This window comes from Microcebus murinus, chromosome 24, assembly GCF_040939455.1.
Source record: "Microcebus murinus isolate Inina chromosome 24, M.murinus_Inina_mat1.0, whole genome shotgun sequence".
NCBI lineage: Eukaryota > Metazoa > Chordata > Mammalia > Primates > Cheirogaleidae > Microcebus > Microcebus murinus.
The window spans coordinates 23,072,811-23,182,184 of NC_134127.1; the positions used below are offsets into that span (position 1 = coordinate 23,072,811).

A 109,374-nucleotide genomic window follows, 5' to 3' on the forward strand; every position below is an offset into this window, starting at 1 on the left:
TTCTTGGGGATGGCTCTGGGCCATGGTCCTCCAATTTGGCTCAGAATAAACCTCCTTGAATTATTTTACAGAGTTTGTCTTCTTTTCCTTTGACAGACTGATCAGAAGTTGCCCAGACTCTTGGGAATTTCTAGCACCTTCTGAGCTTGCCTCTCTGGAACAAAACGTAAGAATTGCCCGCCTCTGTATTTCACAGCACTGTCAGAAGAACTGAGACAAGTAGCACAGGCGATGGTATCTCTGATCGGTTTCCTCCCACCAGTCGGAGACGTGACTGGCCAGCCCCACCTGCTAACAGACGGACAGCAGCACACACATAAGGCAGGGAGACCAGCATTCTCCATATCTCAAAACACATCCTCTCTCTCACTCTCTCATTCTGTCTCTGTCCCCCTCTTTCTCACAACACGGAATGATGCATGTTCAAGGATGTTTACCGCAGCAGTAAACATCTGCTGGGGACAGAGGCGGGAGGGAGGGATACCGATATTTCCCTGTGTACTCTTCTGCTGCTTTGGATTTTGTGGATGTGTTAAGTGATCATTTCTATTTTGAAACATAAAAAAAATGAAGAAGGTAGGCTGCCTCGTCACAGCAGGGAGTATTTACATCTAATCCAGCCCGGGGAGGGTTGGGGGATTCATCAGTGCTTGTTACAAAGTTCAGCTTTACAGAGAGGCCACACATCTGGTTCCCCCCACCCCTCTTTCAAACTCTCTGGCTCCTTCCCTTCTTCTTGCACTTGTCATGACATCATGCTTCATCTCATACACTTTCACAATATGCTGACACTGCCAACCTAACCACTTGCTTCATTCTGATGATAATGTGTGTTGACAGCCCCCTGCTGAGACCGGACAGGCTGGTTGAGCTCACTGGACCGCTGTCCCTTCTGGGAAAGCCTGTCCATCTGCTGTGTTAATCCTGCCCACCACCACCCGCCCCGGGCAATTCCTGTAAATTTCAGCACACAAGTGACCCTTTTGTCACCCCAGGGTCCTGTTCTTCCCGCTGACCTCATCCGCAATCCCTTCTCCTCCTACACCTTGGGCCCGTTTCCTTGTGACTTTTGTCATTCTTTGTCTGCACTTTTCAGTTACTTACACCTCTGATGCCCTCAGCTAAGTTCTCCCACCCTTATCATTCTCCTTCGCAGGGTCGCAAAAGCACTCAGGCTTCAGGTAGGAGGTTATGATAAAGGACCCCCAAGGTCCAACAATTCCAATAAGGTGATGCCAGACCATGTGTCACCTTCCCCGTGTATCTTCTGTAGGGAACTATGTACCCTTTGATCACATTTCTTAGTAGATTCTTTCTGGGGATAGAGTATTACAGAGTGAAAGGACCCCAGGTTTGAGCCAGAGGGATGTCGGTCTGAAAGGTCACTCTGTGGCTTACCAGTGGTCTCGGGCAAGTCACCTTTTCACTTTTCTTTCTGAAAAGTGAAAGCAAGAATCACAGGGTAGTCATGAGGATGAAATGAGATGTGTAGGCAAAAGGTCTATTTTAGTGCCTTGACTCAGAGTCAGTGCCTAGTATGTGTAGTTCTCTCTCCCTGGAAATTCTCCAACCTCATTCTGCCAAGTTCATTCCACGGAAACCCCGCCGTACCCACTCTTCCTGGCACGTGCAGGACCACCCGCCACATGCTTATGTATAGGCAAATTGAGCCACAGATAAATATATACATACATATTCATATGACTCAAAAAATAAGAAATTAAAAAAAAAATAGGCAAGACAGTAAAGAGAGAAAAAGCATGTGTAGAAGAAGAAAAGAGTGAGCAGCTAGTTGGGGAAATGGATGGCTGAGCAGTGGGGCAGGAGGGGGTGTGTGGGAATAAGAAGTGAATGGACTCCAATTAACAGGGGGCTCAGCCCCATGACGGTTTGCAAAGCACAGTCTCTTTATGACCTAAGTTGTGAACTTGGCCCATCCAGGATAACAGGGGACAAGGAGGAGGAGTGGAAAGTGACCCCAGAAAGAGAGAGATGCGTGCCTGTAAATGGCCTACAAGCAGATGACCCCCAGCCAAAGGAGTTAAACGCATCTGTGTGTCCCCTCATATCCTAGAAGGACCAAACCACTGGAGGGCAAGAATGTACCTGGGGAAAGGGATACAGAGAAAGGAAGGGATGGAAAGGGGGAAGATGGTGGTCAGAGCTCAGTAGGGTGGCCCACTCTCATCTCAGAGTAGCTTGAAGATCTTCTGAAGAGCTTCCTCAGTGCTTCGCCACATGGCACAGACGGAAGTGATTTTGAGACTTCCCTATCTGAAATCCAATAGGTGACCTCCACTCATAGTTACTGGTACCGGACAAGCCCTTCCATCATAAACAAGACAAAATGTATGACACAACAGTGAACAACAGGCAGTGCAAGACTACAGTCCCCGAGAGAAAGAATACTCACAAGGTGAAGCTTCATCATCACCCTGGGGACAGTTTTGTAACTTTGGGGCAGAGGGTTAAAGTCCAATCAAAATACAGAGTCTTGCCGAGCTGGGAAGTCAGAGTTCAGAGTTTGTGGCAGCTGAAACGACTGGAATGTCAGGGGCAGGGCGTTGGAGAAAAGAGAGATGTGCAGGACATGGGCCTAAAAGTTGTGTTTGGATCATCCATTAGGACTCTGATGAGGGCTGGGCTGCACAGGCACAGGGCAAGACCACGTAGGATTACAGAGAGTCTGATGAGGGGTTGAGAATGGAGCCGGATATAAGAGGTCAAGAAGTCCTGGGGATATTGGAGACCCAGACCAGCCAGAATGGAGAGATGTCATCAACACCTTGTTAACATCTCAGGCATCAGCACTCCTATGCTTCAAGGGTAAGGACTATACCTTAGAGTAAGGCCTATCACAGACCTACCCTAAACTAACTAACTAACTAACTAACTAACTAACTAACTAACTAACTAACTAACTAACTAAAGCTAAGCCCTGAAAAAAATCTAAGAGATAGGGTTTGGAGATTGAGTGCCATGAAGTTAGAGAACCTGAAAAGATACCCTGGGCTTTTCACAGACTTGCTATAACAAAGCCCAAAATAAAGTCAAGACAAGTTCAAGGGGAACAGCTAGTGATGGAACTGTATGCTAGACCAAAAATTAATGCTCTTCTGCAGAAAATAACAGATTCCATAGTTTCTAAAATGTGTCATTGACAATGTCCAACAGAGAATAAAAAATAACTAAGTGTGGAAAAAAAAAAAAAAAACGTGACCTACTGTCAAGGAAAAAATAAACAATAGAAATTGATCCAGAAATGAGCCAAATGTTAGCAGACAAAGACTAAAAGCATGATAATAAAAATGTTCAAAGAACTAAAGGAAAATATGGTCATAATGAGTGACAAAATAAGGAATCTCAGAAGAGAAGTGGAAGTTTTAGAAAAGAACCAATGGAAATTTTAGAAGTGAAAATTACAATAAATGAAATAAAGTACTCACTGGAAAAATTTAATAGCACATTGGAAATGGAAAAAGAAAAAAGACAGTAAACTTAAAAGCAATCAACAGAAATTTTCCAAACTGAAGAATAAAGATAAAAATACAGCAAAAAAAAAAAATAGAACTCCATGGGGACATGAGAAAATATAAAATGGTCTATCATACAAATTGGACACTCAGAAAAAAAACTTGAAGATAAATACAAAGAAAAATCACACCTATGCACTTGGACTTACTCAAATTGCTCAAGACTAGGGATAGAGAATAAGAGACACATTTCATACAGAGGAACAATGTTATTAAAAATCACTGCTCTTACCAGAAACAGTGAAGAAATCAGAAACAATTGAATGAAATGTTTGAAGTTTTTATTTTTTTCACATGTGGTATGATTTCATTTATATGAATTGTCTAGAATAGGCAAATCTAGAAAGACAGAAAGGAGACTAGTGGTTTCCAGGGGCTGGAGGAAGGAACAGAAAATGAGTGTAAATGGGCTGAGATTTCCTTTTGAAGTGATGGAAATGTCCTAAAATTATATTGTGGTGGTGGGTGCACAAAACTAAAACTACCACTAAACTACCGAGAGCCATTGCAGAGCCAAGGGAAATGAGCTGACTCTGTTGCTGTAAGTTTCTGACAATTTTACCCCTCGCAGCCACACCCAGAGCCCCACCAGGCCCATCTTGGGCAGTGCTTCCTAAGGAGCACCTCCAATCCTGTTCTGCTTCAGCTATGTCCTCAGAACCAGAAATCTGAAATCTTTTTCATTTTCAAAGAAAAATTCTGTCCACACAGAATTTTATATCCAGTGAAAATATCCTTCAAGAATGAGGGAAAACGAAAGACATTTTCAGAAAAATGAAAGTTCACAGAAATGAAAGTTCATAGCCAGTATATATGCCCTATAAAAATTGCTAAAGGATAGTCTTCACGTTAACAGGAAATATCAGATAGAAACTTGGATCTGCAAGAAGAAATGGAGAACGGTGGTAGATGAGCAGGTAAGTATTAAAATGTATGTATTTTTTTCTTCTCTGGATTTTCTTAAAAGACAACTGACCATTTAAAACAAGATGATAAGATCGTAGGGTGGGATTTTGTCAGTAGTAGAATATGTGTCAGTAGGAACCTCAAAGTTCTTCCCCTTTGGTGCCCCCCAGCAGAGGCCTGCAGGGGATGAAGCCAAAGGCAGTGGCAGGTCCAGCCTCTGAGGCCAGTCTCACTTGGGCCTTGCCCAGAGCTCCAGTCTCTCTGTGACTCTCTTGGGTGTGCTGGAAGGCAGGTAAACAGGTTACTTCAAGTCCTATTTAAGTTTTATGGAGTAGCCAAGGTCTTCCAGAGCTCCATCTCCAGGAAGCCCCCCTCCTGGCCCCCAGGCCAGCCTCTTCCCACTCTGGTAAAGCCATCTGACCCCAAGCAGCCTGCAGTTTCCTTTCTCTCCACACCTCCCAAACCCGCTGCTCAGTCCCAGCACTGCCTGGGACTACAGCTGACCTTTTGCGGCAGTTTGTTTGGAAAATGCCCTTACGTAAACAAAAACAGCCTCCAGGTCTGCCAGGGCCTGGCTTGTTTTCTCCCTTAGGTCCTGGGCAGAAAAATAACCAGTGGGAGGGAGGAGAGAGCCACAGAGTCGGAACCCTGTCTCCAGGGACCTTGGGACCTTGGGCTTCTGTCCTCTCAGCCTGTCCCTCAGGGCTTTCTTTGTAAGAATTCGGTTCTCAGGGGAGAGGGGCTGGGGGAGGCGGTGGCTTTAAACAATGCCACAGTGTCTGGCAGGGAACTGCATGCTTGACCTGATTAGGCTCAGTGAGCTGGGGAGAGGGAGGGAGCAAAGGCAGGCTTGAGAAACTGTTTTCCTTCTCCACCCAACAGACTTTTCTTCCTTGTTTCTCTGCCAAGGTCTCTTCTTGGGTGGAAAAGGCTGAATCGTCTCATTTCCCCAGGGGCACGATGGCCTCTCTCCTCTAAGCTTGCCCCCCCCCCCATCTTGTCTTTCTTTTCCATCAACCAGCTCCCAAACAGAGAGTGTTTTTCACACTTGCAGCTCTCCCTCCTCTTGTCCTGCCAGGCCTGAAGTTGGGCTCAGGAGTCCAGCTGGCACCCACATGAAAGCCCTTCCTGTCGAGAACCCACACGGAACTGAGAGCCCCAAGGCTGCCCGCACCCGCAGCCCTGGCCCAGGGTCCCTGAACACAGGACCATGGAAACTCAGCCACAAGGCTCCAAGGGAAAAAACAACCCAAGCCACACAGGAGAGGGGCCTCCCATGCCCACAGCCATGCTGGGCACATCAAGAGAGAAAGAGCCATGCCCAGGGACCCTTAGAACATGATCTGCGGCACCTGTGCCCGGCAGAGGACATGGGAACGTGGGAATAGTGCTGGGGCAGCAATTTGTGTTGTTAGTGCAGGTGGAGGGAAAATAGCAAATCCACAGTTTCCAACTGCATCGGCAGAAAAAGTGAAAGCTGAGAAGCCCGGGTGAGGCCCCAGGGAACAGGACAGGAGGGGGTGGCTGGGTGGGCCCAGAATTGAGGTCTAGTTCTTGAAAGGGTGGCAAAAGGCAACAGGCTGGTGCTTCCTTGAGAGAAAAATCTGGTCTCTCAACCAGCAACGGGTGTCGTTTCCAGCTGGCATAGCCAGACCTGTTCCCAGGATGCAGACACAGCCCCGGGAAACTGAGACCAGGGTGGGGGTGACTTGTTCAAGGTTGCACGGCTCATTCAAGGTGGGGTTTGAACTACAAACCCAGGGCTTCTCACCTCCAAAGAATCTCCTAGTCCGTTTTGAGGGGTTCATTCTTAGACAGAAATCTAGGAGAACATACATCAAAATGTCAACAATGTGATTCTGAGTAACTTAAATTTGGCCTTTTTTTGGTGGTGTTTTGTTTGTGTTTTGCTTAGCTGTGCTTTCTATCATCATTATTTTTTTTTTTATAGTAAGCAAGAATTGCCTGTGTAAAACAAATATGATGTAAAAGGAAAACAAGAGATTTGATAAAATGATAAACTGCATATAAGCTATTTAGCATAAGGGGGAGCTGGCATTTGATGATCGACAAGGTCAGATATTATTAGCTTTAAGGTAAGAAGGAGAAGAAAAGAGAAAGCAGAAGGAAGAAAAAATGGAGAAAGAGGAACATTCAACATGAGGAAGAAGTCAAAGTACAAGGAAAGGAGTGGAAGAGGGAAAAGGAGAAAGAATACGACATAAAGATGAAGATATTCCTCTCAGGATTCCTGGGGCTCAGGGCTGGCCTCTCAAAGGCAAAATAAAAGCTAGCAGCCCCCACTCGGCTGCCTTCGGGCGGATGTTAAAGACCCTGGACTGGGCTGGACTAGAGGGAAGTTTCCCTAACTGGCCTCTGCTAAGGCTTCGTTTCAGGGACTCCATCTCTCTCTCTCGCTCACACGCGCGCACGCACGCGCACAGGAGTGCATGCGCACGCGCAGCCGCACACGCGCAGCCGCACACGCGCAGCCGCACACGCGCAGCCGCACACGCGCAGCCGCACACGCGCAGCCGCACACGCGCAGCCGCACACGCGCAGCCGCACACGCGCAGCCGCACACGCGCAGCCGCACGACGTGAGGCGGCTCGCCTCAGACGGAGGCTCTTCTTGCCCCTGTGCTGTGGGAGGACGAGCACAAGCTGGGAAGGATGTCTTTGCTGCCAGCGCCCCGCAGGGTGAGCCAGCCATCCCTGGTGACATCATGGTTTCTGAGTGAATGTTTACTTCTGAAGCTGCAAAATAATCTAAACTTTCAGCCCCGACTTCTCCCCAGAGGGCGGCTGCGTCCTGTGAATTCGGCCAAAACGGAACTCACACCCCTGCTCATTAAGGGAGCGATGATCGAGGGGACCCGCAAGCCGCCTCCCTTGAACTTCCCACCCTGCATCCCCCCCGTAAACCCCAAGGTCTGTGTTTCTGCAGGTGCCAGGGGCAGAGGAAGTGAGTGCTCCAAGGGGGGTTGTGGAGGGGATAAGAAAAGAGGGACAGGTGGAAGGAGCCTGGTAGGGAAAGGGGGTGACCCCGCCCGCCGCCTCCCTCCTTTATTTCGGGCATGTGGCCAACAGGAACCCACTGTGGGACCTTGGCAGACCCAGGCAGGACCAGCTGGAGATAAAACCACCCCCAAGAGCCCTGGGAGTTCAATCCCCACTGAGTCAGAGGAGCCAGTGTCAAAGCAAAGGCAAGTGGAACGATGCAGTGTCCTGTCGCCAGACAGGGGTCCTGGGGTTTGGAGCCACAGGGACCTCAGTTCAGATCTCGGCTGGGTGACCTGGAGTAACTGGTTTGGCCTTTCCAAACCTCACTTTCTGCATCCGAACATGGGAGTCCAATCACTTATTCATGTATTTATTTGTTCAACAAGTATTTATTGAACACCCACCATGGGCCAGGCATTGGGGATACAACAGTAGTCGAACAATTGTCCCTGCTTACATCATTGTTATAAATTGGCACCCTAGGAATATATACTGGGCAGTATAAGAGCACAAACTAGTCTTGGGGCCAGGAAGATCTTTCCAGAAGGAAGGGACAAAGACTGGGCTTCTCTTTTCCAATTCACCATTTTCTTATGTGCTTAATCCAAAATCTCCTGGAATTCAAATATTTAACTTATCAGATCAAGATAAAATCTATCTTTTTAAAAACTCTACCCCCAGTACACCCTGTCTTCTGGAATTATCTAGATTAGGGTATGTGGTCAAACTTCTAGCTTTTTTCCCATCCAATAGGTGAGACGTGATGCCTCTGTGTAGGCTAAATTTGCATTTCTTTTAGTATGAGTGGAGTTGATCATCTTTTTATATGTTTAATCATCATTTGTAATTTTCTTTTTCTGTCTCTTTAATGTCTTTCAGGAAGTCTTATTTCCAGGATCTCTCTGTATCACCTTTGGGAACAAGGTAAACCTACCTTATTTACTTTATGATATAATTTGTTGTTATTTTTGGTTATTTATTTTTTTGAGACAGAGTCTCACTCTATTGCCCAGGCTAGGGTGCTGTGGCATCACTCTAGCTCACAGCAACCTCACACTCCTGCCTCAGCCTCCTGAGTAGCTGGGACTACAGGTGCACACCACTGCACCCAGCTAAATTTTTCTATTTTTAGTTGCCCAGCTGATTTTTTTTTCTATTTTTAGTAGAGACAGGGTCTCTCTCTTGCTCAGGCTGGTTTGGGACTCCTGAGCTCAAGCAATCCTTTCGTCTTGGCCTCCCAGAGTGCTAGGATTACAGGTGTGAGCCACCATGTCCAGTAGCAAGGTGTTTTTTGATAAACTTGTGAGCAAGTAGGAAAACATGGTGCAGATTAAAGTAAAATCAGCAGAATTAGTATCCTGTTGGGTGTGCCCAAAGAGTACTGAAGATGGATTAATCTCAGCCAGAAAGGATGTTTGCTCAAGGTACTGACCCAAGACATCTCATTCAAAGGTTTTCCAAATTTTTTGGATGATAGTATAGAAGGAATGTTTACAAACATGTAGACAACATTTGTGAAGGAAATGATGTTAGAGGAAATAATTAGAACCACAATGAGCTCAATAGGCAGATTCCAACAAGGTATCTTTAATAGGGAAAATTCATTAAAAACATAATAGTGAAAGGAGCAAGTCATACATAGAAAAAAACGTTAAGAAGATTCCATGAATATGAATTTCAAAGCAGGCAAAAGCAGTGTATTGTTTAGAGAAGTGCATGTCAGGGATATAAGACATGATTATCACAAAAGGTAGGTGAGGGGTAGGGGTAGGCAGGGATGTGATTAGGAAAGTGAAAAAAGGGGGCTTTGAGGGGTGCAGGTACTGTTCTATTTCTTAACCGGGAGGATAGTAGAACATAATTATTTATATTATTATCTTTGAAAAGGAACATATCTTTTCATACACTGTTTTGTGTGTTTGTTACATTATATAGTAAAAAAAAAATTTAAAGAATAAATCTAAAATTCTATACCATGATCCAAACCCTCCCCCACTTCATAAAAAAATGAAAAGATCCCAGAATAATCTAATCAACATGGTGTGTGGAAAAGACAGGGGATTTAATTGACAACGAAAGCCAAAGAGTCAGGTGATCTCTACAGCTACATTTGGAGAAGAATCATCTCTTTCCTACTCTTGTGAGGGCCAGCTGGGGTCATGCCAGGAGACGCTGCCCAGCTCAGAAGCTGCTCTTCTTGGGAGTTAGGTAAACAGAGGAGAGTTGGGGCCTCGCATGTCCTGTGTTCTCAGACGCCTGCTTTTCTTTCAGTGTCACACTGGATCACAGAGAATGGGATGTTCAGGAGGAGTCACAGGTGGCAGCTGACAGCCGTCTTCAAACCTTTCAAGCTGTCACATGAAAGAGGAATTCAACTTGCCCTGTGTGGCTCCAGAAGGCAAAACAACAGGTAGAAGTCACTGTGAGGCCAACTGTGGCTCAATAAAGTAACTTTTCTAAAATCGTATGGGCTTTAGCAAGCTGCAGGTTTCTGTCCCTGGATGCGTTCATGCTGAGGGTGATGTTTTGTGTTTAGCTAAGGGTGTTGTGACTCTCACAGAAGAGTCTGATTGGCTTAGGTCCCTTCCATCCTCCACGGCCTATGATTCTATGAAACCTGTGCCTGGAGCATGCAAAGGAAAGCTAGAAGCTGATTCCAAAACAAAAAGAGATTTGTTTTTAAATATAAGCATTGTAAGCATTGTGTCTTGACAAAAATTTACTTTATTTTTTTGTTTTTTTTTTGAGACAAAGCCTCACTCTGTTGCCCAGGCTGGAGTGCCATGGCGTCAGCCTAGCTCACAGCAACCTCAAACTCCTGGGCTCAAGCAATCCTTCTGCCTCAGGCTCTCAAGTAGCTGGTACTGCAGGCATGCACCATCATGCCCGGCTAATTTTTTCTCTATATATTTTTAGTTGTCCAGCTAATTTCTTTCTATTTTTTTTTTTTTTAGTAGAGACAGGGTCTTGCTCTTGCTCAGGCTGATCTTGAACTCCTGAGCTCAAACGATCTGACCGCATTGGCCTCCCAGAGTGCTAGGGCAATTTACTTTTTAAATCAATACATGGTGTTGTTGGTTTAGAAGGTTCAGGCACCTTCCACCCCACATTTCTAAAATTTCAATGGCAAAGAGCTTTGAGACCTGCTGAGAAGCACAGCTTCATGAGATTTGCAGCAAGATTCTGAGTCCAACCTCTTGTACCCTGCGGGAGAACAGCGTGGACTCAAGGGCAGCTGGAATGTCAATGGGATAGACAAGGAGACCCGTGCTTATACTCTCCTGCCACCTGCTGGCTCTTCCCTTCGTTGCTTGCTTCCCCCAGACATTGGTGGTGTCCACTAAGAATGGTACATTGCCAGGAAGCTGCTCCTTCAGTGGCTCATACTAAATCCAGGAAAAATCACAAATTCATGGAGAAGACCCAGAGCTCATTCTAATCCAGACCCCTCAAACACTGATAGCTCAGGGGAAATACACAGCCATAGACAGGCCTTGTTTGGCCCACACAATGCTGAATAGTTTTAAACCAACATAAGCAAATGTGGAAATGTTAGCTAAAAGTCTAGGTTTCCAATGTATTATGATACTGGATATTCATGAAGTCTCAAAGCAGAGAGCAATAAGTGGTGAGTACATCTACACTCTAGTTGCAAGACACACTAATTAAGGATGCACCAAAGGATAGCAAAACCAGTCACTGCAACAGCTATACAAGAAACGATACCTCTAAAGGGCTACACTGAAGAAAATCCACAAGCATAGGAAGAAAGAGCTTGGACCTTTGCTCCCACTACCCCAAGCCAAACAAGGAGCCTTCAAGAACTTGGGGGTGGGCCTGGGATGTGGGTGGGTGCAGGTTTGCTGAGTCTTTGGTCTGTTTTACCACAAAGACTGATAATGCTTCTCCCCTGTAGAATTCAAAAGGCAGGAAACTAGCTAGAGCTTCCCACATCGACAGGATAATGGTAGCAGCTGGCCAAACTGGACTTGACTCATTTGGCAAGTGGGGTTTCCCTACAGGGAAGCAGAGAGAGAAAACTGGGTTCCAGGTGAGAGCTGATTGTTGAGACTTTACTGAACAGGGCTGCTGCCAAGGCACATGGACTCCAGTCTCAGCAGGGGCTGTGGGTGTGCCACTTGTGGTTGGGGAAGGATACAAGATGGGGAAGGATACAAGGACTCAGCTAGGAAGTGCATTCCCAGGTCAGAGAACTATGCCACTGACGACCCTTTTAATGCTCCCGAAGAACCCACAGATGGGAGCATGAAGAATCAGCACTGCAGCAGCTGCTGTGTGGGGGGCCACCGAAAGCCAGATTCTAATAGAGCCAGTCACGAAAGAGTCTCCTCTTTTCCCACAGCCCCTACCTCTGCCCCTGTCGTGGGCTAATCCTCCATAAACCTGCCTTATCTGGCCTCCGCCCCAATCCTGGAGGAGCTGGTGCTGGGGAAGAGGCAGAGTGAAGAATCAGACCTGAACTAGGAGGTGCCCTAAAGTTTTGAGTTACATGTGAGATTGAAGTTTTGATTTAAATGAGATGAGTTTTTCATGTCTACAAGGGAATTGTCATTTTAAAATGGAGCAGTTCTTGTATCAGAAAGTGATTGGAGGCCGGGCGCTGTGGCTCACGCCTGTAATCCTAGCTCTTGGGAGGCCGAGGCGGGCGGATTGCTCAAGGTCAGGAGTTCAAAACCAGCCTGAGCAAGAGCGAGACCCCGTCTCTACTATAAATAGAAAGAAATTAATTGGCCAACTGATATATATATAAAAAATTAGCCGGGCATGGTGGCGCATGCCTGTAGTCCCAGCTACTCGGGAGGCTGAGGCAGAAGGATCGCTCGAGCCCAGGAGTTTGAGGTTGCTGTGAGCTAGGCTGACGCCACGGCACTCACTCTAGCCTGGACAACAAAGAGAGACTCTGTCTCAAAAAAAAAAAAAAAAAAAAAAAGAAAGTGATTGGAAAGTCACAGAGTCAGATCTGTTCATCTAAGATGCCATGGAAAGGTGGGGAGAGAAAGCAGAGCTGTGTTGAAGTTGGGAGAAAACCACCACTTCCATTTTCCAGTCACGTTTTGATGCACGTTCCTCACTGGATTCCCTAACAAAACTTGATTTCCCCACGGCAGTACTTAGCCAAGTGCAGCAGCTGCCCAGTTAGAAGAGCAGCATTGTCCTGGCATTGTCATCGCTACCTGCCCTGCCCTGCAGTGCTGGAATTTACAGTCCCTGCTCTTGTCCTATTCCTCATCATCTGCCAAACAGAGGACTGGAGGCGATAAGTGAGTCGTCACATAGAAAAGTGGAGAGTTGTATTCTAAAATCCACACCCCTGAAGGTAAAGTCTAGGCGTGAAAGTGGCATGTGGCTCCTTTTCCTTTGGTACACTGTTCACAGACAGCCTCGTCCACATGACAGCTGCCCTCCCATCCTTTCGGGGCACTGGAGGCTAAGGCAGCTGGCCAGGTGGGGAAAATCAAAGATGTTGCCTGAGGCCAGCCCTGTTCCCAACACCCCCTTGCCCCTCACCCACGCTTATTCCCCACCCTCATGCACAAACTGAGATGAAAGCAAGCAGCCTTCTCACTTTCTTTGCTTCATTCTCTGTCTTTAATTGGAACAGACAATCCATCCCGTAACTCAGTGTCCAAGCAGAGGCTGGTTCGTGGGTAGGACACCAAGGGACTCCTAATTCTCTGTTACTCCCTGTTTCTGAACTCATTATCTCCATCTAAACCCCCATAAGACCTGGGAAGCCTCGGGGCATTTTCTCCTGGATCACAGGCCCCAGAGGGGAGGGCAGAGAGGAGCCCCCTCCGCAGCTGAGCCACAGAAGCAGGCAGACCCTCAAGCTCAGCCGAGTCTAGATCTAGAGCTTCTGCCTTGAGTTTAAACAATGGTAGCATCGGTTGCCCAAAGGGGGACTGGAAACACTTTCCCCCCTATACCCTTTTATACCTCTTGGATTCTGAATCATGTGTACCTAGCTATCCATCCAAGTGAAAGAAGTTTAGCAATTCTCCCTGACCCTGAAGGCTAGAAGGGCGGACAGCTGAGATGTGGGGATGTGTGTGCTTTTACCCTCTTCAATCCTGCCAGATGAACTTCTTTGGTTGTCTTGTTTTGATAGCAATGAGAGCAACAAAAAGTCCAGGTAATTGATGTATTTTCTAATCACAGGCACCAGTAAAGCCTTTTTGGTATCCAAATTTAAACTTTGTCTATTTCAGACCTTCCTTCCCTTTTCAAAGACTCTCCTAAAAGTAATTCCAGTTTTGAAATGAGTTATGTAAGCCTCACTGATGCCAGTACCTTAACCATAGGATAAAAAATGCGGACTTGAAGGGATGTCATAACATGAAGCCAAGGGCTTCACAGTAGAAGATAGTTCCTGCCAGGCCTAGCTGCTTTAAAGGGTACCGTGCAGTGCCTCCAATACTTCATCTTTTTCAGTCTGTAGTTTTGATCTGTTGACCTTGGATTCTGTCTTCACCAAGAGTCAAAAAGCTTCAACACCAAGCCTTTACCACCTGAAAGATCCCAGTCCTCTTCCGAAATCTTAAGCAAATGTTAGCCTCCTCTATGCAAAGCAGACTGCTGAGGCAGAAAACAAAACACCAGCAGGAGCCGGGCAGCTAAGGCCTCATCTAGGCAGGATGTGAAATGTCAGGCCATTAGTCTTGTATTTTTACCGCAGTGGTTACAAGACAAGGGTGATGTCGGAACAAAACACAGTAACTGACTTTGGAGAATTCTTTTTTCCAGCCTTCAGTATTGACACCCACTCATCAGGCTTGAGAACTAGTAAACACTACATGGATTTCTAGAGTGAGCAATAATTTCCCCTGGCCACCGTTCCTTGGCTGTTCAATGCAGAAGTTGGGTCAGTGCCACTCAGCACATGCCGATGGCAGAGTCCAGTTTTCCATCTGGCTACGGTGCAGGCCTGTATTCATAACCACTAAGGTGGAAAGCTCAGAGTTCCTCCAATAACTGATACAATGATGAGACCAGAAAGATAAAACTAATCAATGTGAGACAGACAGAGGTATGTATAATCTAGTGGTAAGAGATGGCGTTAGATAGGTGTTTGTATTTTCGGTGCATTGCTAAGTCATCTAGCATATACACAGATCTCTACATTTTTCTGTATGAAAATTCTGGTTATAAACTACATTCTCTATTTAATTTACTCAAACATTTAAACCCCAGAATTCTAGTAGCTAAGGCAGTTAAAACCAAAGTATGCAGGTGTTGCCCTGACTAGAGAGAAATACAACCCAAATGTTCTCAAATATGCTTTTATAGTGGGGAGAAAAACTTGTGTTTGTGCCATTCCCTTGATCCTAATACCTCTTGAAAACATGCTAACATGAGTAAGCTCTATCACAGAAGGGGTAAAAACCTATAAACTGAATACGACCCTGGGCCCTACATGCATCAATGAAACCATTCCAGGAAGTCTTCACATTGGCAGCCTCACCCTGGCAAAAATTTCAGACAGACCCCCTGGGAATTCTGGGAGGTCAGGGGTCAAGTTTTAAACTCCAAATGCTAGTGTTCAGATGTCACAGCCTTCCAGCTCTGGGTTCTCCAGTCCTCTTCCTGGGAATTCTTGGGTGCTTCTCCCTTTACTCTTGCTTTTCTCCTCCTGCTAGGGAGCAAAACTGACTGTTTGAAGGGTATCTTCACACGTAGTGCCAGAACCTCCTTTTCCCTACTTACCCCAAATAAGCATGCACACCTCATCAGTGACACTGAGCCTTTGAGAAGTAAAGAATGAAATCTCACAAACACACATGGTTCTACTCAAACTATAAGCTTTTATTATATTTTACAGATCATTCATCCAGGACATGCTGTGTCTATGGTTGGCATCGTCTCATTTTTGAAATGATAAAATGCACATAAAAGTCTCTTGACCATGCTGGACTGGTTTGCCCAGCAGAGACGAGCTCTCACTAAGTGCAGCTTGAATGTGAACTGGCTTGGGCAGCAGTAGTGCCCTCCTTACTTGAGCTGCTGCCACATACTCATTGGAGGTAAGTGGGTGGGGACTGAATTTTAGCTTGGACTTTTAAGTTTCTGATTTTATACTTTTGATTATAGTTTGGTCCATTTCTGTAGTCTACTTTAAAATCTAAAGGTTGCCTAATCTAATATGATCATTTTGAAATGTAATTCACATGCTGTATTTCAAATCAGAGAAAAAGGCTTCAATATCACAGTTCAGGAGAAACCAGAAAATTGTTCCATTTCTCCATTTTGCCACCGCGCTCAGTTTTCCCCCATAAACACTTCCAGTTCAGAAAACACCTCCCCTCTCAGATACACACAACAGTGGGAGGAAGAAGCAGAGGCTGGAGCTGCACTCTCCCTCTAATCTTGCTGAGAGCATGGCTCACATCCCTCCGAGGGGTGGAGGTGTGCAGTGAAAGGCTCACTGAAATCTACATGAGGACTATACAACAAAACACAGAAAGATGCCGAAGAGGTTCAACTAGAGCCTGTCACTTGCTAATGTCAAAACGTCAACATCTGTTCCAGCACAAGCACCATGACAATCTCCCTTGCCCAAAGATTATGGCCCTAGACAAAGCTGGATAAGAAATGTGAAGTCTAAAGCTGTCAGAATGCAAAAATAGAGCAGAGTTTGTGAAGTCAATTAAATGATACTATGACCCTCACCTGCATGCAGGTCAGAGTGATGAAACTGGAGACAGGGTTGGCGAGGTGACTCAGATTCACAGAGAAACCCTCAGGATGCACAGATTGGATCAAGGGCACACACAGCTCATAAAAATAGCAACAATTTGGAATTTTCCTATCAAACATTTCGGAAACATGCCAACAGCAAGTGAGATGTCATCAATGCCAACAGTCTGACCTGCTGGCAATGAACCTCTGTGTCCTCAAAACAAAATGTCAGTGCCTTCCCTGGGACCAAAACACACAGAGGCAAGGGGTGGGGGAAGCCAGCACAGGCAGCTGAAGAGGTTGAGAGCTCTAGGATTCAACATAGTCAAGCAGAGAGGCCTTGGCATCTTAAACCACTGTAAGCTAAGAGTTATGAAATGTTAAATATTGGACCCCAAGATCTCTCATACTACAGTAGAGATATATATTCCAAAACTGTCAACATGTGTGCAACTCCCCGCATGAGGTGCCTGCCACAGAGTGTTCCAAGGTGTGCTCAGAGCCACCAGACAGAACAGTCTGATGCAAGCTCCACAGTGACTCCACAGTCCATCAAGAGTGTGTCTGAGAAAGGTCATCCATTTGGACTCCGAGGGAATCTGGATGAAGGAGGCATTTATCAATGGAGGAAGATGATACCCACAACAGAACCTGTCAGATTGAGCTTGTGATACATGAGGGTTTTACAACAAGAGCACCTTCAAAACCAGCTTGTGGATGGAGCTGCCCTTTTTATAACAAATTCTAAGAATTCACTTATCAATGTCCTTTCAGACAAGAAATGATCTTTATTGTAACTTTTAATTGCAGAACTCGAGGCTGAATATTATTAGACACACACAAAATTACTAATCTCTGGAGTCATCTTCCAAACCCCTCAACATTTGGCCGATGAGTTATGCCTCAAGGAATTTTGCAGTTCAACCTCACACATCAACTTGGAATAAATGGATATACTAGTCTTTTGGTTTTACCCTAAGTTCTAAAGTGCTATTACAGGTAGAATATCTGCTGTAGGAGACCATTTTTCCTAGGCTAGAATACAATTAAGGAAGTCCAGGCTGGGGACGGTGACCTGTAATCCTAGCACTCTCGGAGGCCAAAGTGCTTGAGGTCAGGAGTTTGCGACAAGAGTAAGAAAGCCGGGCACAGAATTCTGGATGGGGTTAAAATGTCAATTTATATGTCTCCTATCCCGTAGGCTTTGTTTTCTTTCTCCTTGTTTTGTTTCTTTTTATAGGGGTTGCCTTACATGGTGCAATAAATATACAGCTTCTATTCAGAATCACAGCAGGTGGGTCAAATGAGTAATAAAATGTTACATGGTAAGATACTGAGTCTACAATAAGAAATCCAAACTCTGGGATTAAACTCAAATATTTCAAGGTAAGGAAAAAATTTACTTGGCTGGCTAGTGAAAAGCTTAATTCTTTATAAAGTCATAATTGCAATCTGGACCTCTGCTTCATGCTATAGCCCAAGACAAAAATTGGGTAACCTTACATCACACCCAAATGATTCACAGAGCACTCCTTCGTATTTCTCCCGAAGTGCTGAGAAATGACTCCCAGGCCTGGAAGTTGTCACATAGATAATTGGTGCTCAGATAACAACTGCCACAAGGCCCAAACTTGATTAACACCATTTCTTTAAATATACTACTACTACAGTGGAGGCCCCCACTAGGAGAAAGCAGGGATGTCAAAGCTGAGACAAGCTGAGAGCTGAGGATCACCACCCTGACAGGCTCACACGATGTGACGGAACGGTGAATGTTGAAGCCAGTAATCCGAAAATATCACTCATCTTCAAAACCCATCTGCCTTTTTTTCTAATCAGGAAATCAGGGATGGGGAAACATTTGCACATATTGCCCACCAGCACATTCCTCTTAACAGAAGTGAAGATATTTTGAGAATATGAAAAGCACTTCAAGACATCTGTTTTCAGGGATAGACCACAGCAACAGAAATACTTTTCAGAGTTGGTTTGCTCTAAAGTCTGTCTTAAGAACAAGGGCAGCCAGCTTTCATGAGATACCAAGACATGTTCTGGCAAAAATATTTTCACTTTCCTTAAGTTATATGCTGTCAAGCTCAACTATTTTATACATATCCGATCCTTTTCTGTTAGTAAAAAAGAATCTTTTTTTCTTAAAACTCCCAAATCAACAATATCTGTGTAGAATGAAGTAGAATTTTGGTTGTTTTTTATAATTCAGAACAGAGATGAAATCAAAAGGTCTGCAACTGTCTCTATGTTGGCATCTTCCAAAGGTCCTTTTCTCCTTTCACATGAATTCATCTGAATCATTGCCGTCCTGCAGGAAACAAAAAAGTGAAACTGTAAAAGCCTTGAAAATAAGTAATTCAGTATTTAAAATTTACACTTATAATCTTAACTAATCTCCAAGTTGAGAAAGTAAAAAAAAAAAAAACCAAATTCGTTCATCACTTCTTCACTATCTTAAATTGTCAGTTCCCTAGAATGGCTGGATTAGCAGCTCGGTTTTCTAAGGTGTCCTTACGTGGCCTAATTACACAGCAACAAGTGACCAATGACTTCCAAATTACGAAGTAAGTCTCACCTGATTTAGTATGGTGTACTAAGTGTGACTATAAGAAAACATGATTGATCCTAAACAAACACTGTCTCAATACCCTTATGCCAACATATATTTCTGGCCTATATTCCAGTATTTTGAGTCCAAAGGTTATCATAGCTTCGTGACTTAACAAGATAGCCTTGATTTTTTTTTTTTTTTTTTTTTTTTTTTTGAGACAGAGTCTCGCTTGTTGACCAGGCTAGAGTGAGTGCCATGGCGTCAGCCTAGCTCACAGCAACCTCAAACTCCTGGGCTCAAGCAATCCTTCTGCCTCAGCCTCCCGAGTAGCTGGGACTACAGGCATGCGCCACCATGCCCGGCTAATTTTATATATATATTAGTTGGCCAATTAATTTCTTTCTATTTATAGTAGAGACGGGGTCTCGCTCTTGCTCAGGCTGGTTTCGAACTTCTGACCTCTAGCAATCCACCCGCCTCAGCCTCCCAGAGTGCTAGGATTACAAGCATGAGCCACCGCGCCTGGCCTCCACGGGTTTCAACCAACCGTGGATCAAAAATATTTGGGATAAAACAAAACAAACACAATAAAAAATACAAATTTAAAAAGATACAGTATAACAACTATTTACATAGTATTATAAGTAATCTAGAGATGATTTAAAGTATATGGGAAGGTTCACATAGGTTGTATGCAAAATATGCTAAGCTATATTATATGAGGAACTTGAGCATCCGTGGATTTTGGTATCTGAGGAGGATCTTCAAACCAATCCTCCATGGATACTGAGGGACAACTGTATTTTTAAGTTTTACTACTGTATTTCCCCGAAAATAAGACAGGGTCCTATGTTTATTTTTCCTCAAGAAGACACCCTATGGCTTATTTTCAGGGGATGTGTTATTTTTTGTTCCTTTACCGCTCTGAGATGATGAAATGCATGGGTTGTGCAGATACGCTGCGTAGCCATGCCAATCGCTAGGTCTTATTTTCTGGGTAGGGCTTATATTGTGCAAATGCTTAGAAATCCTGCTAGGGCTTATTTTATGGGTAGATCTTATTTTCGGGGAAACATGGTATAAAACATGCAATATCCCAAATATATCTACCCAGTTTCAATTTCCTACAAAGACTGTTCAATAATAGCTAAATTGTGCTATCTTTAAATACTTCAAAATAAGTTCTGGGAAAGACAGCTCTCAAGGACAGTAAGTCTCTGACACAGTTCCGGTAAAATGTGGATGTGACAAAGATCCTGTCAGTGCTATGTTATGGGTCACCAATTCTCTTTATTCAGGTCCTGGGGAGCATGACAGCAACCAATTTTCTCCCTCAGGCTGCAGTATAAGACCTTAGGGTTGGTACTTTTATTTTAATTGAAGGTGATATTTTTGTCCTCAATTACAATATAGGATCTACAGTCACACTCATGAAGAACATTCATAAAGGCACTTTTGCATGCCTGCAACTAGGAAAGAGGGGAAAAAGGAGTGGGAGAGGCCGGGCGCGGTGGCTCACGCCTGTAATCCTAGCACTTTGGGAGGCCGAGGCGGGCGGATTGCTCAAGGTCAAGAGTTCGAAACCAGCCTGAGCGAGACCCTGTCTCTACCAAAAATAGAAAGAAATTAATTGACCAACTAAAAATATATATACAAAAAATTAGCCGGGCATGGTGGCACATGCCTGTAGTCCCAGCTACTCGGGAGGCTGAGACAGTAGGATCGCTGAGCCCAGGAGATTGAGGTTGCTGTGAGCCAGGCTGACACCACGGCACTCACTCTAGCCTGGGCAACAAAGTGAGACTCTGTCTCAAAAAAAAAAAAAAAAAAAAAAAAAAAGAGTGGGAGAAAGTCCTGTAAATACTAACAGACCCGTACTTCACAGCAGACAAGGTATGGCAATCTTTCTCCCTGAGGTGACCTACTTAAAAACACACATGAAGAAGTCCACAGGGAATGGGGGTGGGGGGGAATGCTTAACAGAATCCTACGTGAATAAACTATTTGCAACATGTAAGTCTGTAATGCCAGTAACATAATTATTAAAAACCCTTAGTGAATTATTTAAAGGTAAACATTAGAGCAAGTAACTTAAACATACCTGATTTGATGACATATTTTCAGCTTTCATTAGTGATGAGTAGCTCCTAGAAGAAACAACACATTTAAAATAAGGTTATCTGGCCAACAAATATTTCATGAACATTTTACCTTGTATCTAGTACTGCTGCGGGGTTTAAGAAGAAACATAAGAGCTATTTGATATAATCCTTGCCCTTATGGAGACTGTAACATTAAAAGAATAAATACCTATGAACAATAAATAAGATGTGCTTTCTCCTACTCATTTCATATTACCTCCACAATAACTTTGTGAGGTAGGTGGCATTGTTCCTCTTTTTCAGATAAGGACATTCATCTACAGCCAAGATCTGAGGTACATAGCCCAGGGTAAGTGCTACAGGAATTCAGAAGAGGAAACATCAGTGTGGGCAGGAACTGTCAGGGCACCTCACAGACAGGCAGACACATCAAGCCAGGAAACTGGGTAGGATGAGTAAGGAAGGCATTTCAGATCCAGAGAACAGAAAGAGCAAAGCCAAAGAGATAACGTCTATAATGACATGTCGAAGATCAGGCTCGCTCAAGTGCACTTTAGAAGTAAAGTAGTGGGACATCAGGCATGATGCAGGGCCAATTATGTCGTCCCAAGTGTGTGAGTGAACACTGTTCAGCAAGAAGCCACAATATATGACTGAGTAAAAAGACATCAGATTTGATGAGTATTTATTAAATATCCATGATGTACAAGACCCTGTGCTAAAGCCTGGGTGGAGGATGGCTTGAGGAAAAAACAGAAAATGATGAACACAAAGCCAAGCTCCCAAAGAACTTACTGGGAGGGAAATTAAGACCTATTCAGCAATAGCTACAGTGAAAACTACTATTATTAATAATTTTTAAAAACCCACAAAGGAAAGGAAGACTACATAATACCAGTTTTTAAAAAAAGTAATCTGTAGCAAACACTAGAGAGAAGAGAGGAGAAGAGGTTAAAGCAAGAAGCTAATCTCATATTACAGAACATGTTCTTACATTTAGGGAAAAAGAAAAAAAAAAAAAAAAAGAAGCTAATCTCAGTTACCCATTCATTTATGATATATTGACTAATCACTCACCATATATGTGATGAGTATATATTTTCAAATAAGAGAATACAAGATTAAAGTAAAGCAGATAATAGGCATAGATTTCAATCTCTTAGGTGGAAGATTCAAAGACAGAAATTAATGTCACACAAAGCACTACAAATGTATAAAAACAGACTACAAAATAAGAAGCTTACATCCTATTGTTGGAATTTCACACAAGCTCAGAATCCAGCAAGCAACCACAGCTCTGGATATGCCAAACAATTCCTTGCTATGTCACCATGTCCTATTCCTGGCACCGCAGCCCTGTGTCACATTCTTCTATCTTCTGTGGCATGTGACAGAAAGTTGTTTGTGTGGCATATGATTAACAGAAATAAACACATCAACTGTTTTTGGTTTTCTGAGGCCCATGGTGATGCTTAAAAAATACAAGTGACTAGTGCCAGCTTAGAAAAATAGGACTGATTAAACTATTGGAGCAAAAATTTTATTCAATAAGATTGAGAATTTCCCACGCCCCTCAATTCATATGAATATTTTATATGTTGTTGACACTATGAAGAAAGCCCAGAAGATACGAAAACTATTTTGGTTGATTCTTTTGTTTAAATGCTTGTAACTTTGGAAACTAGTAAAGTCAAATTAAATGCTCTGAATTTTAATAGCATACAGCTTAATGTGAATAACGTGAAATTACTTGATTTATACTGAATAACTATTTAAAACTGAATAGACTTGAACAGAGGGCAGAAGAGTATAATAATGTATCTGGGTGTGAGAATCAGACAACCAAGTGACTTTCAGCAAGTTACTTTTTCTCAAACTCAGTTTCCTCTTCTATAAAATGCAGATGAAAGTATCTGATATGCCTATGGTTAGGATTAAATGAGATAATGCAGTAAAGCACATTGAGTACAGTGCTTGGCAGATGGTAAATGTTCAAAAATGTTAGTTATTCTTTCTTACTAAATGTTATAAGTAAGCGATCTGTTTCTAACACATAACATCATGTTCCTAAACAAAATTATGTTAGACCTGTAAAGGGCACAAAAATGCATGTTTTCAATTTTCCCCTACTCTAAGCTAAAAACAAAAAAGAATTAAACTGCTCTAAAATCCTGCATCACTCAGAATTGCACAAATCTTACCACACTCATGGAGTTGATAATTTTTCTTTTACTTGCAACACAAAGCCAACTCACAATTCTAGGCCATATCCAATATTTAAATCTATGCATTAGTCTGCCTCATGTTAGCAGATTACAACTCAGGATAACAGTCCTGGAGCTCTTCATTTGAATATTACATTTAAAATGAACCTACTCATCGCATCTTAGTAGAACCCCAACAGAAATGTGCGTGTGAGAGTTATTAGTGTTGGCCTTTAGAGCCAAGACAACTTTATTCAAATAATATAGGTAGTTAATATTATATACTTATTAAAGCATCTTTTCCTTTCCTGAAGGACTTTACACACCAGACCTTAAAGATAACCTATGAAGGTTTATCTGAGAATAAAATTGTTTTATTTCACATACTCTCATAACCTGCCCCTATAAACGAGCAATTCATTTGACCAACACATTAATATAAATGCTTTTATTTTAACCCATTTAAGTCTGTGAGCTTGTATTAATATGTTCCTCCTTATACCCACATTATCATTCTTGAGGGTTGATGATTAAAATCAGTGGAAAACAATCTTTTGAGGTCAGTTTCCATACTGGAGCTCCAACATACCTAAGTTCATCCATTTCCCTCTTCTTCTTCATTTCTTCTTTTTCTTTCCTTTTCATTTCCTGAATTTGAGCCTTTTTTTCATTCCTCTCTTCACGATCTCTGCATTCCTTCTCTGCTGCTAGGTCTGGGAACCGCTCCACTTTGGTCTTTTCTAATCGGTTCAGGATCTCATTTACTTTCTTCTCCACTGTCACAATTTTTACCTTCAAGGGAGATACGGGAAAAAATATTGCATCTTTATTTTTTTCTCCTATAAGAGGGGCAAGGCTCTCCAGGGGTTTAGCAACCCAGTTTCCCTTTAGAAAACATACATCATGCTCAGCCCTCAACAACAATGATGTCAGACAGGAAAGATGGATAGGACACTCCATTCAGTATCCAGACTCCGCCGCCTCAAGTGGTGCCAAACACTTACATCCTTTTGCCTGTGAAAGCCTATCTGCCCCACATCCATGTCAGCTGTTTTCTTCAGGTTAGACCACGGCGTATATACCACATTAACGTTGTTCATCTTGCAGCCTGCCAAGAGAGACTGTCTTCAACATGCAGGCAGGATGAGACTGAGCAATGTGTTCCCCTGCCCACTGGCAAATTATCATAATCCAACAAGGGAAATGGCTTCCAACGAATAAGTCACCCACTGTTTCAAACCACCAAATACTATTTCAAAAACCACCCACAAAAGGCAAATGGTAAAGCTGGCATTAAACATAATGCAAATGAAAGTATTACAGTGGAAAACTGGGGTGCACAGATTAGCTCCAGGGACTTCAGAGAACTCCCTAAGATTGAATGCAAAATTATCATGTGCATTTTTTTAAGAGAAAAGGACCGAATACATTTCCTCAGGTTCTCAAAGGAGCCCTGAACTCCACAAAGGTTGAGCAGCAAGAGAAAGCCATGGCGTAGGATTCAGGAGACCTGGACTCTGTCTGGGCACTGCCACAAACCAGCTGTGCCACTCTGGGAAAGTCCCCACAGCTCTCTGAATCTCAAATGAAACATGAGGAAACTGGACTGGTTTAATAGGGTTTTGTTTATTGTTTCTTTTAGCAGTGAAACACTTTTAATGAAGAAAACATAAAAGTCATCGAAGCAGAGATACTCTGGATGAAAGGGGTGCTGGGTCCCCTGTTCATCTCCTTTTGTCCCCTCACACCACCCCCACCACATGTGTGCCCTCAGGCTACAACAGCTTCCCAGGCAGCTTTGAGATTCATAGTTTAATCATTGATCTGATGCGCTCTCCGGTCTGTCCAGATGAGACAGCAGGAGATTTCAATGTTTATTAAATCTTCATGTACGCTTGAGAAAGCTGGTGACCACCACCTTACCCAATCAAAGTTAACATCACCAAAAATGGGGCAAAATGACATCACGTGCCATCTGACTATAATGTGAAAAGCTTCACTTATGTAGTATTCCTGCCCAAAAATGCACAGTGGGATTCTTATCAAGAGGAAGCATCAGATGAACCCAAACTGGCAGGATACCCTACAACTGGTCTACACTCTTTAAAAGAGTTTTCTTTGGTCGGGCGTAGTGGCTCACACCTGTAATCCTAGCACTCTGGGAGGCTGAGGTGGGAGGATCGCTCAAGGTCAGGAGTTCGAAATCAGCCTGAGCAAGAGCGAGACCCCATCTCTACTAAAAATAGAAAGAAATTAATTGGCCAACTGAAAATATATCTAGAAAAAATTAGCTGGGCATGGTGGCACATGCCTGTAGTCCCAGCTACTCAGGAGGCTGAGGCAGAAGGATTGCTTGAGCCCAGGAGTTTGAGGTTGCTGTGAGCTAGGTTGATACCATGGCACTCTAGCCCGGGCAACAGAGTGAGACTCTGTCTCAAAGAAAAAAATAAATAAATAAAAGAGTTTTCTTTTTCCTGGATCAGAAAAAAAGGAAAGGCTATAAATGGACAGTGTGGGACAACTGCAAAACTTAAATATGGGCTGTATATCAAAAAATATTAATAGTATTCTAGCCATGTTAAATTCCCTGAATTTCACAGTTATTTAAGATAATGTCCTCGTTCTTAGGAGATACATGTTGAAGGGCCATGATGTCTACGAGTTTCTTTCAGGTGGTTCAGTTAAAAAAGTTAATGAGTACACTACATGTAGCAGGAAAGCAAATAAGTGTGGAAAAATTTAAAAAATTGGTGAATCTGAGTAAATGGGATATGGGAGTTGTGTTCTTCCTGTAACTTTTCTGTATGTTTGAAAGGTATTTTTCAAAATAAAGTTTAAAAAACATCTCTATGTGCCAGGCACCATGGGTAATACACACAGGATGAAGCAACAGACCCTGCCTTCTAGGATGCTAAAGGAGGGGAGATAAACACATGAGTAACTTCAATTAAAATGAGAACTAATCAAATCCTGTTGGAAAGGTATAAGTAAAGTGCTAAGGTGATACAAAGGCAGCAGGGACCACTCAAAACTGGGGAAGGAAAAGGCTACATGGAGGTTAGTGAGCTCAGTGGTTAAGACAGAACACTTTAGAGTCAGGCAGTCTGACTTCAAATCCAGTTGCTACTATACTTCAGAGCTCTGAAAGCTTGGGCAAGGCAAGTTCCTTAATTCTCTTTAAGCTTAGTTTCTTCCTCTATAAAATGAAAATAATACCAAACTCAATAGAGTTGAAAAATAACTTGTGATGTTTTAAGCACAGGGCTACACATGTAATCAACACTCCATCAACGTTAGCAATTACTACCATTAATTACAACTACTATGTGGACCTTGAACCTTAGCTTGGATCTGGATATGTGATGACTAAGGAGGACAAACTCGAGGGCAGAGGGAACAATATACACAAAGGTACAAGGTTGGAAAACAGCATATACATGCTTTGGCTGGAGTGTAAAATATGGGAAGGGAAAGAAGTCTGTAATCAGATCACAGATGCTTAAATGCCAGCTTCAGAAGCTTGGACTGAATGTATAGAGGCCAAGGTGAGTTACAGAGTTTCTAAACTTTTAGATAGTTTAGTCTGGCAAGATCCATTGGGTAAAGGTAGAATAGGCTGATTTGATGACAACAGACAAGTTTAAACCCAACTGAAGGTAGTCAACCAGGAAGGAAAATTTTGTAGCTACACAGTGTCCTTTACAGATCTCATAACAACGACCATTTTCTTCACTCCTTAGCACATCCTCTGATATTAACTCATGAGAGTAAGACCCTTGGGCTTAGCTCCTGATTTTGCTAGGTGAGCTGACACTGTGGAAGGATGAAGAGGAGAGAAAAGAGTAATCTAGTCTCATGACTCTTCCCTCCTCTGTTTTCTCTAGAACTAGTAAACTATGAAGAGATTAAGAAGAAACAGGCTGGGCTAAGAATAAGGAGTCCAAACCTCTTTTAACAAAGGCATATCTGCCAGCTAGAGGTGCATGGAAGGGACAAGGACATGTGCAGGAAGTTGGAACACAAAAGAAAAGAGGATAGTGATTGTTACAGCCATTTTTTATTTCATTAACTGAAAATCTCAACCAAAAATTTAAATTCTGTTCTACTTATAAAATGGAATGTCCTAAAACCCATTACAATTTGTTGATTTATAGTTTAAAAATGAATGGCTCTATAGGCCAGACTTCTACCTTCTTTGTCTAGGTACCTGATTCATTATTAAGGCTGCCTAAGTGAAGATTCAAGAAACACAATCTACAGCAGGCGTCCACAAACTACAGTCGGCGGGCCACATGTGGGTGTTTTTTGCCTGTTTGTTTTTTTACTTCAAAATAAGATATGTGCAGTGTGCTTAGGAATTTGTTCATAGTTTTTTTTAAACGATAGTCTAACCCTCCAACGGTCTGAGGGACAGTGAACTGGCCCCTGTTTAAAAAGTTTGAAGACCCCCTGTCTACAGGGACTGGGGTATGATGCCGGGCTCCTGTTTTATAATCCCTACCCTCTGGTACCTGTAATCAGCTATGGGTCTGTCCTATGTTTATCTTCTACCCAGACCATATTCTTTCCAACTCTCTGATCATCCCTCAACTTCATATCAAACCACAATTACCCTTATTCTATCTACGTCTACACCTAAAATCCAATCCACTGGATTATTCTTAGAGTATTACATCCTGGCTGCCCCTCTTAATCACCACCTTCACCACAATAATCATTCCTCTTGACTTTTAATGACTATTAGATGAAATCTTGTATAGCAGGAATAAACAAGCACCAAGCACAGTAAACCAGGCCCGACCTAAAATACGTAGGCCAACTGTTTTAAACACACGCTGCACATCAGAATCACCTGGAGAGCTTTTTAAAAACTGACACACTCAGGGACCACCACAGACCAATTATATAAGATTCTCTGGAGGGTAACGAAATCAACTGACTTGACACCATCACAATTTAAGGGGCAAAAAAAAAAAAAAATATGTAAAGGGAGGAGGAAAGAAAGAAAAAGCAGAAAAATGTGATTTAGAGACTCTAGTTCTGGAATCTAATGACAAATAATGGAAATGAAGATATCAAACAACATTAAAAATGAAGCCATGAGACACGTCTCTCTGGCTTAGGTATCAACATCACCAAATTTCCAAAAGTCCCTTTACAAATACCCTTCAGGGTAGGCACATCTAGATAACCTTCTATTCAAAGTAAGTTAACAGAATAAAAAGAGCTGAGACTCAGATAGGACCATGAAAATCAGAGGAGTGAGGAGATGAGATTTTAATTCTTTGACAAGCAGCAAAATTGCCATCCATCTTAAAGAACAAAACAAGGCAAACACAAATTATGTGTTATTCCTTCGGCATAAGCCAAAGTCAATAGCATGTTCTCTAAAAGGTAATCCATTTCAGACATAAAGTCAGTGCTAATTCTAAAAACACCACTAGGAAAACTGACCTTGAATGCTATTAGCCTTCACAAGGTGGGCACAGTCCATCAGCACTTCCTTTGGAATGTCTTCTATATTCTCTCCCTGAAACACAAAAATAAGCCAAATGGCCCACGACCTCATTATTAATTCATACTGGAGCACCCAAAGGGCATTTGCCGCCTTCACAATTTTATTATAAGCAGAAGCTCTTTAATTGTATTACAGAACATTGAAAAAAAGTAAATTTACTGTGGCTATTATGGGAATATTTATTAAAACTAAGAGAAGGCAGTAATGTGGAAAATACACCCAATAAGTAAAAAACAAAAAACAAACAAAAAAAAAACATATGGAAGAAAACTTCCAAAATATTAACTATAATTATGTCTGAGTAATTTTTGTTCTCTTTCTTTTCATTCTTACTTCTAGAAACCTTGTGGGGAAATGGTGCCTATTTCTTAAAACTGGATGGATGTCTTCCTGGCTGAGGTACCTACAAACTTCCTCCTTCCTCAGAGAAAACTTGTAGTTTTGGGTCTCAAACATCTGGTAGGTCATCTATCCTCAACCTTAATCAGGGAAAAAAAGCTCTTCTTTCTGTTCGATCTCACCCATTCACTGTAAGGGAGAAATAACACAGAAATAACATTGATTCTTTTCCTCTATAGAAATATATATCAAAATCAAAGATGAGTAAAGGAAGCAATTCCAAAAGAACAAAAATATTTCAGAGGCAAGAGCAAGTGGAAATCGATTTAGTGCTGACTCCTACTAGACATGGGATTATAGAAACACCTCTGTCTGGAAATATAATAAAATAGTCCATCTAACTAAATATTTGAGATAAGTTTATTCCATTATGTTCCTAAATTTTTTTCATTTTAAATGGAAAACTCTCAAATACATAAATTTTGTCCAAAAAATAAGTGATCTGAGTTTGTCACTACTTTAAAGATGTATCTCATCCTGTGCATATCCCCAGCCATTTAAAGAGGATTTTGAATTTAACATCGTAATAACATATTGTCATTATTATGACTATCAGCCATTATACTAGGCTATAATATAGTGATAGGGATATACAGAAGCTGACTGACCCTGTACTTAATAAAATAAAAATGAATAATTAATAAAAAACCCAGCCACCACTTTTTGAGTACCTACCATAAGCCAGGTACCAAGGAAATAGCCATAAGAAATGGGATAGTATTATCCTCACTTTGCCCATGAAGAAACCAAAGCTCAGTGAGGTTAAGTAACTAGGCCAAGGTCCCCATATCTAGTGAGTGACAGAGCAGAAAGATGAACCTAGGTTTAAAGCCAAGCTCCAAACCTGGCTCAGACTATGGTGCTTATGGGGTTCTATGGAACCACATAGTTTCTTTGTCCCTGATGTCTGGCTGTGTCCCAGTAACTCTTCTTACTATTAATACCAGTGGCTGTCACTATTCCTAAAGCAATCTCCTCTTGTTTTGCTACTTCCAGTATAGTATGAACAGACCAAAAAAAAATTATATATATAATTATAAATAAAATTATAATTAAATATAATATATAATATAATTAAATATAATGTATAAAATTATAAATATATAAAATGATATATATAATTATAAATATATAAAATTATATATATATAAAAATAAATAAAATTCTCTGGTACTAAGCTGGAGGATTAAGTTTAGAGTAAGAGAGCTCTATCTAAGTGGAGGGTCTAAGGGACTCTCAATATGTAAAGCCCAGAATTTTGACTGTGGGGTTTGTGCTATCTGTGTTAATAAAATAAGAAACCAAACCTCTAGATAGGTAAGATTTTTCTGTGGGTTTCAAAATCAAAGCCTAGGAAAGAACACTGCTGAGTATCTGTGCTCTTTAGGTATGGGTCAAATTCAACTGAATTTAACAAAAAACAACATTAACATATAGCCCTTAGCTCATGTCAAGCTTTATTCTAAGTGCTTTAAGATAAGCTAGCTCACTTAGTCCTCACAAAGACCCAATACAGATGAAACAGGCAGAGGTAAGTAACTTGCTCAAAGTCATGCGGCTAGCAAGCAGAACCAGGATTCAAAGGCAGCAGTCTAGCTCGACCTGGCGTCTGAACCCCTTAGTCTTACTGTATCTTCAACACGTGCTTGGCACCTACTAAGTACAAGGCCTATGCCCTCTACTGCTGGAAATCAACCAGGTAAAAGTTCCTCAAGGAGCACACACTTTCAAACTGATACATTGTATGTGTCCAAAAGAAACTCAGATTGAATTTCTATTCAAATAAGCCAATTGGTGGTAATGTGAATTTGGGACTACCACCATTACTTCCACCATTATTTCCATTTTCCGATACAGCAGACACCAAAGAAAAAAATTAATCTGTACCAAAAGGAAACTTGGTAACACCATACTTATTTTCTCCAAATCTAATAGTTACAAAATGGCAAGAATTTGCCTAGGCGAATTCAGAATTTACTCCAGCATGGAATTCATAATCCTCTTCCATTCCTTCCTTTACAGTACAGTCCTCAAAAAATAAATTGTGTCAGTACAGATGGGGCACAATGTTTAACCTCGCTAGTAAATTAAGAAGTAAATATTATGGCCATAATGAAGTAGCATCTTGTATTTATCAAAATGGTCAAAAGGTTTCTTTTTTTAATCACAAAACCCAAAAAGGTTTTGGAAAAACTTTAAATAGTAGATAGCATTCTAAACTACTTTCAGAGGGCAATTTGAAGAGTTACCAAAATATGTATCCAGTAATTCCATTCCTAAGACTTACTCTAAAAAATAGCTTAAAAAATCCAAAACCAACCCAACCAGAAAGCAGTTCATAAAAAGATATTTCCTGGTTCCACCTAGAGAATAGACTTAGAAAAAGAAAATAAAAAAAGATATTCCCTAGAGATTTATAACACTGATAAACTACAAATAACCTATATTCTGATAAAAGAGCTTTCATATTAATTGTGGCATACTACTAACTCAATGCAGGTAGTCAAAACAGTAAATATAAAAATTATAGGCTGGGCACGGTAGCTTACACCTGTAATACGAGCATTCTGGGAGGCCAAGGCGGGAAAATCACTTGAGATCAGGAGTTTGAGAACAGCCTAAGAAAGAGTGAGACCCCATCCATCTCTACTAAAAATAGAAAAAGTAGCCGGGCATGGTGGCGCATGCCTGTAGTCCCAGCTACTCAGGAGCCTGAGGCAGGAGAATCACTTGAGCCCAGGAGTTTGAGGTTGAGGTTGCTATGAGCTAGGCTGATGCCATAGCACTCTAGCTCAGGCAACAGAGCAAGATAGTAACATGAAAAAGTTCATAAACTGTCACTTTAATACAGTCAACCAGGGAATGCCAAGATAAAGTGTGGACCGAAAAAAAAGAATTTAACTGCACTACAAATGACAAATGTAAGATATGATATCACTGAAAGGGGTGGGGAAAATGCAGCTTACATGTAACTTTGGAAAACAATGTTTTCACTGGAAATAGTAAAGCAGAATGACAAAAATAACTGTGCACAAGCACTGTACTTTCGTTGATAAAGCTGTTTTTCATAGGTTAACAGTTCCAGTACGTATGCATGTACTGGAGTCAAATAAATAAGTCCATGAAGGGGGACACTGGGAGGCAGGCTTCTCCTGTTGGAGTGAGAGGTTACAGGTGAGCAAGGGGAGGCTGGAATGAACTCTGTAGTAAGGGACTACAGTCAGAGGCATCAGTATGAGCTCAGGTTTAGCTTAACAGACACAGATGGTGAGCTACAGAAACAATTATGAGTATGTGTATACACATGGGTCAGTATACATACATATATTTCCTAGCTCTGTCACCTGAGGAGACCTGGAGGCAATGACTCTCCAGTGGTAGCTGGTACACTCAGAGTCCAGATGTTGCTTTGGAAACACCATTTACCAATAAAAGGAACTAGGGTTCCTTGGAGAAATGACTGATTCCAGAGCTGGGGCAGGGAAAATGCAAGATGAGCTCAGAGCAATTTGCCATGCCGGAAAGTAAAGACATGCTCAAAAACCAAAAGGATGGGATACGTCAGAGAAACACAGAAGCCAAGCTGAAAGGGCTGCAGTCAAAGCCAGTATCAGCAACAAAAAACAGTATCAGAATATAACTCAAAGTATGAGTCCATTCTCATGCAAATCAATGAGTGAATAAACAAATGGGGGAGAAGAGACAGATCTTCCTTCCATAAGAATTCCAAATAATGGGCCGAGGCGCGGTGGCTCACGCCTGTAATCCTAGCTCTCTGGGAGGCCAAGGCGGGCGGATTGCTCGAGGTCAGGAGTTCGAAACCAGCCTGAGCAAGAGTGAGACCCCGTCTCTACTATAAATAGAAATTAATTGGCCAACTAATATATATACAAAAAATTAGCCGGGCATGGTGGCGAATGCCTGTAGTCCCAGCTACTTGGGAGGCTGAGGCAGGAGGATCGCTTGAGCCCAGGAGATTGAGGTTGCTGTGAGCTAGGCAGACACCACGGCACTCATTCTAGCCTGGGCAACAAAGCGAGACTCTGTCTCAAAAAAAAAAAAAAAAAAAAGAATTCCAAATAATGTATGTAGACACTCCAGGAAGCGGAGCTTAATTCCATCCCTGATCCTTTTGAGTATGGGCTGGACTTAGTGACTTCCTTCCAAGTAACAGAGTAGGGAATGGAGAGAAAAGCAACTTACAGTGGAGAAACCTGGCAAACAATACCCTGGCCAAGCACTCCAGGTTCCCATCATCAGTGATGGGTCGTGTCAATCATGCACCTCCTAATACAATGTGATGAGAAGGACACTTCAACTCTGTGGTATTCTTCCCCCAAAACCCATAACTCCAGTCTAGTCATGAGAAAAAGATCAGATAAACCTCAATTGAGTGCCATTCTACAAAATACCTGAGCAGTACTTCTCAAACTGTCAAGGTCATGAAAAACAGGGAAAGAATGAGAAACTGTCACAGACCAGAGGAGACTGGACAGACAGGACAACTAAATGTAACAGGGTACCCTAGACTGGATCCTGGAACGGAAGGAGGACACTAATGGGAAAACTAGTGAGATCAAATAAAGTCCAGTCTAGTTAATAACGTGCCAATGTTAGTTGCTTTGTTTTGACAAATCCACCATGGTAATGTAAGATGTTAACAATGAGGAAAATGAGGTGAAGGGTGTATGAGAACTCTGCACTATCTGTGCAACTTTTCTGTAAATCTACAATTATTCCAAAGTAAAAAGTTTACTAAAAAAAAGCAATATATACCCCATGTTTCAACTATATCAAACACAAATATAGGCAGATTGGAAAAACAGTGTTGTATTACTAGTGGACATTTAATCTTTTCTCCTTTATTATTAATACTATTATGCTGCTTTAAACTTCCCAAAGAAGCCCCTAACTGGGAACATCTGCCTTCAGGGAGGCAGGAGCCTGAGAAAATGGAACCACAGGTGATATCCATTGGAGAAGACAGAAAGTCCAACATCTGAAAGGGAAAGAAAGCAGAAGTTGACAGACAGCACACGAGAAGCGGCAGGACAAGGCAGTGCTTTTTGCCGGGAAATATGTACTATGCCCCTTCTAAGTCTCAGGAATCACCCAGATTTTTCCATAGTGATTTTCTGGGGCGGGGGAAGAGAGCTCTTCATTTGCTAACTTTTAGATGTTCACACATATTACGTTAGGCAATTTAAATGCAAAAAAAGGATAAAGAACAAGATAAGATGCTCATCAGGAGAAAAGGTCATGAATCCAATGTTTAAATTCAGTTACCTTATGTAATCGAAGGTATACATGAGCCGAAGAGAGTTTGTCCACATGAAACCTACAAAGAATGAAAACCACTTTTAGCAAGAGGTACAAGACATCCATCTCCTCAAACCACTTGCATTTAAAGCACTCCATAATGAAAGGTGTTCACTCAGTGCCAACCACATGCTAAGCACCAGAACACAGTCACCATCTCCAAAGGGCTCACTACCAACCTAAGAGGTAAGGTGAACACTGAAAGTTATGCAGCTGTGTGTATTAAGTGCCCAGATGAGTAGAGCTAATCAATGTTAAATGCACTGGTAAAGGTGATTTTTCAAGTGATAAAAAGAGCTATCACTGACCAAAGGCTTTGTGGAAGACCTCAGATTTGGCTGGTCCCCGACTGAAGCATAGGATTGAGAGGAAAACAGGAAAAAGAATTTTAGGTGAGAAGAGAAGGGAATGAAAGAAGTCAGTGAGACTCCAATGTTGCAAGCCCGGGAGACTTGCAGGACCACAGTTTGCAGGAAAAGATGAGGGTTTTGTTTGGGACTTCCTGACTTTCAAGCAACTGGATGACAATCCAAAGAGAATGTCAAGTACAGACAGAGTTGGAAGAGTTAAAGACACTAAGCAGAACACATCATGACACTGGCCAGCCCAACAATTCATCCAGCCCTGTATTCTAATAGTGACACTAATATGCATCTCGGGGGTGAACACTGTCTCTTATGACATTGCCCTAAAAACAGAGTGGCCTTCACCCTGACACCGTAAATCTTCCTCTCTTAGGGCTCCATCATCTATCAATTTAGTTAAATCTTTTAAAATCTATTCAACAATATGAGATATTAGATTTTTCATGTTTACAATTCATCAAACGAAGTTGGCTTTCTTTTGTCTTTCTAATACCCAGAGATGGCCCCAAAATCCTAGCATCAAACAACAGACAAGGTGACAGATGACTGTCACTTTGTGATTCTGTTAACTTTAGTCATATTGCTTCCTTAGTCCTTTCCTTTCCAGACAGAAGAATGTTCAGTAAAACCTTAAAGTCACCATTATATCCCATTATATATTTCTCTAGACATTTTCTTGGCATTCATGAATTTTTTAGAAGTGAAATGGTCACATGCTTGCATCTAGTACAAGATGTAGACAGTATGATTCCATATAAAAGTTAAATGCCCACTTTAGGGAGGTCAAATATCTTTGCTGTTCACTTTGGATACAGAAAAAATATTAGGCATTTTGGCAAATAGTTTATGATGACTCTAGGTTTTATTCTTAGTCATTACTGATAGCCTGAAATGGATATAACATCCTATTTATGTTTATCCAAGTGGTTCATTTACTCATTTGCATTCTCATATGAGAATTTCGTAATAATTATCACCTTTAGCTGGGCATTTTCCACGCAGAAAAATCTGTGTTTTTTGCAAATCTAAATATTACATCTCAATATCCTCTTTCAGAATCTTAGGGAAATACCACACTGGCAACCAAGATCAAGTGAGAACTAACTTCTCCCATTCCAACTTTTACTTGAACCAAAACACACACAGGAATACTACTGCTGAGATACACCAACTTCACACCAATTTCAGGTACAAGGTCGGTACACCTCTACAAAAGGCAGGGGAAATGGATCAAAGTATGGGGCTTTGGCTGAAAAGTTTAAAGAATTCAGCTCTATGAACAAACTATCTTGAGCAAGTTTCCTTAAAAAACAAAAACAAACTTCCTAAACCTCTGAAAATGCTTACTCAGAGTTTAAATTATGACTACTAATTCCTTTTGTCCTTCTCATCTTCCTCTCCCTGCTTAACCCCTGGTCCTTTACTGAATGCCTGCTGTCAGGCTTGTAAGCAGACCCCAAGACATCGTTCGCAATTTACAGGGTAATTATAAGATGAACAGAACTGGCAGTCAGCTATTTACCACTGGACACCCATAAACAAAAATATAAAAGGCAAGTTCTAGTTTTAATCACAGCAGTCAGGTGGTTGGCCAAGTCCAGAAAAGTAATTGATGATACACATGAAGCAGAACCAAAATTGTTACTTACCAAATATCTTCAGGCCAGCCATACTTTATCAGATCTTCATCTACAATGAGAGATAAAAGAATAAAGAAAAGATGAGAAACACTGTCAAATGAAGATATGCCAGGATTTATAATAAATTAAGAAGGGGAGAAATACCAATTCCTTCCATAATTTTTTCTCTCCCTTAATGGAGAGGAGGGTAATTAAGCAAGTCCTTGATGCTTGAAAGTATAGAAAAATAAAAATAATTTTCACAATTGAACATAAACTTCATAATTTTTTAATACTTCTAAAGCTCAAAGATATTTCTGTTTGATGATGATAAAACATTGACTAAACACTGACAAGTCAGATGTTTTAGAAAACTGATTCACCGTAAAAATACTTAAATGTTAAAATGATTTTTTGCTGAAACTTTTTTATATCATTTTCTCTAAGCCTTAGTTTGTCTTATAACTTTTGCTGACACTTTAAGACAATAGACTGCATTTTACTTCTTTAAGAAAAAAATAACTCCTCGTTTGAAAATTATAGAAAATTAAAAACAAATACCAGAAGTATAAAAAGAAAATTAAAATCACCTAAAATTCTACCACATATGGACATAAAAATCAGAAGAGATAGCTAAAAGAGTGAAAAGTATTAATAATTGTCTCAGGAGGTGGGGGTGGAAGATGGGCATTGGGAAGTATGGGCTGGGGAACTGATGCTTTTTATTATAAGCAATCTGTTACTATTTGACTGTTTAAACTATGTATTTGTTAGATAAAAATAAAAATTTAAAAAGTTCTTTGGAAACAATGACTACCCAATTCTATCATATCATATAAACTTTTCTATTGTTGACCCTTGAGTTGTTTCTAATTATAAATGCATCAATAAATATTTTTAAAATAAAGATGTCCATATTCTTAATTATATCCTTAAAGAAAAAATTTCTAAAAGCTAAAGTATTAGTTCAAAGAATATGCACATCTTTAAGGCTAATAATATATATGACTACAGAGAGGTTATATCAATATATACTTCCAATAACCACATTAATTTAAAGGTAAACAAAACATTCATATATGATGATTAAAATGTATCCAAGAAAGTATGGTCTACATAACTTGAATGGGATGTTTACTGTCCAGAAAACCAAAGGATGACAAATCAAGGATGTAGGCACTCTTAGCAACTGCAGACCCAGAGTTTTCTGAAGGGCTTTCTACTAGTGGAAGTGGGACTGAGCAAATAGCCAGCCCGTAGTCAGAAAAAGGAAAGGAAAATATAAAAACCTCTATTCCTCAGTCAGGCAACATTTGGCTCCCTAATGACACCTGCTGGCTAATAAAAAGAACATTCCCCCAAAGCTTTTTAGTGAAAGTAAATCAAGTAAATTGTTTCATTTAAAATTCACTTAGGGCCAGGCGTGGTGGCTCACACCTGTAATCCTAGCACTCTGGGAGGCCAAGGTAGGCAGATTGCTGGAGGCCAGGAGTTCGAAACCAGCCTGAGCAAGATCGAGACCCCCGTCTCTACCAAAAATTGAAAGAAATTAATTGGCCAACTAAAAATATATAGAAAAAATTAGCTGGGCATGGTGGCGCATGCCTGTAGTCCCAGCTACTCAGGAGGCTGAGGCAGGAGGATCGCTTGAGCCCAGGAGTTTGAGGTTGCTGTGGGCTAGGCTGATACCACGGCACTCACTCTATCTAGCCGGGGCAACAAAGCAATACTCTGTCTCAAAATAAGTAAATAAATAAATAAAAATAAAATTCACTTAGGGTTCTACTGTCCTTAGTCTGAAGTCACCAAGACTATTAGAAGTGTGATGTACTAGGAATGCTGGAGAACAAGGTGCTTTAAAATTCTATTGAGGCAGACTAGGCAAAGGTGACACCTCCAAATGACTCCAAGGGTTCCTGGGGAAAAATGTTCTATACATATACTTATTTCTACATACATTTGAATGACAGCAAAACAGCAGTCCGAGGACTCTAGATATCATCTAAATTTACGTCTGTTGACAGAGAAGCTATATCTAGGTTTGTATCTGTGGAAATAAATTCTTACAACAGACATTTAAAGGATTCCACAATTACCTAGCCCATCCTAACTCACTCCTCCATGATAGCCTTCTCAGCAATCCCTAGTCACATTTACTATGTCTGACTCGACTTCTACTGCATTTGCTATTAAAGTTACTTCATTTTGCCCATGCTTTTTTATTTTATTATTTTAGAGACAGGGTCTTGCCCTGTCCCCCAGGCTGGAGTGCAGTGGTACAGTCACAGCTCACTGCAGCCTTGAACTCCTGGGCATAAGTGATCCTCTTGCCTCAGCCTCCCAAATAGCTGAGATTACAGGCATGAGCCACTATGCCTAACTGTACTTTTTTTTAACAGACTTTTTAAGAGCAGTTCTAGGTGTACAACAATATTGACTCATACTTATTTTTATGTGAGTCCAACTGAATACCGAGAAAGCTTGGACTAAATCTTCCTCTTTAGATACCTCACATAGGCTGGCATATGACCCCACACAGATAAGCCCCCAGCAAACAGTAAAACAACACAGAAGGACAAAGAGATACGGTGAGAATGTCACTATCTAGACACGGCTGCCTTAGGTCAATACCGCTGCTATCCCATCTGTGTGAACCAGAATCAAGACAGCCTTTCATTGTGAGAAATACACAAAGCCCCGCCCCCCAGGTGCACAGTGCAAAACCCGCACAACCATATGTAGTAGCTCTCCATTCGTGCTTCTCAGTAACCTAAGTCTGGGGGTCTCACCTTTGATTTGGTAGAAAAACAGATTAGGTCAGAAGATTTGGAGTCACATCCACTGTAAATAACTATGACTTGTTACTTTGCCTTATTGTTCAGTGTAACACAGGGAGATAGCATCCCCTCCTCAGCTGTATTAGGATGACTTTTTAGGAACAAAAATGATCTATGATGATTTATGGGTTACTAGGAGAAATATAAAACTCAAGTATTAATGTGCTGCAGACTGCTCCATCATTAAGTCACACCCAAAGTCAGTGTCAAAAATTCATTATCAGGAAAAAGTGTTCTTTTAAACTTTAAATTCATTAGTGGGCCAAAAAAATTAGTTTAGCAGGTTGAGACAAGCTTTTTAAAATGAAGTAAAATAGAAACAGAAAATAGAGGGTAATCTCTATTTACCCTCTGTAGCAAATAGCATGGGTAATTTATATCAACTTTTGTTCTGGTTATATGAATGTGTACTTCAAAATATAATGTATTTCACACTGAGGAGAGTGGTCAAAGTCTGAAAAATATTTCGTGAGTCAAAAAGAACATCTTCAGACTTAAAAAAAACCCAAAAGATGTTTCCAATAATTTAAAAAATGGTTTAAAAAAACACAAAAAATGATCTCTTCAAAATCCAAACCATAGAGGATTTTCATTTGGTCTAATAAATTAGCACAAGTTAATTTCTGATTCACATTACTCTAAATCAAATTCTACAAAACTCTTTTTAAAGTTTCTAATCAGCAGATGGACCAGTTGGTTCAGATATTAGGTGATATAACTAAACTCAAAGGAAATTAATCCTTCGGAGTTCCTTATAATGGGTGTGACTTATTTCTAAAAGCTAACTTATTGAAATAGAAAACTCATATCCAACAAACTTGGGGATGGGAGAGCAGGAGACAACACTTACCTGCTGGAAATTTCAAAATCAAATGCTTTTGAAAACTTACTTTCATATTTATCCTTTCCCATGTAAATAGTGTAAGCAGATGAATTAGCTGTGAGAAAACAAAAAGAAAAAACAATTAGGTAGACTTCATCACTAACAAAACTGTTTCATCGGAAAAACTAGTGACAATGCTTAGATCAGGGGTCGGCAAACCATGGCCTGCAGTTCAAATCCAGCCCACCACCTGTTTTTGGATAGCCCTTAAGCCCAGAATGGTTTTTACATTTGTAAAGGATTAAAAACAAAAACAAAGAAGAATAAGCTAGAGAGACTGCATGTGTCTCACAAAGCCTAAAATACTATCTGGCCCTAACAGCAAAAATTTACCAATCTTTATAAATGGTACTTTCCTACCTTCTCAAAGATATAGTTCAATGGCAATCTCTAGTTCAGTCCTATACTTTTGCATTCTTCAGGAGTTAAAATAAAAACAAAAAACTTTACTATATCTCAACCATTTATTTAGAAACAGGTTCCTGTGTTTACCCAAGTTTTAGTTTGCCTAATTTTATTTAGCCAATATTATATTCCAGGTGTGCTGCAGATTCTAAGGGGCTCCCTATCCCATTCAGTGGAAGTGTGGCTCTCAAACTTCTGAATCAGTGACTCTGAACCTGGCTTATACATTAGAATCCTCGAACTATGCCCCAGCTCCACCTCCAATCAACTAAATCCAAACCTCTGGTGAAGCAAGAGTGAGCCCTGGTGTTTTCAAAAGCCTTCCAAGTGATTTTAATATGAAGTCAGGGTTAGGAACTATCACAAATCAAAAGGAATCTTCTGGGGGTGGCTTATCATAGGAACAAGAGATCTGCTTTACTGAGGTAGTGTTTTCACATGGGCATCCGTGATCTGTAATTAAAAAGTTTCCTACTGAAATTATAACTCAGTACTGGGTTTCCAAGCCAGTCTACCAAAACTTGTTTGACCCCAGTTGGATCTAAACTCTTGAATTAATAGTCGCTGGGTCTCAGGCTACAAAGCCTGAGTAGACAGTAAGTACTTAAACATAAATAAATACTGATGCATAAATACTGATAAGTGCAGGGTTGGGCTGGACAGCGTTGGCTGTTGCCCCAGAGCACAGAACACACACGTAAGTGGACCTCTGAAGGCCAGGGAGCAGCACTCTCATAAATAAATCCCTACACTGGGGATTTCCTGTACTTGCAGTAATAGATGCTTCTTAAATTATCGATCCTAGTTGCCTTTCTTGGGGGAGAAAAAACTTCTAATTCCTTCTGCTGGCAGTTATAATGACTACAGTCCACAATTACTTGCAGGTGGTTGAGAGAAATAAACTTGAAAGTAGAGAATGCTCGCACTGGTTAGTTTACAGAAAAGCTCGTCTATAACTGAGCATTACATTAGCTTGATCAGGCCTTAGCATAGCATGTAACAAATGCCAAAAGGGTGGGAATCAAATTAAAGTGTTTCAGATTTTCTTTGCATGGCCTGGCAGTATTTCAAGGGTACACCCTTTTAATCCTTTGATGTCACCACAGGGAGTACATTCTACCAAAATATTCCACCAAGCAAAGATCTTTTTACAAACTAAACACCGATTAACAGTCTGGTTAAACATATCATAGAACATCCATAAACAAAATACTATGTACCCATTAAAAAGAAAGGATAGGTAAAGAAATTAAGTAGCAGAACAGTATTTTTGGGTAGCTATACACGGAAAGATTCAATTTATGAAAAATAAATGACTTGTATTAATGTTATAATGGTATATACATAAACATGTTTATATATATTTTATATGCACACATGTTATATGTATGGAAGGATATATATTTGCTAATAATTACCTTTGGTAGCTTGCTACAAAACATACAGATGGCTTGTGAAATCAGAACAAAATTTAAAAGATAACAGAAATAAAATAAAATCTCTGTACAGCCAAGAGAATGACAGAGAAATGTTTTGATGGCTGACCAAATAAATGAGGTGATTAAGAAAATGATCACAACAAACCTGAGAGGCATTCTACAAAATAATTCAACTAACAATGTTATGAAAGACAAAGACTGAACAACTGCTCCAGATTAGAGGAGGCTAAAGAGTAATAACTAAAGCAACAATGATTTGTAATTTTTTTTTGTTATAAAATACATTGGGATACTGATGAAACTGAATAAAGCCTGTTGATTAGAAAATAGTATTGCTGCAATGTTAATTTCCTAAATTTGATAAGGAAGAATGTCTTTTGAGAAGAGAATGCCCTTGATTTGAGGAAGTAAAATTGAAGCATTTACAGGTTAATTGCAACTTTCTAATGAATAGTTCAGGAAAAGCGTGACAGAGGACAATAAGGAAAGAGGAAGAAGGAAAGAGATAAGGCAAATGTGGCAAAATGTTAGAAATTGAGGAATCTGGGAGAAACATACAAGAAATCTTTAGTATTTTTGCAACTTTTGGGAAAAACTGAAATTATATCAATATTAAAAATAAAAAGGAAAATGACTGCTGAGCAAGAAATCTGAATTAAGCTCCTTTCCATATTAAAAAAGGAAAAGATAACAAATACTAAAAGTACAAGTGGACTTAATGAGCCAAGTATAGGTATCCATAAATCAGATGGTAACGAATTTGACACTGGTAATATGTAAGACTAATGTTCAATTATTCCCTTATGAGAAAGCATGAAAGAATTAAAATGGAACAAATTTTATTCAGAAATACTAATCTTAAAAGGAAAGGTAAAAACCCTTTCTATGGAGATTTTCTTCCTTTTTTTTTTTTTGAGACAGAGTCTTGCTTTGTTGTCCAGGCTAGAGTGAGTGCCGTGGTGTCAGCCTAGCTCACAGCAACCTCAAACTCCTGGGCTCAAGTGATCCTCCTGCCTCAGCCTCCCAAGTAGCTGGGACTACAGGCACGAGCCACCATGCCCAGCTGATATATATATATATATATATTAGTTGGCCAATTAATTTCTTTCTATTTTTATGGTAGAGACAGGGTCTCGCTCAGGCTGGTTTTGAACTCCTGACCTTGAGCAATCCGCCCGCCTCGGCCTCTCAGAGTGCTAGGATTACAGGCGTGAGCCACCAAGTGAGCCACCAAGCGGGGCCTTTCTTCCCATTTTTAAAAAAGTTTTTATGCAGTAAACTGAGTTGGTTGAAAATTTGGCTATCCATACAAATTCATTTCCTAAAGATTCTATATGTTCAAGTTTTTTTCTGTACTGCCAATATATAAAATTTTACTATTTTATTGTGAAAGTTATGATTTTTCCATTAACTTTGCAATTTTAAAAGATCTCCTACACAAGTGCAGTTTTATTAGACTTAGAGGCCAGATATGTTTCTAACAGGAAGCAGTTCTGACATTATAAGGTAAGTCATGGGATCCACAAATCTGCTGAAACATTCTGTTCTATGTATGACTAGCACTTAAAGAATCCAGAATAGCTTTAAAGGGAATAGAGCAGCTAGCATAAAATACATTTAGTACCTATATACCCTGTTGTAATTTTTTTCCATTCTTGGGTTTGTATGGATATCTACTGTTGGGGACTCTCATGAGTGGAAAATGCCTAAGTTATCAAGGATGAAAATGCTTAGAGGCCTATACGAGTATGCAATTTTTCAGGCTAGTTTTTTTTTTTTTTTTTTTTTTTGAGACAGAGTCTCGCTTTGTTGTCCAGGCTAGAGTGAGTGCCGTGGCGTCAGCCTAGCTCACAGCAACCTCAAACTCCTGGGCTCCAGTGATCCTGCTGCCTCAGCCTCCCGAGTAGCTGGGACTACAGGCATGCGCCACCATGCCCGGCTAATTTTTTATATATATATCAGTTGGCCAATTAATTTTCTTTCTATTTATAGTAGAGACGGGGTCTCGCTCTTGCTCAGGCTGGTTTTGAACTCCTGACCTTGAGCAATCCGCCCGCCTCGGCCTCCCAAGAGCTAGGATTACAGGCGTGAGCCACAGCGCCCGGCCTTCAGGCTAGTTTTGAATTTTGTTTCTTGTAATTTTAATAATATGGGTAAAACAAACCAAATCAACAGGGGCGGAGAAATATTTTATGACACACTGGAAGCCTAAACTACTGAGAAAAATAATGAGATGTGGCCATGTGAGGAAGGAGGAAGAGCAGGGGTCTGTGAGTGACAGCTTCCCAGGCCTCAATCTTCTCATCTCTAAAGAGAAAATACTACCCTATTCAAACCCACACAAACAATGTGGAACTAGTTTCACTTAAATCTCACCTTTAACCAGCAAGCATAGAGTAGTAATAAAAGAGTGCTATAAGTAAAAAAATATCATTCATTTATTCAACAAGCATTTATTGAGAACCATTATTAGCCAGACACTATGTTATGGAAACAAGCACAGTAGTCCCCCCTTATCAGCAGGGAGATATGTTCCAAGACCCCCGTGTTGCCTGAAACTGCAGATAGTACTGTATGTACCATGGTGGTCCCATAAGATAATGGAGTTGAAAAATCCCTATTATCTAGTGACTTCATAGCCATTGTAACATGTTAGGTAATGTGACAGCACAACACATCACCTAATATATGTTTAAATACACAAATACTTACCCTTGTGTTACAATTGCCTACAGCATTCAATACAGTAACATGCCGTACAGGTTTGTAGCCTAGGAGCAATAGGCTCTATAGCCTAGTGTAGTAGCTATACCATCTAGGTTTGTGTAAGTGCACTCTAGGATGTTGAAACAAGGGCGAAATCAACCAATGATGCATTTCTCAGAACATATTCATGTCCTGAAGTGACACATGACTATATTGTTTTTCCCTACACATACTTTTGATAAAGTTTAATTTAGAAATTAGGCACTAGAGATTAACAATAATAATTATAATAATATACTGTAATAAAAGTTATGTGAATGTACTCTCTCTCAAAATATCTTATTGTACTGTATTCACCCTTCTTGAGATGTGACCACAGAAAGTGAAAGGGAAGATAAGCGGAGACTACTGTGAAGAGATCCTGTCCATGCCCTGAGGGGGCTTACACCTGAGCTCAGGCAGACACCATTTGGTAAGTGCACCATGTGGTAAGTGCAATGCTAAAGGTATACTTGGAATGTTAAGTGGGTCCCAGAAAAGACATACCTAAGCTATCTTGGAATGAGAGCTAAGTCAGGAAAGGCATCCTGCAAAAGATGGGCCAGAGGTGTCCTAACAGAGGAGTTAACTAGGAGCTGATTTTAGGCAAGAGAAATAACATGAACAGAGAAACGAAGTTGAGATACAGCATTTCCTGGAAACTAAAAGCACCCTTTCCTTGCCTGCCAAAGACAAATCTGAAGCATCATCATGTCATTTTTCAGTATCTGGGATATCAACTGCCAGGTGAGTAGCCACTTCCTAGAGGTTAAGGCGCACTTATCCCTAAGAGTTATTGGCAGGTGTCTCCTTTCTCAAAGGAGATCCTTACCCGGGTGCAGCCAAAACAGGGAGGGGAGGGGTGAGGATGGGGGCAGGTGTGAAGGGGCCCACAAAGTCTGCCCAGTTCCAGGGGGCAATAGGAGGTCTTTCCGATTGAGGACGAGAACTTGCAGATGCAAACACAACAGAGACAGCGCCCCTCCGCGCCCCTCCGCGCCCCTCAGGCCCTGACGAGGGAACGCCGAGGACGACACAGCATCTGGGTGGAACTGACGCGCGGGGAGCCGAGAGGGCGCGGGAAGAGGCACTCGCTGCCAATGAGGCGCTTTAGGACGAGAATCACGCGCAGCGGCGGCCTGGAGATCCCGGTTTCGGAGCTCACTGTCTAGCAAGGACTCGGGAGGGCGCGGCGCCTACTCACCGCTGCTGCTGGTGAAGTAGAACACCATGATCCCTGAAACCGTGCGGCGACTCCACCGCGGAGTTGCAGCACTCAACTCGCGAAGCTCGGGATACAGAAGCGAAGCAGCCACCCCTACCCCGGAACTCCTCCGCGCACTTCCGGCGGGCGCTGGATCGCGTCATAACGCCGGGCCACCGGCGCCATCTTTAATCCTGGCTAAGTGAAGGGTATTGGTGAGGCGCGAAGCCAATGACTTGTGGTTGAGGAAAAGAGAATGGGCATCCCTGCATATTAATTAACCTCTCTACTTCACTTTCCTCAGCTGCGACATGAAGGTGATGCTAATGCAGCTAACTCACAGGATATTTTTCTAGGATTAAATAAGTTATTAGGAGTCAAGGGTTTGGAACATAGTTCCCTCAAACTCCCCACAGCACTTAGCTTTGACCTAATTATTTCTCTCGAGAAAAGAAAATAACTTTTATCTGAGGAATGCTAGTCCTTTACATTATCAGGCCCTGAAGGACATTACAATGAAACAGTAATCATGTCCTACTTCCCCTCCTTGAGCTACACATTCATCTCTCAGAATTGCTTGCTGTTGACCTAAGTAGCTATAAATTAACCTAAGAATTGCTCGGGACACTGTAACCCACCCCCACAGCAAAACAATGTATAGCCAATTACTATCAATGTTATTTACGTAAGCCGTGAGAATTCCTGACAGCTTTGTTAACAGCCTACTCCTGGTCCCCTTTTTTTGCCTTTAAAAACTTGCTTATCTACAGCTGAATTCAAAGGATCAAAAAAATAAAGAAGAAAAGAGATAAATGTAAAAATATTATAATAAAAAATTAAAAAAAAAAACTTGCTTGTACCCAAGGCCAGGTGGAGCTCACATCCAAGGCTACCTGAGGCTGAGTCTTGTGGGCAGCTGTCTTCACTTTGGTTCAAGTTAACTCTTCAAATTGTATTTTGTGCCTCAGCCTCTACCTTTTAGGCGGACACCCTTGCTTCATCCTCGTCGACATCATTCTATGCAGCTGAGCACATCACTTAACTAAATTTATTTAGAACTAAAAATGTCCCAGAGGCTGTACCAGGAGCTGGTGACACAAAGATAACAATGACAATGAATGGCGTGAGGAACCTTCTGGCTTTGCGAACCTAGTTATTCCCTGCAAACAGTTATTGTTTGCAGGCTATCAGTTTTATTCTCTATGAAATAGGAATGATGATATATACCTCGTAGAAGGTGGCGAGGAGTAAATGAAACAAAACATGTAAAGCGTCTAAGAATGCCTGGCACAGAAGCCAGTGTTCACCCCCTGATTTATCTTTTCTAGTTTAACTTGAAAAATAATGAAACAGAAACCTAAAGTTACTAATAAAAAAAGTGAAACTAACGACCAAGTTTCAAATGTGAAAAATAATTGCTTCGAGAATCTTGGAGAGGCTACTTTACAAAAACGTCTTATTATCAAGCGATCCCAGAACGTACGCGTTCAAGTGGGCCGAAAACTACAATTCCCAGAATGCCTCTAAACACGGCCCCGGGAACGGAGCCCGGCATGGTGGCAAGGGATTGTGGGAGGCGTGGTTTTCCTGAGAAGACAGCTTTCCGCCTCCGAAGGGCGGGAGAATTTTGGAGACACCATCTCCAGGTGGGCGGGGCAAGAGCTAGTGAGCCGCCAGTCACGGAGCCAGCTCCTGGAAGCGCTGAGCAGCGGCGAATCGGAACGCGGCGGCTTCTTCCTTGCTTGGCGCGCGTTGATTTGAATACGCTTCTCAGAGCGGCTGGTTCGGCTGAGGAGAGGTCGCCAAGCTCTGAGGCGCAGGTAAAAGCTGGGGAAAGTCAAAGCTGGGGGTGGAAGGCTGAGGGGAACAGGTGACTCTGTGGAACACGGGGGTGACTGTCCAGGGAAAAGAGCTTTTGCCGTGGCTTGGCGCGTCAGCGGCCGGGGACCGAGCCACCGGCCGGTTCTCCACACTCTCCTGCACCGGGTTTCCGTCTTTTTGCCCTGACAGGGTTCAGGATTCGGGACGCTTCTCTCTCCTACCTTTCCTGTCCCCTCAGCCCCAGAGTGGTCTTCCTGTAAGCCGCAGCTTGATATAAATTCTCAGAGACCCTGGTCTTTCTGTTTGTCCGCTTACCTTTGAAATCACGCTGAGGCAACTTTTTGGGGAGGAATACACCTGACTCAAAGGAAGGCGAAGGGAATGAGCTTTTATTGAGCAGCATACTTTCCGCTCAAGAGCTAACGAGCATGCTAGAATTTGTTTTCAGCAGCCTGAGGACGTCGGTGTTTTATAAATAAGCAAACGGCTTGCTCGAGGCTCCTCAGCTGGTACAATGGGAGAGAATTATGCTTCATCCATTTTCTTGCTGGGCTCTGATGAAAAGTTAAAAATGGTCTCTAGTCTCTGCTTTTATTGAACATACCGGCTGTTGAGATGGGTAAACAACAAAAAAAATGTTAAATAGAATATCAAGGGAATATGGGGTGCAATGGAAGTAAGAGAACTAGAGCATCTAACGGTGGAAGGCTTCCCAGAAAATAGTGTTTAGACTTAATGTGAATTAATCAGGCTAACTAAAGGGGAAAGTGTGCTCTGAATTAGGATAAAAACTGTTTCCTTTTTGGTAAGATCATTTTCCAGCTTGAAACATAGATATAATCCCTACTTTTCTGTTCTTAATGTGCTTCTGTGGTGTAGTGTTTTCTATTTTTAAATTCATGGTTTACATCTTTATTAAAGTAATTTGCTTTTTAAAAAATCATTTTCTTGGATCTTTATGGACCATCACCCATCTGAAAAGTTTTCAGACTTTTAAGGTATCAATAGTGATTTTTATACCCTTTTGATGAATTTGATTATTATAATTTAATTGTCCTACTGCTTTTTTAATTGTCCTACTACCTATTATAATTATAATTGTCCTACTGCTTTTAGGAATTAAGATGGCATCTTCTACTCCAAGGAAGAGGAAGCAGCATTCTTTGAACTGTGAAAAGTGAGTCTCATCTAATGCACAGAAACTCTTGAAAAAAGAAAAATCCAGACCAGGGGCGGTGGCTCAAGCCTATAATCCTAGCACTCTTGGGAGGCGGGAGGATGGCTTGAGGTCAGGAGTTTGAGACCAGCCTGAGCAAGAGCGAGATCCCACCTCTATAAAAAAAAAAATATACATATAGAAAATCCACCTCCCTGTTTCTATTGTTCTGTTTCCTATTTTCTAAAATTTCCATTCTACGATTAGTCTGCTTCCTGTGGCTATTGTAATATGATGTATTCTAACTCTAGTCAGGAAATACAGTTTTTGAGTGAATTTAGTCCTTTTGGAGGGAATCGGCTATTTTCCATGGCTGGAAATATTTGATTGCTTTTTTCATTTCTCTTATGTAATAATGTGATATTTTACATGGTGGTTTGCATATAATAGATGCCTGTCTGTAAGCAATCCTAGAAAGTCTGTATTCACAGATATAAATTACTTTCTATAGGAAAGGCCCCAGGGAGTCGGTTTATTACACAATTAATCATTTTAGGGGATTTCTTGTAGCCACTTGAGCAAATTTTATGGGCTGTAATTGTATATGGCCAAGATACAGAAATAGATTTTAAAACACACACGTATACATGTATATCAGAGATTCTTTGTATACAATGTCTATTTTCATGAACATTAATAGGATCTTACTTTGGAATGATATTTGAATGTTGTTTGATGAGGACATAATTCTACTTTTAAACTAATGTGTATATATGTTTGGGGAGGGATGTATTGTTTTCAATATGAACTAGGGTAGAGTTTATTAGGTCATTTACATAAATTTTGAAGCAAAATAATGGACTTTGTTTTTTTTCATAGCCTATTGTCAGACATTCCATCAAAGAAATCAATTTTGCACTTCACTGAAAATCTGTTTCCATCACCTAATAAGAAGCACATTTGTCAAAGCAGTGATAAAAATGAAGAAAAGGTGCATTGCTCTCAAGGCCATTTCATCTTAAGTTCACTCAAAACAACTGAAGAAGATAAAATGCCATCTGCAAATCCAAATTCACCATTTAAGTCTGCTGTGTCCACTGTATCCTTTTACAACAACAAAAATAAGTCGTACCTCAATCCACTGGAGAGAAAGTTAATAAAAGAGAGTAGATCCACTTGTCTAAAAACTAATGAAGATAAATCTTTTCCCGGTGTGACAGAAAAAATTCAGGGAAAAGCAGTTTGCTCCAAGAAGAGGAAGAAAAAACCACAGAAGAGTTTAACTGCTAAGTATCAGCCGACTTATAAGCACATCAAGCCTGCATCAAGGAACTCTAAAAATTCTAAGCAAAATCGAGTAGCCTTTAAGTCAATTATAGAGAAAGAGAATAATTGTTATTCAGCTAAAAGTAATCCTAATGCTCCTCGAATTTTAAGCCAAAAAATAAAACCACAGGTTACACTCCAGGGTGGAGCGGCATTTTTTGTTAGTAGAAAAAAATCCTGTCTTAGAAAAATTTCTCAGGAAAATGAGCCATCACTAGGACTCACCCAAAAGAATAAATCGATGACTGAAGATTCTGATGTAGAGACTGTCAGTGAAAGAAAATCTTTCGAGACAAGGCAAGTGCCAAAGTACTTATTACTGGAAAGGAAATTGAATGTTGAGCTACTGAGTGCAAGAAGTAAAAATGAAGACAAATTAATAAAGGTAAAGAAAGCTAAATATATCACTTTAAAAACAGTTGGCTATATATAACAAAATTTCAATATAAATAACGGGTATAACATAGTTGAACAAAACTTGATTTTCTTTACAGTCTGGAGGATTGCTTTTATAAAGCCAAATAGAGTTTAGCCAAATGTAAAGAATTTAGAGGCAGAGTGGAAAGATGAGATTTTTTCCCCTTTTTTGGCTTAAGGAAGCCTACTGACATTTTTTTGGCATTAAAGTATACATTTCATTAAATTCCCTCATAAGTAAATTAAGGTCTGTCCAAAGAAACTTAACCTTTATTTGGTAATCAGTGATTTTAGAAAGTAGATATAACAAAATTCAGGTAATATGTTTCCAGAGTGTAAGCATGTCATTTCTTAATTTGTTTCAGCTTATTTAAAGTAGATTATTCTAGAAACTTTGGAGAATATAGAAACCATATATAAAAAAATATCTTCTGTAATCCCACTACCTAGAGATGATCACTGTAAATATATAGTTTATTTTAGATACTGTGTTTTCACAGTTCCTATTCTATGTGCTTTCATTTGGTCTTGCTCATATTTAACACAGCTAGCCTAGACAACTGCTGGCTGATATGAGCCAAATGTAATTTTAAATTTGTCTACTGGTCACAATAAAAGTAAAAAAAAATTTTAACCAGTATATTGTAAATGTTACCATTTCAACGTAATCAATATAAAAAGTTATAAGATATTTTACATTCTTTTTTGTATAAAGTCCTTGAAATCCGTGTTTTAGCTCAATTTGGACTACCCATGTTTCAAGTTCTTATTAGCTATATGTGGCTGGTGGCTACCATATTAGACTACAGTAGTCTAGAACTTATATTGTTGACTTCCTGTCTATAAACTCCATCCAAAAAAGGTTTTTTCAAGTAGCTAGGGCTAGAAAACAATTGAGGTATCAGGCCTTAAGAAAGGCTGTCTCCCAGATCAAGGCTTCTGTGTCTGTGGTGGTTTATTTATACTCATCACTACGTTTGCAGCTGCAGAAATGATAGCTTCATATATCCAGCAATTCAAACACTCTGTGGTAATTTCCCTCCTAATCCACCTCTCATTGTCCTTTCCCCTGCTTTCTCTCAACTCCAGTTCGTACCTCTTATAATCACCTAAATTTCAAACCTCAATGGCAAAGTTTCTAAATTGGTGGCCAGTGAACCAAATCTAGCCTATGGATGTTTTGTTTGGCCTACATAATTAAAATTTTTTTAAAATTCAAGAAAACAGATTTCTGGTGTCTTGAAAAATTGGAAGGTGTGGCAAAGCAGAGCCTTCCTTTCTACATGGCAATAATCTCTCAGCCGAGTATCAGGCTGAGTATCATACCATTTGACCCTTATGGGCTCTTCATTTCCTTCCACTAAGTCAGTATATATATGTATTTAGGTCAGTTTTGATAATTTTACTTACCTTCTGCCCTTGTAGGCATTTAAGTTTATAGTCCCCACTGTAAATGTTTCTTCCTGTTTATCAAGTATTGTCAAGTATATTATTAAATGAGACATGTTCTTGCTGGCTAAGCTATGACAGTCTAATTCTAATTGTTCGTATTCTGTTTCTACCAATAAAACACCCCTGTGTCTTGATAGGGATTTGGGTTACATGGGTATGTAAGTTTATCAAAATTCATCCAACTGTATATTTATACCTGTACATTTCGCTGTATTTAAATTTACCTCAATTTAAAAAACATTTGGGCACAATTTATGCCAAAATTAAATCTCAATCCAGCAAAATAAAGTGGAGGTAGTCAGCAATTTCTTCATCCATCTCCCAGTTATTCTCTATTTGGTACAACCTTGATCTGGAGACCTGGTAAATTCTTTGCAACACCCTTTTCTGCCTTATTTTCCTTTTCTTTTCTGAGCTTCACTTTAAGGAGATGGTATTGAGTTCTATCTAGTTTTCAGTAGAATGAGAAGCTAAGGTTTTGTGCATCTTAAATTTGTAGAACTGAGCTCTGCTTTGATGAATTTGTTAAATACCCACTGCTAGGATTCATATCTGCTAGCTAACGATGAATCTAATTTTCATGAAGATACCCATTCCCCAAGTCATTATGGAGTCCTGAGAAATGGCAAACAGATAGGTTACCTGCTCTCTGCTGAGACATGGTCTTGAGTAGAAGTTCTACTTTAAACGAGGTTTTTTTCCCTTTTTCTCTAAACCCCAGTATAATTCCAAAATTAGTGGTTTTGTCAGGGAAATTTGTCAGGATTTTTTTGTACTTTGCTTTTCCTATTTCCCTGTTCGAAAAGTGGCAACCTTTGTGGGAGAAGCCTTTCCAGTGACTCCAGAATGTTGTTCTTTCTTTCACTGCTCGCTTTTCAACTTTATGACAAAAAGTCTCTTTCCAATTTGGTGGCTGCTGGGGAAAATTTCGCCATTCTTACTAATTTTTCTTGTTCATTTAATTGTTATGGAAGTGATGGTCTATAATCTTCTGCCATCTTTATCAGGGTATATAATACATTTTTGACAGGACGACAAATTACAATATGTATACTCTGGCTTTTAAAAGGTGATGTACATGGCCTGGCACAGTGGCTCACGCCTGTGATCCTAGCACTCTGGGAGGCTGAGGCGGGCAGATTGCTCGAGGTCAGGAGTTCGAAACCAGCCTGAGCAAGACCACATCTATACTAAAAGTAGAAATTAATTGACCAACTAAAAATATATATACAAAAAATTAGGCATGGTGGGGCATGCCTGTAGTCCCAGCTAATCGGGAGACTGAGGCAGTAGGATCGCTTGAGCCCAGGAGTTTGAGGTTGCTGTGAGCTATGCTGACGCCACGGCACTCACTCTAGCCTGGGCAACACAGTGAGACACTGTCTCAAAAATAAATAAATAAAAGGTGATGTACATTAAATAGAGGACATTTTTCTTAAAATAGACTGAAAATTGATTTAAAATCATATGAAGTGTAATAAACTAAATATTTTGTCTTAGAAACATCTATTAGGGTTCATTCACTAAATAGAAAACACATGAGAATTATAGATTTCCTTTTTAAAAAAACCTGTTCATTTTCAGGATTCATCAGATGGAGTAGTTTCTTCAAGGGAATGTAAAGTGGATAAAAATAAATATTTTTCTTCAGAGGATTCTCTTGGTGAGAACAAGACAAGTAAGTAAGAGAAAAGTCGCATGAATTTGGCTACTTGTGATAATGCTTCATTACATGTGTCATAAACAATTCATATAATTTCTGTTTGTTTTTTTTTTTCTCAGTAGCATGCCTGTGGTTAGTATCTTTGTGTTTATCTCTGTGACTCTTCTGTGGCAAAGCAAGTGCAGTACATTTTGAAAAGCAGAGACAAGGAGATCTTAGGTTAAAACTTCAGACAAAATACTAGTGCTTAATTCATCTGTGTCCATGGCCAGTTAAGCTCTTATAAAATCATTACCCACCCTATCTTTTACTCATAATAATAGGAGTTAAAACAATGTATGTCATATATATATTTGTGATCAAAGCCCAATATATAAAGAGGTTAATTAGCATTTTACTTCCCAGCCATATTCTTGGCAACTTCACCTCATTGGTTATGTCTATAAATTTGGAAATAAATTAAAATTCTAGGAGTAGACATGTTGACTGTAATGAGAAGCTATAGCTCATAGGAAGGAAATAAAAAGTAAAACTAAAAGCTTAATCTGGTACAATAACCCTTAGAGGATCTAATGATGTATAGAATAATTATAAATTGTGATAATTCTGAGAGGTAATGTTAATAACTAGTATATACTGAGTGCTGAATATGTAGCAAGCAGTGATAAGTAGTATACATTATGTGTTTCCCATGGTTGTATGCCTGGTACTGATATAATAGAACGTCGTATAACAAAGATAATGGCTTCTATTTACAATTGTTATAAATTTTTCTTTTACAATAAATTTATTTCAGTATGTTAGTCAATTTAAAGAAAAATGTTTCATAAATACAAATAATAGATGATACAAGGATATGGCAAACATCATGAAAGTAGTATATAAATGATTGATGTTTAGTCCTTAATAATTGCAGTTTATCATGTAATTCTCCCAGTCACCCTAGGAAATTGGTTCTTTTACGCCCATTTATAGATGAGGAAATTGACTTAGGTTAAGTATCTTACCCATACCAGATCAGGCTCTCACCTCCTTTAGTCTTGTTTTTAGAAGATGACCTCTAATTGTTTTTTAATGCAAAGTTACAGTTTGCTTTTTTACTAAATAGCCCACTTTCAATTTATTATTTTTCTCAAATCAACTGCTATTTTAACTTTGGTCTTTTTTTATATATAGGCTTTTTATTTTGCTATAATTGTATTTTTACAGAAAAGTTATAGTACAGAGAATTGCTACATATCCCATCCCTTACCTTATTTCCTCCATTGTTAACAACTTATAGTACCATAGCACCTTTGTCAAAACTAAGAAACTAGACTTTATTTGGAGTTCACCAAATATTGGTTTTAGTATATTACTGTTAATTAAACACTAGATTTTATTTGGAGTTTTTCATTAATGTCCTCTTTCTGTTCTAGGATCCAATCCAGGTACCATGATTGTACTCTGAGTGTGTTACATTTAGTTGTCATGTCTCTTTAGGCTTCTCTGATCTGTGACATTTTTACTGTCTTTTCTTTGTTTCTGTGTTTTTTATGACCATGACATTCTTGAGGAAGACTGGCCAGATACCCTGTAGAATGTCCCTGAATCTAGGTTTGTCTCATGTTTTTCACATCATTAGACTGTTAGGGGATTTTGGAAAGAATACCATAGAAGTGAAGTGCCCTTCTGATCACACCATAGAAGTGAAGTGGCCTTCTGATCACACCATATCAGTGGGCACATAATAGGTACACAGCATCACTAGTGATGTTCGCCTTCATTAATAGGTTAAGGTCATGTTTGTCAGGTTTCTCCACTATAAAGTTACTATTTTGCCTTTCCTGTATTCTATTCTTTGAAACCTAGTCACTATTAAGCCTAACCTACCTTTTAGGGGGTTGGTGGGAATTAAGCTTCCTCACCTGAAGGGGAAAATAACTACATACAGTATTTGAAATTCTGCTGTAAATAAGATTTGTCTCTAATCCCCCTTTCTTCAATTATTTAAATAAATGATTGAATCAGTATCAGTAGGGACTTGCAAATATATATTTTACATTTGGGTTATTAACCCATTACATTATTTTATTGCTCAAGTTGTTCCAGCTTTGGCCACTGGGAGCTCTTTTATTCTCTGTGACATGTCCTGTCTTTCTGTTTTGGGGGTACTTTCTTCTCGGCACTATAGTGGCAGGCTCATCTTGTATCTACCCTGCCCTGGTACTAGAATCATCCATTTCTCCAAGGAACTTGGTTACTTTTATTAGAGAATGGTATTTAGAAACCAAGATTTGGACTCTGGGTGTGATTGTTCCTATTGCAGTATTGTTTCTAGGCCCCCTTAGTAGACAGCTAGACAGTACGTATCCACACATTTATAATTGTTTCTGTTTCTCTCCATCTGTATATGTACCAAATAAACATGAGCTAATATTAATGTCTGACACAAATCCAGTACCACAGGGTTTATTCTGTCCTTTTATCTGTAACTTCCCTCTCACAAAGGTGAAACATGTTTCCGCCATTTACTAGCTACCTACTTTTATTTATTCAGTCCCAGTATATATGTAAAACAGTTTCAAAATTGTTAATTCATACCCCTGTGAGAAAAAAATTATCTATTAGATTATAATCATTAAGTACAGTCTTACAGTCTTTCTGTCTTTAACCTCATAATTTCTAGTCAAAATACCATTTGCTAAAGTTACTTGGGTCAGCTTCTCCTTCTCCCCCCTGCTTCCTTTAGCGTAGTTATGCCATACAGTTCAATTCATGTGTTACAGTCTGCATTCTCTCTTGGGATCCCTCAATATTCTGGTTTATATATATTTTTTTCTTATTTTGGTATACATTGACATTTACTCTTCGTGATATACAGTTCTATGGGTTGTTAAATGCATAGATTTCTTCACCCTAAATTTCCCTTATACCTACCCTTTGTAGTCAACTAACTACACTCGCCCCTCCTCCAGCCCCCTGGCAGCCATTAATCAATCTGTTTTTTATTCCTATAGTCCTACCTTTTCAGGTAAAAACATTATACAAATGAAATCGTACAATATATAGCCTTTTGGGTCTGGCTGCTTTTACTTAGTAATGCACTTAAAATGCATCCATGTTGCATATATTAGTGGCGATTCCCATTTATCACTAAACTGTAGGTGTACCATAAGAGTTCTTTCATATATTATGCTTGTGGTGTTGTACCTAAAAACTTAACAAACCCAAGTTCATGTAACTTTTTCTCTAATATTTTTTCTGGGAGTTTTATAATTTATGTTTTATATTTAGATCTGTGATCCATTTTGAGTTAAGTTTTACATAAGATGTATGTGTAATTGCTTACATATGGACATTTAATTGTTCCAACACCATTTATTGAAGACTCACCTTTCTCCACAGGATTACGTTTGTCACTTTGTCAAAAATAAGTTGAGTTTGCATGGGTCTATTTTGAGTTCTATTTTGATCTACTGATCTGTTTATTCTTTTTCTAATATACTGTCTTGATTACTGTTAAATCTTGAATTTGAGTAATGTGAGTTTTTGGTCTTATTAACCTTTAAAATCTTATGATTTAAAGGTTTGATTTTGTATGGTGATATAAATTATTGTCATTTTTCCCCCTTTCAGTTTCTTCCGAGTCCTCCATCTATCCCATCTTCAATGTGTCTTCAGTCAATACAAAAAGGTAACCATTGTTTTTGTTTTAAAGTTCAAGGATTATTGGTTACATAGGTCCTTGGGGTCTTTTTTTCTTTCTTATGCTAATTTAACTTAGGCAACATTTTTTTCTTCCTTACTAAAGGGAATAGGAGAATAACATTGAGAACAGGAGATGATCACGCCTGTAATCCTAGCACTCTGGGAAGCTGAGGCCAGGAGTTCGAAACCAGCCTGAGCAACAGGGAGACCCCATCTCTACTATAAATAGAAAGAAATCAATTGGCCAACTAATATATATAAAAAAAATTAGTTGGACACGGTGGCGCATGCCTGTAGTCCCAGCTACTGGGGAGGCTGAGGCAGGAGGATTGCTTGAGCCCAGGAGTTTGAGGTTGCTGTGAGCTAGGCTGATGCCATGGCACTCACTCTAGCCTGGGCAACAAAAAGCAAGACTCTGTCTCAAAAAAGAAAAGAAAAGAATAGGAGATGAAATCAGTCCCTCTCATAGAAACTGCCTAAGAACTTCTTGAATAATAATAATTACATTATATAGTACCTGGTCCATAATAAGTAGTTTGTATCTATTGTCTCACTTAATCCTTACAGCAACTCAGAAGGTAGATACTATTATTCATTTCAGCCTGGGAAAGTGTTAGTGATTTAGCCACGATTGCACAGCTGTTAGTGGCAGGACTAGAATTCATACCTGAATCGATAGCCCATTAGGCTATATTGCCCTCCCTGGGTGATGATATATTAATAATAGCTAAAATTTAATAAGCATTTACAACCTTATGATGTAGGTAGCATTATTACCCTACATTATAGATGGGGAAACTGGCCAGAGGAGTAAGTAACTTACAGAGGCTTAATGTTATCATAATTCTAGCTGCTACCACTACCCTGTTCAAAGTTAGAGCCTGCAGTGGGGGGAAGTGTGGATGGGTAGAGAGCATGATAGGTGGCAGAGCTCTGAAAAAGAAGTTTCTTATGGTCCAACCATCTTCCTGAGTAGTTTTGATTCTTTTCTCCCTATTTGATGATAAATAACTTGAGGTATTAAGCAAGGAACTTCCTGGCTAAATTTTCTAATTCTTAGAGTACCTCACCTTAAATTGATTCAGTGATTAGGTTGGTTGAGCAACTTTCCTTTTCAAGGCCAGGATCCCAGTTTTTCTCATCTTTGCCTTTTCTTGCCTGTGTTTTGTGATTTGTTATTAAAGATGGACGCTTAGTTTGTTTTGTGTTGCTATCATAGAATACCACAGACTCGGTAATTTATAATGGCCAAGAATTTATTTGGCTTACCATTCTGGAGGCTGGTAAGTCGAGGACCTAGCAGCCACATCTGGTGAGGGTCCTCTTTCTGCGTCATCCTGTGGCAGAAAGACAAAGAGAATTGATACAAAAAAGCAAGAGAGCTTGCTTGCAGCCACAAAGGCTTTAATAATTGACATTAATCCATTCATTAGGATGGCGTTCTCATGAGCTAAACACCTCCCATTAGGCCCCACTTCCCAATTCTGTTGCATTAGGGATTAAGTTTCCTTCCACACGTTAACTTTGGGTGACATTCAAACCATAGCAGAAGCCTACTACAATTAGCTGATTAAAAATATATACTAATTTCATCTACCATAAAGAGATATTAGGACACTGTTATATGAAATTACTTTTTTTGTAGACTCTAAGACATCAGATGACAGCAATTTCTTGTGGTTAAATTTATTACTTTTGCTTCAAGTAGATTATAGACTCTCCAAGTGCATAGTCTCACATTTTTGTTTTTTGTATTCATTCATTTGACAGACACATGTAGAGAGCATCTAGTGTGTGCTTTTGAATTATATCCTGAGTTCTAGATATGTGAAGCTAAATAGCACATAGTCCTGCTATCAAGGGAGGTTTTGGTTAGAGGAAGACAGACATTTAAAGACATGAGTATAAAAGTGTTACAGTTGTTAAAATGAAAATAAAGAGATTGCTGTCATGTATGCAAGGTCAGGGAGAGCTGAGTTATTTATCAAAGGCTGCATAAAGTAGAAAGAGTTAGTGATCTTGACAAGTGTTTTTCATACTGCAGATAGCAGCTCTTTAGTAGTTTGTCAAACCCATTTTGGGGTGTCATATCCAGAGTTTTTTTAATGGAATAGTACATCCCACACAGCAAATGTATTTAGTGAGACTTGGGTTTTAGTTATATATGTGTACTAGTCTTTTTTTTTTTTTTTTTTTGAGACAGAGTCTTGCTTTGTTGCCCAGGCTAGAGTGAGTGCTGTGGCGTCAGCCTAGCTCACAGCAACCTCAGACTCCTGGGCTCAAGCAATCCTTCTGCCTCAGCCTCCCGAGTAGCTGGGACTACAGGCATGCACCACCATGTCCGACTAATTTTTTCTATATATATTAGTTGGCCAATTAATTTCTTTCTACTTATAGTAGAGATGAGGTCACATTCTTGCTCAGGCTGGTTTCGAACTCCTGATCTTAAGCAATCCGCCCGCCTCGGCCTCCCAGAGTGCTAGGATTACAGGCGTGAGCCACCGCGCCCGGCCTTGTGTACTAGTCTTGATATGAAATACATCTCTTACCATAGGTTTGTCAAGTCATTTTGAAAGACACTTTTTCCGACAAATGATAACAAGACAGCTTGACTTAGCTTAAAGCATTGTGTAGGTTTTATTCTACTTTCTTTTTACTTGTCAGATTTTTTTTCTGCTGTCTTCTTACTTTGGGCACTTAGTTTTTTCCTTGCCTATTTACTTCTTTTCTTTAAGGACTTCTTTTCATTCTGGAAAACCAAGGTCCTTTCATTATAAAGCAAGGGTTACAAACTCTGTGCCTCCAGAGCCATCAGGCTGGGTGGAGACTAGGGCCACTTGGAGAACGGCATGCCACATTTAAAAGAGCATGTGCTATTTCAAGCTCCAACTAGTTGCTTCTTTGAAGGATAGAGCAGTCTAGTGATTTTGTAGTGTCTCTTGTAATGTTGGAAATACACATTTTTAAGTGAAATCTCTAGATTTTAAAATATTGATAGCTAATCCAAAGTTTAAAACATCATGTGGGCCACCCAAAACATATTTGCTAGCTGGATTTGGCCTGAAGGGCTCTAGTTTGAAACCTCTATAAGCCAATCCCAACATTCTTTCCTAATGGGAAGAGGTTGGCTCAACTACAGCTATCCAGCCAAACATTTATTTTATTTTATTTTTCCTTAAGAATTTTACAGTAGTGGGGTGCTGCTTTCTATATGAGGAAAAGTGAATTTATTAGCCTCATGGCCCAAGTAAAAAGTTGTTGGATCATAATATGCTGGTAACTGATTTCCTGTGGATCTGTGAGATTCAGTATTGGAGTCTACTTATTTGCTGTAGGAATTTTTTTATACCTACACAGGTAAATGTCCTAAGATTTGATAAAGGAAAAAAAAAAAGAAAAAGATCTTTTAAGGGCGAAGTCAACTTCCATAGTGGTTCTACCTATGTGCATCTGATACTGTAAAGGAAAGTTCCTTGGATTAGAGTCAGAAGACCAGGATTTGACTTAACACTCCTGATCACTAGTTACTTTACCTTGAGTAAATTACCCTCTCTGAGTGGGCCTGAGGTTTCTCATCATTCCTGTCCCTACTACTTCATCAAGTTACTATCAGATAGAAAAGACTAAAAATCGCAAGGCGCTCTATAAATGTTATATACATATGTCTGTTTTAATTGTAATTCCTCAAACATTTTAAGGTTATTATATAATATTTATCAATTTTCTATTTCAAGATCTCTAGCTGAAGAACAGTTTTCTGTGGGATCCATCATATGTACTAACGTCTTGAAACAGACCAATACCCAGAAAAATACTAATGCCAGAGATACAAATAAAGAATCAAAAGACCAGCTTGTCATTGTGAGTAAATTCAAGAGAAAGCTCTTGTCATGGCTGTCACATAAAGAACATGAAGTCAGATATTTAAACTTAGCATAATTAACTTGGGTTTATTGATATTCTGAGTTTTATAAATGCCAGTTTTGTTATACTGATCACATTAAAGCTAGTTAGTAGACTTTTGAACTGATAATATTGGACGATGCTAGTATTTTCGTAGAATGTGATCAATGAGTTGTCTCCAGGTAAAGAAAATTATTGTTGATTGACAAAAGATTTGATGGGAATAGCTATACTGAGTTAGGCCTGGGTTGGCATACAATGACCATGGGCCAAACCTGATCCATGGCCTATAAGCTGAAAGTGGTTTTTACAGTTTTAAAGGTTTGAAAAAGAGCAAGAGTATGTGACAAACCATGTGTGGCCTGCAAAGCCTAAAAGATTTACTGTCTGGTCCTTTACAGGAAAAAGTTCGTCAAGCCCTGTGTTAGACAGTTGAGAAGCTGGTATTTTCATTGGTAGATTTTGGCATTGAATGTTCTTGACTTCCCTATATTTATGAATGTATCCATGCTTTTCCTGGACTTTTATTATATATTTTTTATAAGTTCTTGGGTCAAAGAATCTTAATATTCTTTAAAAATAAAGAACTTAATATTCCTAACTGCTTAAGGAGAAAATACTATATAATTAATATAGAAATCCTGAAAGTTTTTTGCCCTTTCTCCTTTAAATAAGATTTTCTTTTTTCCACGCAGACATCTGAAAGCTGAGAGAAATAAGATTATTTTAGGTCTTTTAGAGCTTTGTAAAGAAGTCCCATGGTTCATTCTAGCTATCATTTTTATGAAGAATCTTAGTTTTTTTTTTTTTTTTATACCGTCCTTTTAAAGAAACAATTCTATCACTTTTATCAATTTATTGCATTTTTAGGTCTCTTTTCATTCTACTTTGTTTTGGGGGAGGGGAGGGGAGAGAGGAAGGTGTAGTAACCAGACATAAATGAAAGTCTTTTTTTGATTTTTGAGACATAGTCTCACTTTGTTGCCCAGGCTAGAGTGAGTGCTGTGGTGTCAGTCTAGCTCACAGCAACCTCAATCTTCTGGGCTCAAGCGATCCTACTGCCTCAGCCTCCTGAGTAGCTGGGACTACAGGCATGCGCCACCATGCCCGGCTAATTTTTTGTTTATATATTTTTAGTTGGTCAATTAATTTCTTTCTATTTTTAGTAGAGACGGGTTCTTGCTCTTGCTCAGGCTGATTTCGAACTCCTCTCGGCCTCCCAGAGTGCTAGGATTACAGGCGTGAGCCACCGCGCCTAGCCGAAAGTTTTCCACTTATTGCCAGCATAAAAGAAAAATAAGGAGAAATTTGAGTGAATAGTTACATGAACTTAATTTAGAGCTATTTGTGATATATTTAGATTGGCTCCCCCCACCCACCCAATTACAGGATGCAGGTCAGAAACATTTTGGGGCTACTATGTGTAAGTCTTGTGGCATGATATATAGTGCCTCCAACCCTGAAGATGAAATGCAGCATGTTCAGCATCACCACCGATTTCTGGAAGGAATCAAATATGTGGTAAGTCAGAAGGTAATCTTTTCAATTTGTCCTAAAAGTAAAACTTCCTTAAAAGAGACTTTTAAAATTAAATATGAAAGATCTATGCATCCATAAATATTTCATTGTCTGCAGTTTTCTTGTCCTTAAAATTTGAGGCTGACACTATTAAAACTTTTAATGTTTCAAACTTAGTATCCTAATATAAAAGAACTGTTTTGTAAATACCCTGCATTCTGAGCAGAGGTGAATAGTCAGAAAGGTACAAAACTCGAAGACTTGAAGAGATCCCCTCTTCCCACTGTCATCTCTTCTTTATAACTGGCTTTAGAAAAGCAACCTTTGATTTTTCCAGGCTTTTTCTGAGAGGTCCTATGTCTTTATCAAACAACTTTGAAGTCCAAACACAGCCTATGGTTGGCCTTATCTTTATGATTGTACCTGCTTACTCAAATACATTCCTTTTTTTCCTATTTTTATTGTCATAGTTCATGCCTTTACAGTATTTTTATCTTGGTTTATTAAACCAGCTTCCTTACTGGGCTCCCACAGTGCAATCAGAATAATTTCTTAAAACATGAGTCTAGTATGATTCTACGTGGTTTTAGAAAAACTCCTGCCAGCAGTTAGGGGCTCCTTAATCTGGCCTCAACCTTCTCTATATATGTATATATAAAATGTATATGAGAGAATGTGTGTATGTGTATAGTTTAAATTCATGCCCTCTCTGATCTGTTTTCTGTACATCAGCCAGGGAGTTCTTTCTAAGATACAAGTATAATTCTGATGTTTCCTGCTTCAAATTTGACAGCTTCCCGTTGCACTGGGAATAAAACCCAAACTCCTCACCATGGCCAGCTGAGCTCTTCATTATCTGGCCCCAGCCCACCTCGTCACATGGCACATTCCCCATTGAGCTCTCAGATCTGGCCTCTGGAACAAACCAAATTCTTCTGATGAAGTCTGTCTATACCGTATTGGGTTGCTTTCTTTCACATGTGTCAAAATTCATAAGGTGCAAAAATGTATCCAGTGAAAATTCTCCCTACCCCTTTCAGTTATCAGTTCCCCTATCCACAGGCATCCAGTGTTAACAGTTTCATCTGTATGTCTTCCAGAGATATTTTCTGAATATACAAATACCATTACTTGATTTTTTAAAACCTTTTTATGGTGTGTATTGCCACAGAAAATTAAAATTGAAATTTTAATTAACTAATTTGTGACCACTGGGTTTTAGGAACATCATTCTCAATCCCAAGATTAATAAAAAGTTTTTCATATATATAATATATAAATTTCAGAATATTAGTGGGATACAAATGTTCTGGCTACATGTATTGGTTTTATAAAATTTGGGTCCATGTTATAAGTGTGCCCATCACCCAGATAGTGTGTATTGTGCCTAATAGGTGTGAATTTACCCAACCCCTCCTCCCTCTTCCCATTTCTTATATTTTAAAAAATATTTTTATAGCTATAAATTTTATATTTAGATCTTTAATCCACAGGAAATGTTTTAAGGCATAGCATTGGAGTTGGATCTTAACTTTGTATTTTTCCTAAAGGGTTGCCAAGTGTGCCAACATTACTGTTTGACTAGTTCATGTTCCACACTGATTATCAATGTCACCTTTAATGTATTCTAAATTCCCACATACAAATGAGTCTGTTAGTGAACATTGTGCTGCACCATTAGTCTGTCTCTGTGCCAGTACCATACTCTTAAATGTAGCTTCATACTCTGGATATCTAGTCAAGTAAGTCCTCTTTCATCTTTAAAAATGTCTTGACTTTTTCTGCACATTACTCTTCCACATAAACTGTAAAATGAACCTATCATTAAGTTCCCCCAAAATAAAAAACCTATTGGAATTTTGATTTAAATTATAGTCAAACTGATGTAATTTTCTCTAGGGTAAAAAAATTTCTATTTTTCATAGTGAGTCTTCTAGTTCAGGAACTTAGTGTAACTCTGTTGATTCATGTCTTTTATATCCTTCAGGAAAATTTTATAGTTTTCTTCATGTGGATCTTATTAAATTTATTCCAGATATCCCAGTCTCATTTCTTCTAGTCATTCAATCAATCACATCAGACTTTTTGCCATTCTCTGCACCTTTGCTTATTCAATAAGTTACTTTAGCCTAGAGTGACCACCTTCCCCATTATGTTCATTGAAACTTTACCAAGCTTTTTAAAACCCTTGTCAAATGTCATACTACTTCAACATATTTCAGTTAAGTACTGGGTCCACGTGCCAAAGCACTGTGCTAGGGACTGGGATTAAAGTGGTTAGTAAGACAGTGAGCCTGTCTGCCAGTCTTGTCAAGCATAGGGGAAAGAAGTCTAAAGACTCCTACTAAGCCTTTCCTTGGAGTTCTGCTTATCCTACTACCCCTCCCCCACCTGCCCACCCCTGATAATTCAGTATTTCTCTATATTTCTATGAAGGGCTCTTGTTTTATTTTGTTTTATACTGGATTATTATATATATGTCTCCAAATAGCATGTCAGCCCATTGAGGACAAGCACTTTTGTTTTAGGCATCTTTTGTTTCCCTTCTCATGTTACTTTTAGTTGACTTCATCCTGTCTTAATGTTAATATCATTAATGTTTAGCCTTTTGTGTTCTCCAGACCAAATTATCTAATGTTGTTTTCCTCTTCACAAGTTAAAGTGTGACCCCCTTTTATCCCCTTTTGCCAGGGGTGGAAGAAAGAACGAGTAGTAGCAGAGTTTTGGGATGGGAAAATCGTGTTGGTCCTGCCTCGTGATCCAAGTTACGCTCTCAGAAAGGTGTGGAACATTATCTTTTTAATCCTTGTTCTTCCCCCACACCCAAGAAATCAACCTTTGTTAAAGTGTGAACTGCCTTTGCTGACATATAATACACTTGGGTATGTGTGCCTAAGGATGACTTTTGTAGTTTATACTAAACTAAATTTAGAATTACAAGAAAGCAGATAATGCCGCACAGCTTGTCTTTCACCTTCTTTTACTTGTGAAAGATAAACTAAGCTTTTCAGTGTTGAGAAATTAATGGCCCTGGGGTATCTTTCTTATGTTGGTGTTTCCTGTGTTTCTAGGGTTGGATGTCACCATAAACAGTGAATCAAGTGTAAACAAATCTCTTTTGGTACTTCTCCTTATCCCTCCCAGGTGTCTGAATTTCATTCTGGTGAAAATGATCTTTTTTTTATCTTTTTTTTTTTTTTTTTTTTTTTTTGAGACAGAGTCTCGCTTTGTTGGCTAGGCTAGAGTGAGTGCCGTGGTGTCGGCCTAGCTCACAGCAACCTCAAACTCCTGGGCTCAAGCAATCCTTCTGCCTCAGCCTCCCAAGTAGCTGGGACTACAGGCATGCGCCACCATGCCCGGCTGATTTTTTCTATATATATTAGTTGGCCAATTAATTTCTTTCTATTTATAGTAGAGATGGGGTCTCGCTGTTGCTCAGGCTGGTTTCGATCTCCTGACCTCGAGCAATCCATCCGCCTCGGCCTCCCAGAGTGCTAGGATTACAGGCGTGAGCCACCGCGCCTGGCCCTTTTTTTTAATCTTTAAAATTGGTTTATAAAATCCTGTTTCCAAAGTAGCAGATACATGCATCAATAGTGAAATAATTTGGGGGTGTGTGTAAATTTAGGGAATTAGAATTAAAAGACTAAAATGGTAGTAATCATACATTTTGTGCATATAAATGTGTAGTTTCTACTGTACTTTTAAAAACAAATTCACCTTTTTTTGTTTTAACATCGTTAGGTAGAAGATGTCCAAGAACTTGTTGATAGTGAATTGGGCTTCCAGCAAGTTGTTTCCCAGTATCCAAACAAAACCAAAACTTTTCTCTTTATATCTGATGAAAAGAGAGTAGTTGGATGTTTAATTGCAGAGCCAATCAAACAGGTATGGTATATGTCTTTTAAATTATTGGTATAATTTGTGACCAGAAGAAAAAGTTGGGAGGAGTGTCAATAAACATTTAAGATCGCTACCATTAATGACTTTTTCCTACTAAAATATCCTTGACCATATGGATAATAGAAGTCATTTATTTTTATTAACATTTGGACATTTTACCTTATATAAGCAGGATAAGTAAGCTGGTCTTATATTCAGAAAATCATTTCCATAGTATAGTGATTTTAAATAAGCAAATCGATAGACTCAAGTTATTAAACATGTAACTTAGTAACGGTTAATATGTATGACAAAATAATTACTTATCCCTTAATGAAAATCTAATTTAGGTACTAATTAGCAATGTTCTAGAAGGTGTTACGGTCTTCCCTTGTATTAGGAGTTGGGGAGAAATGCAGCAGGTTTGTATTATTGGCAGTAAAAGTGATCAATTTGGCCTTTTCCTCCCCTCAGCTTTATTAACGTATAACTGACAAATGAAAAGTGTATCTTATTTACAGTGTATAATGAGATGTTTTGATATATGTATGCCTTGTAAAATGACTGACGTCCTTTATTGCACATACTTACCATTTTTTTGTGATGAGGACATTTAAGAGCTGTCTTAGCAGTTTTCAAATATACATTAACTATAATGACCATACTGTACAATAGATCTCCAGAACTTAATTCATCCTAACTGAAACTTTGTACCCTTTTATCAACATTTTCCCATTTCCCTCATCACCCACCCCAACCTCCAGCACCCACCATCCTACCGTCTGTTTCTGTGAGTTCAGCTTCTTTAGATTCCACATATAAGTGAGATTATGCAATATTTGTCTTTTTTTTCTGAATGATTTCACTTAGCTTAATGTCCTCCAGGTTCATTCATGTTGTTGCAAATGACAGGATCCCTTCTTTTTTAAGGCTGAATAATATTCCATGTGTATATATAACACATTTTCTTTATTCATCCATTGATGGATACTTAGGTTGATTAATGTTTTTAACTGTTGTGCTGCAATTAGTACCTATATTTCTTCAACATACTGATTTCTGTTCCTTTGGATATATACTCAGTAGTAGGATTGTTGAATCATGTGGTAGTTCTATTTTTGTAATAATCATAACAGGTGTGAAATGATACCTCTTTATGGTTTTAATTTGCATTTCTCTGATGATTCATGTTGATGAGCATTTTTTCATATACCTGTTTCTCACTTCTGTGTCTTCTTTTTAGAAATGTCTATTCAGGTTCTTTGCCCACTTTTTAATTGTGTTTACTTGCCCCCTTGAGTTTGAGTCCCTTATGTATTTCGTATATTACCCCTCATATGTGTGGTTTGCAAATATTTTCTTTCAATTGGTAAGTTATATTTTTCACTGTTGTTTCCTTTGCTAGGCAGAAGCTTTGTAGTTTGATGTAGTCCCATTTGTATGTTTTTGCTTTTATTGGCTGTGCTTTTGGGGTCATATCCAAAAAATCAGAAATAATTGCCCAGACCAATGTCAGGAATGCTACTGTTTTCTCCTAGTGGTTTTACAGTTTCAGGTCTGTATCTTGATTGTGGTGGTAGGTAAACGAATACACAGGTGTGATGAAATGTCATGGAACCTTACATATCATACCAATGATAATTTCTTGGTTTGAGTATGTACCATAGTACAAGAAGTAACCACTGAGCAAAACTGAGTGAAGAATACATGGGTCCTCTGTACCGGTTTTTCAACTTCTTATGAATCTATAATTATTTCAGAATTAAAAAAAAAAACTTAAATACCAACCAAATTTCATGGTTAATATATGTAAACCTTCTGTAGTATTATTAGTTTTTTTAGGTTATATATAAATTTAGGATGAAGATAATGGGAGAAGGTTATGTCCTTTATTAAAAGTAAGGTTTTTTAATTAAAGAGGGAAGTTTCATAATGGTATGGAATGCATGGGAATGTGGAAATATCTCAACACCAATTTTTTTAAGCACAGTGTGACTATAAATGGATAAGAATTTTAAAAATATAAAAGAATGTTTAACACTTTTAGTGGAGATGTAAAATTAATTTTAGATACTTCAGTTTTATATAAGGGAAGTTTTCCTTTAAAAGAACTGTGAACTCAATCTGTGGTGTTAGCTAAAGATGTTTCTGTATATCACTTCAGGCCTTTCGTGTCCTGTCTGAACCAACTGGCCCGGAATCCCTAAGCTCTAAAGAATGTCCTAGGGCGTGGCAATGTTCAAATGTACCAGAACCTGCGATCTGTGGGATAAGTAGAATCTGGGTTTTCAGATTGAAGAGAAGAAAGCGTATTGCTAGACGACTGGTGGATACTCTCAGGTAAGAAAATAAAATGAGGAATCACAGTAGCTACAGGTGCTGTTGGCAGTGGTCTAGGGAGGAAAAAGTTGACACACTGGGTAACAGCCAGGACTCATGCAGTGCTATGGATCAGAGGTGGTTCACAATATAAACAGGAAACCAGCAATGAGAATCTGCTATTCCAGTGGAATATCATTATGGGGAGCCTGTTAAGAAATGTATCTTGTGCGAAAACAATGTAGATTAGAAGAATGTACAGCTTTTGTCCCAGTTTAATTCTCTATTTACAGGATGTACTTATGAAGGGAACATAACAGGTCTTTGGGAGGAAGCAGAAAGAATCACAAAAGCGATTAAGACAGCTCTCATAGTAAGGTTTACGTCAGTTAACGTACAAGGATTCTGCATATCTCAAAAACCCTAAAGTTTAAAACATAAAATATTAGGAATAAATTATATAACATTACCATCAATAAACATATTTTGCAGTTAAAGAAAGAAAGAAAATGGATCAAGACTAGAACCTTAGCTTCTTAGCTTTTCCAGAACCTCTCAGCTTCTAAGCCAAAGAGAAGGATATTGGTAGGACACTTCTATAAAATACTATCAGGCTAGGCATGGTGGCTCATGCCTGTAATCCTAGTACTCTGGGAGGCTGAGGCAGGCAGATCAGTTTGAGCTCAGGAGTTCGAGACCAGCTTGAGGAAGAGTGAGACCCCGTCTGTACTAAAAAAAAAAAAAAAAAAAAATATATATATATAAAATTAGCCCGGCATGGTGGTGCATGCCTATAGTCCGGGCTACACAGGAAGCTGAGGCAGTAGGATTGCTTGAGCCCAGGAGTTTGACGCCACGGCACTCACTCTAGCCTGGGCAACAAAGCGAGACTCTGTCTCAAAAAAAAATAAAATAAAGACTTGCTATAATTCATAAGTTTAAACATAAAAAGAGAGCAAGACAACCCATAGAATTGGAGAAAATATTTACAAATTGTTTCAGGGTCTCATATCTAGCATATGTAAAGAATTCTTATAACACAACAGTAAAAAGCCTGACTTCGAAAATGGGCAAAGAATTTCTAAAGACATTTCTCCAAAGAAATACAAATGTACAATAAACATAAAGATGCTCAACATCTTTATCAAGGAAATCACAAACCCAAACCACTGTGAGATGCCCCTTTATACCCATCAGGGTGATTGTAATCAAGAAAAGGGAAAATAACAGGTGCTGGTGAGGGTGTGGAGGAAATTGGAACCCTCATACATTGCTAATAGGAATGTAAAATGGTACAGATGCTGTGGAATATAGTCTGGCAGTTTCTCAAAAGTTAAACTGTTACCGTATGACCCAGCAGTTCTCCTAGGTATATACGCAAGATAAATGAAAGCATGTGTCCACACAAAAACTTGTACATGGAGGTACCCAGCAGCATTATTCAATAGCCAAAAAAGTATAAACAATCCAATCTGTGTTGAATGGATAAGTAAAATGTTGTATATCCATTCAGTAATAACAATAGGATATTATTCAGCCATAGAAAGGAAATTCTAACACATGCTACAACATGGATGAACCTTGAAAACATTATGTTAACTGAAATAAGCTAGTCCAAAAGATCCCACTTTGTATGATTCCATTTATGTAAAATGTCCAGTATAGGCAAATCCATAGAAACAATAAGTAGTTTAGTAGTTTCCAGGGACTGAGGGAAGGGTGACTGGAGAGCAGCTAATGGTACAGGGTTTGGGAGGCGATGAAAATGTCTTGTGATTAGATAGTGGTGGTGATTGGATGATTTTTGTGAATATATACAAAACCACTGAATTGTATACTTTTACAGGATGAGTCTTATATGAATTATGTCTCAATAAATAAATTAATGATTCTCCATTTTAAACTCTAATGTGCACACTTTCAACTAATATTTTATATTGATATTTAAAGTATCTAATGTGACCTACAAACTTGCTCAGTAATTTACCTAATCTAAGTTACATGGATGAATCTCAAAACACTTATTCTCTCAACTTGTACACATATCTCACTGTGGACAGGTAACAAGATTACAAACCAGTGACCATACTTTGACAAACCAAGGACCACACTTTGAATAGCATTTTTCAAGTCTTAAGTTCTGTGCCACTTTTAAAGAATGAATACCAAGACCACTATGGGGATCCAATCTTGGATCATAATCGTAGTCACCCACACATCCTTAAAAAGGGAATTTAGGAGGGTTGGTTAAAAAAAATAAAAAATTTAAAATTAAGAAAGGAATTAGAAAAATTGGTATTTTATAAAGGTTTTTATTTGATAGTTATGAAATACCTCTGTTTTCTATATTTTATATGAAGAGATGTATAAATTTGGTATGAGGAATACCAATATCTAACCCAATACCACCAATGCTTCTCAAACTTGAATGTGCCTATGAATCACCTGGAGATCTTGTTAAAATGTAGGTTGTGATTCAGTAGGTTTTGGGTGGGGCTTGACTTTCTTCTGCATTCCTAATAAGCTGTCAGGTGATGTTGGATATTGCTGGTCCGTATATCATACTTTGAGTAGTAAAGTAAAAGGTATAAACAATAATTAGCAAAAATTAAATTACCCACAAAGGAAAGAGAAAACACATTTGAAAACACCTGTATCTTCCCACATATTTAAGTGGAAGATATAGGTAACATAATTGGCAGCTATCCTGTACATAGGGGCCTTAGGCTAAACTCTGTCTTTTCCATACAGGAGATGAGTATGTTTAAGTCCTTACAGAAATAGAATATCATTTCTAGTTGTTTTACATTTCTAGTTGTTTTACATATCTGTAATAATTTCTATTACAGAAATAGAATATCATTTCTAGTTGTTTTACATAGGAAATGTTTTACATTTCTAGTTGTTTTACATAGAGTTGTTTTACAATTTCTAGTTGTTTTACTATGTTTTACATAGTCCTGAGCTAGGGCTCAGGACTATTTATACAGATTCACCCTATTGAGCTAGTCAAGGGCAGAGTTAAGAATCAAATACAGAAGTCTGGTGTTCTTTCTATAGTTACTACTTAATAAAGACAGTAACAGCTATTTAACCAGTAGTTTGCTTTGGATTCTAGTAAGTTTGGCAATAAATTGTGTATTCAACTATAGTATTAATAAGAATACTAGAAGGTTGTATCTTTTAATTGAAGTCAATTGTTTAATTTTTTTTTTTTTTTTTTTTTTTTTTTTTTTTGAGACAGAGTCTCACTTTGTTGCCCAGGCTAGAGTGAGTGCCGTGGCGTCAGCCTAGCTCACAGCAACCTCAAACTCCTGGGCTCAAGAGATCCTCCTGCCTCAGCCTCCCGAGTAGCTGGGACTACAGGCATGCACCACCATGTGTCACTAATTTTTTCTATATATTTTTAGTTGGCCAATTAATTTCTTTCTATTTTTAGTAGAGACGACGGGGTCTCACTCTTGCTCAGGCTGGTTTTGAACTCCTGACCTCGAGTAATCCGCCTGCCTCGGCCTCCCAGAGTGCTAATGATTACTAGCATGAGCCATCACGCCTGGCCAATTCTTTAATTTTTTTTTATTCTGAAATAATTTCAGACTTACAAAAGAACAGCAAGATAGAAGTAACCCCCATATACCTTTGCCAAGATTCATTCAGTACATCATTTTACCTCATTTGCTTTACCATTCTATCCATGGATACACTTTCTTACTGAATTATTTAAAAGTAGGTTACATCCATTATGCCCCTTCACCCCTTCATGCTTGAGTGTGTATTTCTTAAGAACAAAAATATTCTCTTACATAACCACAGTACAATTATCAAAAAGGGGAGTTTAATAATGATATAATGCTTTTATCTAATTGATGCTTCATATTTCAGTTTCATCAATTGTCTCCAATGTGCTTCACGGAATTGATTTTTTCCTGTCTAGGATTGCAGAATTTTTTCTGAATCTATTTTCTTCTCTGTGAAATGTTACACTTCTGTCTCTAAAATCTGAGGCATTTTATCACTTAATATAAGAAAAATGTCAATTTAAGTCAAGAGTATTTACTTAAATTGTGCTAATGTTTACTTAGAATTAAGGGGTGTAGTGGCTCACACCTGTAATCCTAGCACTTCTAGGAGGCCAAGGTGGGTGGATCACTTGAGGCCAGGAGTTTAAGACCAGTCTGAACAAGAGTGAGACCCCGTCTCTACAAGAACTAGCTTATCCAGGTGTGGTGGTGTGTGCCTGTAGAGCTGCTGGGGAGGCTGAGGCAGGAGGATTGCTTTAGTCCAGGAGTTTGAGGTTGCTGTGAGCTAGGTTGATGCCATGGCACTCTAGCCCAGGCAACAGAGTGAGACTCTGTTTCAAAAAAAATAAAATAAAATAGAATTAAGTTGGTTCCATTGTTAAATCATCTTTTCTTCTTTTTAGGAATTGCTTCATGTTTGGCTGTTTTCTCAGCACTGATGAAATAGCATTCTCTGACCCAACACCAGATGGCAAGTTATTTGCAACCAAGTACTGCAACACCCCTAATTTCCTGGTATACAATTTTAATGGTTAAAGCCAGTTTCAAATATAAAACAGTTACTGTGTGGATAAGCTCAAAAATTATCTAGGGATTTAAAGAAAAGGAAATTCTTTGGGTGATGTATTGATTAGCACTATAAATCCTTAATTATGAAACTTTGTAGCTATAACTGAAAAATTACTTGACTCCTGTTTAAGAGTATTGACAAAGGTGTTTTCTACAGAAATGTGATCTGGTCTTTTGTTTTTTTAGGCTTTTTTGTTGTTTTCTTTTCTTTTTTTTAATTTAAACAGGTTTATTTTGAGCTTGAATGTGTGTGACCAGCCTGGAGCACATTGCTTCAAGAGGTCTCTAGAAAATGTGCCCCAACCTGGTCTTTTATAAAGCACACCTTTAGACCAGGATTATCTCATGCCACATCAGAAGCAAAGAGGCAAATTTAAACCAGACAAAAATATTTCCATGCTCAATTTTTAAAGATAATTCCTGAATTCTATATACAAAGTTCTCACTTTATAGGTCCTTTATAGCAACTCAGTCTGAATATATTTAGAAATTTTGAGTTTCTTATCTGTAACAAGAAAAGGTGGTAAGGAAAGAGTAAGACATCCCATATCTACTTACGTAGAACAGAATTCCATGGCTTAATGTTTTAATCTCTTTGAAAATTAAATATACAACTGCCATCAAATTTAATTAAAATTATACTTAGTAATTACACTATTATCATTTCATTGATTTTTGTTGTGTGAAAATACTGACAGTGCTACTTTAGGAACTTGTTACTAGGAATTGATGTTATTAACAAAATGGATGCCTAATTTGTTTGGTTTTGTTTTTGTATTTTTTTACTTATTTAAAATACACCTTCTTGTTCTGAGACATCTGGCGAAGATCTTTGCAAAATGTATGGTCACAGAACCAGGGTTAGTAAATATATCTAGGCTGGTGGACCAGAGAATATGATGACATTATGTAACTACACCTAAATGTGTGCACATTTTTCTAGTATAATTCTTTCATGCTTGCTTTGTAAAGCAAATAGAAATTATTCAGATTGTTTTGATTCTAAAAAATCTTTTACTATCTGGCAATAAGACTCTAGGTGAGTAGCTCTTCAAGTTGTAACTCTGTAGAATCTGCTCATCTGCAATCGTTTTGCCTGTAAGTTAACATGGTTCCACAATTTAAAAGCCTGGGTTCCAAAAGGAATGTAGAAGTGTTAAAATGTGTGTAATAATGTAAACATTTTAATACTATTTTCTGCACTGCTGTTCTTTAAAATTCTTTAAAAAATTTATTTAAAAATGTTTATTACCTATTTTGTTTGCTCAATGCTTTTGTGATGTATCAATTAAAATTCTTTTAAATACTGTCTAGTCTCATATAATCTGATGTTCTTTTTAAATTATTATAGTAAAAATACTGGCCAGACGCAGTGGCTCATGCCTGTAATCCCCAGCACTCTGGGAGGCTGAGGCGGGCGGATTGCTCAAGGTCAGGAGTTCGAAACAGCCTGAGCAAGAGCGAGACTGTCTCTACAAAAAATAGAAAGAAATTAATTGGCCAACTAAAAATACATAGAAAAAATTAGCTGGGCATGGTGGTGCATGCCTATAGTCCCAGCTACTCGGGAGGCTGAGGCAGTAGGATCACTTGAGCCCGGGAGTTGAGGTTGCTGTGAGCTACATTGACACCACAGTACGCTAGCCCCGGCAACAGAGTGAGACTCTGACAAAAAAAAAAAAGAAATTCAGATAATACAGAAATAGAGATTACTAAAAGAAGTTCCCCATAATCCTACTTTGAGTTTAGTGTATATTACTTCAGATTAATTAAATATATATGCAGTTATTTTGCAACTTGGTTCACTTCAGTGTTTCTTAGACATGTTGTATTTCAAGTACCTATTTCTGTTTTACATACATGCCATGATTTGCTGTTGATACTTTTGGTTTGCTTGGGTTCTTTTTTATCTAAGTATAGCACATAAAAGAAGCAAATGCACTAAGAAGACCTCAAAGCAATGATACCCTAACAGCAGTGAGCACATCTAACACCAAGATCTTAGTTTCCAATACCTTTCTCCAAAAAAAAAAAAGGAACTGGGGCTCCTTGGAGAAATGGCTCATTCTAAGGCTTGAGACTATGTACAAGATGAGCCTAGAACATCTTGCACAGCAGTAACCCCTTGTCCTATTCACAGTTTTGTGTTCTGAGGTTTCAGTTACTCAAGGTCAACTATGGTCCAAAATTATTAAATGGAAAATTATAGAAATAAACCATAAGTTTAAAATTGCTGCTATTCAGAATAATGTGATGAAATCTTGTACCATCCCACCCTGGATGTCATATTTTCGTCCAGCATATCCATACAGTATATGCTACCCTCCTGTTAGTCACTTACTAGATGGAGTTTATCAGATCTGTTAGCATCGCAGTGCTGTCTTCAAGTAACTTTTATTTTACTTGATAATGGCCCCGAAGTACAAGAGTAGTGATGTTGGCAATTAAGACATGCCAAAGAGAAGTGATAAAGTACTTCCTTTCAGTGAAAAGGTGAAAGTCTTTGACTTAAAGAAAAATTGTGTGCTGAGGTTGCTAAGATCTATGGTTAAGAACGAATTTTTTATCCATGGAGGTGTGCAGAAGGAAAAAGATTTGTGCTGGTTTTATTGTCGCCCTAAAGCTGTAAAAGCTATGGCCACGGCATATGGTAATTGTTCAGTTAAGATGGAAAAAGCATTAAATTTGTGGGCAGAAGATATGAACAGAAATGTGTTCTGATTGACGGCAATTGAGTTCAGTACTATCCATGGTTTCAGGTATCCCTGTGGAGGTCTTGGAGGGCATCTAATGCCAGAAAAAAAAAGTACAAACACGCTTTTAAAAATTCCCAATGATTGGAGCAAGTCACAGCGATACCGAAAGTGCTCCAAATGGCTGACACTCGAACAATTTGAGCAACAATATAAAGTATAAAATAAATATCCATAAGTCCATACTGTTAAATTATTGAAATAAAGAAATGGAAGAGAATAGACAAATCTGTGCAGAAAAATTCCAAATATAGATGCTCCCCACCTTACGATGGGGCTATATCCCAATAAATATAAGTTGAAAATATAAGTCAAAAATGCATTTAATGCACCCTACCTACCAAACGTAGCTTAGCCTAACCTACATTAAATGTCTTAAGAATTATTTAAGAATCCTAATTTTTATTTTAATCAAATTGTAGAAGATCAAGCAGGTACCAAGCTTTTCTGTCTTGAGATAATTTTGATATTTCTTCATTGCGTTAATATGGTGGTTACAGTGTTCTTTGAATGTTAAATCAATCTAGCCTTTCTGAAATAGAACCAACTTGGTCTTGATGTTTTTCTTATATTACTGCCTTTGGTTAATATTTTGTTTAGGATTTTTCATGTGTTCATGAGACTGGGTATCTGCAGTAAAGTTACTTTTTTTCATTCATGACATGTCTTTTTTTTTCATTCATGACATGTCTAGATGTCTTATTATGGGTTTATCAATTTTGTTAGTATTTTTTCTAATTTATTTTTTTCAGCATATTATGGGCATACAAATGTTAAGGTTACGTATATTGCCCTTGTCCCCCCTCCTCCCTTGAGTCAGAGCTTCAAGCGGGTCCATCCCCCAGTTGGTGCGCCTGGCACTCATTATGCATGCATACACCCGTCTCCTCCTACCCACCCCATCTGCCTGACGCCCGATAAATGTTATTCCTATATGTCCACTTAGGTGTTGATCAGTTAATACCAATTTGCTGGTGAGTACATGTGGTGCTTATTTTTCCATTCTTGGGATACTTCAATAGAATGGGTTTCAGCTCTATCCAGGAAAACACAAGAGGTACTCTATTGCCGTTGTTTCTTGTAGCTGAATAGTACTCCATGGTATACATATACCATATTTTATTAATCTACTCATGTATTGATGGGCACTTCGGTTGTTTCCACATCTTCACAGTTGTGAATTGTACTGCTATAAACATTTGAGTGCAGGTGTCTTTTTTATAGAGTGACTTTTGTTCTTTTGAATTTTGTTAGTATTTTTAAAGGCTTAACTTTTGGCATTGTTGATCCTATCAGGTTTGTTTTCTATTGTTTCTATTTATCATAGGTTTTGTTATTTAAGAATAATCCTTAACATTTCCTAAGCAGCTGATTATCTCCATCTTACAGAGGTGCAGACAGGCTCCTAGAGGCCTTAAACTGATGATAAAGGGAGAGATTTTTCTGGGAGGTAAGAAAGCTACTTGGGAAAAGGCTGTTTTGATTTACTATTTCAGCAAAAAGGTAGTCCTGCTGCCCTCAACCCAGTCATGTTGTTCTCTTGAGAATGAAGCAAATGGCCAAAAAGGAAGATATGTCTGAGACCTAAAGAGCAAGTTCTAGAATAAGAATTTAAAGTTTTCTTGCAGTTGGTAGCAAATTGTCTGCAATCTTGTGTTGAGGTTTCCAGGACCTACCCAGACTCAATTGCTGTGAATTTGCTGGCCCAGTCCTTGGCATTAGTTTGTTCTTATTTAGATATCCCAACTATAGAAACTAAACACAATTTGTCAGAGGGGTGGAATAAGATGGCCGAATGGAAACTTCCAGGGATCGTCCCTCCGAGGGAACACCTAATTCAACAACCGTCCATGCAAGCAAAGTGCCTTCAGAAGAACCAAAAATCAGGTGAGTGGCCATAGTTTTAATATATCAAGTAATGGAAACAAATTTGTCAATGAAAAATACTGGTTTATGTGTTAAAAAGATCCCTTCATTGTCTGTCTTATACAAGCAGGAATTGCTATTCTTGCTAAGAAGAAAATGGGCTGGGAGAAGCTACTTTGTTAACTTGGCAAAAAAGAATGACATATAGGTCAGAGTGAGGATAGTAGATCTCATCGAATATCAGAATGCAAAATAATACAAGTAAGATTTCTTTGTGAATTTTTTTGAGACAGTCTCGCTCTGTTGCCCTGGGTATAGTGCAGTGGCACATCGTAGCTCACTGCAGCCTCAAACTCCTGGGCTCAAGTGATCCTCCTCCCTCTGCTTCTTGAGTAGCTGGGACTATAAGCATAATCACTGTGCCTAATTATTTCTATTTTTAGTAGAGAACAGGGTCTGGCTCTTGCAGAGGCTGGTCTCAACCTCCAGCAATCCTCCCACCTCAGCCTCCCAGAGTGTTAGGATTATGGGCGTGAGCCACTGTGCCCAAAGTCAACTTTCAGTTTACATTGTTACTTGAATATTTTGATGAAAGATGTGCTAATTAATCTTTGCCTTGCTTGGTACAATCTTGTGCTAAAAGAAACCTGTCAGTAAATTCTAGGATTTTTTAAAGCTCAGAGTACAGTGTTACCTAATCTAAGAACCCCCTTGTAACAGTAATTTTAAAATCATGTCTACTTATCACCTAGGTTCGTTCACAATTAGATAATTTTGAGGCAGCTGGCTATAGCTCACAAACTACTGATCCAAATCAACCTCATTTTATAGATAGGGAAAGAAACCTCCTCACATCCATTCAACATGTTTAATGATGACACTCAAGGCTGGGTGTGGTGGCTCATGCCTGTAATCCTAGCACGCTGGGAGGCTGAGGCAGGCAGATCACTCAAGGTCAGGAATTTGAAACCAGCCTGGGCAAGAGTGAACCATCTCTACTAAAAATAGAAATTAATTGGCCAACTAAAAATATATAGACAACATTAGTTGGGCATGGTGGTGCATGCCTGTAGTCCCAGCTACTCAGGAGGCTGAGGCAGGAGAATCGCTTGAGCCCAGGAGTTAGAGGTTGCTGTGAGCTAGGCTGATGCCATGGCACTCTAGCCGAGGCAACAGAGTAAGACTCTGTCTCAAGATAGGAAAACATGTTTAATGCTAACATTTTACTCAAAAGTATAAGATAATGCTGAGACACCTTCTGGGACCAAAATGTCCTTTATTAGAATAATCACCCTGTTTGAGTTTTATTATTTTTACATCAGAACTGAAGTGTTTAAGATACAGATTAGTACATAAAACAATCTCATTACAGAAAATACATTTAATAAATTAAAGCAAAAAACAAAGACCTGAGAAAAAGCAAGACGAGCTGGAACCAGAGTCTGGAAATATCCAAGGAGCTACTCTTTTGAGTCATATTCTCCTCAGCTTCCAGTGACCACTTAATAAGCACAAGGTTTGATGTTTTAAAATATAAACAAATGTAAGCTTATTTTATACTGTATGAAGTGCTAATTTGAATATATTAAAATAGAATTTGAGAAAGATTAATAAAAATAATGATCATTCAATTGAAATTAATGTTAAGCAGTTTACAGCATTTTGGTGCTAGTGTTTTAAGTCTGCATGAGCAAAGTACTTGTGTAGCTAGTTTCTTAAACTTCATAGGAAACCTAGTATAATTCCAAGTGCTTACATGAAATATATTAGAAATAGTTATTCAAATGGTATCAAGATACTATGGTCCTCAAATAGGCCACCTCTAAAGAGTCTAATAACTAACTACAAATCATTATAGTAACTACATAAATGTATCAGAGTAAATAGTTCTATACATAAGCAATACTTAATACTGGACATCTATTTCCAAAGCTTCAACGATACGTGCAGCAGAAGGACGATCTTTAGGCTCTTCATTAGTACATACAGAGAACAGTTCAATTACTTTCTGGTACGATTCATCCAATTCTTCCATGTTAATAGGTGGCCTGGTTCCCAAAGCTGCATAGTATGCTTCATCATCAAAGTCACTTTCATCAAAAGTTTTATCTTGAAGGAGTCAGAGATTAAAATAATAAATCACTTTAAGTCATGGAAAAGCTTAATAGTTCACCCTTGTGAAATAAGAATTTAGTATCCAGTATGCTTTCCATTATATCATAGATAAGGAGTTTTTAAAATAAGAAAACCCAGAGAAAAAGTTCTCTCCCTATTCTCAATCTACATCTCATATGTATGAGGGTATGACGACGTTAAGCTTACATAGTACCAAATTAGTGATCAATATTAACCTATATCTTAATGGAAAGATATAAATTAGTGTAAAGAGATTGGGATTTATGTTTTTAAAAAGTACATTCATACCATCATCATCATCATCTGAAAGATTCATGTGTGGAATAGACAAAGTCATCATTTCCCATAGAGTAAGGCCAAAGGCAAATATGTCTGCCTTGTCAGTAATAATACCATTCTCCTCCAAAGCTTCCTTGGGTTTCCAAGGCTCTGTGCCAATGTAACAGGCCTCAGGGTCCGTCACTGAAACAAGCAAAATACAAATAAAATGGTCATGAGAATAGGCCCTAGAAATCACAAAAATGGGCAAGCAATTTGAACAGGTAGTACACGAGTTAACATCACCAGTAAATGTGAAAATACACGCAATAATGAGGATTAATTATTAATCATTAATAAGGATTACTTTCTACATATCAGATTGGTAAATATTCATGAAGCTGGTCAGCTAGCAAATATGTAGGGTAACAGCACTTCTCTTAGTAGTAGGATATCAAGATTTTAGACTCTGGCACCAACTTCCTTGCCTGGGTGAAAGACATGTGCAAGCTGTGTGACTGAGCAGATCATGTCACTTCTGGATCTCATTTTCTCCACTGTATGAATTACATCGTCATTATACTAAGATAAGTGCTATTCCTATGCTTTTATGACTACTAAGTCAAGGAAAGGGTCCACACACATTTCCATTTAAATTTGAGTCAATTTATCAATTTCAGTGAAAAAACCAGCTAGAATTCTGACTGGACTGAATCTCTAGATCAATTTGAGAAGAATTAACATTACATATTTTTTTTTGTTTTTGTTTTTTTTTTTTTTGAGACAGAGTCTTGCTTTGTTGCCCAGGCTAGAGTGAGTGCCGTGGCATCAGCCTAGCTCACAGCAACCTCAAACTCCTGGGCTCAAGCGATCCTACTGCCTCAGCCTCCCGAGTAGCTGGGACTACAGGCATGCGCCACCATGCCCGGCTAATTTTTTCTATATATATTAGTTGGCCAATTAATTTCTTTCTATTTATAGTAGAGACGAGGTCTCGCTCTTGCTCAGGCTGGTTTCGAACTCCTGACTTTGAGCAATCCACCCGTCTCGGCCTCCCAGAGAGCTAGGATTATAGGCGTGAGCCACCGCGCCCGGCCTAACATTACATATTATCTATAATTTTTTTCTACTCCCACCCCCCCAATCTACAGGGATTAAAGTATAAGCATAGAAAACAGTATTTTTTTCTAAAATGTCCAATCACTGCCTAAACTATCACATAACAAATTCTTCTCTATATTGGGAACTATTTCCAGACTCTTCATATTTTTCTGCCTCCTCTGGCATGAGTATCACAGCTTTAATTACTATAGCTGTTTTCAACATCTGGTCAAGATGGGAGACTTTTTATTATATACTTTTAAAAATAGTTTTTGATTTATGTATTTAAAAATACAAACACTATATAAAATACTACTTACCAGTCATATTTTCATCCAATGTTAGAGAAACTCCTACATCACAGATTTTAATTGTTTCAAAATCACCTTTAATTACAACATTTGAAGACTTTATGTCTCCATGAAGCAGTTTCTTTTCTTGGTGCAGATACTAAAATAGTAAAAATATGAATAAAAAATATAAGCCTATAGTTTAGATAGGGTGTTCAAGATGTTTTTATTTGAAGGTTATATTTGTCCAGCATTTCAAATTACCTGAAGCAGGAAAAAGGACCATTCTGTATTATAATATGTTGGTTTGCCATACCAGAAATCTACCAGATTTTTTTTAGAAGATGTTTAACTTTGTATTTTCAAACTCATCATACATATTTTTATATCATAAGGTACTACTGCAATTTTACTTGAAGCTATTCTATTTAAACAATGAGACAACAGATGACTTAGGGCCACATACAGTCATGTACAACATAATGATGTTTTGGTCAATGACAGAATATACAACAATGGTCTAAGATTATAATATTGTAATTTTACTGCACCTTTTCTTTGTTTAGATATACAAATATTTGTCACTGTTACAACTGCCTACAGTATTCAGTATAGTAACATGCTGTACAGGTTTGTAGCCTGGGAGTAATAGGCTATCTAGCTAAGGGGCACAGTAGGCTATGCCATCTAGGTTTGTGTAAATACACAGCAACCAAATTGCCAAATGGGCCAGGCACAGTGGCTCACGCCTATAATCCTAGCACTCTGGGAGGCCAAGGTAGGTGGATCGCTCAAGGTCAGGAGTTCGAAACCAGCCTGAGCAAGAGCAAGACCCCCGTCTCTCTAAAAATAGAAAGTAATTGACCAACTAAAAATACATATACAAAAAAAAATTAGCTGGGCATGGTGGCGCATGCCTGTAGTCCCAGCTACTCGGGAGGCTGAGGCAGGAGGATCGCTAGAGCCCAGGAAATTGAGGTTGCTGTGAGCTAGGCTGACGCCACAGCACTGACCTCGAGCCTGGGCAACAAAGTGAGACTCTGTTTCAAAAATAAAAAAAATTGCCAAATGATGTATTTCACTGTTAATTCACATGAAGAGGAAGCAGAAATGTAACCTAATACTATATTTTGTTTTATACATTAACCCCCCTCTTAACAAGTAATGATATTCACCCATGCTAAAAGATGTCCTGCAAAATGGCTATTTGTTCATTTTTCAGCATTTGAATATCTCCTCTGTGAGCTGGGCATGGAGAAGACAGACATTTCTTGGTATATAAATGCCCACCATAAGTGAATAGGCCTAAATACATTTACAATGTAATTTATTAATTCCATTATACATTTAAAATTTAGTTATTAAATAACTCAAATTAGTTTATCCTAGCTACTTAAAATATAATCTAAATAATACATTTAGAAACATTTGTTTTTTGTGAAACAAGGCCTTTTTTGCCCAGGGTGGTCTCAAACCCCTGGCCTCTGAAAGTGCTGGGATTATAGGCGTGAGCCACTATACTTATCTTTATTTGAACTCTTAAATCATCCAATAGTTTCCTGGAGCAGTCATTACTTCTGTTTTTTTAGCATATAGAATTTTTTAAATTTCTTACAGAAAGCATAATTTCTTTGCATAATATTGAGAGCGCTTTTTTCAGTAGACCTGTAGATATACTCATGATGTCCAAAACATACCCCACAACGTAATCTTTAAGAGCTTTGCTCGCATCAGAGGGTTAGGCTATACCCTTAGGAATAATTGCTAAATTTGTGTTAGATGTATTAATCCATTGAACTAAATCTAACACATGATCTCTACAGCAAAACTACCTGATGTAGATTATTTCATGCTTTATGTGAGGGCCCCAAACAATACTTTGCTTATTAAAATGAAGAAATAGTGCACTCTCGGTCCAAACAATTCAGTTGGGAGATCACTAAACTGAAAAAATGGTGCACTCTGTAATGTGACTCTATGCTGACTTAAGCAAATTCCCTCTTTTAGGAGAAAAGAAAAATCCCACCTTGTAACTAGGTATAGGTAAGTGTTTAATGTCTTCATATTCCACAAAAGTTATTTAAAATACAATGGCATAGTTACCTTTAACCCTCTTGCCATGTTCAAAGCAACTTTTAAAATTATGGCTGCTGGAAATGGATCTCGGCTATCTTTTCTTCTTTCTTCTATTAAGTCATTTAGGGACTTTTCACCTCCATATTCCATAGCAAGACATAGACTGCCATCACTGGCTTCAGTAAAAGCACGATAGCCTTAAAGAAAACAAGACATTTCTTTACTAGTACAGGGAAGAATAAAAGTATTTAAGTTTTTTATAGTAATGTGATTGAAAACATGGATCTGGACTAACAATGGCAAATATACAATGAAACAGCCATTATTTACAAAACTAATCCAGTAGGTCTAATTTAAAATGCCTTCAATGTTTGACAATAGTACCACAAATTAAAATATTTTACTATTCTATACTTCCTTAAATATAATAGTTTCACCAGCTATACTTGTATTAAAAATGCAAAATGGCTGGGCATGGTGGCTCACGCCTGTAATCCTAGCACTTTGGGAGGCCGAGGCGGGTGGATTGCTCAAGGTCAGGAGTTCGAAACCAGCCTGAGCGAGACCCCGTCTCTACCAAAAATAGAAATAAATTAATTGACCAACTAAAAATATATATACAAAAAATTAGCCGGGCATGGTGGCACATGCCTGTAGTCCCAGCTACTCGGGAGGCTGAGGCAGGAGGATCGCTGAGCCCCGGAGATTGAGGTTGCTGTGAGCCAGGCTGACGCCACGGCACTCACTCTAGCCTGGGCAACAAAGTGAGACACACTGTCTCAAAAAAAAATAAAAATAAAAATAAAAATGCAAAATGAAAACTAGGAAATTAAGGATCATTTTATATTCCTGAAATCTCTAAAGTACCAGCACCATAATGACTATATCTATTCCCATGAAGTTTAATATAGTACTTAAGTATCTAAAAATATTACATGTGAATTTTTAGAGTGATCAAATTAATTTGATTCCTGACAATCTTTAGCCTCATCCTCCTCATTTTTATTTGTGAAACCAGTAAAGAGTGTATAAACTGTTTCTAGATAAAAAGAATAATAATTAGACCAGATAATGCTACCAAATAAATTTAAACTTACCTACAATGTTTGGATGGTGAAGGCTTTTTAAAATCTTAGCTTCATCAGTTAATCTCTTTTGATACACACTTCGATAATGTTCATTACATATAGGATTAATCTTCTTCACAGCCCAAGGAGAATGAGACAAACCTCTTGGAGATCTAAAGGATAAAAGCCACAATACAATTGTGAAATGACTAAAAAAATTCCAAATTTTGAAAAGACTTGATAGTAATTTATTTTTAAAAATGTAAAATATTTTAGAATACATTTCCATTTCAATTGGGAGATAAGTATCTGATATACTGAGAAAGTCTCCTATCTATATACTAGAAGGGAAGGGATAAAAAGAACTGGAAGGATATGGATAAAATATTATAAATTTTAAACTTAGAACTGCTACACTATTTTCTATTATAACTTTTCCATTTGAGCATGTCAGACTACCAACTCTTCATCAAACATGTATATGTAGAGATGACTTATAGAATGCTAGAGTCTTGCTTTGTTGCCCAGGCTAGAATGAGTGCAGTGGCGTCAGCCTAGCTCACAGCAACCTCAAACTCCTAGGCTCAAGCGATACTCCTGCCTCAGCCTCCCGAGTAGCTGGGACTATAGGCAGGCACCACCATGCCCGGCTAATTTCTTTCTATTTATAGTAGAGACGGGGGTCTCACTCTTGCTCAGGCTGGTTTCGAACTCCTGACCTCAAGCAATCTGCCCACCTCGGCCTCCCAGAGTGCTAGGATTACAGGTGTGAGCCACGGTGCCCGGCCAATATACCAACCAAAACTCTGGAAAAGATATAAAAAGTTCTAGCGACAAGAATATGGCAGTCAGGTAGGATCAGGAACCTACCCCAAATCTAAATATTTGAATTTTTATATTCCTTTGTTTTGCCTCCAAGTACAGTGAACTACTACGATTCCACATAAAAAACGCTAATCTGAAATCTTACACTCACCTTTTCATTAGGTAAACATTTACCCCAGTACCAAAGCCAAGCTTCTGCATAAATGGAGAGGCAGGGATATTTATACATGGAGTTGAACATGATGCTTAATGTCAGAAAGAGAAATAAACAAAATTAATATTTGCAAAGATCTATACAAAAGCATCCTAACATTCTTAATATACTATTGCTAAGAGTATTAATTGACATAATCTTTTTGGAGAATAATCTGACAGTATCTGTCCTAATTTTAAATGGATACCCTTTGACCAAGTCTACTTTTGGAGCTCTAGTCTCCTACAGTAACACCACCGAAGCACAGGTTGGTAAATGGCCTGTTTTTGTATGGCCCACAAGCTAAAAGTTGTTTTTACATTTTTAAAGTGCTGTTGAAAAGTAAAGAAAGAAACAGAAGAATATGCAACCGAATCCCTATGTGGCCCACAAAGCCTAAACTATGTTTTATCTGGCCCTTTACAAAAAGTTTGCTGACCCTTGCACTACAGTATGTACCCAAAGAGACCACACACATACATGCATGCAAGCATATTCTTTTATACACTGGGATTTGCTTTTGTGGCTGCAAACAAAAAACCTAAGTGAGCATCATTGAGGCATAATTATGGTATGTAAATATTACAGAGTATTCAGTCATAAAAAAGATGAGACAGAGTTTTGCTTCTGTTCATGAACAACTATAAAATGTCTTAAGATTAATATTATAAAGGAGATTTATGCTAAAACTGTACATGAAGACATTTCTAACAGCGATAACAAAAGCAAATAAGAAAGGTCTTACATCTGCTATCTTACCAGATTTACTTTTTTCAGATAATTTACTTGGTGTCTTGAAATTACTGATTCCTTCCATTGTAACCACCACTCTAGGTCCTAAATTGAAAACACACTGAAAGTTACATTATAGTTATAAAGAATAGAACTCTCATTTCTTGAAGAAAAATATTCCTAGAACAGTATCACTCAATTTATCATATAAACATAAAATTCAAAAACTGAAAAAAAGACCAACAAATATTTAGTCCAATTTTATTTACAAGAAAACTGAAACCTAGAGATACAATTTCTTACCCATGTTCAATAATAGTGATTGGGTACTTTTGTTTTAATTATAAAGTAATATATGCAATTGTTAAAAATCACCTAGTACAACAAGGTAAACAGTTTGTCTCCCTCTCACGCTTCCCAGGAGTAGCTGTTAACAGGTCTCTTACATCCTTTTAAGAAAACTGTGTACGCAGGCCGGGCGTGGTGGCTCACGCCTGTAATTCTAGCACTCTGGGAGGCTGAGGCGGGCGGATACCTCGAGGTCAAGAGTTCAAAACCAGCCTGAGCAAGATCGAGACCCCGTCTCTACTATAAATAGAAATTAATTGGCCAACTAATATATATAGAAAAAAATTAGCCAGGCATGGTGGTGCATGCCTGTAGTCCCAGCTACTTGGGAGGCTGAGGCAGGAGGATCGCTTGAGTCCAAGAGTTTGAGGTTGCTGTGAGCTAGGCTGATGCCATGGCACTCACCCTAGCCTGGGTCACAAAGCAAGACTCTGTCTCAAAAAAAAAAAAAAAAAACTGTGTACACAGCAGCATTCATAATAGCCAAAAAGTAGAAACAACAAAACTCCCTCAGACAATGAATGGATTAACACAATGTGGTACACAGCCATACAGAATATTATTCAGTCATAAGGAGGAATAAAGTACTGATATATACAACATGAACAAAGCTCGAAAACATTATGCTAAGCAAAAGAAGCCAAACACATAAAGGCCACATATATGATGATCCCATTATAGGATATGCCCAGCATAGGCAAATCCACAGATGCAAAACTTCTTACATGTCTATAAAGCTCATTTGTCTATTAAAAAATTGGGAGGCAGAGAAAAGATTGTCATAAATTTTGGAGCCCGTAATAGCACCTTTAAAAACTGTACCAAGGGGGGAAAAATCACCCCAAAGGCCCAACTTTGTCTATTAATAAGTTTGTTCATTTTATTTAAAATGTAGCTACTGACCAGGTGTGGTTGCTCCCACCTATAATCCTAGCATTCTGGGAGGCTCAGGTGGGAGGATCACTTGAGGTCTGGAGTTCAAGACCAGCCTCAGCAAGAGCGAGACCCCCCCCCCTACTAAAAACAGAAAAAATAAGCCGGGCATGGTGGCGCATGCCTGTAGTCCCAGTACTCAGGAGGCTGAGGTAGGAGGATCACTTGAGCCCAGGAGTTGGAGGTTGCTGTGAGCTAGGCTGACGCCACTGCACTCCAGTGCCTGGGCAACAGGGCGATATTCTGTCTCAAAAAAATAAAAAGTAGTGACTGTCACTACAGTCTTCAGATTTGTCTGTATTGAGAATACTAAAGAGGCCTTTACATGTACTTGCCAAAAATATATTTTATCAAGTGACACATGTAACTTAAAGGCAGGAACAATATAGTATTTCTGAGACCGGTTTCAGAACTTTGGGAAGGATAAACTGTTTAGCAGAGTAGGTTGCAGGAGAAGGTACTTCTACTTTGAAAATAATTTCCCCACATGATTCTGATTCCCCCTTTTCCATGTGCATTCATCTTTCCCCACAAGATACTGTGATAGAGCACCTCAGAGATCTACAATTTCTACCTACCTATGTGAAACCACTCCTTAACTCATTCAGTCTACATGTACTTACTGAGCATGTACCATGTACAATAACAGCACACTGCTCTAGGCACTCGAAACACAGCAGCAAACAAGACCCAAACAATAGGATAAATATATAATATCTCAGGAGAAGGGAGGCAGGTGTTGGGAAGAGTTGAGGAGGTCAAGGAAGGTTTTCTTGAGAAATTGTCATCTGAAAGAAGAGAGCAGGCCCATGCAAATATCTAGAGGAAATCTTCCAGAATGAGGAAGTAGGAAATAGGAAGACCCTTAGGCAGACATGTTCAAGGAAAAGCCAGGACACAGCTTGGAAGAGAAGGAAATGAAGTCAGAGAGGCTGGGGGTGGGGCAAATCAAGCAGAACAAGTAGCCATAAGGACTGTGGCCTCCACTCAGAGAGCTGCAGTCACAGCAAGGAGTTCAGCTTTTCCTGAGAGACAGGAAGCTACTGGAGAGTTTTGGAAGGATACACTCCAAGTAATGTTTCAACAGGATAACCAGGACCACTCTGGTGGGGAATAAAGGCAGAGGCAATCAGACCAACAAGGTGGCTATTACAATAGTCTAAGAGAGATGATGCTGGCTTGGATCGGCATGGTAGTAGAGATGGTAAGAAATAGCTGGGTTCTGGACATATTTTGAACCTGCAGCCAACAGGATTTCCTGATAATGTAGACTGTAGTTAGGAAAGAAGAGTTAAGAATGGCTCCAAGTTTTTTTGATTAACAACTGGAAAAATAGGGGTGCCTCTAATTGACACCCGGAGCCCAATTTTGGATGCCTAATTAGACATCTAAGTGGAAATGCCAAATAGGCAGCTGGATATGGATCTGGAATCCAAGCTAAAGATATAAACTTGTGGGATATCAGCACACAGGTGGTATTAAAGCCAAGAAACTAGGTAAGACATCTAGGGAGTAGAAGCGTAGATAGGAAAGAAACAGCCCATCCCAAAACGAGAAATAAAGAACAAACAGCAATCTGAGGAGGGCCAGCAGAGTAGGACAGGGAAAACTCAGGCAAGTAGGGTATCTTGGGAATCTTAGGGCCTTATGAGTCTCACTGCCTTTTCCCCTCAGCATAAGGAAGATTTGATATTCAGAAGCAGCACTAGTGTTTTAAGGAAAAAAACAAACAAACCCTACTTTCTATTAAAAACAACTGGGTTTCAAGAGAAGATTTTTAACATTTTATATTATAGGACACTCTAGTGCTCAAGTCTATAGACATTAAATAATATACTAATTCTAAACCACAAGGTTCTTGCGCAGATAACGGCATAAAACTGAATATTTTAGATAAAATGACCATAATATGACTATGGGCACAGTGACACATACTCTATGGAACACCTAAGACACTTTTAACAATCAAGTACGGTTTAAGCAGCAGCATTAGAAAGCTCCCTGGGCTCCGCAAGCTAATCAATAAATCTACTGGATCCGAGGTCAATAACTTTTATACCCTAAGCCACCCTGGGGCTCAACAAGTATCTGGATGCTACTGGCAAAGCTACGATGCAGACGGGAAACAGAAAACGGTGAAACGAGAGAAAGAGAAAACGTAAAGATAATGAAAAACAGAAACACACAGTAGAAATTCGAATGTAAAAGGAATAGTCGGGATGGGATTATTTCTAATGTCTTCACCCCTCACACCCTCGTAGGGTGTCTGGGGCAGAGGGCAGGCCGTTTGTCCGCCGCTCGCGGTTAAAATCCTCCCTCCCGCTGGGCCTGTCCCCAAGGCCCCCGCCCGGCCCGCAAAACAGCCGCGCTTACCCGAGTCGCACCCGGGTAGGGAAAGGCCGAGGTGGCGAGAGGTCGAAGCCCAGACCCTCTTGAAAACCGGTCCCGAGCGGCCCCAGGAGGACCCCGCCGCCGCCCGCACAGCCAGGCAAGCGCTCGGAGGCGGCCGTTGGCGTTTTGCAGCCTCCCGGCTTTCAAAAGGCCGCGCGCCGCCCCCGCCCGCCGGCCTGGGCTACGGGGCGCCGCGAAGGACACAGCACGCCGAGTTCGCCGGTCCTCGCCCCGGCCGCCCGCCGCTCTCACCGGCTCCTCCCCGCGGCCGAATAGGCGCGCTTCAAACGCAGAGGGAACGGGATAGGAAAGAACCAACTGATCGTCACAGCCACCGTCAGCCCTTCAGAGAACACAACCTGGTTGAAAAGAATATATACGCCCGTTTTGAAGACTGAAGCTCTTCCTCAGACGCTTAGATCTGTGCCCAGAATGTGTAATGATTATTATGTAGATTTTATTACGGATTAATGTGGCCTTGAAACACCGTTACTACAAATGCGTTAGCTTATAACAACAATCGTGCTTGGCCGAGAAGAAAAGTAGATATTTAGAAATTTGGCTAACTCTTGTAATTACCACATTCAGTTCAACATTCATTTACTCAACGGTTATTTATAGAGCACCTACTATGTGCCAGGTGTGCATTGAATGCCGAAGGAGTAGGATATAGTTGTCACTACAAGAGACATACAGATGGCTAAGTCACAGAATCCTCCCTGCTCAGGAGCGGCCTGGAGTCTATGGGAGGTGAAGGCTGGGAAAGGGCCCTAAGAAACGCGTGCACACGCACACACACACACACAGAGAAAAGAGACTGCGGAACTTCTCCAAGAGAAGCACAATGCGCTAGACATTCACAAGATGGTGACCTTTTCAACTGGGGAGAATCAGCCTTCAATCTGGGCCTAGAAAGACGTGTGTGTGTGTGTGTGTGTGTGTGTGTGTGTGTGTGTGTGTGTGTGTGTGTGTGATTTCACTACACTCTTCTGGTGAGATCAATTTCATTGACGTTACTGCCTCTTTACTTCTGAGCTTCAGAAAGCTTCCAATCCCATTTAGGGGGCACATTTTATAAGCGTGTTGGCCGCTCTGTCTACAGGTCTGTATAAGAAATGGGGGCTCTTGCAAGTATCTCTCCATGTACAATCATGAAATACATTTTTTTTAAATGGGGAGAGAAGTTTGGGTTTATATCTACTTCCTGCCAAATCAACCAACAAGGAGTTTTGATCACTGTGTTCTGTGTTGTGTTAAACAGCTGTTGGAGATGTAGATGAGGAAGAAAGAGGCAGTGAGGAGACTGATCAGGAGGCTAACACAGTACCCCAGACAGGGCGAAGTGGCACGTTCCCTCTCCCTACCCACTTCAGAATAAAATCGAGGCCACCACAGACTCTTGCTCAACTTCCAGCCTTCAGAGTCAGATCTACCTGCATCCAAGAGCCTCCTTGGCCCATGTCCCTGCCTCAGGAGCAAAGGTCTTCTCTCCTACATAAGGAGATGGGTCAGCCCGCCATGCCATGGAGAACACCCTGTCTGTCCCTTGCTACATCCAACCCCCTCCTCTCCTAGGTCTTCACACTCACCCTCTCTAGGGGTCCGTTTTCTTCTAAAATCAAACAGTAATAGCAGCACTTATTGTGTGTCAGGCATTGTTTCATAGATTAATTCATTTAATCCTCCTTGAAACCCTATGATGTAGGTAACTATGGTCGCAAACCCCATTTTTCAAGTGGGGAAACAGACACAGAAAGGTTAAGTAATTTGTCACAGAGCTAATAATTGATAGAGCCAGGATTCGAACCCATATTGAGCTTAGATTTCCTAACAAATGTGTTCAAAAAATCTCTTCCATCTTATGCACACCTACACACACACACACACACACACACAGCTCTCCACCCCCAGCCTTCTAAACTCCTCTCTATTCTCATTCTAATTTTTTTTGTGGAGGCGTATTACAGACCTCTCCATCTTTTCTTTAAAGATCTATTAATATAATGCTCTGTACTTTTTTTTATGAAGTCCTACATTTTACAAACCCTGTATTTTGAGGGTTTGTAGATTTTAAGAAAATATCTATTCTTACTGCCTAATAAAATCCTGCCTAAAGCCAGAGCCTGAAAGCTTCATAACTAACCACTGCTTGTGCAAAGAAACTCCGGGGAGATGAGGTCATCGACACAGGTGTAAGAGGATGCCAAAAGCACGCACGAGAATGAAGGCCCTGGCTAAAGACTTACACTCTTAACCATCCCGTTCCCATCTTGTAATCATAAAAGCACCCCTAGAGATTACCCATAAGAACATCTGAACTTCCCAAGTTTGATGTTATCGCCTGTAAAATGCGACCATTAATCTTAAAATCTTACATACTAGTTAGTTGTCATGGGAAACAACTTGCAACCTGGATCAGTTATTTTGTTCAGTATCTCCATGGCCTGAATTCCTTGGCTTAGAGAAAGAAGCCAGAACTCTATTTGCCTCTCGGCTGATTGGGCCCAGAGGAACATCAGCACTGTCACCTCGTAATGGTTTTATAAACTCTAACTTCGGCTCCATTCAGGGCCTCACCTTTTGACTTTCAAGGGTCTAGTTTGAAAATTAAAAAAAAAAAAAAAATTAACATTTTTTTTCTTTTTTTGTTGTTCTTTTTCACTGCTTTGCATTCTAATTCTCTTTGAGACCATGTAGATTCTGCTGATTGGCTAGGAGAATGTTGGGAACATTTAGGAAAGAAAAATATTTTTATGTCAAGATTTTATTTCATTTGTGGATTCAACCCCACCAGGCTACCTAAGACATCAGGTCCTCAGGGAGACGCTGAGCCCCTCAGGGTGCTGCTCCCCTGGGTCTTCGTCTTGGTCGTAGTCTGTTTGTCCCCAGGACCTAAGCTGGGCTTCTCTGTCCTTCACCCGTTCAAGTTCTGACTCTCTCCTGTGACTCTAAATTCCCTTCCTTCCTCTTCATCGCATCTTCCTCCACCTTGGACTGTAAACCCTCACTTCTCTCTGCTTGACTCCAGCGACCTACTGTGTTTCCCCGAAAATAAGCCCTACCCATAAAACAAGCCCTAGCAGGATTTCTAAGCATTTGCGCAATAGAAGCCCTACCCTGAAAATAAGCCCTAGTGCTGGGCGTGGCTACGCAGCGCATCTGCACAACCCATGCGTGTCGTCTCAGAGCGGTAAAGAAGATGAGCAGCCCTTCTCATCTGCCCCATCGTGACAGCTACTACCCCAGAGGTGACCGGAAAGGTGGGGGCAGCCCCACTCACAAGGTCGGCTCCCCATCAGGTCCCGGCCATCCTGTGCGTGCTGCAAGCTGAGGCTTTGAGGGGAAAATTACACATCCCCTGAAAATAAGCCCTAGGGTGTCTTCTTGAGGAAAAATAAACATAAGACCCTGTCTTATTTTCGGGAAACATGGTAACTACCTGACTTGTCACCCTGCCTCAGGCAGCTCCTCCCCTCTGGTCATTTCCGCCTGCATTGCGGCCTGGTTAATCTCTGTAAAGGGATCAGTCACTCCCCTGCTTGAACTCCCTTTCAGGGCTCCTCATCAGCTTCAGGGTAAAATCCGCCCCCATGATGACTGATCTGGGAGTCTGGTCTCCAGGTCGTTTCCAGTCCAGAGCACTGGTATTTCCTCGCAGCCCCAGCACATACATGTGCACCCTTCTCTGCCACGAAAGCCCCTGGCCCCCCTCCTGGACGGGATCAGCTCAGCTTCAGGACTCAGCCCAGGCTCTGCCTGCTCCTGGACACCCTCCCGAATCCCCCCAGCCTGTTACTCCTGCTCCGAGCTCCCACGGTGCCTCCCGGTTCTCCCAGCTCAGCACAGAGCGCTGGAATGTTCTCTGTGCTTCCATCTTACCTGCTAGAGTGTCCCGGCTCTGTACCCCTCCCCCGCATGCCTGGGCGAGAGCTCAGAAATGTTGCCAGTGAATGAAAAGACGGACACGGACAAGCATGACTGCACATAGAATCCCACCTGCCCTCCAGCGACACAGAACACGCCAGTTGGTCTGGGAACAGTCACCGAGCTGGCAACTTAAAGAATCCGCGACAGTCCCTGAATCTGTGTTGCTGACTGCTGTGGGCTGAACCGTGTCTCCCCAGTCCCCCGGGCCCAAAGTTCCTATGTTGAATCCCTGTCCCCTGCTGTGACAGTATTTGGAGATAGGGACTTTGTGACGTACAGTTGTCCTTCCATATCCATGGGGGATCCGTGCTAGGACCCCCTGTGGGTGCCAAAGTCCATGGATGCTGGAGTCCCTTGTGTAAAATGAGGTCCCATTTGCATATAACCTGTGCACATCCTCCTGTACACTTTAAATCATCTCTAGATCACTTGTAATACCTAATCCAATGCAAATGCTACGCAAATAGTTTTCATACTGTATTGTTTAGGGAGTAACGACAAGAAACTAAAGTCTGTACGTGTTCAGTACCGATGCTATCGTGTTTTCCCGAAAATAAGACAGGGTCTTATATTTATTTTTCCTCAAGATGACACCCTGGGGCTTATTTTCAGGGGATGTGTTATTTTTAAGTACAGTACAACAATCTACATTTATTCAAATATAGTTAAGTCGTCGTCTTCTGGAATATCATCATCACTCTCCAAACCCAGAATTCCATCCTGAATTTCTTGTGACTCTGTTTCCTTTAGAACCATTGGCCCCAATCTCTCATGTGAAGCAACAGAGCTCTCACGGGGCAGATGAGGAGGGCTGCTCATCTTCTTTACCGCCCCGAGAGAAAATGCATGGGTTGTGCAGACGCGCTGTGTAGCCACGCCCAGCACTAGGGCTTATTTTCAGGGTAGGGCTTCTGTTGTGCAAATGCTTAGAAATCCTGCTAGGGCTTATTTTATGGGCAGGTCTTATTTCGGGGAAACACGATAACATCATAGTCCTAACTACATCTCCGATCCATAGTTGGTTGAAGCCAGAGGCAAAAGCTGTAGATATGGGGGCCGACTGCAGTTAGGTCTGGGTGAGGTCATGAGGCTGGGACTCTGGTCAGATGGGACTGGTGTCCTTGTAAGAAGAGACACTAGAGAGCTTGCCCTTCCTTGCCTGCTGTCTCTGCCATGGGAGGACACAGTGAGAAGGCAGCTGTCACAAGGCCAGGAAGAGGCCCTCCCCAGCACCCAGCCATGCCAGCACCCTGATCTTGGACTTCCAGCCTCTAGAGCCGGGAGAAAAGTCTATTTCTATAGTGTTTTGTTACGGCAGCCTAAGCAAACCGAGATGCTGCAGCTCTGCCAGTGGCTAACTCCAGCACGGGGAAGGGGAAGGAAAAGAATAGCAAGGAATTTAAGACGGTTTTCCTCCCTCACACCTGCATATTCTTGCAATTACTCGTTTTCCCAATAGATTCTCTTTGTGGTACTAAAAACGCATGAGGCTCCAAACCAGACTCATCCATCATTCGAGGACTTGTCTGACATCTGTGCTTGTCTGTAATGGACCCACCTTGTGTCTTCCCTGCTGACACCACGTCCAGCACCACACCAGTCTCAGAGTAGAAGTTGAGAGAAACCTCAGATGTCACTTTGACTACTCAAGTTGTGGGAGTGCCTCTCTGCATCTTCCTGCACTTGTCTGAGGACTTCAGACAAGCCAAGCAGCCCGTCCTTGTCATAGAGCTCCAGTTTGCAGGAAATTCTTCCTAACGTTGGGACAGACTTTGACACAGTATCTCAAACTCTAGCCAAACGCGGTGCTAACGCTGGGGCTCAACAGTCAACTAAATCACCAAATCAGTCCCTTTCACAGATCTTACATCTACTTAGGGAGGAAGACAATACATCAGTCACAAAAGCACTTGCAAATGGTGACCAGGGTCATGAAGCGCATGTGCGGGCTGCTGTTGAGAATGACAGTAGGGGTGGGGAGGGTGCTCAGAACATGAGGTGTGACGTCATACTGAGACATTGGGGATGGTAAGGAGCCAGCCTGGGGGTACCCGAGGGACAGGCCTTCCAAGCAGAGGGAAGGCAAGTGCAAATGCTTTGGAGTATTGGGGGCTAAGAGGAAACTGGAGTGGTAGAGGTATAGGTGGAAGAAGGAGAGAGAGGAGGCTGGGAAGGTAGGTGGCTTCCTAGTGCAACAGGAAGCCATTAAAGAAATTAGGCAGGGAGTGACTCTGTCTGATTTTTAGTTTACAAGGATCACTCTGGATGATATGCAAAAAATAAACAGTCCCACCTTTTCAACAAATGGTTCTGGAGCAACTGGACATCCGTAGGCTGAAAAATAAACTTCACCCTAAGCATCACACCTTATACCAAAATTAAATGCAAAATGGATCACAGCCCACACCTGGATATAGATAGACCCAACTGAAAAGCACATAAGTGCACCAAAAGACATGTGCATAATTATTCACAGAAGCCAAAACAGGAAACAACCCCAATGTCCATCCACAGTAGAAAGGCTAAATAAATGGTGCATAGCACAATGCTATATAGCAGGGTTATAGTCTGAAACAGCTTGGATTAACCTCGAGATGTTCAGCAAAGAAGCTAAATGCAAAAGAACACCATACTGCATCATTCTATTCATATAAAGCTCAAAAGTGGGCAAAACAAAGCCATAATATGTAGAGGTACATGTTTAACTGGCAAAAACATTAAAAGAAGAAAAACACACCAAAGTGATTACCATCAAAATCAGGTTCAAGGTCCCTTTGGAGGAAAGGAGCAGGAAGTATCATGGGGGAAGAACGAGAGGGGCTCCTGAGGTGCTGTCATTCCAGCTCTTGACCTGGGTGATGCCACATGAGGGTTTCCTTGGATAAATCATCACACTGGTCATTTTGTTTTGAGCACATTTCTGTATTGTTGTTATTGTTCACAATGGAAGAGTTTTTAAAAAGCAAAGGAAGGAGAAGAAAGAGTGTGATGGGAGGTGAAGCTGGGAAGGTCGGCCACCTGTGTGGTGGACAAAGTGGAAAGGTTCTGTTTGTGGATTTGATGGTGCAACTTGGAAGCAGAAATAGAGCCCCCCCCTTCCTGCCTCTTCACCTGTTTCCCTTGGGGTACCCGGGGGACAGGGTAAGCACAGTTGGGGCTTTGGGGGTTTCAGCAGCTGTGTTCCAGCATCACTCACTTCGTGGGCATTGAAAGACACCTGCAGTGTCAGTGGTGGTCTCCTGACCCCCAGGTCACAGCTATGGTGCATGTCCTTGAATCCAACATGAACCTGACATCCCCAGTCTGTCTTCTGCCTGGCCATGGGCAGGTGCACGTGGAAAAGCAAACTGTCTTTATACTCACACTCAACGCTTCTGTGACCAGAGGGGGGTGCTTTTTCCCACACTGGCCAACTCTCCCATGCCAGCTGGGCGTCCTACAATTCAATTCAATTCTGACACCAACCAGAATTAGCCCCACCAGACTGCCCCCCACTTCAGATGCCAATCTCAAGTAGTAGGTCCCCAAGTTACCTACACCTTCTGTCTGACCTGGCTATATACCGGAGCTTCCCATGACCACCTCCTTGGGTTCCATAGTTTGCTAGAGCAGCTCCCAGAGTCCAGGAAAACAGCTTACTATTGTCAATGTATTACAAAGGATATTTTAACCAGATGAACAGGTACATACGGCAAGGTCTAGAAAGGTCCTGAGTGCAGGAGCTTCTGTCCTTGTACAGTTGGGGTGCACTACCCTCCCAGCATGTGCATGTGTTCACCAACCTGGAAGAGCCCTGAACCCCATCTTCTAGAGATTTGTTTTTATGGAGGCTTCATCACATAGGCATGATTATTAATGCAATCCCCAGCTCCTCTCCCCTCCCTGAAGGATGGGGGCAGGTGGTGTGGGCTGAAAATTCTAAGCCCTAATCGTGGCTTGGTCCTTCTGGTGACCAGCCCTTATCCAGGAGCCACCAATAGTCACCTCCTTGATGCTTCTATCACCCAGGAAATTCAAAGGGAAAAAGCAGGGGCGGGGAAACCTCCATACAACAGCCACGCCGGGAAGGGTGGGCTCCGCCCGCTTTGCTCATCCTCCATGGCTAAAGGTTTCCACTCTCAGCTTTCTGACTTTTCCTACCTCCCAATAAGAAGTAAAATGTTCTACTTCTGGGAATATGGGGCTTGAAAAACAAGAAGTGCTTTGGAAAATGTGCTGGGATCTGAGTCGCCTGTAATTGATGAGTTCCTGCCTCCATCGTGGTCCCGAGAACCGAGAAGATGTGACTGGGAACCCAAACCCTCCCTAAGGGAACACGCCTACTTAATGCCTAACAACGATGAGTTTTCCATCCTCTGTGGTTGTGTAAGATTTCTGGGCTGGCCCTGACATCTGGCCATGGTCTCAACACCCTGACATTGTTTTTGTTCCACAATATTTTCTAACTCAGCCAGAAAAAAATTGTCTCGATTCTCAACTTGTTAAGGTGAATCAATACAACCTAACGAAAGGGATTAATAGGAAAGAATTTTTGGTGGTTTACATTTTAACTAGTCGGTACCCACCTAGAATGTGTAGGGTGTCGAGGGGCTTACTGAGAGTGGAAGTCCTCCTGCATACCGCATGCTGTTTGAAATCATCCTGCCACTAAGGCAACAGCATCCACTGAACATATTGTGTGGAAGAAATCAGCCAGATGCTCTCAAGACAAATTGAAACTGTTGGTTCAGAACCTTCCTCAAGGAAGATAGTTAAATGAAGAAGCTGGTCATATTAGAACCCATGAAACAGAGGCATGAAAACAAGCCCAGAGCTTGTTACCACTCAATGTCCCTTAAGCAGCAATCACTTTTCCAGCAACATGATATAGCAATTTGTTTGTTTTTTAAATAACTGTTCCTCAGGCACAATGAAGGGCTAGGTGGATATCAGAAGGAAAGAGTTTCCTGAGGCCCTAATACCTATGCCCCGTCATGTACCTTAATATTCTCAGCATAAATTCAGCAACTGTGAATCAGAGAACAGTTCTAGGTTAAGCATATAACTAACTAGATGGCCGATATGGTGAATGAGTTCTTTGTTTTTCTTTGTTTAAATTGTGAACTGGAACCCAGTGGACTTTGATGAAGTTCTTCCCTGTGTGTGGGAGTAGGAACAGCATTTTTAGAATTGCTCATGAAACTCCAAAATTGGGTAAACTCATTCAACTCTCTCCCTTATTCTTATTCATTGAACAGATGATCTTGATCCAGGTGCTGGAAGTTAAAAATTATGAGTACTTTAAAAAGTCCTGCTTTCAGAAAGCATACAGACCAGTTAGCAAATATTAATAGATTCTATAGTGTGGTAAGTATACAATGGAGAACAGAGAGCCCGACTGTGCTTGAGGGGCGGGGCATGATTTCATTGATTTTGGTCTGAAGAATGAGAAGTTTGTGTGACAATCCTGATTGGTGGGCAGAATGGGAGGGGCTGAGAGGAATTTACATGGAGATCCTGATTGGTGGGCAGAATGGGAGGGGCAGATGAGAGGAATTTGCACGAACATGCTGGTTGGGCAGGATGCGAGCTGATAAGGGGAATTTGCATGGTGAGCCTCTAATTGGTAGGTAGAATGGGAGGGGCCGTTGAGAGGAATTTGCATGGTGATCCTAATTGGTGGGCAGAATGGGAGGGGGAGGGCTCTCTAGGCAGAGGATAGATAATGTGTAGAGTCATGAGGAAAGATCAATAGTCTTGGAGCAATAAAGAGCACAGGAAAGTAACAGGAAATACAAAAAGGCCAGATCATGGGCTTTTCCAATAGTGAGAATTTGGATTTTTGTTTTATAGGTCCTAGGGAACCACAGAAGGATTTAAAACAGGAAGTGACATCATCAGAATTATGAGTTAGGTGGAGAAATCTCCTTAGGATTATTGGAGAGAGCAGGCAATGGGATGTTGTGATACTCTAGGTGAGAGGTTGTGAGGGGTCATACTGGCTGGCCAGTGGCCAAGGGCTGGAAAGGACAAAACTAATCCAGGCAGTGTTTATGAGGTAGAATCGACTGCAGGGCTTATGAGGTCATTACAGGCCTATTGACAAAACAAAAGGAGTTTGACTCCTCAAGAAAAGTATTAGAACATGATCAAAAGAGAAAGGCCATGTCAATGTGTCTGAGCAAGTGGAAAAAGAAGGCCAAAAGGCTTTCCCAAATACAGGCGTACTTGGCTGTATTGTGTTTCGCAGATATTGCATTTATAAATTGAAGGTTTGCTATAGCAACCCTGCATCCAGCAAGTCTAATGGCTGCATTTTTCCAACAGCATGTGCTCACACTTCATATCTTTGTGTCATATTTTGGTAATTCTCATAATATTTCAAACTTTTCTGTTATATTTGTTTTAGAGATCTGTGATCTTTGATGTTTTTCTTTTTTCTTTTTAAGACAGAGTCTCACTCTGTTGCCTAGGCTAAGAGTGCAGTGCAGTTGCCTCATGACAGCTCACTGCAACCTCAAACTCCTGGACTCAAGCGATCCTCCTGCTGCAGCCCCCCAATAATCTGGGACTACAGGCATGCACCACCATGCCTGGATGATTTTTTTTTTATTTTTTGTAGAGATGAGGTTTTGCTATGTTGCCCGGCTGGTCCTGAACTCCTGATCGCAAGCAATCCTCACACCCTGGCCTCCCAAAGTGCTAGGATTACAGGCAAGAGCCTTAAAAAAAAATAAATCTGGCCAGGTGTGGTGGCTCTTGACTGTAATCCTAGCACTTTGGGAGGCCAAAGTGGGAGGATTGCTTGAGATCAGGAGTTCAGGACCAGCTGGGCAACATAACAAAACCTCATCTCTACAAAAAGCCTGCACATGCTGGCTTTGAAAGTAAGTGGGCCTTCTCAAACAGGAAGAAAACCTCCGGAAATAGCCATTCTGATCTGCCTCTGAAGCATGAGCTATCATCAACCTGCATCTCCTTTCGGCTTGAAGGAATCTGAGCTTTACCCCCCTACTCCGAAGACCAGATGAGGAGACTTTGCCAGAATTATAATGTATTTCAAAACCTTTTATATTCTAAAGAAAGGGGAGAAAGACATTTACATCATTTGTTTGGAAGATATTTTGCTTTGTCCTATTGATTCTTCATATTCCAAATAACTTGTGGGATGAGTGAATTATTTAATTTCTCTGGTAAAGGGGGAAAACGGAAGAGAAAAATAAAAACTCGTATAATTCCCCGGAGGAACAGCATGAAATTAAAAATGGAGAACGAGGCAGCAGTGATGCATTCCGTTCACCTCCAGCAGACACCTCTGCGCAGGATCCGCCTTCACCGCGGGCTCCGCGGCGCCAGAAGCCAGTGCCGACTCTTTCCCCAAAGGTGACACGTTTTCCCCAGAACTTGATTCTGGTCTTTGCTACGACCGCCTGCGGCCACTCCGTTACTGGAAACCTCCCATGCCAGCTCTTCGCTGAGCAGCTCTGGCAAGGCCTTTGTCAGTGTTTAATCATCGTGAGAAAACTCCAGAGGCTTTATTAGCTTGTGAAGAATGACAGAGATGTTAGCCTCAGCTGGGTGGAGCCCAGAGCAGCTGCCCCGCTCTCCAAGTGCAGGAGGGTTTCTCGGAGACATATTACACTGACAGAAAAGCATCCTGGAATTTTAACCCTGAATTAGGTTAGCAATGAACATAAGTATTCCTTATTTTCACAGAGTAGCCGCATTCCCGAAGACTGTTGTATAAATCTGACTTCCCACACTCAATCTGCTTCCCCGTCCACACGCTGTCATCTCACAGGTGCTTAATCTCCAAGTATGGCTAAATGTCAATGTATGTACTTTTATCTTTTCAACTCTAGTTCTCCAAGTTTCTTTGACAAGTACTTGAATATAAGGAGGTAGAGGCCGGGCGTCGTGGCTCACGCCTGTAATCCTAGCACTCTAGGAGGCCGAAGCGGGCAGATTGCTCGAGGTCAGGAGTTCGGAACCAGCCTGAGCAAGAGCGAGACCCCCGTCTCTAATAAAAATAGAAAGAAATTAATTGGCCAACTAAAAATATATAGAAAAAATTAGCCGAGCGTGGTGGCGCATGCCTGTAGTCCCAGCTACTTGGGAGGCTGAGGCAGAAGGATCGCTTGAGCCCAGGAGTTTGAGGTTGCTGTGAGCTAGGCTGACGCCACGGCACTCACTCTAGCCCGGGCAACAAAGCGAGACTGTTTCGAAAATAAATAAATAAATAAGAGGTGCAAATACGCTGGGATAGCTGTCTATGTAAAGGAGTGTTTATTAAATATTTCGGTAAAGTGAATATTCACTCAGTATTTTCATTTTTATATATTAACAGGAATTATGTTTCAGCTTCATCCAAAACATACAGTCTGGCATATTTAACCTGGCTTCCTCAATCTTCTAAAATGTATTTGCCTGTAATTAATATATATGGCCATGAGGTGATGGTGGCGTCTTGGCCACTGAATGAGATTAGTAAGCTCTTCCTTTCAAAATCATATATAAAAATACTTCACTGTTGAAATAGGTACAATTGGTATGTTTTCCATTAATCATTAAATGTGTCATTTTTGACTTAATCTCAACTTACTCCAACGCTTGGTCAGCTTACATCAGGGTCTCTTAAAGTAAATTTTGTTGGCGGGCGCGGTGGCTCACACCTGTAATCCTAGCACTCTGGGGGGGCCGAGGCAGGTGGATTGCTCAAGGTCAGGAATTCAAAACCAGCTCTGGCAAGAGCAAGACCCCGTCTCTACTAAAAATAGAAAGAAATTGACCAACTAAAAATACACAGAAAAAATTAGCTGGGCATGGTGGCGCATGCCTGTAGTCCTAGCTACTCAGGAGGCTGAGGCAGAAGGATCGCTTGAGCCCAGGAGTCTGAGGTTGCTGTGAGCTAGGCTGACGCCACGGCACTCCAGCCGGGGCAACAAAGTGAGACTCTGCCTAAAAAAAAGAAAAGAAAAAATTGTGGAGCACTAGTTCCCCGCACAATGGTTTTCTATGGCACATGACAAAGGACCACAATCTTTGCAGTGTGAACAACAATCACTTGGATTTCCACTTCTGGAACGGCAGTGTGAGCAGCTCCACATCTCCAGCAGAGCAAACATAAGTGGTGAAAAATATTTTTAAAACCCCTGAATTTAAAGTCTCTGGCAATCAATCACCCCAAGGGCGTATAGCAAATATGCACAGCCAAGACGACCAGAGGCTGCCACCTCCACCTGGCACCCTGCTCATAGAGCAGAGAGAAGCAGGCCACTGCCCCCACCTCCAGCACCAGGGCTGAGACAGAGATTTCATCCCGGGGAGAGGCAGGCCTGAAGGACAGAGCTCCCGAGCTCTCCCCAAAGGAATTGACTTCATTTGAAACAGAGCATGAGGATGTTAAAGCCTCAAAACCAATGAGGGTTTTGATAGCAAGCAATTAAGAGGAGGCTGATATTAATAGCTTTGTGAAAGCCACAAACTTTAACCATGGGCCGGCTAGTTTACTACAGAGAACCAGTGGAAGAGACAGCTCAGAAGAGTGTGCTGCGATTGTTAGGAGGAAGCTCAAACACTGGCATCAAAAATGACGCTTGCAAGGGGGCTCGCATTCTGTTGGATGAGACTATGGAGCAATTTATGCCCCCGAGAAAAGTAGACAACCATAGAGCAATAAACTAGGAATTCGTGGAGCCTAGCAGCTGGGTATGATCAGGGAAAGAGACAATCAAAGGGAGCCCTGCAAAAAGGGCTCTTGTTAGGATGACCATGCAACCCAGCCAGTTACTAAACAAATAAGTAAATAATAACAAGCCCTATGCAAAGACCAGGGGTATCAGTACCCAGATTTTCTACATTATCTAAAATGTCCAGTTTTCAACAACAACAAAAATTACAAGACATGTAAAGAAACAGGAAGGTTTCTTTAGATAAGATTTTTCCATACACAGGGCTAAATAGAAATTCTCTATTATCAAAATTTCCAATGTTAACTACCAAGAAGTTAATTTTACATAAAACGTTTCTCTACAGCCTGTTGCTATTAGCCACCTGCAATTTTTGCGCTCTCCAATTCAAACCATCCTTTAAACATGTATTTAAATAAATTTTAAACATAGCCGAAATTGGCCAGGCATGGTGGCTCACGTCTGTAATCCTAGCACTCTGGGAGGCCGAGGCGGGAGGATTGCTTGAGGTCTGGAGTTCCAGAGCGAGACCCCCGTCTCTACTAAAAATAGAAAGAAATTGGCCAACTAAAAAATATATATAGAAAAAAAAAATTAGCCAGACAGGGTGGTTTATGCCTGTAGTCCCAGCTACTCAGGAGGCTGAGACAGAAGGATTGCTTGAGCCCAGGTGTTGGAGGTTGCTGTGAGCAAGGCTGATGCCATGACATTCTAGCCTGGGCAACAGAGTGAGACTCTGTCTCAAGAAAAAAGAAAAAAAAAAAAAAACAAAAAAAAAAACCGTAGCTAAAATTTACTTCAAGTCAAATATCTGGCTTTAGATGTTAGGTCATTTTGTTTTTTCGTTTTATACTGTCTCCCAAAGCAATCTTATCTTTCTCCATGGCATTAGTTCTACCTACTGTATAGCAAGTGCTAACAGCTTCTAATTCTGTATTTCCAGCTCAGTACTCACGTACTAAGTTGCCTTCCTGACTCCTCGACCTGGATGTCTCTGAAGCGTCAGAATCCTGGGTTTGGGCACCAAAGATGTCAGGGTGGGAGTCTGCCCACGGCTCATGGTGCGCGCTTGGCCGAAGAACGACCAGACACGCCAAGTGTCAAGTCCACACTATTGTCCTGGTCCTCCAACTGCTTTCTTGGAAAAATCACCAGCAAGGCCAACAGGACGGGGTAGCCCCAGGCGGGGAGCAGTTTCACATAAGCGGCTCTTTGCCGTAGAATAAAACGGGTCTGTCCCCATGAGTGAAGAGAGACTGACCCACTCACCACCATCGCCTCGGACTGTTTCCTTTTATCAGCCCAGTCTGGAGGGGCCCTTGGGAGGTGTAGGATGTTACCAAATGATCAACAGGTGCCCTCAAAATTCCATCTGCGTGCATACTCACGAGCTCGCGCTGAGAAAGCCCACCTGGGGGCACGACCCGCAAGGTGGAGTGAGGCTAGTGGCATGTTAGTTACACTCGGGTTACTCTAGGTCACTCTCTAAAGCCTGCCATACCCGGGCTGGGGAGTTCCCAGACTGATAAAGCAGCCCCTCCCCCCAGGCGTAGCAGTTGCTCAGGGCAGGGTTAAGGGTGGGACTAGGCCAAATTGGAGTCCCGCTCTTACTCTTCTTCCCAGGTGGAGCAATTGCTCCAAACAGCACCAAGCAGGAAGCCCTTGTCCCCAGAGGAGCCAGAGATCCTAACTATCCACCTAACAGAAGCACCTCAAATTCAATATGCCTCAAACTGAACCTATGTTTCCCTTCCACTCCCATGTCCAAAGAACCCCTCTTGCTCTGATGTTTTCTGCTGATGCTTCCAGAAACTTCTCTATCTGTCACCTATAACCAATGAACTCCTTGAAATTCTCCCTTCCTATTATAGATATATCTAAAATCTGGCATTTCTTTTTTTCTTTTCTTTTTTTTTTTTTTTTTGAGACAGAGGCTCACTCTAGGTAGCCTAGGTAGAGTGCAATGGTGTCATTGTGGCTCACAGCAACCTCAAACTCCTGGGCTCAAGGGATCCTCCTGCCTCAGCCTCCAAAGTAGCTGGTACTACAGGCATGCGCCACCATTCCCGGCTAATTTTTCCTTTGTTGTAGTAGAAACAGGGTCTTGCTCAGGCTTGTCTCAAACTCCTGAGCTCAAGCCTCCCACCTCGGCCTCCCAGAGTGCTGGGATTACGGGCTGAGCCACCGCGCCCGGCCTAGAATCTGGCATTTCTAAGGGCAGCTCCTTTCTCCACACTCACATTGTCTCTCTGGGTTGCTCTGATTGCCTCGTGCCTCTTACTTTAGGTTCTACTTGCCAAATACATTTATTTATTACATTTTATATGCTGCTAACTTTATACTTTGTGACTCCTTGGTGCTCTGGCTTGACCTAGCCAATTTTCAAGCTCTTACCAGGGATAGGACACACCTTTGCTTCAACTGTGTGCTTTGACATCCTCCCGCCTCTCAATTCTTAATCCCTTTCTTGGCATTTTTTCAAACGTCTTTGCCGATTTCATCACCATTGTTAGATTTTCATATTGGAGATGTGCAATGCCATATATAGCAAGTGGCAAAAGATGCATTATGTTTAAGACAAGGCCTTTTTTGAAAAATAAAAGCTGGCCCGGCGCGGTGGCTCACACCTGTAATCCCAGCACTCTGGGAGGCCGAGGTGGGTAGATCATCCAAGGTTAGGAGTTCGAAACTAGTCTGAGCAAGAGTGAGACCCTGTCTCTACTAAAAATAGAAAGAAATTAACTGGCCAACTAAAAAAAAAATATATATATATATATATACGTGTATATATATATATACATATATATATAAATATTAGCCGGGCATGGTGGCGCATGCCTGTAGTCCCAGCTACTCGGGAGGCTGAGGCAGGAGGATCGCTTGAGCCCAGGAGTTTGAGGTTGCTGTGAGCTAGGCTGACGCCACGGCACTCTAGCCCGGGCAACAGAGTGAGACTCTGTCTCAAAAATAAATTAAAAAAATAAAAAGCAAAAGCTATTTTCTAAGTGAGTACCACTGAAGTCATCGGTAAGTTTAGGACTGTTTCAGTGGCCCACAGGGGTGGCGGGCTGGAACATGCTGAGGAGGGCGTGGAGGTGAGAAAATGAGGTCGGCAGATCAGCTCTTTTGAGATTTGGCTTTAAAGAGGAGATAGGAGAGTAACCGGAAGTAGAAAGAAGGAAATTGTGTTCTTAAGCCTTGCCGAAATTTTAGAATCTCTAAATTAACACTTGACTCTTTTTTATTCACACACATGCGCTCAGCATTCATGACGTCCTGCTATGTGACAAATACTGTGCTACTTCCCCAGGAAACAAAGCCGAATAGGACCCAGGCCCCGACGACAAGCCACTAGCTATGCACGCCGCCTTCCCATCCATCAACCCAAGCACGACAGACAGTTCTGTGTGCGACATTAGGGTACAGAAGAGTTCTTACTAGGAACATTTTTCTTCTGTAGAAATTGTGGATTTTTTCTTAGACTGCACAGGTCATAAAACGCTGGAACGGGAAGGGAGCTGAGAAATCGTCTAGTACAAAGGCAGGAACTTGAGTCCCAGAGAGGCTAAGCCGCTTGCACAAGGACACACGTGCAGTTAGTGGCAGGGCCAGGAGAAAGCCCTTATCTTCTGCCTCCCGGCTCGGGAAATTTTCCACTCCCCCTTGCCAGAGTATACACACAAGTGTCATTTCTGCATTTCTAAATTCTTACAGCTCAGCCATTCCTCTAAATGGTAATATTAATGACTTCCATGAGTCAGGGCTTGTGTTCCATATTCCGCCAATTAATTGTGGTTCGGGGGTAATCCGTTCCAAGGCCCTGGATTATTAAGTGCAGTGTTGGCTGTTTCCTGAAGGTAATTCCTTCCAAAGCTTGGAGCAATTACACCGAAGAGATGAGAGTGGGTTGAATTTGTCTCTAAATGTCCTTGAATTAAAAATCAACAGTCCTGTTTGTTTCCCCCATAGCGTGGCTACAGGAGCAACCGTGGCACTGGGGAGGGGGACCCCATAGCACCGGGGAAGTGGATGCCCCCGGGGAGCGGTGGCAGCCCTGCTGTCACCTGGTGGGTGACAGGCTGCAGCGGTCTGTTCTGGGAGTTGTCTTTTGTTACTACAGCTAGAGGTGCAGAGGTGATAGGAAGAAGAACTTGTTACCTCCGTCCAGCCCCAAGCAATCTGGATTGGGCTCCCACCAGCTGGGAAATGTCAATTTCATTTGGGAACCTCACCTAGAACTGGTTATGTCCCCCACAAGCAGCAGGTCAAGGAGAAACTATATATATATATATATATATATATATATATATCTCATGCCCTAGGCTTTTGCCAATCAGAATACTCTTCGGTGGCCTCTGCTGTTCTCACCTGTCGAGGGAGGTAAAAACAGTCCTGCCACTGCTTGCTGTGTCCAGCAGTGTGGCCCTGGGCTAGGATGTCATCATTAAATATCAGAGCTGGAAAGTGTAGGGGAGGGAAAAATAATTTCCCCTCTATCCTTCTAAGTTCTTGGCTGGTGCTCCTGTAACAAAAGACAGATTAACAAGAGAAAAATGAAGAGCAGTTTATTAACGTGCCTATCCTGTATATGCATGGGAGTCTATACATTTGTGGTAGTTCCTGCCTCCTCTCAGTTTTGTTTCCTCACCTGTAAAATAAGGAGGTTGAATACTTCTGATATCCTTGCCACCTCTGAGAGTTAACACTGTAAAGTCCCTTCCAGCCTGGTGGCTCTGCAGGTGGCTGTGGACAGGTTGCAGCATCACCTGGGAGCTTACCGGGAACAGGGACTCTCGGCCCCGCCTGGGACCGAATGAATGAGGATCTGTGTTTCAACAACATTCCCAGGGGATTCCTGCGCACCTAGAGTCCTCTTTAGAAATCCGATTGATTTTGGCCCTAGACATGTTGTGTATTTTCCCTAAAGCTTTCAGTTCTTTCTCTCATTCGCCTGCAGAGGGCGCCAGAGAGCCGAGCGGTGGACTTTTCCTCTCCAGCTTTACTTCTTGCTCTTCTCCACCTCCTGCCCTTAGAGATCCCTTGAGGTCTCTGGCCTGCTGCAGTGAAATGGGCTGCAAAGTGCATTGTGAAGCTGTCCACAGCACAGACGCCCCCAGAAAAGAGCTGGACCCAACGCCCCTCTTTCTCATGCGCAGACTCCGATGGAGTGATTTAAAACACACACACACACACACATCTTGTGTTTCCTTGCAAATTCAGGAAAATCTATGGTTAATATTGGCACTCCAAGAATGTAATCTAATGAAGTATAATGTATTTTGGCCTTAGAATCTATTTACTAAGGCATTTGTAATGTATTTTGTTGTCAATCAA

The 109,374-nt window shown here is 40.4% G+C and overlaps 3 protein-coding genes and 1 long non-coding RNA gene across 6 annotated transcripts; 2 read left to right on the forward strand and 2 right to left on the reverse strand.

Annotated features, from left to right (window-relative positions):
• Positions 1-7,023: 7,023 nt before the first annotated feature.
• LOC105877134 (uncharacterized) lies at positions 7,024-9,908 on the forward strand. Its single transcript, XR_001156764.2, has 3 exons — positions 7,024-7,138; positions 8,321-8,365; positions 9,713-9,908. It is a non-coding gene; the product is annotated as an uncharacterized LOC105877134 (long non-coding RNA).
• A 5,336-nt stretch (positions 9,909-15,244) lies between these two features.
• On the reverse strand, positions 15,245-45,876 carry CCDC25 (coiled-coil domain containing 25). Of its 3 annotated transcripts, XM_012775379.2 has the most exons (9): positions 45,741-45,876; positions 39,955-40,002; positions 36,258-36,297; positions 34,211-34,262; positions 28,462-28,537; positions 24,012-24,115; positions 23,597-23,799; positions 20,803-20,848; positions 15,245-18,458 (listed from the first exon to the last, which is right to left on the reverse strand). In XM_012775379.2, exons 1-9 carry the CDS (start codon positions 45,766-45,768, stop codon positions 18,429-18,431), a joined length of 627 nt encoding a protein of 208 aa, XP_012630833.1. In that variant the 5' UTR covers positions 45,769-45,876; the 3' UTR covers positions 15,245-18,428. The 3 variants fall into 3 exon arrangements, with proteins under 3 accessions (XP_012630833.1, XP_075853503.1, XP_075853504.1); XM_075997388.1 differs by lacking the exon at positions 34,211-34,262; XM_075997389.1 differs by lacking the exons at positions 15,245-18,458; positions 20,803-20,848; positions 24,012-24,115 and having other exon boundaries at positions 23,633-23,799.
• Positions 45,877-47,425: 1,549 nt separating this feature from the next.
• On the forward strand, positions 47,426-75,296 carry ESCO2 (establishment of sister chromatid cohesion N-acetyltransferase 2). The gene is made up of 11 exons (XM_012775377.3): positions 47,426-47,560; positions 48,678-48,738; positions 49,597-50,428; positions 53,497-53,590; positions 57,194-57,251; positions 61,000-61,126; positions 62,558-62,689; positions 65,378-65,467; positions 66,431-66,574; positions 68,733-68,908; positions 73,311-75,296. The coding sequence occupies exons 2-11, from the start codon at positions 48,686-48,688 to the stop codon at positions 73,441-73,443; spliced, it is 1,839 nt and encodes a 612-aa protein (XP_012630831.1). The 5' UTR covers positions 47,426-47,560; positions 48,678-48,685; the 3' UTR covers positions 73,444-75,296.
• Positions 75,297-79,351: 4,055 nt separating this feature from the next.
• On the reverse strand, positions 79,352-90,631 carry PBK (PDZ binding kinase). The gene is made up of 8 exons (XM_012775380.3): positions 90,428-90,631; positions 86,801-86,878; positions 86,000-86,093; positions 85,054-85,196; positions 83,984-84,153; positions 81,911-82,040; positions 80,520-80,693; positions 79,352-80,204 (listed from the first exon to the last, which is right to left on the reverse strand). The coding sequence occupies exons 2-8, from the start codon at positions 86,856-86,858 to the stop codon at positions 80,002-80,004; spliced, it is 972 nt and encodes a 323-aa protein (XP_012630834.1). The 5' UTR covers positions 86,859-86,878; positions 90,428-90,631; the 3' UTR covers positions 79,352-80,001.
• Between the last annotated feature and the right edge of the window lie 18,743 nt (positions 90,632-109,374).

What these genes read in the sequence shown, in the direction of transcription:
- ESCO2 (XM_012775377.3), top strand. Translation starts at nt 48,686, where the DNA reads ATGGCATCTTCTACTCCAAGGAAGAGGAAGCAGCATTCTTTGAACTGT. An exon ending in CATTCTTTGAACTGTGAAAA is followed by an intron (nt 48,739 to 49,596) that starts GTGAGTCTCATC and finishes TTTTTTTCATAG; the next exon opens with CCTATTGTCAGACATTCCAT. An exon ending in TGGAAGGAATCAAATATGTG is followed by an intron (nt 62,690 to 65,377) that starts GTAAGTCAGAAG and finishes CCCTTTTGCCAG; the next exon opens with GGGTGGAAGAAAGAACGAGT.
- CCDC25 (XM_012775379.2), bottom strand. Translation starts at nt 45,768, where the DNA reads ATGGTGTTCTACTTCACCAGCAGCAGCG. An exon ending in CTACTTCACCAGCAGCAGCG is followed by an intron (nt 40,003 to 45,740) that starts GTGAGTAGGCGC and finishes GTTTTCTCACAG; the next exon opens with CTAATTCATCTGCTTACACT. An exon ending in GGCTGGCCTGAAGATATTTG is followed by an intron (nt 34,263 to 36,257) that starts GTAAGTAACAAT and finishes CATTCTTTGTAG; the next exon opens with GTTTCATGTGGACAAACTCT.
- PBK (XM_012775380.3), bottom strand. Translation starts at nt 86,858, where the DNA reads ATGGAAGGAATCAGTAATTTCAAGACACCAAGTAAATTATCTGAAAAA. An exon ending in ATTGGATGAAAATATGACTG is followed by an intron (nt 80,694 to 81,910) that starts GTAAGTAGTATT and finishes TGCTTGTTTCAG; the next exon opens with TGACGGACCCTGAGGCCTGT. An exon ending in TTCAGATGATGATGATGATG is followed by an intron (nt 80,205 to 80,519) that starts GTATGAATGTAC and finishes GACTCCTTCAAG; the next exon opens with ATAAAACTTTTGATGAAAGT.